Below are 143,433 nucleotides of genomic sequence, written 5' to 3'. Positions count from 1 at the left end.
TTGTCATTGTCAAAGTGAAAGATGTGTGTCATTACCCGAGATACAGGACCCAGAAAGAAGACAACAGTCGGCCCGAGGGAGGAAAGATGATGACATGTTTGACATCCTTTGAGGGCAGAGTGTTTGTAGACTACTTGAGGGCACGTGTCGCAGGCATTGGAATCCAGGCATCTGACACTAAGGGAAGAGACCGACAGCTGAAGTCGCAGATCTGGGCTTCATCAACTTTTGGAACATAGTTTCAGTAAAGCAAAGTGGACGAGCCCGACCCAGAAGAAAGTGTACAAAACCAAGCAGTGGCCCCAGGCTGGAACTCCGGGGAACTCCAGGGCTTCGGGGGTGCTGAAAAGCAGGGCACTAGCCAAGTCCGTGGCACAACCAGTAATCCCAGTGACTCCAGAGGCTGAAGCAGGAGGGTCACATGTTCAAGGCTGGCCTGGGCAATTTAGTGAAACCCTGTCTCAAAATAAAAATTTAATAAGGGCTGGAGCCGTAGTTCAGTGTAGAGCACTTGCTTCGCGTGCACCACTGTATGGAACTGTGTTTTGTTTTTTTTTTCCTTAATAATATGAGGTGTTAATATTCACTGAGTGGGCGCCTCCTCCAGGCTAGGAGAGGGGCCTCTTTATTGTGTTCTCATTGCATTATTTTTCTTATGTCTATTTATACATCTGCCAAATAATTTCTACCTTCTCAGTTTTTTTGTGTATGTCTGTCCCTCTGTGTGCCCTGGAAGGCAGGGGTTTGCATGTCTTTATATAGCTCTACAATTCTAACAGGCATAGACTAGAAAATGAAAACGCCCCCTTCTTTCTATCCATTTCCAAAGTCCACCTCTCAACAATAACTGTACCATTTTAGTGGTCTCATTTGTTTTCTTTCAGATTCATTTTACTTATTTTTGTTGTTGTTAATATAAACAGAATTATGCCAGATGCAGTGGTACACACCTGTAATCCTAGCTATTTGAGAGGCTGAGGCAGGAGGATTACAAGTTTGAGACCAGCCTGAGCAACATGACTTTGCCTCAAAATAAAAAATAAAAGAAGGACTGGGGATGTAGCTCAGTGGTAAAGCTCTGCTGAATTCAATCCCCAGTGTATCTCTCTCTCTCTCTCTCTCTCTCTCTCTCTCTCTCTCTCTCTCTCTCTCTCACACACACACACACACACACACACACACACCACACCACACACACACACACACACACACACACACTTACATGCTGTTCTGCAACTTAAAAATATATCACAGGCATTTTGTCATGACAATATTTATTTCACCTTCATTTTTCAACATTGCCTGATACTGTATCATATGGATACATGAGAACTAATTGTTAATTATTAAGTTTAAAAATTTAAAGCACAGAGAATAGCGTACAGCCATTTATCCACTTCCCTTTTAAAATAAAAGCTAACAAATTGACATACATGTTTCATATTCTTTTTTAGACTTCAGTGGATTGCCTTTCTTTACTTATTTTTTTGGTGATGCTGGAGATTGAGCCCAGGGCCTTGTGCATGCTAGTCAAGCACTCTACCAACTGAGCTATGTCCCCAGCCCCCACTGCTTTGTATGACATATTAAAAAGCCCCACAGTGGCTCCAAGTTTCTTAAAAATGCAAACCAACAGCATCACATCCTTTCTTTAACCCTTTCAGGAGCTCCCTTTGCCTCCTGAGTCACTAAAAGATCTTTAGCACGGCATTCCCAGGTTCCCTGGACCTGGCCTGTCCCCTCTCGTTTTCCCTCCTACTTCGCCAGGCCATTCAGATTGCAGCCTTTTCACATCCTTTCCTGGGGATCATCTCTCTAGCTGGATTAATCCCCCACTCCACGCTTCTGCCCACCACCATTGCACCTGGAAAAGACTCAGTCATCTTTAGGACCCCAGGCAAGAGTCAGTTGGATGCCTTCCTGACCCGCCCCTACCTCCCCAAGCAAGGTTGGCCTCTCCCCATCTGGGGGGGGGGGGGCACCCGTTGTGGCCCCTACCCATCTCTATCACAGACCTCTTGTGTCTCCTCTGTTGATCTGCCAACCACCCAACCCTGCATGTAAGTCCCTTGAGGACAAGATCCATGCCTTATTCTTTACCAGCTCCCCAGTGTCTAGCGCCATGGCTGGCACACTCAACAAATGCTCTTTAAATCACCTTGTGGCTTCTAGAATCCCTGGTGGCAGAGCAAAGTGTTAGGTGACCTCAGCCCAGTGGTTTTCTAGAGGTCTCCATTAACAAGGGTGCCCAGGACCACTCCAGATCTCCAGGGTCGCTGTCTACAGGAGCCCTGCCCTGATTTTCCCTGTGTCCTAACAGAGCTGAGCAGCCTGGGTCTCCTGCCCCTTCCCTGGTTCTCCGCCCACATCGCCAGCCAGATCCCCCGTCCGCCGAGTCAGCAGGGAGCACTCAGAGGAGCTCATTACTTAATGGTCAATGGCCCAGACTCTGTCTCCCCAAAGAGCCCATGCAGGCTGTTGGGAGCCCAGCCCCTCCTCCAGTAAATGGAAAGCGCTTCGCACTCATTCCCAAGATGAATCATTTTGTTTTAATCGCCCGTCCTTTTGCTGGCACCGCACTGCCACGGCTGCCGCTCTGCCTTCTGGCCGTCTGTTGGCAGGACGCCCTCCCAGGCCCTGTTAATTACCAAGAAGGGAGGTGCAGGAAGGAGACAGAGGGAGCCCCCGAGAAGAAGCAGGGCAATGGGCCGCCAGGGGCCAAAGCAAATGACAATGACCCACTGTCCTCCTTGAGCCCTGGCAAAAATCCTAGACAGGCAGAGAGCAGCTCCCAGCGCACCGCCCCGTTGGGGGCTCCTCTAGATAACACAGAGAGCGCATGTGATAGAAGCACCCAGCCCGCCCCAGCCCCGAGGGAGAGCTTCCCAACCTGGGTCCCTCTGAGCTGGACTAGCTGGGTGACCTGGAGACTCTGCAGCAGGATTGATATTGACTAGGAAAACTGTGGGACTCAGAAGTAATTCCTTGAATTTTGGGTACAAAATTGAAAAGAATCAACATGTAGCTTCTAACCTGTGTTCCATCTGGGGGACAATTCTGGGACACCATGTCAACAGCCATGTGTTCTTTCTGTCTATAGAAGAGTTGATCCTACAGATCCATGAAGGGGAGCCCACCTGCCACTGGCCAAAGGGAGAGCTGCCTGTCCAGTCTCTGGGCTCTGCCCAAAGTGCTGGCACTGGGCCCCAAGAGTTATTCCCTGCCAAAGCCAAGGGCCATGGCTACCAGAAGCCCAGGAGTGTGCTCCCAATGCTACAGCAGAATGGACTTAACCTTGTTCAAGTACTAACCTTGCTGGAAAGGGCCACAAGAAGACTGACCCTGGAGGAGACCGACCAGCTTACTAACTGGGAGGGACAGTGCCCTAGACCAGGAGGAAGATTCTGCAGGAATTTTCCTGCCCAGGATCTTGGACTGCAGAGGTTCAATGTGCTTCCCAAATCATGACCTGGGCAGAGCGGATTCAGGAACTATGGGCCAATCTCTAGTAGGGACAGAACCTGTAGGAGGGAGGTTTCACTACACCCCAGCCAGGCATCTCTACGGATTTTGTGGAGTGGAGGGGAAAGGTTTGTGACAACCCCCATTGAGTGTCAGACATTCCTGGGTGCCTTCCACCTCCTCTCACCTCGCCTGTCACAAGCCTTTCAGCCCGGCCCCTGCCACACCCCCTACTTCCCTTTCACACCCCCTTCTTGGGACTGCATCTGGGTACTCTGAGATGACAGCCTATGATGACCATGTTTGGAATTTGCTACAAAGAACCCTCTCTCAATCCTTCCGGGCTGCACCAGGTTTTCCACTTTAGCCGGCTGAGCCTGCAGGGAGGCCAGAACCCCAAAGAAGCTAAGTGACAAAAGCCAAGACCCTCACCTCCCCATCGAATTCCCACACGGCTACCACAGAGCAAGGGCAAGGGCCGAGGGATACAAACTTCCTAGGAAAGGATGTCTCTCCAGGGGAAGAAAGGAGGAGACTCATTCAACAAATATCGGAATGCCTACTATGTGGCAGGCCCAGCTGTGGACAAAACAGGCCTAGATCAGAACTGGCCAAGGTTTGAGAAGCAGCTCCTGAGCTCCAGGGAAAAAGTGAGTGAGGGGGCTGGGGTTGTGACTCGGTGCTGGAGCACTTGCCTAGCACATGTGAGGCACTGAGTTGGAACCTCGGCACCACATAAAAATAAGTAAATAAAATAAAGGAATTCCTCCTGCTCCTCCTCCAAGCCTGTTCCCCAGGTCTCCAACTAACTGACTCTGCTCACTCCTGATTTAGTGTATGAGTCAATGCTGGGACAGGAGACCTGATGACCCATTCCCTTGATACTGGGTTTCCCAGAGAGCAGTTTCTTGGGGACAGAAACTCATAGGGAATACCACCCTGTGTTTCAAGACTCAGATGGAGGCACTGAGTTCGACGTGGTATAGATGGAGGAGTGGTAAACAGGGAGACGCTGTGGGAGGCTAGGAGTTAACCTCAAACTAGGTTAAACTTCGCGAGATAATGTATATGAAAGCTCGGAGCAAAAAGTCTGATATATGTCATACTCCATAAATATTAATCTTCCTTCCTTCCTTCCTTGTCTCCACTGGACAATACCACCAATTCAAACGCCTTATTAATCATTTATAGCATTGCTGATAGTAATAAGATTCATAAAAATTCAAATGGTAGGAGCTTTGCTCTGCTCATCTGGCTTCCGTTCAAAGAGCGACTGTGTTTCCACTGGGAAAGGGGAGGCAACATCCCTTGGAATTTTCTCACTCCCATTTAGCCTTTTTATTTCAGATCATCCCACTGCTTTGGTGTCCTTGGGAAGTGCAGGCATCTCGTGTCTTGTCTGCTGGGAACATGGCTGAGATCAGAGATGAGCAAGGTGGCCGTGCCTGGCTCCCTAATCCTCACTTTCCTCTGGCTGCAGTTCTAAGAGCCCCACTTGACTTCCGACAAGATGCCAAGGACCTCTCCCTGAGCTGGTCCTGGGTCCTGGGGTTGCTCTCAGGCCCTGGCCTCGGCTGCTTCCCTCTCTCCCCCTTTTCTGCTCTTCATTTGCTGCTAATGGTTCTCTCCCCCATGAATTCGTCATACCCACAGATACATGCATTTATTTAGATTAAACCTTTATGTATTGCCATCAATTTAAAGATACCGACAACAGTAAACTTAAACTCTAATGTGATGTAACAATAGTTACAACTTGCAAAACACCCCTGCTTACTGAAGGAATTGTGAGCACTTACCACCAAGCTCCTTTCTGTGCAGGAAACAGTTGCCCTGATCCCAGGGAAAGTAAGAAAAACCATTATATATATATATATATATATATATATATATATATATATATATATATATATATATTTTTTTTTTTTTTTAATGAGGGAGTATGTAAAAAAGATGGTGAGAAGATGGTGGGGAGGGAATTGTTCTTACATGAATGGGTGGCAGAAAAGAGTTCAGCATTTTGAAATTTAGGGCTGGGGATGTAGCCCAGTGGTAGAGTTCTTGCCTAGCATGTGCGAGGTCCTGGGTTCCATCCCCAGAACTGCAAAAGCATTTTGAATTAGAGACCTGAGACATACATCACTTAACAATGAGGATAGGTTCTGATAAATGCATCTTTGGGTGATGTCCTCATTGTAGGTCTATGACAGAGTGTATTTACACAAAGCTAAATGGTACAGGTCAATCACTTGACATGGCCTCTTTTGATACAATTAAGAGATCAAGGCCAGATGTGGTGATATGCAAATAATCCCAGCTAGTTGGGAGGCTGAGGCAGGAGGATCGGATCGCAAGTTTGAGGCCACCCTCTGCAACTTAGCAAGACTCAAATGTTTAAAAAGGCTAGTGTGGTGAGTCAGTGGTAGAGCACTTGCCTGAGTTCATTCCCAGGTACCACCAAAAAAAAGAGAGGGGGGCGGTGTGCAGTAAACACAGATGTATGAAGCTGCTACCAGCATCAGGCAGCATACTGTTTTACAGGGGAAAAAATATTTTTTATAAGTAGAAAGAGTACACTCTAAAATAACAATAAAAAGTACAGCATAGTAACTACATAAAAGAACATCGTCACTCGTCATTATCAACTATTATGTATTATTCACTGTACATAATTGTATGTGCTGTACTTTTACATGCCTGGAAGTGCCGCAGGTGTGACCACGCCAGCATTGTTACCAACGCGAGCCCTGCGTTGTGCCATGATGTCACGAGGCAATCAGAATCTTTCAGCTCCATTATGAGCTATTGTCATACACGGGGCCTCTTGTGGGCCAAAATGTCACGTTGTATAGTAAATGCGTTCTTTCCATTCTTAAAAACCACCAGGGCTGCCCCCCCCGTGGGCCGGGTGGGAGGGTGGACACAGGACAAGAAGTGAAAAGGCCACACACCTGACAGTGCCAGCATCACCCAGGGGCTGGCTTGGTACAGAAGACCTGGGTGCAGAACCTCTCCCCGCATGGCCCGCTGCACCTTCCAGACCCCTGCCTGTCCCTGTCCCCTTCCCTGCACCACCCCCCATTCTCCTCAGCACAATTGACCTCTCCCCTTTCTGGGCCCCCCTCCTCTAAAGCCTGAGGACTAGCCCTCTCAGGAGCTGCAGCCTGGCCACCAGTCCTGCCAACCCTCTTTGTCCTGCTCCCCAAGGTCTTTTCATTTCTTTCTGCTTTGCGAGTCCCGGTTCCTCTCCACACCAGGCCCTCCCATCTGGCATCTGTTCGCCCTGTCGGCCTGCTGCTCCAGACAGCTGCCTTGCGGTATGATCTCACTGGGTCTCCACAGGATGTGACCTGTCCTCCAAGCCTCCACAGAAGCCCATCATCCCTTGCAGCCCCCTAGCCCAGCTCTCCCTGCCTGCCACCAGGCCTGGCTCCCACTTCTCCTCTCAGTCTATTTCTTCATCTCCCTCAGGGCGTTTGGAAATGGGCTTCAGTCAGGGCCCAGGCTCTCTCTCCTGTGTGCATGTAGCCCATTGTCTGACCTGTCTCACTACCCAGCCAGGCTGAATTATTCATTAGCAGGAGCCAGAGAACTGCATAAAGCCACCAGCAAGGGTCTGTTGAGCTGTTTCGGTATCCTATATGGAGGCCTTGAGCGATTTTTCCAATTTACTAAAATCCCACCAAACAGGATGGGGGCGGGGATGTGGGCAAGCTGGGGATCAGAGATAAAAGGGCTGTGCATTTGAATCATGACCTTGCCACTCCCAGGTTTCAGGGTCTAGCTCCATGCTTGATTTACCAGGGGTTCCCTATTCTGGTAGAGGGAGAACATGGAGATTCTGCCCTCTGGTTTCTCTGACTTCTGCAGATAGATACATCTTCATAGAGTGCCTTGGGGGTGTCTTTGGAGGATTATGGAGGAAGAAGTTGTGTGAAGATTTTGTTCTACGTTCGTTTCTCACCTTCCTGTTATGTTAGCCCAGGGACTCACAGCAAGAAGGTGGTTTCCTAAACGGGGCGCGGTGGCGTACGACCATAATCCCAGTGGCTCTGGAAGCTGAGTTCAAAGCCAGCCTCAGCAATTTAGTGAGACGCTAAACAACTCAGTGAGTGGTTGAGGGCCCCTGAGTTCAATCCTGGGTACCACCCCCCTCAAAAAAAGAAGGTGATTTCCTAATCAGCTGAAAACACAAACAGTCCATTTTCTGAATGTGAGACAGACACAGGGTCCCTTGAGTTGCGGGGTGGTCCATACTAGAGAGATGCCTCATCTGCTGTCAGAAAATTTCCAATGTGAAAGGGCAGATGGGTATTGAGAAGGGCACAGTCACAAAACAGTAATAACCCAAGTTCCCAGAAATAGCAAATGTACATCTTCTTCCATGGAGGATGCACAGGAGAGTGACAGAGGGGAGTGCCCAGCCCTGCTGCGCTGGCTGACACTGCTCCTGGGCCACCAGCTCCCACCCAGTTTGGTGTAATAGCTAAGAATCCACCGAGTTCCCTAGGCCACAGTCCTCCTCCCCCAAGGAAACAGAAGGAAAATCCCATGACTGCAGCTTCAAGTCTCTGGTCTCGGGCTACATGCATGCAGAACTGAGGGCGTCCAGGAAGGCCAGGACCTGAGCTGCCTTCCCATCGGGTTACATCAGTCCTTCCTGGAGAGACAGAGGATGAAGCAGCCACTATGGCCTGGGTGCTAGATGTTTGCCCAGCTTGCTAGAGGGGCTGACCAGCCACCCCATTCTACAGTGCTTAAGCTCCATCCTGGTCTACCAGCCCCAGAAGGGAAGGTGGGAAGGTACAAACCTAGCATTTCCCATTTTAGTTCGCCACGAAGCTTCTCTGGAAAAGGAAAATTTCAGGAGAAAGTTGAGGAAACTTTGGCTATAAGGAATCCCCTGCTGTGTCATAACTCTATCTACAACACCCGGCACAAAAGGAGCTCTTTAAAAATGTATGTTGCAGCCAGGCGTGGTGGTGCACGCCTGCTATCCCGGTGATTCAGAAGGCTGGCAGGAGGATCCCAGGTTCAAGGCCAGCCTGGGCAATTTAGCAAGACTCAATCTCAAAATATAAAGGGCTGGGGAGGTAGCTAGATGGTAGAGCACCCCTAGATTCAATCCCCAGTACCCTCCCCCCAAAAAAGCATGTTGCACAAGCATTGGTGAATCCATCCCTAAATAACCACGCGTCTCTCTTTCCTTCCTTTCCTGCAGTCCCAGCTGTCATCAACCTAGTCAGCAAGGAAAGGGGCCTTTCTCCTGATGGGCTCTGGGCCTGGAGCTCTCTGCAGCCAATTCACAACATTACAGAGCAAAAGGGGGCAGTGGGGCCAGCTCAGGTTCCAGCCCCAGCTCAGCAGGAGGGCTCATGGGGCTCAGCCATCAAAGAGAAAGTCTGAGAATGACCAAAATAGGCTGTTAATAAAAACACTAGGGGAGCGGCCCAGAGGCTTTTGTCTCTCTCTCTCTCTGTCTCTGTCTCTGTCTCTCTCTTACACACACACACACACACACACACACACACACACTTCCATTTACACAGATTTACAAAAACACGCATTTCAGATACACACTCATAGAAATGCACACTTTAAGAATGTGATGTACCCCGCACACATACTCAGTATTCATGGGGAACTGGTTCCAGGACCCCTCTTCACACTAAAATCCGTGGATATGCTGAGGGTGTGGTTTAGAGGTAGAGTGCTTGTCTAGCATAGGCCCTGGATTTGATCCCCAGCATCACAAAAATAAAAATAAACAAACAAACAACAGCAAACCAATTTCAGTCTGGGGGTGTGGATCACTTGTAGAGCGGTTGCCTAGCAAGAGTGAGGTCCTGGGCCCTGGGTTTGATCCCTAGCATGTTAAAAAAAAAAAAAAAAGTCTCACAAATGCTGGGGGTGGGGAGGTGGTGGCACATGACTGTAATCCCAGCTACTAGGGAGGCTGAGGCCAGAGACTCTTTTGAGCCCACAAGTTTGAGATCAACCTAGGCAACAAGATGAGTTTCCATCTCAAAAACAAAAGCAAAACAAAGTCCATGGGTGCACAATCCCCTATAAAAAATGATGAAGTATTTCCTCTTGTATACTTTAAATCAAGTCTGGATTGTTTATAATACCTAATACAATGATAGTGCTATGTAAATAGTTGTTATACTTTATTACTTAAGGAATGATGATAAGGAAAAAAGTCTGTGAGTGTCCAGTACAGAGTAAGTATTTTCCATCCTCTGTTGGTTGAGTTCAAGGATTCGGGAGCAGTGGATACAAAGGGAGAACTATTACAGAAGGTCTTATGAAGACCCACACCTGCCCTTGCCCTCCCCTCTGGCAGGATGGGTTTTTCCCAGAAAACAGGCCAGCCTGGATCCAGGGCTAGGGAGTAGCTGCCACCATTTGCATCTTTCCCAGGAAAGAAGTGACACAGCAGCCCAGGCCTCTGCCCATCCCACTGATAGTCTAATACCCCTGGATTCAGCCCAGTGGCTCTGAGACACAGGTCTCCACTTCCCCTCCAGCCAATCTTGCTTCATTCTGATGGCTTTTGTCTCCAGTCTGTCTCAGGAACTAAATCTTTGGTTCCTGAAGACATCAGAATCCACCCTCCTACCCTGAGAGGAGCCAGGGTACTCTTCTCTCTCTGGGTACCTTCCCAGCACCTCTTTTTCTAGCCCTTACCCCATACACACTTCATGTAAGAAGTCTTCTCTGATTAAATCTGCTTTGTTCTAAATGGTTTGACTTGCCAGGCTCAGGCATGCCTATGATCCCAGTTACTCAGGAGACTGAGGCAAGAGGATCCAAGTGTGCAGTAACCTGGATGACCTAGTGAGACTACATCTAAAAAAAAAAAAAAATGTAAAAGGGGTGGGAATGTAGGTCAGGAGAAGAACACTTGCCTGGCATGTGCACAGCACTGGATCCAATCACCAGTACTGCAAAAAAAACAATAAAGATAAAAAAATAAATAATGAATGGTATAGCTCCTCAGCACTCAGTAAGAAAATTGTTTTCCATTTATTGCAGGTTGTCTGTGTAATGTCAGGTCTGACTCATGCAGGTACGGCCTCCCTTGTGAGAAGTAAGCTTCCTAATCCTCCAAACAATTCCCCTCTCTCTGGTGTCTTGCAGACCTTGTCCTCCTTGAGGACTCAGGAGATGCAGTCCCCTGGCATGACAAAATTTCCCAGGTTTCAAGGCAGTTGGCCGGTAAGGACCCTGATGGAGACCAGGAACCTCAGGAAGGAGGATTCATGACAAGGGGCTGGAGCCATTTGGATTCTGGGAGTTAAGAGACTTTCCCAGAAATGACTGTCTAATTAGTAGCAGGGTCTGAGTAGAGATCAGCTCCCCATCTGCCTTCAAAGGTGGGAGATGCTCTCGCTCATTTTCATGAACTCTCTAAAGGAGTCATCCTGTGCTGGTGACAGAGCCCAAAGGTGCAAGGCACACTCCAATGGAGCCCTTAGAGGCCAGGTGTCTGAAAGGAGAGGGAAAGAAGGGAAGGGATGGAATGGGTGCTGATGGAAAGTGTGTCTGTGAGGGGAAAGGCTGACCCCAAACGGTGTAATTCAGTGGCAGAGCACTTGCTTAGCATGTGTGAGGCCCTAGGGCCCATTAAAAGCCAAGCACAGTGGAGTAGACCTCTAATTCCAGTGACTGGGGAGGCTGAGGCAGGAGGATCATGGGTTTGAGGCCAGTCTGGGAAACTTAGTGAGACCTTGTTTTAAGAGAAAAATTACACACACACACACACACACACACACAAAGAGAGAGAGAGAGAGAGAGAGAGAGAGAGAGAGAGAGAGAGAGAGAAATTACATAGGGTTGGGGATATAGCTCAATGGTAAAGCACCCCTGGGTTTAACTCCCAGTATCAAGGAAAAAAAAATTGATTCCCCCCTCCAAAAAAATGGAAGAAAGAAAGAAAGAAGAGAAATGGAAAAAATTTAAAAGAAAAGAAAGAAGATATGACAGAATCAGAAACCTGGAAACCAAGTGATGGACTAAGAATAAAACTCCTCCATCTCGGGCTGGGGTAGTAGCTCAGCAGTTGAGCACTTGCCTCGCATGCCTGAGGCACTGGGTTTGATCCTCAGCACCACATTAAAAAAATAAATAAAATAAAGATATTGTATCCATCTACAAAAAAAAAAAAAACACTCCTCCGTGTCTGTATCCACCAGGAGCTTCTATTGTGAAGGTCTTTTTCTGGATCAGGGAACTCTAGAGAGGTGAGTGACATCTCCCTGGTGACACAGCTAATACGTGGCAAAGCTGGTGCTCTTTGATCATGCTTCTTCACATGTTCTCCAAATGCAAATAATGCTCTCCCCTGGACTGATTTTACCCCAGCATTTCAGCAAGTACTAATTAAGTACTTGCTATGTGCCTAGCACCACCACAGGGAAGCCTCTGTCCCCACAGTGTTGACAGGTGGCTGGGCTGGCTGGTGTTCCTCTGATGTTTGATGACTTCTTCTTGAGTCTCTGGGCCTACAATGGAAATACCCATCCCTTGATTCCTTTTTTTTTTTTTTTTTTTTTTAATGGTGCTGGAGATTGAACCCAGGGCCTTGTGCATGCAAGACAAGCACTCTACCAGCTGAGCTGTATCCCCAGCCCGGAAATACCCTTCCTTGCTCCAAGGTCAGGTCTAAGTTAATGAAGGCAGCTAGGACTTTCAATCTTGATCTTCCTCCCTCTCTCCCTCCCTCCCTTCCTCAGGGTCTTGCTAGGTTACCTCGGCTGGACTCAGTCTATCCTCCTACCTCAGCCTCCTGAGTAGCTTGGACTGCAAGGGGCCACCACAGCACCTGGAAACTCAGTCTCTTCCTTGAGCACCGAATCTGAAACCATCCATCCAACGAGGAACATTTTCTTATGAAAATTCTTAATCTGCTCTAAGTCTCAAGTCCTTCGTAAGGATGTTTAGGGATAAAGAAGAAAATGAGGATAGTGGCAAGATTGTCCAGAGGTGGCTTCCCTTCCAAAGACCCACGTTTCCCCGCATCTCTTCTTTCACCTGCTTCTCGCCCGGGGAGATCATGGGGCGAGTGAAGAGGGCAGAGGCACAGGAATTACTGGAGGGGAGCAAGGACACAGAGGGAATCTTAAAGAATGCTACAAGGGCTGCTTCCCAGAACCCAGGCCAGACATTGTCCCTCCTCACTCTGTCAGGACATTTCAGCTGAACTAAGAACAGAACACCTTTCTCCTGACCAAGTTGGAGGAAGGGTGGACAGCAGGATGGGGCCTGGCCTGCTGGGGCCTTGGAGATCCCTCTGTAGAGCTTCAGACGCTGACTCAAGCAGCTCCACTTCCATCAGATTCTGAAATCTGGCCCAGAGGCTGGGAGAAGGTTCCTGTGACCTCTCAAGGTCACTAGATAAAACTGTATCATGAACTCTTCGGCTGTACAAGGAAATCACTAAGAATATTGCAGTGACAGCCTGTGCAGCCCCCTTAGCTCAAGGACACCACCTCTAAACCCCTGGAGACCGCTGGCTGTCCCTCATGGCATGTTCCTCTTCTCCCCCAGCAGACCACAGCTCTGGGTGCCCTCCATCTAGGATTCCTGACTCTCCTCCTGCCAGTCTTTGGCACCCCCAAGCTCCCTCCCATCAGCCCTCTGTTCCTGCAGGGCTGCCTGACAGGGCTCCCCCTCCTGCCCAGCTTCACCCACTCTCTGCCCGGATGGCTGAGCAGACAATCAATATTTATGTGAATGCACCAGGCCTGGCTCCCCAGGAGGCCCAGCGCTTAAAGGCAGCCAGTCACCATTCCCATGGGGACAGGTTTAATGCAGACACAAAGCCCATGAAGAGATAAGCCAGGCCCAGATTCCTGGCATCTTGGGCCAGGCCAAGGTCAACAAGAGCCAGGAGCAGGCCACATGCTGAGACTGGAGTGGCCAGGCCCTCATGCCTGTCATGACTGGTGTGAGCCTTGACTTACTGTGGCAGGTCCTATTGTCCCCGCCCAAGGTTTACAGCTCCGGTTTACCCTGGGGTTTGGCCAGGCAGAATCCGAGGGTGAAGCAAGGAGAGAAGAGTAAGCGGTTTATTCACCCCCCACCCCCGGGGTGCAACGCAGCTACAGAGCTGCCTGGCTGAGGGAGTTTCAGGGAGAGACCCACTTACCCTCCACGCTCCCGTCCGTCCCCTCCTGTCTAGCTCTTCATGCGTCGCTCTCTTGGACGGTCTCCCTGCTCTCCACCATTCCATAGGACTTGCCCCACCGCAGGATGGCCTCCTGGTTCTGGTCCTGCTGGCCTGGCTTCATCCTTAGGGGGAGCCTCCCTGGCCCTGACTACCTGTCCCCCTTGTTCCCTCACTTAGCACATAACCACCTGGCCCAATGGTAATTTGTGACAATACAGCCTCATGTGCTATGAACTATCTTCCTGCCGTACTACAGCTTCTGCAGAGCAGGAACTGTGGCTCATCCATCCTGGGCATCTTTGACAGCCATGTTCACAAGTGGCTCCGTGAGTCTGTTGAATGACTAAATGATCTCTGCTCTCCATGTCTGCCTGAGAGTTTCTCAAGGATGGGGTCTTATCTTTTCTTGGATTCTCCCAACAGAATCAATAAAGGGACCCCCATTCCTTAATTCTTGAGTGAGTGGAAAAACCCACATCCCCAGTCAAAACCTCTGCAGCTGCCTACTCAGTCTCCCCTTCTCCACCCACTGCCCATCTCCCACTTCTAGGGCCCCCAAACAGCAGAAGCAGCACCCACCATACTCTTACCACATTCTTGTGAAACTCCTGGCAGATTTTGTTTTGATTTGAAGGAACTGGTCGGAGGGTTTATTTACCCATTATCAATCTCCACAATGTTTGTATCTGTCTTAATTGGAGCGGGGGTTGTAGCTTGGTGACAGAGCACTTGCCTAGCATGCATGTGGTCCTGGGTTCATTACCCAGCACCACAAGAAAAATAGATAAATAAGAAATCCTAAGATGAAAAAAACAAACTTTATGCAGCTTTCCTGCTTCCACGCTACACAGGCCTTTAGCCGTAGAGCTGATCTTGCCTGGTGGAGCTCCACTCTGCAGATGAGGCTTACAGAACTGGAGTAATGGATCTGGGGCTACCAGCCCAGATGTGGGTCTTCTGACTCCGTTCTACACAGCACCCTGCCATCTCCCCCTGATGTGGAGAGAGATCACAAACCACAATCTCCAGGAAAGATCTCTCTGCCTTTGTGTCGCATATGAAGGTCTTTGAAGACAACTGGAAGGTTTATGTAAGAAAGGAGAAAGCTGGGCGTGGTGGTGCATGCCGGTAATCTCAGCAGCTTTGGGAGGCTGAGGCAGGAGGACTGAGAGTTCAAAGCCAGCCTCAGCAAAAAAACAACTCAATGAGGCCCTGTCTCTAAATAAAATATAAAATAGGACCAGGAATGTGGTTCAGTGTTCAAGGGCCCCTGAGTTCAATCCCTGGTACAGAAAGAAAGGGAGGGAGGAAGGAAGGAAGGAAGGAAGGAAGGAAGGAAGGAAGGAAGGAAGGAAGGAAGGAAGGAAGGAAGGAAGACAGACTTCAAGTCCACGTAGGCATGCAGGGATGGGGGTGCCCGTGAGGTTTCTTGCCAGTGGGAGACTTGGTGGGGGTTCATGGTAATTTCTGATGAAAGCCAACCTCACCCAGGTACAAGAGCTGCTGCCGCCGAGCCAGACCTTCCTGCCTGATAAGCTCCGTGTATCTTCCTGCCAGCACCTGTAGCAACTCAGACAAGACCGCAGATTGTTGAGTATCACAGATCTCCTCACAGAGGTCCTGAGGCCTTTGGGAATAGGTCAAGCTTTTTTTTTTTACTCTTCACCAGTGCCCAGGTTCTCCTTCCCTTGATTATTTCCAATCTCTATTTATGTATTCATTTATTTTGTTCTTGCTTTTTCCAGGGTTCACAATGGTTACAGATGCCACATTCCAGGACGCTCTGCTAAGCACATACCTATGTGGTCACATGTCTTTCTCACTAAAAGGACCCAGACTCAGAGAGGGTCAGCAAGTCATTCCTCTTCCATGAGGAAGAGGAATTTCTGTTTACAGATGAGTAATGACTGGGACCCAAAATGGTTAAGTAACTTATCCAAAGATTTGTACTGAGTGGGCATGTACACGAAGCTCCAAATCCAGGTCTTTCTAAAGCCAATCCTGATAACCTCTCCACGACACTGCTTCCCGTGAACTGTCACCTCCACCTCCTTATTTTTTTTTTTTTAGTTGTAGTTGGACACAATACCTTTATTTTATTTTTATTTATTTTTACATGGTGCTGAAGATCGAACCCAGACCTCACACGTGCTAGGCGAGCGCTCTACCTCTGGGCCACAACCCCAGCCCATCCACTTTCCTACTCTTTAAGATTGTACCTCATCTAGATCAGGAAGTTTTTTAATTTCATCTTTTATTCTTATTTTTTGTCATGCTAGGGATCCAACTGAGAGCCTTGCACACGCTAGGCAAGCACTCTACCACTGAGCTACAGCCCCAGCCCCAGGAAATTTCTTGTTAATTTAACATCTATATTTATAATAGGTCACATATTTAAATAATTGAAACTTGTAAGTTTTAAAAGAATATCCATGAGTGCACATCTGCAATCCCAGCAGCTCTGGAGGCTGAGGCAGGAGGATCATGAGTTCAAAGCCAGCCTCAGCAATTTTAGCAAGGTGCTAAGCAACTCAGTGAGACCCTGTCTCTAAATAAATACAAAATAGGGCTGGGAATGTGGGTCAACGGCCGAGTGCCCCTGAGTTCAGTCCCCAAAAAAGTCTTCCTCCCACTCTTGATGCCCCATAACTGTAGTCGCCCTTCCAGAAGAAACGATTGTTTTCAGTTTCCTTTACGTCCTTCCATACATAACGTCCTGCAAGATAGTAATTACGTATAAATATCCCTCTACCCTTTTTACACAGTATAATAAACACATCACTCTATGCTTACATTTTTTACTAAACAATGTGTTCTGAGGATTATTCCACCAGCAGACATAAGGTATTCTTCAATCTTCCTGATGACTAGCAAGAATGCCATTGCTATCAATTCAGTTAAACAGAGCCCAAGATGGACATTTGGGGTCATTGCCAATCTCTCTTTGTGCGTGTGTGTTTGGGGCTTGCTGGAGACTGAACCTTGAGAATGCTAAGCATGTCCTCTGTCATGAGCTGTATCTGCAGCCCCACTTTCCTCCCCCGCCCCACTTTCCTCTATGTAATGCTAGAGATTGAACTCAGGACTTCACACATGTGCTAAGCAAGTGCTCTGCCACTGAGCTACGTCCCAGTCCTTTTCATCTTTTAAGACTGGGTCTTGCTAAATTGCTGGGGCTGGACTCAAACTTGCGACTTGCCATCAGCCACCTGAGCAGCTGGGATGGTAGTTTTCTTCTATTGCTATACTGCCCAACTAATGCCTCTTCAGCCATCTGCCAATAAGCCAGCTGTGTGTCTGTGTGTCTTGCTAACTCCAGAAGAGCCTGTTTCCTGCATTTCCGGAGCACCCTCACCCCCACGCACCCTAGGTCCTGGCACACATTAGTTCCCAGGTAAAGGTCTGAATTGAAATGAGCTCTGGAAAGTAGCTCTCCCAGCTCATCCTCCCAGACTCTTGGAGAGACAAAGGTCACCTCAGCCAGCAGGCTGAAGGGACAGCCAGCCTCCCTCTCTTCCTCCCCGAGGTTTGGTAATCAGGCAAGGTTTTTGCCTGTGCCATATTTAAAAGCCCCAGCTTCTGCATACCCTCATCTCCCCACAGCCACCCACACACCCGGCGCCTGGTATAAAACATTCAGATATTCTACCTCTGGGGAGGGAGGGGGTGGAGAATATTCCCTGGCCCCTCTCCATTCCCCTCCCTCGCGTGTCCCCGGTTTGGACCACATACCACCAGGAGATCATCGCTAGGGACCGTTGCCCAGAGAGCGGAGGGAGGTGGGAGGAAATCATTTTGATTTCTCTCTGGGAGCATAAATGCTTTTTTAATTGCTGTCAAAGGCAGCTCCTTGGGAATGTATTATTGATAGCAATTGAAATGAAAGAGAAGAAGAAAGCGGGCTCTCTCCTCTGCTGGCAGGACCACCCCCTCCCGGCCCTGCCTCCCACACCCCTCCCTCTGGCAGCCCCCAGGCCTAGATCTCCCCCTCTTGGCTGGGGAAGTCTTTCTCTCCCATCTCCCCTTCTCCATTCCTCCCTTCTCACCTGCCCACTCTTTTCTTCTCCCCATGCTGTGTCCCTGCCTCCCTCGGTCCGTCAGTGTCTCCCTGCCTGCCTTGCAGGAGCTCTGATGCCCTCACTTCCGGCTTTTCTTGCTGTCCACCTCCCCTCTGGCTTGGCCTTGCTCTTTATCTTCAGTCTCTGCCACTTAGCCACTGCCCCCCATCTTCTCTGCCCCCGTCCTTCCCTTCCAACTCCTCTTCCCACCTCGCTCTCTCCCTGTTCTGCTTTCGTTCTTTTTCTTGCAATCTTGGACTCAGTCCTTCTCCAACCAGCACAGAGGCTGGGCTAGCCATAGGGTGTTTCCCTACCCCCCAAACCTGGGAGATGGACACTTTTATTTCCGTCCTCCTCTTGTACTCAGGCCTCCACTCATTCCCCCAAAGTCCTAGGCTTTAATCTTTGAAATATGCCAATTGCTCAGGGGACTCTCCATCTATCCTGTGGGTCTGACTGGGGCCACAATGTCAGAGCCCGGATGAGGACTCAGATGTAGAAAATCCCCAGGCCCCTTCCTTCTTTTCTTCCAGGATTCCTGATTTCCACACCCCAGCACCATGGGGTTGTCCCTGCCTTGGGTCTGAGATGGACCTCTTTCTTTACTTTGGCACAGGGGTGGCGTGGGGGAGGGGAGGGTCCCCTCCAGTTCTCCTGCAGATCCTCCTGTGCCTTTAAGAAAGCCCTGAGCCTTCAAGCACCACCAGCAATTCCCTACCCCTCCCCAGCAAGCTGCCCCCCTCCCAGGAGCTCCTACAGAATGGCTGCTCTTCCCATGGGGGAAAGGAGCTGTTCTGCTCTTGTGTAGCCTGGGAGAAGGTGACAAGGCTCATTTATCTCCTCCCGTTCTCACTGGTGGCTCCCTTTTCTTCTTTCCTTGCCATTTCTCCCTCCCAGAGCCTATGGGTTTGCAGGGAGAGGAGAGAGGGTTCCAGCCTCCTGCTTCCCTTCCTTTCCCAGGTCTCAACAGGCCTGCCCTGTGCCTCTACCTACACATGTTTCCTGGGCAGCCACTCAGGACAGCTACCAGCTCACCAGCCCTTTCTCTCTTCCTCTAACCCACCCTTCACCCCACTCAGCCAGGAGCCCTGATCACAGCCTTACTCTACCTCCCAGAGGGGCCGGAAAGGTAGCCTCAACATTGGCGCCCTGAAAAGAAATCTAGCCACATATGAGGTTTGCTTGCCTTTAGTTTTTAGACTGAAAATGCAGTGAATTCCCCCCATCTCTCCCACAGTCCCTGAGCTCCTGTTTCTCCTCCCCTGAGCTGGGACTTCAGAGCACCCCCGCCCCTCCCATTCAGTGGGCTCAGGGTGCCAGCCAAGTCCAGTTCAACCCAGCCGAGTCTGACCCTCTGGAAGGTTCCACCTCAGTGCTCTAACCTGCCCTGTCACTCCAGGGCCTTGGGAGGGAGGTGTTTGGGAGCTCTGGGAGCAGATTTCTGTCAAGTACCTCTGAGACCTGTCACTAGCTGCACACAGACCCTTTCTCTGGCCAGAGCTTTCTCAGTCTCAGCTCCCTGAAGGGCCCACTCCACCACCAAAAACACCACCATTGTTACCACCACCACCCTGTATGGAAAGCTCCCCCGCCCCTGGGCTGTATGCAAACTGGCTGGGACTCTGGGCTGCACAGGTTGGCTAATGCCAGGCCTGAGTCCTTAATGGAGATGTGGGAGGCAGGGGAGGGTCATGCTGTCTCTGTTCTAATAATGCTTTGCGGCAGATAAACCATTACCGAGGGCTTTCAACTGGCCCGGCCAGATGGGGTCTAGCCTGGGGCTACTTCTGTCACTCTCCACTTCCTCCACCAAGCTAGCACCTGCTGCAGCAGGCTGCTGAGCGTCACTTCTATTCCCAGCCACCCCTGAGTGCTCTCTCCACCCTCCTCCCTTCCCCTGCAATTCTTTTCTGCATCTCCTATTTTCTCCCCATTTCAACTTCTTTTCTGGCTCTGCCTTTTTTTCTCTCTCCTCTTCACATCATCATTTTCTCCTTCCTCCCTGTCCCCCTCTTTCCAATTCTCCTCCAGGCTTCCTCCCTCGGCTTTGTCCGCCCCCCCCATCCACACCACCTTCCCTCCTGCCACTATATTTAGCACAGAGCTGGGGTTTTAGAAAGGCGCCCGCCGCTGGAGCTGGCGTCTGGTCTTGAAGGGTCTGTGAGCGCTTCCATAAGAGGCTCCTCTGCAGTGAGTTTATAACCGAGCTGTTTTCTCTCCCTGCAGGCACCAAGCCCTGCGCTGAGTGCGGGAAGAAAAGGGACCTCCAAGTACATTGGAGAGTTCTCCCCCAGAAGTGAGCAAGCTCTTCAAGGGGAAAAGGAACTGCAGGTTAATTCTGAGGGTAGATCAGGGGCCTGGTGACCAGGAGGGCACAGCAGGTTAGGACCTGCCATGGGTTAGGATCTTCAGGAGCCTGTGGACCGACCTCCCCAGCAAGTGGTTGTTCTCATAATTCTTTTTTTTTTTTTTTAGTAATACTGAGATTAAGCCCACCACTGAGCTACATCTTTTTATTTTGAGGGTCTTGCTAAATTGATGAGGATCTTGCTAAATTACTGAGACTGGTCTAAAATTTGCCATCCTCCTGCCTCAGCCTCCAGAGTTGCTGGGATTACAGATCTGAGCTACCATTCCTGGCTTGCTTTCTTTCTTTCTTTCTTTCTTTCTTTCTTTCTTTCTTTCTTTCTTTCTTTCTTTCTTTTTGTATTGGGGATGAACTCAGCAGTGCTTTGCCACTGAGCCACATTCCCAGCCCTTTTTATTTTTTATTTTGAGATAGGGTCTTGCTAAGTTGCTCAGGCTGGCCACAAACCTGTGATCCTCCTCCTGCCTCATCTTGCCTGGTAGATGGGATTAAGGTGTAGACCACTGCACTCTGCTTGTTCTCATGATTCTTGATGTGACCCGGGAAAACTATGAAAAACCCCTTTCCTTCAAGTGTCTCACTAGCCTGCTGTGGTCTCTGTGATCTCTACCACTATTGCTGCTTTCCCCCCAACTACTGGGGACTGAACAAGCAAGCCCTCTACCATTGTGCTGATGAGCTACAACCCCACCCCCTTCCTTTTTTTATGACAGGGTCTTGTTAAGTTACCCAGGCTGGCCTGGAACTTGTGATCCTTCTGCCTCAACCTCCAGAGTTGCTGGGATTCCCGGTGTGCACCACTGCACCTAGCTTCATAGACATTTCTTTATATTAGACCAAAGCCTTGACAAGACAGCACTAAAAATCACATCCAATATTAGAGGGACACTTTACAGTTAAGTAAATAGTTTGGTTACATCATTGCTTTTGGTCCATGGCTATGATGTCACGACAGAGAATCAGAACAACAATGCTGAGGGTATCCTAATTAGTAGCCATAAATCTTGAACTTGAATGTGGAGCTTTCATCTCTAACTGTTGTGCTCTCTTCACTGCAGTGAAGGAAACTGGCCATTCTGGTAGGCCATCAGTCCTGGGGAACCACAGGGGAAGGTCAGGAGACCTGACTGGAATCCTGGTTCTATTACTTGGTGCCACATTACCTTGGATGGGACACTTCACTCCCAGTCCCACGGAGGACTGTTGTGAGGCAAAGGGCACAAGGATCTGCATGCTCAATACAAGATGCTCAGTAAGGGAAATAGTACCACTGGAATGCTCACATAGACCCCAGGTCTCTAAAGGTATGGGGACATAGGACAAATTTCAAAGGAGAGTATAACAAGGGTCTAGAGAAGTGTGGGGCAAAGTGTGGGTGGAATGGGCAACAGAGCTGGCTAGCATATCCCGGTTACATGGGGCAGTGGGAGGTGGGGCCTCAAATATCAGCTACCGTGTGGTCCTGGGAGCCCAGAACCTTAGGTTGTATATACACCATGTGCACCTGTCCACTCGATTACTGCTGAGGGTTTGAGACTGGTTAGGAGTGGGGGAATCTATACAATCTCCATTTTATAGAGATGGAAACCAAGATTTAGAATGGGGAAGTAATCTGTCCAAGGTCATAGCTAATTACTTCATTCATTCCTTAATTTACCCCTTTACCAAATAGTTAGTGATAGTACATACTGATACTGTTTTGCACTGAAGTGAGAACTGGAGTTCAATATACAGACCACAGTGCAACCTTAGGGCCAGAGTGGGTGACAAGTGGGAACTTAACCTGGGCAAGGAATGAGGACATAGCCCTGTATGGACCATCTCCCATCTTTGGCCTTATCCTACCCCTCCCATTGGCTTGAGAGAGCCACATTTGGATATTTCTTTGAAAGGTGGGAAAAGAACATGCCAAGTAATGAGACCTTGAACAAGCACTGTTCTTGGCCCTGGGGGCCCTTCTAGGCCTCTACCTTTCTAGAGCCCAACCACAAAACCATATCTACCACTGCAATGGAAGAAGCCTCCAACAAGAACAGCTTGAGATTCCCTGGGAATCTCAAGTCAACTGCAGGACTTCAGAGACATTAATTGAGCTAGGGGACAGATGGGAAGAGCCTTTCCCTTCCATTCACCTTCCTTCAACAACTTGGGACAAAGGAAGTTACTTCCCAGTTTCTCTTTCAACACTATACTGATAATCTTCGTCCTGGGATGGGAACATCATCTATAGCATGAGACAATGTGAATGGGTTACAGGAAGGGAGGAACAGAGAGGGTAACTTCAGAAGTTGTAAATAGGACCATGGAGTGGGGAGGGTGTTGCCTGAGTGGATGGTAATTTTTCTGAAATTTATCCCATCCACCCACTCAGTCACCCACCCACCTGTCTATCTATCCATCCATCCATCATCCATCCATGCATTCATCCCTCCACCCACCTGTCCATCCACCCATTCAATCATCCATTCACTCATCCACCCACCCACCATTCACCCATCTATCCTATCTAATTTACTGGGCATCTAAAAGATAAATGCTGATGCTCAAGTTTTATTTCTCTTGCTTCTTTTTCTTTACAAGACTCACAGGTAAGAAATGAGGAGATTTGTTCTACAGTTCACTTCTCCCACCCATCTGCCTCTAGGAAAAACCATGCTAACTTCCCCAGGAGATAAACCACCTTCCCCCACAGCTATGCCTGCTGTGAACATCCTTCGCTGCCCAGAAGCTTTGAGTATGTTTAGTTGGAAGCCCCCCAGCACCATCTATTCGTTCATCTGGGCTCTCCCCTGAGCCCTTCTGCTTCTTCCCATTGCTTTCTATTTTCCATTTGCTTTCTTATTCTCATAGCCTCCTGGAAAGAGCTGTGGACTTGGAGTCGGAAAGCCTCCTTTTGAATTCTAGTCCTATTACTCACAGTTGAATGACCATAGCTTCAAATTTCCTGGGCCTCAGTTTCTTCTTCTGTAAAATGAATATAAAATATCCAGTTGCTGTGAGCATCAAATGATAATAATGGATGGGAAGTAGTTTTGTAAACTGTAAACTGCCCTTCTCCTGTAAAGCTTATCATTAATTCCCCTTGTTTCTCTGACACCAAAGAGAGATGAGCCGGGGAAATCAGTGGGACTCCAGGTCAAAGTTGGGGACTCATGCATTGAATCCCAACTCTGCCCTCTGGCTCTCCAGGCAACCGTGGGAAAGAAGCCATGTAAACCCTGGGCCTTGGTTTCCTCATCAGGAAAGGGGTTGTCATTAGACCTGGCCACCTGCACCAGCCAAGGAGAGAAGCTGCTCATAAACCTGGATTGCTCATTCTCTTTCAGAGACGCTTCTGAACTCACCACTGCCAATTACTATTTATTGAGGAAACACGATGATGTGGTGTCCTGGGCTGGGTTAATCAGAACTTCCAAAGGCCTAGGCCTTGCCCCCAGCAAAAGCAGACAACCTATCCCAGTCCTGCTAAGGAGCAGAGCAAAGCTCTCTCTCACCACACCTCGGCCACTCTGCTCTTGTCTGTAGAAATGACAGCTAGGCCTCATTCCTGACATAGGCCACCAACACTTGGAAGACCATAGAGGACCAGAAAGGGTCCCCTTGGCATGTCTGGGTCCATTCCGTGGCCAAGAGCTGCTGATTTCTGCTTCCCAAAGCCTCTTGCCACTGTCTCTCCTTCCTGCTCCTGCAGTGGGGTGGAGAGTCTGCAGCTGACATTGTTGCAGTAATCTCCTGACAGGTACTCAAAGCTTGGGCCTCCCTTTTCTCCCACTCACTCCACTCCCTGCTATGAGATTGAGCTTCCTAAAACACTAACATTCTCACTGAGTTCCTGTTGCCCCAAAGATAAAGGTCAAAACAGCAACTTTGGAACCAAGCTGATGTGATGTGAATCCCAGCTTTGCCCTTGATGGACACGTTGCTTCAACCTCTCTGAACAACCGTTTTCTCCACTGCAAAATAAGGCCCAAAGTACTGATATTGTATCACTGTGATTCAACTTTAAAATACAGGTAAGGTACTGTGCCTAGCTCAGAGGAGTTCTTCAGTATGTCTCAGCTCTTTCTCTTTCCCTTGATATTACTTCCCCTCCACCATCTCCCTCACCTAGGGGCACTGTGTGAGATTAATTGTAGATCACTGGGGGATCAATGCTGGCAACCAATAACATCACATTGATAAGGGCCAGGAAGGCACTGAGAAAAAGGTTAAAAACAAAAAACAGGGAGGGTGGATTTGGGATGGAGGATCAGGCTCCTGACACATCAGGCTTAAAGGCTCAAACCAAAAGGAAAGATGAAGTCTGCCCCAGCACAGAAGAGAACCCTGGAAAGACAGAGAGCTGGCCTTGTGCCCTGTGACGAGAACCCTGATTCCTGCTGCATAAGAAAGGTTTTTTGGATAACAGAGCAGATCACTTAAATGACCTTGGCTCAGCCTCTGGGAACCCAACTTCTATCAAAGACACTATGAATTCACTCTTGGGTCCCTGCTGCCGCTGCCAGGAGCCAGAGGCAGCCCGAGGACACAGAGGCAGCGGGTGTGGGGTGTGGCAGGAGATCGCAGCAGCCAGGACAACAACAACAAGATGACTTCATTTACTGAGATATCAAAACCCACAATGTCTGCAAACCACAACTTCTGCCAAGAAAGAGTGTGAGTCACCAGGACGCACAGGAAAGAGGGGCCGATGGGGCGGGTGGGTGGCATGGGGTGGGCAGCACGGACCCAGGAGAAGAGCAAGTACTTGACAACGCACAGGTTCAGATGCAGACATAGCTCTGGGGTCTTCAGCTCTCTGTTTCCTATCTTTAAAAACAGGGAATAGAGCTGGGGTTGTGGCCCCATGGGAGAGTGCTTGCCTAGCACATGGGCTGCACCAGGTTCAATCCTCAGCACCACATAAATAAATAAATTAATTAATAAATTAATAATAAATAAATAAATAAATAAAGGTATTGTGTCCATCTACAACTTGGGGGGGAAAAACAGAGAATAATGTTTGCTTCATAAGTTTCTTTTTTTTCCTTTTTGTTTGTTGTTGCTGTTATTTTTTATTTTTTCAGTGCTGGGTTCCCATGCATGCAGTCAAGTGCTCTCTTTTCCACTGAGTCACACCGCCAAACCCACAGAGTCATTTTAAGGGTTAAATGAGTTAATCTGCATAAAGGACTTCAGCAATAAATGTTACTTACTATTTTGACAACCAAGTTTTTATTTTTTCCCCAAGATAGATAAATAAGTGTCCTTCTCTCTCCTCATCTTCTGCTGCCCCTGATAGGAAATTTTAGATTCATTTTTTGGGGGGGAGGAGGATACTGGGGATTGAACCAACCCAGGGTACTCTACCACTGAGCTACGTCATTTAATTTTTTGTTTGTTTTTGTTTCCATGGTACTGGGGTTGAACCCAGGGATGCTCTACCACTGAGCTGCATCCTTTAGCACTTTTTATTTTTTTATTTTGACACACACTCTCACTAAATTACTGAGGTCGGCCTTGAACTTGCAATCCTCCTGCCTTGGCCCCTCGAAGTCACTGAGATTACAGGCCTGTTCAGCTTCAGTTTTGATGTTCTTGGGGGATTCATCACCAGAAGCTCAGGCCTCCCTGTCTCCTGGATTCCAGTAATTCCTGGGGAGGCCAGACCAACCTGGTCCAGATCCTTGAAACCCTCAGGGCCTAAGTCAACTCCCAATTTTCTTGACAAACCCAGTGCTCCGTCATCTCACCTGCACCATCTCATCGGCACTTCCTTTCTGATCCACTCAACAACAAATCACAGACCATTCTGGGATGTTCTTGTGTCATTCACGTCTTATTTTATTATGTTGTTGGTTAATTATTCGGGGCGTAATTCTGTACTCAATTACAGTGCAGCCTTTTCATAACTCTTCCTACAGCTACTACAAACTAAGACGCATACTTGAAGCTAGGGCGATTTATATTTTCAGTGAATGAAGGAACTTAGCCTAGAGCATTAGGCTAATGAGATCAGGCCTTATGAGCCCAGGCTGTAGATGGCTCTCAGGGTACAGGCCACCTGTGCTGTTTTGTGCCCGTGGTCAACCAGGCATGAGAGGAGCATTGTGAGGGAGTCTCCTGCCAGCACAGCCAGAATGAGGGTGAGGGGGCCAGTTGCCCCTTCTTCCTCCACCTGTAGGAATACTTCCATGACACTGATTTAGTTCAAGGTGGTTGGTGTCTTGAGGAAAGGTGGGATCAGAGACAACAGTTACCCTATTGAGGCTGGGGCAGGGCAAACATCAGGTGGGCTAGGAATAGAGGCCAAGAGAACACAGTGCCTTCCTGCTAATGTGAAGGGTGGAGGTGCTGGGTATCAGAGAATCAGAGAATGGGGCACAGCCGGGGACATCCATGGGGCCCAGCAGTATGGAGTCCATGGGGGTAGGGAGTGGTCATTGGGAGAGCAGTTCAAATGCAGAAGAGCTCAGCCTTGGAAGGCACCTGTGACCTTGGCCACAACCAAGTTAGGTCTCACAAAGAGGAGGATGGAGCCTGGCAGGATGGCTGTCTTGCTGTTCCCGGGTTGGACATTTTTCAGCTTCTTTCCTTCAAGTATTTTTGCTGGTTAAAATGTTCCTCGTCACATTTAGGTTCAGAATCTCTAGATGAATGGGTTGGAGGGGAAGGGAGGGAACATGGAGTAATTAATGATGGTGGAATGTGATAATCATTACTATCCAAAGTTCATGTATGAAGACATAAATTGGTGTGAATTTACTATGTATTCAACCAGAGATATGAAAAACTGAACTCTATATGTGTAATAAGAATTGTAATGCATTCTGCTGTCATATATACATAAAAAATTTACATAAGAAAATTTAAAAATAAAATATGCCACAATTTTTTTTTTTGGGGGGGGGAAGAATCTCTAGATGAAGAAGAGATGACCAGAGGGGAACAAACACAGTGGAGGTAATTCACACAAGTCCTGCTTCTCTCAATGGAAAAAAGCTCAGTATCTTGGAGTTTTGAGGCAAAATAATAATAATAATAATAATAATAATAATAATAATAATAATTACTGGGGCTGGGGATGTGGCTCAAGTGGTAGCGCGCTCGCCTGGCATGCATGCGGCCCGGGTTCTATCCTCAGCACCACATACCAACAAAGATGTTATGTTCACCGAGAACTAAAAAAAATAAATATTAAAAAAAAAAATTCTCTCTCTCTCTCTCTCTCTCTCTCTCTCTCTCTCTCTCTCTCTGTCTCTCTCTCTCTCCTCTCTCCTCACTCTCTTAAAAAATAATAATTACTTTAATCTCAGGAATCAAAAGGGCAGGGCTGGCCAGTTCTTGAGGAAGATATACATACTGTTGCCTGTGGGCCCAGCCATTGACCACCTGCTACTTCTCTGGCCCAATCTTAATCACCTAACAAACTTAGAGCTGCTCCTGGGGTGAAATGCAGCCTGGGGCCACCCAAACCAGGCTCCTAAAGCATCTTCCTTTGCTTCTGGGCTCCCCCAAGGCATCACCTGCACTATATCAGGACAATAAAATCTGCAGGTGTGCTCCATTGTTCACACACCCTCACATGCTTGTCCTTATGAATTCAGGTTGTACCAGAGAAGTTAAAAAAAAAAAAAAAAAAGGTTAAGAAGCGACAGCTATGCAGAGAAAGAGAAAGCCACCTGTTCCCTGGGGCTAGTGAGAAGGGGTGGTGGCCTTGTTGTTTGTGTAATGAATATGAGCCTTGGATTCAATATTAGTCTGTATTTTTTTTTACTACAAATGAAAAGAAACCTAACTTTACCTGGTTTGAGCAAAATCTATGTGTATATTATGCCTGGCTGCATAAAGAACTCATTGGATGACAGTCAAGGTGGTGCATGCCTATAATCCCCGTGGCTCAGGAGTCTGAGGCAGGAAGATCAAAGTTCAAAGCAAGCTCAGCAAATTAGCAAAGCCCTGAGCAACTTGGAGGAACCCTGTCCCAAAATAAGGTATAAAAAAAAATGGTCTGAGGATGTGGCTCAGGAGTTAAGCACCCCTAGGTTCAATTCTTAGTACAATAAAACAAACAAGCAAACAAAAAGAACTCATAGGATATGACCAAGATTGGTCTCTCTCCAATTCATAGCTGGACTTTCCTCTATGTTGGTTCCACTCTCAGGCAGGAAATGGCAAGATGGCCCCAGAAACTCCAGTTGTATACCCTGCTAGCATCAATCTTGCCAGTAGGAGTTGAGTCCCTTTGCCTGGTTTGGGTTACACACCCATTCCTAGAGCAGAGGAGGAGTCAACCGCTTCAAAGGTGTAAGTTTTTAGCAAGAGGGAGCAGTGGTTTCTCAAAAAACAAAACAAAATCAGAGCACTGTTACCAGAATCAGACAAGATGACCAATGATCACTATGGATCCTATCTTGAATCAGCAGCATCCAGTCAACCACTAAAGTATGTATCAGGGTTAGGTGAATCATTTCAACAGATGGATGAGATGAGCATGGTGGTGCACGCCTGCAATCCCAGCTGCTCCGGAGGCTGAGGTAGGAGGATCACAAGTTCAAGAGCAGCCTGGGCAACATGAGGAGACCCTATCTCAAAAATAAAAATTTTAAAAGACTGGGATGTAGCTCAGGGATAGAGCTCTTTCCTAACATGCACAAGGCCCTGGGTTCCATTTCCAGTACTGCAAATAAATAAATAAACAAACAACAAACAGACAGATAACTTGAGTAACTTCTGACAAACACCTGGATCTTCAAGAACCAGGGCTCAGTTTTTTGTCCCTCTGCTCCCCAGCCTTAAAAGAAGGCACACGGTCAGTACACTGGACTTTCCCAAGGCATTTAGGAAATGTGTGAGTTCAAGAAAAATGAAGACTGTGTAGAAAAACAAACTTCTTCTCTTCTGGGTGTCCAAAAGAATACTACTCAGAAAATTCTAGTTTTCATAATTCAGGAGATCTGATGACTTGGGATTAAGATTCTTGTAATGAAAGTAGAAATAATTTTGGTGCCCAGATGGAGAACATTTTGCTTCCAGTGTGACAAAAGAAGATGAAGTCAACCAGACTTGGATGGAAGGAATGGGAAATCAGAAAAGGGGATTGGAGAGGTGGCTGCAGAAGCTGGTGTGTGCAGGAGCCCCTGCCTACCCATCATAGATGCCAGAGATGCCAGACTTCTCAGTTCTTGGGAACTGAGTACACATCAAGAGGCCAGATCTAGCAATAAATTATTTTGTGAAGTTTAAACAGCTGTCAGGAACATTGGCACACAGCTGTGATGCCAGTGACTCAGGAGGCTGAGGCAGGAGGATGGCAAGTTCAAAGCCAGCCTCAGCAACTTAGCAAGACCCTAAACAATTTGGAGAGACCCTGTCTCAAAATAAAAAATAAAAAGGACTGGAGATGTAACTCAGTGGTAAAGAGCCTCTGGGATCCATCACCAGTACAAAACAAAACCCCAACAAAAAATAACCTTTAAACAGCAGTCAAGACGTTAAGTACAAGACAGGACAAGTGGAGGCAAGAATGGAAGGTAGGAATGGAGGAAAGTCAGGGGTTGAACATCTATGGAGCCTGGGAACAGAGTATTTAGAAGAGGACACATGGGTTTTAAAGTAAGGAAACTAGGTTTGAAACCGAGTAGTATTACATACCTGCTGAATGACCTTGAATAAGTTACCTTGCCTCCATGACCTTCAATCTCCTCATCTGTAAAATGAAGATAGTGGTATCCTTTGACACGGGGTTCAAATACAGTAGCACAACTAAAACCTTTAGCATGACACCTGGCATTTTGGAAGTATATGATCAATGGTGGAATAGACTCAAGACTTCCCATCTCAAAGGTTTATGAGCATTTTAATGTTTGCTTTGCCACAGGCAGACTTTTGAGTGAAGTGAAGGAGAAAGAGGGTCAGTTCCTAGAGTTGTTGAACCTATTTGAACCACTTCTTTGCTTGGTGTCTGTGGCTTCCAATAGAGTCAGGAATCCACAGCCCTGTCCCCAGAACTGGCAGAACTCAAAGTTAGCCTAAACTTTGGCAGATGGCATGTTCTTCTTTTTTTTTTTTTTAAATCTTCTTTGTTTATTTGTTTGTTTGTTTTGCAGTACTCTGGATGGAAGCCAGGGCTTGGTGCATGCTACATAAGTTGTCTGCCACTAAGTTACATCCTCAGCCATTTATTTATTTATTTATTTATTTATTGAGCATGAAATAATAGGATGTATTCAAGTGAGAAGAGGCAGAACTCCTGGGGGATAAGTGGGGACCCGACAGGGATTGCCCATGTTGCTCTTTCTTTTTTTAGGGGGTTCTGGGGATTGAACCCAGGGGCATTTAACCATTGAGCCACATACCCCTTTTTCTAACTTTTATTTAAAGAAAGGGTCTCACTGAGTTACTTAGCACCTCACTTTTGCTGAGGCTGGCTTTGAACTTGCAGTCCTCCTGTCTCAGCCTCCCAAGTTGTTAGGATTATAGGCATGCACCATGCTCCCACCAACATGTTGCTCCTTCTTAAAGACCTCTAGGAAACAGATCTCTTGGCCTGCTTGCCTCCAGAATTCCTTAACATAATGAAAATGTCTTTTCTTTTCTCTTTCTTTTTTTTCCTTTCTTTTTTTTTTTCCCGTATTCAGAATTGAACCCAGGGGTGCCCTACTTCTGAGCTACATCCCTAGCACCTTTTATTTTTCCTTTTGCAACAGGGTCTGGATAAGTTGCTGGGGATGGTGTTGAACTTCTGATCCTCTTGCAACAGCCTTCTGAGTAGCTGGGATTACAGGTCCCCCAGTCAAGATGTTTCTTCTTGTAACTAAACCCTAACCTTCTGGCATCTAGAGCAATTTACATTCATTCATGCATCATTGTTCATTCTTTCATAGTTGCTGAAATAATTATTGGGCACCTGTTATGCCAGGTAAAATTCCAGCTCCTGAAGTTACTGAAATGAGTAAAATGTCTTTGCCTTCAAGGATCCTGGAGTCTTGTGGGAGTGCGGCAGATCAACAGAGGCTCATCATAGTACACAGTGAGCGCCTTGACAGAGGGGGCTCTGAACTCTCAGGAAACCCTGAGGAACACCTAATCTGGGTTTGGGACAGGGACATCTTCTCAGGGGAGCTAGCACTTGAGCTGGGTCTTATGGGATTGCTGAACAAGAAGATCTGAGCCACAGATATTTTGTGTCTACTACTCCTTATCCTTTATTGTGCAAGAAGCTTTTGGTTGGGTTGATTATCCCAGGGAGAGGGTTATCACATTAACTGCCCTGGAGTAATTACCAAGAAGAAGTTACAAATTCATTTACAGTGGGGGACAGTTGTAAGCCCAGCAATTTGGGAGGCTGAGGCAGGAGGATCAAAAGTTCAAGGCTGCTCAGAGATATTCTGTCTCAAAATTTAAAAATTTTGATGGTGCACGCTTGTAATCCCAGCAACTCGGGGGGCTGAGGCGAGAGGATCACAAGTTCAAAGCCAGCCTCAGCCTCTTTGTCGAGACCCTGTCTCAAAATAAACAAACAAACAAAAAACCCCGGGAGATGTAGCTCAGTGGTGGTGTGCTTCTGGGTTCAATACCCAGTGCAAAAAAAAAAAAAAAAAATCAGCTCTAGTGCCTGGGATTATAGCTTGCTACTATGACCTCTTGTGGTGAATGGTTCCTGAAGCAGGTGGTCCAGTCAGGATGGACTATAGGGGTTGTTGCGACCTCTGTGTTCAACACAAGGTGCAGGAGTAGAAGCCTGGACCTCACAGAGAGGGAGAGGCGGCAGCCCACTGGAAAAGAGTGTGTCCGCACAAGCCATCTTTTCCAGAAATCCTTCTTGTTCCAGAATCAGGTACCTTTCAAGTAATGGCAAGGACATTCCTGCCTGGGATGTGGAGGGGAAAAAACAGATGACTCTGGAGGTCCCCTCTTGTCAGAGGAGCCCAGAGTCACAGAATCTTGCTCTATGTTTCTAACTTACCCTAACACTCTTGGCTCAAGGTGCCGTCCTTAGCCTTTCCCTCAAATGAATTAGCCAGATTTCACACCACCATAGGAGGGGCGGCCCCCCGCATCCCACCCCTGCCCCATGCTCCAGACCCACAGAGACCTAGAGAAGCTGAGTAGTTTCCAAAAGTTACTCAGCAAACCAGAAACAGAACATTGCCTGTGGCCATTTACTGTTGCTCTGATAAGCCGCCTTTCTCCACAGGGCACACAGAGGATTGGCTTTTCTTGCCTACAACAAACTTTCTCCCCATTCCCAACCACCAGACTTCAGAAGAAACCCAAAAGGCAGATGAAGTCATACTGGAGGAACCTCTCAGAGAAACCTTGCTCACCTCCACACTCTGGCTCGCTCTCTCTCTCACCTCCACTTTTAGTTCCAGTAGGTGAAGGTGCTTCTGAGGTAGAAATCTAGGCCACAAATGTCAGTGTGGAATGGATGCCAGGGAAGACCCAGTAAAACTTTCATAAGGTCACATACCTCAGTTCTTGTCCTTTTTTGGTTTGTTTCTGGTGGGGAATTTGCCATAAAGGTCAGACCTCGGAAGAATTTGCCTCTTCTAATAGGAGCCCAGGTATTTTCCTCTCTGAGGGATCCCCGTTCAATGAGCAACTTGCAGTTGTGCTTGGAGGCAAAGGTATGGAGTGGGTGACTTCCGCAGAGGTTAGGGGAGACCTAGAGATGAAGGGAGCAGGGTGGGGCAGATAGTTGTTGGGTAGTGGTATATATATATAATGGCTTGCTGTGGCTCTTCCCAAAACTCATATGTGAAACCCAATCCCTAATGTAATAATATCAAGAGGTGGGGACTTTAGTGTCCTGATACAAGAAGGAACTCCAGCGGAGGGTGTGCTCAGCGGTAGAGTGCTTGTCTAGCATGTGCAAGACCCTGGGATTCCCTGTGATAGGCACAGCTTTCCTCAGACACCAAATCAGCTGCACCTTGATTATGGACTTCCCAGACTCCAGAATTGTAAGAAACAAATTTCTGTGTGTAAATTACCCAAGCTCGGTTTTGTTATAGCAGCTCAAGTGGATGAAGATATCACTCTTCCATTACTTTTTTTTTTTTTTGGCATCGGGGATTGAATTCAGGGGTGCTTCACCACTGAGTCACAACCTTTTGAGAAAGGATTTTGCTACAGTGCTTAGGGGCTTCACTACGTTGCTGATGCTGCCTTTGAACTTACGATCTTCCTGCCTCAGCCTCCCCAGTAGCTGGTATTACGGACATGCACCATCACATCTGGCCCTATTCACTTTTTAGGCTGCGCTCCATTAGCCAGCTCTCCAGCTCCCATCCCTCCCACTTTCCAGGTTAAATGTGGAACATGGTTATCTTCTTCCCTCCTCCTTCTCTACGGGCTGGGAGCCTTTGCAGTAGGCACATACATTTCCCTCTCTCCTCAGTTTCTGCCTTCTGGGAACTGTGACACTGAGATGAGTGGACAGCCTAGACAGACATCTTAATGTTCACCTTTCGGCCTCTCTCCTTCCCCTCTGGTTTGGGTTGGAAAGTGCCCGTTTTCCCATGTCCGTTCTTTCATTCAAATAGCACAGAGGGAGCTGGTTGCCCTGGTGCAGGCCTCTAATCAATCCCAGCAAAGGCGGGATGATCTCAAGTTCCAGGCCAGCAGGGGCAATGGAGCAAGGCCCTGTCTCAAAGTCAAATAATAAAAGGGGTTGGAGATGCAGCTCAGTAGCAGAGTGCTTGCCCAGCAGATCTGAAGCCCTGCATTCACTCCCTGATACTACAGAGAAAGAGAACAGAACCAGACAGAACAGAACCAGAGGGGCAGGAGCTCTGTTTTTGGAATGAAGACACTATTAACCCTGACCCCCACGCCCACCTGCTACCCCTCCCAACCAGGGCTACTCTTCTCAGAAATCCTTTGGTCTCCCTGATACCACTTAGGTCCATGGATCCTGATGCCTGAAGACTTGACCTGCGTGTGGAGGGCAAGAAAGCTCGTCAGTTTAAGAAGTGTAGCAGGCCCTGCAGGAAGAGTGCTTTGGTTATATTCCTGCCTTTCTTCCTCCCTCCCTCCCTTCCTTCCTTCCTTCCTTCCTTCCTTCCTTCCTTTCTTCCTTTCTTCTTTTCTTCTCGTTTCAGTAGTGGGGATTAAATCTAGGAACATTCCGGGCTGGGGATGTGGCTCAAGCGGTAGCGCGCTCACCTGGCATGCGTGCGGCCCAGGTTCGATCCTTAGCACCACATACCAACAAAGATGTTGTGTTCGCCGAGAACTAAAAAATAAATATTAAAAATTCTCTCTCTCTCTAAATCCAGGAACATTCTGCCTCTGAACTACGCCCTTGGCACCTTTTTTTTTTTTTTTTTTTTTTTTTTAAAGACAGGGTCATGCTAAATTGCCCCAGGCTGGCCTTGAACTTGAGATCTTCCCTCTTCAACCTGCTGAGTGGCTGGGATTCCAGGCTTACCTCATCATGCCCTGAAAGTGAGGTGGGACAGGCATGGGAGCTGTGAAGATTCTTCCACTAGGTTTCCTTTGATCTTCATTTGAAACTTAACGAGCACTTAGGGCATTGCTGACACTCTAATTAGGATTAAAAAATTAAATTTAAAAATCATCACTTATTCCCTTCCCTCCACACTCCCTTCCTCAGCTCTACTGAGCACAACCATTAACCAAAAACTATTTTTAAACGACACTAATTTGCTGTACCCTGAAACAAATGAGAGACAAATATTTTGTTAGAAAAACAAATCATGAACCAAACTTGAGTTAAAAAAACAAAACAAAACAATAACCTAGTTAATGAGTTCAAAGTGAAATTAAAACCAAACCACCGCAGCTTCCAAAACAACTGAAGCAGAATGAAATTTGAACAGTAAAATATGCTCCCAAGGAAATCGACCTGCTTCTGCGTATCATCAAAAGCCCTGAACCAAAAGATACTTCTGATTTTCCCATATGAAATTCTGCACTCCTCCTTTGACAGGATGCACCAGCTGTCTTGGACGTGCATGTCACAGATGCGAAGACAGGGAAGAGACGGTCCCTTCCCTCCAGGAGCGCACAGCTCCATGCACGGGTTTCTTCTGTAAAAACCTTCTCCCACTTCCCAGCTCGAGCCTCTTCCAACCCGCCTCCATCAGGATGTGGGCCTGAGATCCAAGAGCAAATGAATTTGCTTGGCATCCCCAGTAAACCTCGTTATTGCTAGAATCAGAGCATGAAACCCGCCATGGAACAAAGAAAAAAATCCTACAAAACTGAGCCACAAAGATCGCTGTGGTGACAGTGACTAGGTGGTCCTCTGAGACCAGCTCCTCAAGCCAGCAGAGAAGGTACCCTTTGATTAATTCCTCAGCCCGCTCTTGCACATTCAGACATACTTTCTAATGATCTCCATAAAGCTTGTCCCCTCCATTCCTCTCCACAGGAACCCCAGGAAGTGGAAAAAATGAAATCATTGCTTGTAGTGTAGATGACCACCCACACTCCGCAAGGGGTGAGCCGGAAGCCAGGCCTCCTGTGGAGGGCCCAGCAAGGTTCCTGCAGGGGAGAAGTGGCCCAGCTTGCTGCAGCCATGGCCGCCTATGCAGCTGCTGGATTTGCTCTTCTCAGGAGGACAGCTAGAAGTATCCATCCTCATCCTTCTTGGACCCTTCTGGCTGAAGGGTCTTCCATGAGGAGAGTGCTCCCTCCCTGGCCCCTGGTTCCTCCTAAGTCAATCAGTCTTCCTCAAGGGACTTCACAATTAGCTTTTTTTTTTCAACTGTAGATTGAACACAAATACGCTTTAGCACAGAGCTACATCCCAGCCCTTTATTTTTAAAGTTCTCACTAAGTTGCTGAGGGCCTCACTAAATTGATGAGACTGGCCTCAAACTCCTGCCTTATTCTCTTGAGTCACTGGGATTATAGGCAGGCGCCACTGAGCCCAGAATTTGTTGTTTTGATTGTCTTGGAGGATGTCTTGGAGGGGTTTTCTGGCTGCGTACCCATCTCATTACAGGCTTTCCTTATCTCCTGGCATCAGAGCCCACACCTGGTACCTCTGCCTAACATTCTTGTCCATGGTCCTTGAGTTAGAGCTCACTGTTGTCACTTAGGCAGGGCTTCCTAAACCTAAAGCTTCATTTAAACTTCCTAAACTCTGTCTTTTTCAGACCCGTTTCTTTTCCATCAGAACCCTTGCCCTGGCTGTGTATGATAAGGACACAGAGCATGGGAGTAGAGATTACTTGATTAAATGCCTCTGTCTATTCTGCCTTCAGCTATCACCCCATGTTCTGCAGGAAGATAGAAAGAAAAACACTGGGAAGAATTTTCAAAGTTTAGCTGGAGTCCCACCAACTCTCAGAAGCCTTCTTCAAACTTTCTCTGAGTTTTTTTTTTATCTGGATCCAAGTTTTAGACTTAATCACGCTTTGGTCTTTTGTTACCTAGTTTTTGTTTTTGTGATATTGGGGATCAAAGTTGAGCATGTTAAGCAAGTGCTGTACCATGAGCTGTACCCCCAGCCCTGTTATCTGTGTTTTTCATGGGTCTCCACCACTAGATCAGAGGCTTCTGGAAGGCAGGGACTATGTTATATATGTCAAAAACAAAAACAAATTTAATTTAAAGATCTTGGTTGGCTTTATCTTACAATTCTAGAATCAGGCAACATCATTTCAATCCATAAAATAGAATAAGCATTTCAATAAACCGTGTGAAAGAGTTTGTAGGTTTTTGTTTGTTTGTTTTTTTGTGGTACTAGGGATTGATGTCAAGGGTGCTATTTCACAAAGCTACATACCCAGCCCTTTGTATTTTTTAATTTTGAGACAGAGTTTCACTAAATTACTGAGGCTAGACTTGAATTTACAATCCTCCTGCCTCAGCCTCCCCAGTCACTGGGATTACAGGCATGCGCCACGGTACCCAGCTAGGAGTTTGATTTTATATGCAGAGAAGGCTGAAAAAACTGAATTGAAGAAGAAAAAAAAAGCACATTGGTCATTCCAAAGCTACTTTCCTTGTAAATCAGGAATTCAGATAGGAGGCACATACCTATAATCCCAGCCATGTCGGTTGTTAAAGCAAGAGGATTGAAAGTTTGAGCCCAGCGTGGGTAATTTAGAGAGACTTTGTCTCAAAATTTTTAAAAAAAGAAGAAGAAAGAAGAAGAAGAAGAAGAAGAAGAAGAAGAAGAAGAAGAAGAAGAAGAAGAAGAAGAAGAAGAAGAAGGAGAAGGAGAAGGAGAAGGAGAAGGAGAAGAAGAGGCTCACACCTGTAATCCCAGACACTGGGGAGGCTGAGGCAGGAGAATTGCAAGCTCAAGGCCAGCCTCAGCAACCTAATATAAAATAAATAAAAATAAAATAAAATTTTAAGAGGGCCAGGGGTGTAGCTCAGTGGTAGAGCATTTCTGGGTTTAATCCCCAGTACTGGGGAGAAAAAAGAAGGAGGAATTGCAGATGTAGCTCAGTGGTAAAGTGCCCCTAGGTTCAATCCCCAGCCCTAAGAAGAAAAAAAAAGGTATATTATTATTATTTTGGGGGTGTGTGGGGGTACCAGAGATTGAACTCAGGGCACTCAACAACTGAGCCACCTCCCCAGCCCTATTTTGTATTTTATTTAGAGACAGGGTCTCACTGAGTGGCTTAGCGCCTCGCTGTTGCTGAGGCTGGCTTTGAACTTGCAATCCTCCTGCCTCAGCTTCCCAAACTGCTGGGATTACAGGCGTGTACCACTAGGCCCAGAAAGAGTAACTATATTCTATGCTATATTCTAACTCTATATTCTGTGTGAGTTCATGATATGAACTTCCTTACCTCCATTAAACTATGCGTTTATTATCTCTACATCTCATCTGGGCCTGGTGGATATTGAAACAGTGAACATTCAATGAATACTGAATTGAGTAGCAGGTATTCAGTAATACTTGCTAAATGAATAAATGCACAGAAATGAGTATATCTAAATGGAGGTACCCGTTCAAAGGGTTTCTATATTACTTTCCACATTAGAATTCTACATTACTTAGTACAAATGACTAAAAGACCCAGTTTCATCTAGCATACACATGCGCGTTGAGTCACGTAACTCATCTGCAGGAAAGGCGAGGATATGAGGGACGGCTGACTCAAAGGCTACCAACACTCACTCTTCAGCTTTCTTCTCTGCCTCTCTCTGCATGTGACCTTCACTTTTCTACTGGCAGCTTCTTCCACATGGCAGGAAACAGCCCTGACACTTCCAGAACCTCACAACTTAGCTGCCTTCACTGAGGGAACTGAGCCTTTTTCCTTGATCTTAATTTCAAAAATCCCAGGAAAGGGTGCAATTGGCTCAGCTTGGGTCAGTTGGGGGTGGGACCTCTAATAAAAATGGCTATCCCCTTCTTAACCTTGGGGAGGGAGAACATTTTAAATTAGCCGTGAGACTCGGCGTGAGAAAGACGTTTGCTGTTCTGGACAAGGCGAAACAGTAGCTATCCAAATAGGGAGTGTGCAGTCCCCACTCAAAGGAGGTGGAGAAAAATGGTGAGGGGGTGAGGAGAACCCAAGGTGGAGCTCTCAGGAAGCAAAGGAATACCTGAGGGCCGGGCACCGTGGCGCACACCTGTAATTCCGGAGGCTCCAGAGACTGACGCAGGAAGATTGGGAGTTCAAAGCCAGCCTCAGCCACTTAGTGAGCTGCTGTCTCTAAATAAAAATACAAAAAAGGGGCTGGGGATGTGGCTCAGTGGTTGAGTGCCCCTGGGTTCACTCCCCTCTACCAAAAAACAAACAAAAAGCACCTGAAGAGAGCAGTGCAGACTGCATTCCCTCACCATGAACTTCCAGGGGCAGTGCCCTCCCTCTTGCCCCAGAGGGGCAACTCAGCTTTCCCAGATCTAGTGGTTATTTTTATGGATAGATTTATTTTTACCCATTCGAGACCTCAAACATGCTGCTGGAAGCAAACAAGGCACTGAGGGCTTCTAGGTTTCCAGAAAACACAGGTTGCAGTGTCTCATTCACCTACAGAGATGAGGCTGCTGTCCCCTATGGGGTCATGATGGCCCGCTTCTGGCCACCCTCCCTCCTGTCCACAGGGAGCTAGGGTTGTGGGTCCCAGCCAACAAGCATCCAACCAGGCAATGAGGAGCACCATTCTGAAAGAAGGGAGGACTCAGCCCTGGCCTGCTCGTGAATCCCAGCCAGTCAAGGGTGGGACAGCCATAGAGCCTCTTTCCACAGCACCTCTTGGGGAGCGCCTGTTTCCCTTGAACCTGGGGAGTTTGAGGAGAGGATCTTGTTTTTCAAAGAATAATCAGCTATGGATGGGCATCATCTCCCAGCCCCCACAGGCTAGACAGCCAAAGTCGACTTTTTTCCTTTAATGGGACCACACATCTGGCCTAAATTGTTATTCCCTCAGGACAAGTTTACTGATGGTTAGGCAGTGCCTCCACACACAGCCACTGCAGACAAGCTTAAAATATACTTTAATATATTTAAAAAGCCATCTCAGAGACTGGCTTTCTCATGATAAAGATGCAACTGACACTCATTGGGTGCTAAAATGTCAAGCTGTTGCCATCCAGCAGGGAGCCTGACAAGCCATTAAATCTGAAGCTCTGTTCAGCTGTTCCTCTCCTTTCTGATCCACATCTTCCCCAACAATTGCTTTGGGCTGCAAAAGTTGACATTTTGGTAGGACCTTCCAAAATCTAACAAGGTACCTTCTCCATCTTCAAAAAAAATAAAAAAATAAAAAAATGCCCTGGGGAGGTGAAAGGGACCAGAGGAGTGTCAGGGGTAGAAAGCAAAACAGAACAAATGTCACCTTTGGTATCCTCTAAGTGCCTTGAGGGCAAGATCTTCAATTCCAGAAAGAAGGGACTGCTTGAGAACAATCCACAGATGTTTTCCATAGAGGATGACCCTGAAATCTCCCCTCACCCCTGCAAACTGCCTTCAACTGGACTGGGTTGGGGACCAGAGGCACGGGCACAGGCAGGGGCTTATTTTGGATTTGATTCCCAAGATAGATGTGACAGGCAATCTCCACACCACATTGAAGAACTCTGAGTTCTGAATCCAGCACAACTAAAATAGTTTCTTTTTTTAATATTTATTTTTTAGTTTTCGGTGGCCACAACATCTTTATTTTATTTTTATGTGGTGCTGAGGATCGAACCCAGCGCCCCTCGCATGCCAGGCGAGCGCGCTACTGCTTGAGCCACATCCCCAGCCCCCCAAAATAGTTTCTTTACTGTTGTCTGTTTAACTTTCCCTCACTTAGAAATAGGATGTGGGTGAGTTGTTGAGACATAGTAGGTAAGAAAATAAAGAGGAAAGAAAAGACCTAAACCATAGGAAACTGGGAAGGATGCTGTGTCCTATTCACAGTTGCTTCTCCATGTGGCCACTTGGCTCTGCATCCTGGGATAGGGAAGGAAGCAAGCTGGGAGGACAGGTGTGGTGTGAGGTGTTGAGTTAGGATGGTAAGATCAAAGAGGCCTTTTTCAAAGCCCTGTTAAAAAGGTTGGGAAGTTGTGGCAGGTCACCTTCTTCATAGCACAGTTTACAACTACAACCTCTGAGATGATGTTAACCCACCTTCCATAAGCATATAAATATGAGTGAGTGTGCTTGCTGCAGTAGGTGTGGGAATGTATCAGTCAATGAAGATATGTTGTGCGAGCCAGCTGATGGTACATGTTTGTACTTGAAAGCCATAAGGTTCTATGCAAAATCTATGGGTGGCACTGTTGCACAATGCTGGTGGCTGCGTAGGTGTGGGGGGGTGTGATTAACAGTTTATAGGCCATGTATAAGTGTGCATGGATGTCTGTGTGTGTGCAAATTAAATTAGAAATGTGTGCCACACCATGTGATATGAGGACAGCAAAATATATGGGCTTTGGAATCTGTCTAACTCGACCTTGAATCTGGTTCTTGTCCTGTTAAGAGAGGACACAGGTGTAACCTTGGGCGAGTCACTCAATCCTCAATTTCCTCAACTATGAAATTAGGATAATGATAAGTACTTTCAAGATTGCCGCGAGGATTGGAAATGATACTGTAGCTACAAAGGTTTGGGTGCATAGCCCCCATACAGGAGAACTCAAAAGCAGGCCAGCCATTCTATGCACTAGGGTGCCTTGGTGGCAACAGGGGCAAGAGCGAGCAAAATGTGACCTGTGTGCGAAATGTGGGCGAGGAGGCGTGTAAGTGTGTGAGCATCCAAAGCAATTCCTTCGCCTACGTCAAAGAGCTCCCTAGTCTGGCAGGGGTAGAAGGCTGGGCGGGGATGGTATAAGCGATCACAGATACCTTGGGTTTCTTGGTCCTGGGTATAAATGAGTAAGAGGTTGAGAGGCCGGTAAGAGCTGCAGGAAGCCAAGGGCCTGCAGACGCTTCCTTTATTTCCCCTCCACGTAGCAACGGTTGAATACCGCCACCCACATCCACTCCCCACCTCCTCACCCCACCCCACCCTACTCTGCGCTCCTTTCAACAAGTGAGAGCAAGCGCAGGAGGAAACCCCAAGAGAGAAGAGGATTCCTCCCCGTCCCCTTCCCATTCCCCCTTAACACAACCCAGGAAGCAGCCGCAGCGCGGAACCACCAGGCCACCTTAACAGGCGAGTAATGGTCTGGCCGGGCGCCAAGCCCCACCTCCGCTCCGCTCCCGCTCCTCCCCTTTCTCCCCCTGCTTTGCTCCGAGAGAGCCGGGGAGCCCGAGACTGGCCCGAGGTGGCTGGAGCTGTTGCCATGACAAGCATTTTCTTAAGAAAGCTCCGCTGTTGAGACCATCCAAAGCTGGGGGTGGGGAGGGGGCAGGAACTTCCTGGGGAACCATCCCTCCGAAGACGGCAAGATCAGAGACGCCCGCCCAGCTCCCTGCACCCATTTTCTTCCAAGAAGGTCCCTCTCATTGGAAGGGCTTGCGGAGGAGACCCAGCCCACTCCTCGGCCGTAGCTGGAAAGACAAGAGCGCGAGGCCAGCATCTCTAGCTTGGTTGCCACTTTGGGGAGACCGGTGGGTGGTCACCCCGCCCAACCCGTCCATGGAAACCCGGAGGGAGAGTCCCGCTTGGAGAAACCTGGGTCTTTGCTAGAAAGAGAGGTAGGCTTGCGGAGAATGAATCGACTCGCGATTTGCAAACTTTGTTTCTTTCCTCCCGATGGCTTCTAAAACTCCCTGGATTTCTTCTTCTTCCTAGTGTATTTCACGCGGCTGGGTTTGGAGGTTTTTGTATGTGTGTGTGTGTGTGTGTGTGTGTGTGTGTTTGTGTATGTGTGTGTGCGCGCGCGCGTGTGCACAGATTTGTCAAATACTGTATTCCTTTCTTATTCTCAATTCTTAAGAACCATATAAGCAAACAAGTGATTTCTTTTTCTTTTCCTAGTTCTTGTCATTCCTGGGGCGGAGTGGGGGGGGGGAGAGAGCTACAGAAAAATGAGGTACTGTCTTTTTCACACCCAAATTGAGCTCTTGGATAAAGCATTTGTTCCTCCCCATCCGTTCCTGCCCTCCCCCTCCCCCTTGGCTTGGGAATGAGACGCAGAATGGAAAACTATTGCAAAAATATTTTCCGCGTCTGTTCCCTTTCTCGAAAGCCCCAAAGAGAGAGAGAGAGAGAGAGAGAGAGAGAGAGAGAGAGCCAAGTAAGATATCTTCAACCGGAAGGAGGGGCTGCTAGGGAACCTGGGAGGGGGCACACTGGGGGGATGGGTGGAGGTAGGCTAGGAGAGGTTTTGGGGAGGGGGAGACCTGGGAGTGCACACATTCAGTTTTCTTGGCTTTGCAGAGAAACCTCAGCAGTTTCTCTCTGCCGCTTGCAAAACATCCTCAGACTTTCACGTCTATAATTAGCTGTGGAAAAAGCTGGGAGTTCCCTCGCACCGCTGTTGTTTGAGTGTGTGTAAGCGTCCAGAACCAACTGTATGAGTGTCTCTGAGGGCACCGCCCCACACATCTCTGTTCTCAAAGGGGAGGAAGGAGAAAGGGGCCGAGTTGAAAAGTTTTCAGTTTCAAGGCTGGAGACTGGGGAGCTAGCTGGTTGACAGTGGGCAATCAGTATCCGCAAGAGGGTCCCTGAGCACCTTGCTGAAGAGCTAGAAATTAAGGCTGGGATTGTCCTTTTACTCCCTCTCCTCTCACACACACTCACATACTTGGCTTCGCTGTTGGTGGAGGAGGCCGGCTGGCATCCTTCCCCAGGGCAAGACCAGCCTTACACTCTTCAATCTGTATGAGTGTGCCCATTGCTCTCTTCCAGCTGGGTGCGGAGGGCACTGGAGAGGGCCAGCACATCCTGGGAGAGGAGTGGGCACTCCAGGGCCAGAGGCACCTCCCTCTTGGGCATTCCTGCCCGACTTACAATAACTTGCAGACATGATGCTGGCGCCTGCTGGCCTGGTAGGGGGAATGTCAGATGAAGAAATAGGCGGGCACTCAACTGTCGCTGTGGGCAGGGGAAAGGACAGTGGAGAGGGAGGGAAAATGAAATCCCATTTTGCAGTGCAGCTGCTGCCTCTTCAGGGTGATATGTCTGACCAAGAGTCTTCAGATCCTCCCTATCCATCCTTGAGAACACCCTTCTGCCCCTGTTTCTGACTTTTCCCGTTTGGAGGCCTCTTGCAGCCCCCTCAGCTCTGGGTCTTCATTACTTGGAAAGAAGGGAGGAGACCAGGGTCATTCCAGACTGGGATGGGAGATGCAGCAGGGCCTAGGGGTAAGGAGGGATTGGGTGGGGAGGGCTAAGGAGGAGGACTGCAGGATGCAGCTGTTTCTTGGCCAGGCTGTTGGTGAACTGGGTTACCCTCCTTGGCGGGGGTGGGGGGTGGGATGAGAGGGTGGCTGAGGAGCAGGCTCTGGAATGAGAGGTATGGTGGCAGCTGGGAAAGAATGCCCTGGGAAGTGGGTCCTAGATCTGCAGCTGCCCCAGGGAGAACTGGGGAAGAAGCAAGCAGAAGATTTGGAGGGAAACCTACAAAGGGTCCAGGGAAGCAACAGGAATCAGTTTTCGTTTTGAGGTGTTTGGTGATTGATCTGACTGCACCCCAAGACAAGACAGTTCTACTCTACCTATATTCTGATCCAGAGAGAATGTGGCCTTCCCCAGTGGGCCGGGGCCCCAAGACAGAACCAGGGCCCTTGTTTTGTAGGAAGGGTGTAGGGAAGAAACCTTTTCTTTGCTTCCCCTGGGGAGCCCCAATCCTGCCTGCCACCATCTTGCTGAGGTGCAACTCTGAAATCGCGCCCCTCCCATCGTGGGAGCCCATAATCCCACCATTCCTGCAGCGCTCTTCCTATTTTCAGTTCCCTGCCTAGTGGGTAGATTCTGGTAGATTTGGGGAGGGCTTCGCCATGAGAAGCACGTCCCCAGTTCGCGCGCACCAGGGGCTCCTGCTCCCCGGGTCCTGAGCCCTCAGTCACGGGCAGCGTGGAAATGTGCTCCCGCAGCTCCGGCCTCCCTCCAGGGGGCTACAGGGCAGGATGGGTACTGCAGCAAACCCGAGGCTCCCTCCCTTCTCAGCTGCTTCCGCGGCCCCGCCCGATTGTCCGCCTCTCCCGCAGCTCGGCTCCACCCTCCCGGCTCTGCCCGAGTCTGTGTACTGGGTGCAGAATTTGCATTTAGAGCTGAGGAGCAGAGGCTTCCTGCCTCCCGGGTGCTGCGGAGCCTCAGTCCCTTCCCCCTCTATTTACCACCTCTATTTACCTATTTGCCCCGATTCAAGGTCAAGTTGAAGGAACACAACTTGCTGGCCCATCGGACTCCCAGTACCTAGCACAGTGCCTAAGGCACTTGGTTAAGGCTTGGAAGGGCAGTTTGGAGGAGCAGGGGCGAGGCAGGAGAGGGTGGGATGCCCTCTGGCTTTCAATTTCCCCTCTGCACCAGGGAAGCCCGCTCCCCACAGTGGGAGTGAGTGGCAGGGTGAAATTCGTCAGATTGCTGTGGTCTTTGATGTCAGAAGAGAAGTAAAATGGGAGGTGCAAGTTAAGGGGCAGAAGTAGAGCAGTTAGGATTTTCCCAAGGTGTGAGTACTGGAAGTGGTGTGTGGGGAGTGAAGGTCGCCTAATATTCTTCCCCATTCTCCTTTCTGGAAGGTCCTGAGAGTAAGGGGGAACTGGGACTGCTCAACCCAGCACTTCCCCAGCTCCCCAGCTCTGCCACCTGTCAGCAATTCAAACCTTCCCCAACAAACTCCCACAAGCTTCCATTTTTTAAATTTTTATTTTTTGTAGTGTAGGGATCAAACCCAGGGCCTCCCACAATGCTAAGGAAAGGGCTTTACCTCTGAGCTCTATCTCTGGCCTTTTTACATTTTCTTTATTATTTTTTTCGTCTTTTGAGGCAAGAACTTGATAAATTGCCTAGCAACTCGATATGCTGCCCAGGATGGCCTTGAACTTGCTATCCTCCTGCTGCCACAACCTCTCTTTTCTCTTTCTCCAATGCTCTGGCTCTAGCATTGGAGAACCAGAACCCATATTAAGGGTTAGCACTACCTATCTAGAGTAGAACATTCCAGATCCACTAAGCTCTGGAGGGAAATGAGGAATATGTTCATCCTTAGTCCTTAGGACTTAAGAATCATGCAGCAAAATTCCTCACCCTGGTCTGGATTTTCCCCAGAGGAATTCTTGGAGCCATCTGCATTCTTTTCCCCCTAGGGTTCCCTCAGGCCAGCCTCCCCATCCACCCCAGTGTCCTGGTCCTTGAAGGGCTTTAATTCCTATCATCCCCAGTTGCTGTGTGGGGGAGGAGGCAGTTAGAGAAAGGTATAATCTCTGGGTCCAGTCTAAGTGGGCTTTCTCCACTCATTTACCATTTTTTAATGAAAATATATACATATATATGATCGACATATAAAAATTATATTTATGGGCTGGGGATATGGCTCAAGCGGTAGCGCGCTCGCCTTGCATGCGTGCGGCCAGGGTTCGATCCTCAGCACCACATACCAACAAAGATGTTGTGTCCGCCGAAAACTAAAAAGTAAATATTAAAATTCAAAAAAAAATATTTATAGGTACCATGTGAAATTTAATACATGTATACATCATAATGTTCAAACCAGGGTGAACATAACTCTCTCATTTATTTTCATTTCTTTGTGGTGAAAACATTGAATTTCATTTCTCCTCTTTCACTGTAACTTTATATCTGTTGGTCCATTTATCCTCATCTCACGCCTTACTCTTTCCACCCTTTGGTAACTATTATTCTGCCCTCAATTTCTAGAAGACAAACTTTTTTCAGATTCCAGATATGAGTGAGATCATATGGTATTTGTTTTACTGTGTTGGCTTGACAAAATGACTTCCAGTTCCTTCCTGTTTGTTGCAAATGACAGAATTTCATACTTTTTAAAGGCTGGATAGTATTCCACTGTGTATGCATACCAGTATTATCCCCTCATCAGCTGATGAACTCTGCGATTGTTGCCACATCTTGGCTATGGTGAATAGTGCTACAATAGACATGTGAGTGCAGATGTTTCTTTGACATACTGACTTCATTTCCTTTGGATGTATACCCACTGGTATATCACACGGTAGCTCTATTTTTAATTTTGTGCATGGGTACTTGGCATTGAACCTGAGATCTTACTCATACCAGGCAAGCTTTCTACTGCTGAACTACAGCCCAGCCCTATTTTTAAATTTTTGAGGAACCTCCGTATCATTTTTCCATAATGGTTTTATCATTTCCCCTTTTCTATAGGTCACAGGAATGGAGCAGGCCCTGTGGAATGTTCTGTATTCTGCTTCCTCTCCCAACACCTCTCTCTCTTTGTCTCCTCTTTCCTCTTTCCCTTGTGCAAGCCATTCTTGTTCCACTGACTTATTTCCTCTGCATATGTTAAAACAGAAAGGACAGGCTCTACTTCTGCCTCCACCTTAAGCCAGTCCTGGTTCAATCCACAGGAACTTGGAGGAGGGAAGCCACCAGGACCTGGCTAGAGCCAGAGCCAAGGGCTGAGGGGGGCAGGGAAGGGGCTGTTGGTAGGCAGTGGGTGTATGTGTGATGGGGCTGGGAAAAGAGTCTGAGTACATCTCACATGAGGGATGGGGTCCCCTCCTCTGTTATGTCCCCTCCTCTTCCTGCTCTAGTTCCTCCCTGGTTCAAGTTTTCAGCCTCATTACTTCTGCATACTAGTTTCCCAAGTTTTATGCACATATCTCTGAGATGCTTTGGGGAAGATGAATAGATATGAGATCAGTGAGAACACCTTCTTCTTGCCATCATATAAGGTGGGCAAAGGGGGTTTGCTGTGTTGTTTTTATTGGTAGATTAAGGACTTTCACTAGGTTCAAGGAAACTCAACCCAGGACACCTCATACCAAAGTCTAGTGCAAAATCAAGTGCTAGGAGTGCAAACCAGTGTAAGATCTGTAGACAAGAAGACAGCAGTATCTAACAAAACGACATACACATTTACCCAACAGTCCTACTTCTAGGAATTTACCCCAAAGATATACAGTCACAAATAGAAAAAGATGTATGCATGTGGTGACATCCCCCCTCCCCACCAGTGATTGAACCCAAGGGCGCTTAACCACTGAGCCACATCCCCAGCACTTTTTAAATATTTAGAGACAGGGTCTCACTGAGTTGCTTAAGGCCTCACTTATTTGCTGAGGCTGGCTTTGAACTCACTGTCTCAGCCTCCTGAGCCACTGGGATTACAGGCATGCGCTTCCACACCCAGGTTTAAGATGTATTTGCAATAAGAAATCATGAGATGCTATCCAAATGCCCATTTTTGAAGGATTGGTTGAATGAACAGTGGTGCAGCCAACAAAGTGAGGAGGATCCCTGTGAACTGATGTGACATAATTTCTAGGATAGGTAATTAAACAAAAAGAGCAAAGTGCAGAAGAGTGTATATAGTAAGCCTCTTTTGGGGTGTGAAAGCTAGAGCAATAAGACACACAGAAGAAAGATAAACTGGAAATCAATTAAAATGGTTTCCTATGGGGGTGAATGGGAACGGAGTAGAGGAGACAGGGATGGAGTGGGAGTTTTCTATTATACTTGGTCAAACAGTTTCGATTAAAATATTTACATGGTTCAAAAAATAAATTAGATCCAAAAGAAAAAAATAAATCATAACCCTGATCACAGCAGAAAGAATGACTATCCAAAAAACAAATTATGAAGGACAGAATGAATTCAAGTGATTTTTAATCTTAATGTTCTGGTTATGTTCTTAATGGAATATATATTATTCTTAAAGGATTAGAAAAACTGCAAAGAACTTTACTTTGTAGGTATGTTATTGGTCATGGTATTGGTGTCATAAATTGGAAACTTATGAGGGTTTTGTTGGTATCGGTGTTTTTTCTTTATTTTTAATTGTAGATGTCTTTATTTTATTGTGGTGCTAAGGATTGAACCCAGTACCTCTCATATGCTAGGCAAGCGCTCTACCGCTGAGCTACAGTCCCAGCCCTTGTTGTTGGTTTTTGTTTGTTTGTTAAGGCAGGGTCTCACTCTCTTGCCCAGGCTGACCTTGAACTCCTGAGCTCAAGTGATTTTCCTGCCTCAGCCTCCCAAGCGCTGACATACTGTAGGCATGAGCCAACTTTTGCCCAGGTGGAAACTTTTTTGTTTATTGTAGAATAGATCAAATAAGTAACTACGTTGAAAGTTAGGCTTCTGGAAACAGGGTCTTACTGTGGAAGAAGAGAGATGTGTGTGTGGAATGGGGAAAGGAGAGGAAAAACTCCAAGGTTCTTTGTCTTCATGTGTCCGTCTACCAAAATGATCTAGAAGCAATGGTATACCTAGTACCTGGGTTTTTATTTCTAAGTACCCCTTCCCCCTAAAAGAAACCAGTGCTGGGCTGGGGATGTAGCTCAGTGGTAGAGCGCCTGCCTACCACAGCTCCTTGGAAAAATGCCTGATTCCAAGTCCAAGATTGCAATAGCACAGGGAACCATGTTGTGCTAGAAAGCTAGAGCTTACTCGTGTCCGAGGACACAGGAGACAGCTTAATGGGGCTCCCACCAGGCAAATGTGGGACTCACTGAGCATCAGAAAAGATAAGGATGTAGCTTATAACACATTGAATAAAAAAGATAACATGAGTTTGGTCTGAGAATTAACACAGGGCAGGGAGGACACGGGCTTGGTGGCCCACACGCCTGTAATCCCAGGGACTCAGGAGGCTGAGGCAGGAGTATCACAAGTTCAAGGCCAACTTGGGCAACTTACTGAGACCCTGTCTCAAAATAAAATAAAAAGGGCTGGAGATGTGGCTCAGTGGTAGAGGGCCCCTGGGTTCAAGCCCCAGTACCACACCACACACACACACACACACACACACACACACACACACACACACCAGATCTTCACGGGACAGGGGGAGCAGGGAGGGAAAACCTAATAGAAATGCCAGCTAATCAAATGTAGAAGTAATGACAGAGCTTTTAAAAGTTTAATCTAATTTTTTGGGCTGGAGTTGTGGCTCAGTGGTTGAGCGCTTGCCTAGCACACGTGAGACACTAGGTTTGATTCTTAGCACCACATAAAAATTAATAAAATAAAGACACTGTGTCCAACTACAGCTAAAAATATTTCTTAAAAAATTAATTTTTAATTGGCAAACAATTGCACATATTTATGGAGTATGCGATGTGATATTTTGATATGTGTATACATTATAGAATGATTAAATCAAGAAAATTAACATGTCCATCACCTCACATATTTGTCATTTGTATGTGGTGCAGGAACATTTAAAATCTGCTGTTGCCATTTTGAAATATGTCTTACGTTATTATTAGCTCTTGTGACCATGCTGTGTAATAGATCTCAAGAACTATTCCTTCTAACTGAAACTTTATGGCCAATTTCTCCCTATTTCTCCTGCCCCTGTCAGAACTTTAAAATTGACCAGTTTTCTTTTTCTTTCTCTCTCTCTCTCTTTTTTTTTTTTTTTTTGGTATTGGGGCCCTCACTACTGAGCCACCTCCCCAGCCCTATTTTCATTTTATTTAGAGGCAGGGTCTCACGAGTTGCTTAGTGCCTCACCGTTGCTGAGGCTGGCTTTGAACTTGCGATTCTCCTGTCTCAGTCTCCTGAGCTGCTGAGATTACAGGCGTGCGCCACTGCACCCAGCTAAATTGACTAGTTTTCAGCCTCCGGTATAGTAACTGATTCACCATAGGCTCACTAATGCGTGATAAAAGTACTGGGTAAAGGTTGGTCTTTTTTGGAGGCAGGTACTGAAGATTGAACCCAGGGCACTTTACTGCTGAGCTATATTCCCAGCCCTTTTTGTTTTTATTCAGAGACAGGGTTTCTCTAAATTGTTGAGGATCTAAGTTGCTGAGGCTGGCCTTAAATTTGTAACCCTCTTGCTTCATCCTCCCAAATCACTGGGATTACAGGTATGCACCACCACTACCAGCATGCTTGATTTTTTTTTTTTTTTTGGGGGGGGGTTACTTTTTACAAAAGGGGAAAAAATATATATATTTACAACAAAGAGACCCAGTATTTTCTACCTTAACCAGGTGGAACCACCTGACAGTAGAGCCACCTTAAATCTTATAGTAAGAGGCTCAACCATACTGTCTGTGTTCTTGTCTGAATTGTTTATCCTGACGTTAATTATGAAGAGACAAAAGAGAAATCTAGAATGTGAGCCATTCTAAATATCAGCAATTCTTCAAAAAAAAAAAAGAATATCATAAAAAAAACATAAAAATTGTGTGCTACAGGGGCAGGATGAGAGGTGGAAACTAATCTAGATTAAAAGAAACTAAAGAACTGGGCACAGTGGTGCAGGACTATAATCCCAGTGACTCAGGAGATTGAGGCGGGAGGATTGCCAAGTTTAAGGCCAGACTCAGAAATTTAGCAAGGACCTGACTAAAAATAAAAAGGGTTGGGGATGTAGCTCAGTGATTGAAAGCCCCTGGGTTCAATCCCCAGTTCCAAACAAAACAAAACCCGAAGAGACATTCTAGCCAAAAGTAATGCATAAACTTTAATTAGATCCTGGGGTTGGGGGGGGGGTATTGCAAAAGGCATCCTGGGACAGTCAGGATTTTGTGAGTATGTATGCACCACCATAGTGTGTGTGTGTGTGTGTGTGTGTGTGTGTGTGTGTGTGTGTGTGTGTTACTGGGAGATGGAACTCAGGGCCTCATGCATGCCAGGCAAGTGCTGTACGACTTAGCTACATCCCCAGCCCAGAAAATTTTTAATATAGTAACTAAATGGTACGTAATTATTTAGTTTTTTTTAGGTATGACAACAGGAATATGGTTTTGTAGGGGAATATCCTTATTTCTAGAGATTATTTAGGAATAAAGTATCTGCAAGTTATTTTAAAAATGGTCCAGCAAAAATGTTTGCAGCTGGGCGTAATGGCGCATGCCCATAATCCCAGCAGCTAATTCCAAGTTCTAGGACAGCCTGGGAAACTCAGCAAGACTCTGTCTCAAAATAAAAATAAAAAGGTCTTGGTTTGTAGCTCGGTGGTAGAGCACCCCTGGGTTCAATCCCTGGTACTGTTAAAAAAAACCACAAACAAATTAAAAAGATATGTGTATAAATACACGTGTACCAAGAGAGAGGGCAGTGGTAGCAATTGGTGAATCTAAGTGAAGAGTCTGTAGTTGTTTATTTTACCTTTTTTTTTTTTTCAACATTTCAGGTTTGACATTTGTCACATACTAAGATAGGGAGAGAAGGCCTAGATTTCTGGCTCCTCTCACCTGTCTCCAGACCCTCAACCAGCAGGAGCATCTGTCGTAAGCTCTGAGCTGCTAAGAGTCCTCTCAGAGCACACAGAGGAATTTTCCTGAGATGGTGGTGGCCCATGGGGTGTCTTCCCTTCCTTCTTCCTGCCCCATGCAGGAAGAGTGGGCCAGCTGGGCTGGGACAGTGCAGGACGGGCATTTACCCACTGTGTCATGGATGAGGAAAGGAAGCCTAGGAACTGAGGCCTTCCAGAATCATCCACCTACCTTTTGAGGAGTAACAGGAGAAATGCACCAGCAGCCCAGAAGTAGTTAATGACCAGTCTTTTGTGTCCCTTTTGGGATTCATTGAGTCTGAAGGAACCTGGTGGTGCCTGCCTGGACCCTTCCTGCCTGGGTTAAGCAAGGCCTCTGAGGTCCCCCTTTGGCATACCTAGCTGCGCTGTCAGTGACCCAGAGCTCCTGGCTCTGGAGAGAGCTCAGGTTTCCCAGGGCTGCTCTACCTCTTTCTCTCCCTCCTTCTCATCCCCCCTCATCCCCCGACCCTTCTCCTCTCTCTCTGGGAACCTTGGGCTGGGCCTGGCATGACTCAGGACTCTTCACAAGGGAGAGGGCTATTGATCCTTCAGTCAGTTGTCAGGGACCCTAATAGAGCAGGATCCATGAAGTTGGAAAAGCGGTGGACAGGGAGAGCGAAGGTCTAGGGGGAGATTTTGTGGCTTTTGCCTGATGAATGACCTTGATATCTCTGGGCCTTCATCTCTCTCACTGTACCATGAAACCAAGTTTTTGGCGTCTAACCATTTCTCTCTGATCAAGACCCTCTTCTATTGAAGACAAAAGTGTAAGATGCCCAAATCTTTCATCATAGAGTCTAGCACCATGTAACAACCTCCAGCAAAGTTCAGTCTTCTATCCAATATGACCAAAAGAGACCAAAATGGACTGTCTTTGGACAGAGGTTTTAGGTTCCCCACCTCCCCCTGCGTGGAACTTCACTTAAGAAGTACTTACTCAGTACCTTCCAGGACCATGATTCTGCTATGTCCTAAGCCAGAAACTTAAAAAAAAAAAAAAATGGCTAGAGGTTGAAGTCCAGAACTTTTTAGGGAGTTTACTGTCTTCTAGGGAACATGACCCTTCAAGGAGTTATTAGATTGAGCCATATGAAATTGCCAGAGTGCAACCACTTTTGACCTACAAAAGGCAATTTCATATGGTTCAACCTGATGTTAATGGTATTAGACATTGAGAATCAGGGACTGCAGTCAATTCTGTGAGCTGGGGAGGCTAGGTTTTTATCTGAATGGTGGGTTGGGTTAAGAGAAATTCGGTAAAGCTGCCAACTGGTAGGCCAGCTTGCTCTCCTCCCTCTCCATTCAGACTTTGGGTCCTGGAGGTGGACATATTGGGAAGCCCTGTCCAGACTCCCATTGACATTCTCATGTTAGCCTTCCTGAAGCTGGCCAGGGTGGCTGCCCCTGGGTAGAGAGGACTGTTCCTGTCCTGAATGCACCATCCATCTATTCTGGACTGTTCCTATCCTGAATGCCTAGCTTCACATCTCGGCAGCTGAGGATGGAGGAAATTTTAAGGAAACAGGAAACACCCAACCCATTCTTCCTTCTGTCTAGTGTTAGACAGGAATAGGAATGCATGCTTGGCACAGGGACCATGACCAGGTAGGTGATGGTGGGGAGCTCTTGAAGGAAAGAATAGCTGGGAGTGGAAGAGGTGTTCCTGGCGGGGGGGGGGGGGGATCAGAATTTGGCAGGTTTTAACTGGAAATGATTCTTGGAGGAGGTGATCAAATACAAAACAGGATTTGAAGGGAGAAAGGATGGCTGAGATAGTGGAGTGGGGGGAGACGGGGAGGAAGAGGTGTGCTGCTGCAACCCGACTGCTTGAGGACAGGGTAGGGAATCGGCTGCCCTGGCAGGTGAGGAGGCTGTCTGCTCCCACCCGCTGGACCGCCTCCAGCCTTGTCTGAGCCAGCGCTGGTGTCGCGGGCGGGATGGCATCTGGCCGCAGCGGTGGTTTGCTGCCTGCCTGCTTTCCTGGCGCCCATGGACCATTAGGATGATTTTTGATGTTTCCTCCCTGCCGTCTGCACGACAGCCTTCCTCGTGGGGAGCACGGGTAGGACATCTGTTAGGATGCGAGGACAGGCTCAGCTGGCATCCCAACTTCTGGGAGCTTGCTGACCTTGTATAGGGAGGCGGGTTACCAGGCCTTGTCTGGGGGCAGCTCATCTGATTGAGCCACACAGTATGTGAGGTGGACAGAGTTGACGAACTGTTCCAATTTCCTTCTTTCACGACCAAGAAAACAGAAACCTAGAGACTTGCCCAGGACACTGGGCCAGTTTGAGGAAAAGCTGAGGCTACAGCCCAGTTCCCTCTCTCCATATCTGACAGGGTGTTCCACCCCATCAATGCACCATCCTTCCCCACGCAACAGGGAGAACCGTTCCTGATCCTAGAGATGATGTTCCAGATGCGGTGAGGTTGGGTGCTAGGAGGGCTTGCTAGAGCCCACGGAACTGCTGTGCTGTGGTTGCTGATGTTACAATCAAGGTCATTAGCACTAAAGAAAATGCAAAGGAGAAGCACTCTTGGCACCGCCCTTGTCCCAGGGTAGCTCCTAATGGAGCTGGGTTTCACCTTTCCACAGCTCCTCTGGACCTATGCGCACATACGCACCCGCGCGCACACACACTCACACACATGGGCCTGGAGCTGGGAAAAGCAGGGTAATTGCAAGGGGAAGCTGAAGTCCTGGGGACAGGTCCGCAGAGCCTTCCCCTTGCCTGGGACTCCCTGGCCCTGCCCTTTCCTCAGGGCGTGGCTCCTGTGAAGGGAAGGTCAGAGGAAGTGCTGTGGGGGAGGGAAAGCACTCCAATCTCCGTTTATTCCTTGGCATGGACTACACCAGGTTGGCCGCTGAGCTCTGATTTGGGGTCTGAGTCAACAAGGCAGAGCCGCTCTATGGTGACGACACAGGTCGATTTTATTGCCAACCACAATCTGTCATTCATTTGCTTGTTCATCTATTCATTTATTCATTCAACCAACATGAAGTGAGTACAGACCATATGGCAGCCACTACGTTAGGGGGTGAGGAGAAGCCATATCCAGGAGACAGGGAGGAGTTAAGAATCCCTGACCTTCACCTCGGAGAAGCTTTTCCGGAGCTGGGGACCCACACAGCAAGACCTGACTATGGCAGTGTTCCAAGAAATTTCCCTGTTTCCCTGGAGAGCACTTTTGACCCCTGACTTCGGGAAGGTAAGGCACGTCTGAGCTGGGAAGGGGCGTCAGACCCCATTGCTAGGCAGCCCTGGAGTTGCCGATGAGTGGGCCAGGGCGTGGTGTCGAGGCGGATGTTTATCTGCCTGGTAGATGCAGTCCTCGGGTTGGCACCCAGTGCGCCTGACTCTACAAGCCCCGCACATGCACATCTGGAGCCTCTGACTCTGATGGGGCAGAGACATCACATCTCTGGGATCCAGATGGTACCCAGGAACAAAAACATGAACTTGCAGGGAAACCCTCAGTTTCTCTTCCAACCCTGGCTTCCCACTTCAGCCCCTCCCAGAGGCAGTGTGATACTGGGTCTGTTTTTCCTTCCATAAATTGTGTATAACGCCATCTTTCCTTATGTGCCCTGTTGTGTTGTGACAGACAGATGAGACGCTGTAGGTGAAAGCATCAACACTGAAGTGCCAGATATGTGTACAACTTGTCCCCACTGTTTCTATCCTCTGTCTCCTCTGCCCAGCCCCTCGACCACTCTCCACAGTGCCCTTCTCTGTTGACTGTTCACTCTAGATCCTGCTTAGATCAAGACCTAAAACATTTGATGCATCTCACATAGTGATCACAACAGTAGACGTGATAATCCGAGGCCAGTGTTCGTTAGTTATATGCTTGGTGTTAAACTTGGATGATCTCATTTAATATTTCTAGCCAGCAAAGGAGCCAGTACTAGTAGTCTTCATTTTATAGAATAATCAAGATTTCCATAGAACAAGAGGCCAAGAAGCAACCCTGGTCTAGCCTATTTGTGGATTTCCTCTTTGCATTGCTCAGTGACTAGTGACAAGAATATGAAGAGATTCGACAGCTTTTATTGAATGTCGACTTAATGCCAACTGCTTTCAAATTATGTCACAACAACCACCTTCTGAGACAGGTACAGGATTTGTCTTAGGAACCAGCTGGTAAGAATAGAAGCTTACTCAAAATAGCAGGAGTCACAAGTATGAGAGGGCTTTGTAAGAAGGCTGCCGGGACACTGGGTGCCGAGGTACACACCTGTAATCCCAGCAACTGGGGAGGCCGAGGCAGAAGGATCGCAAATCCGGCCAGCCTTAGCAATTTACTGAGAAGCTGTCTCAAAAAATTTGAAAGGACAGAGGGTGTAGCTCAATCAGAAAGCTCTTCTGGGTTCAATCCCTAGCACCAAAAACAAACAAACAAACAAACAAAAGGCTGCAAGGAAATTTTGTAGCACTTAGGCAATGAGGAATATAGCCCTCCCTGAGCTATGCCTTCTCCCAGGGGCTCAGCACACCCCTTTCAAAGACGGGGCCCTTGTGCCTACATTCACAGGACCCAAGCCACAAGCTTCTGCCATCTGTGTGGCCTTTCTGCCTAATTCTCCAAAGTAAATTAACTCCATCTTTCAGTCCAAATATCAAGAGATGCTGATTCCAGCTTAGAATTGCCATCCACCCAGCTCCTGTTATTTGGGTAGAGCCCGGTCAGACATGGCCACCCAGACCCCTCTGTTCCCCAGGGGCCATGCTGGGCAGGTGTTTCTAGATGGTAAATGCCTTGACCTTAGATGGATTCAAATTCATCTGTGCTCATCAGCACACCAATCTCTCTCTGGGACAAAGGTTACCCTAGTTGAAGCTGCTAAATAAGAGGACACATGAGTTGTTCTAGAATCTGTGGGTTCTAGTAGGTTTAGAAACTAATATCACAAATTTTCAAACCCTGCTCTGTGCTAGGCATTTTATGTTCATTTTTGTCTTTAATCCTGGTAACACTGCTGCTAACACAATACTATGTAATGGTCCCCATTTTACAGATAAGAAAATTAGTACTCACTGGGCATCATAGTACCCACCTGTAATTCCAGCATCTCTGGAGGCTGAGGTAGGAGGATCACAAGTTTGAGTCCAACCTCAACAATTTAGCAAGACACTGTCTCAAAAAATAAAAAGGGTTGGGGATGCATCTCAGTGGTAGAGTATACCTGGGTTTCATCACTGATATTGCAAAAAATCAAACAAGAACGAAAACCTATTGAGTTAAACCAGGCACTATGGTGTGAGCCTTTAATCCTGCTACTTAAGAGGCTGAAGTAAGAGGATCACAAATTCAATTGTGATCTGGGAAATTAATAAGACCCTGTCTTATTAAAGTAAAATGAAAAAGAGGTACAGAGATAGCTCAGTGGTAGAGTGCTTGCCTACATATGTGAGACCATGGGTTCAATCCCCAATACCATACACACACTCACACACACACAAAAAAAAATTTGTTGAGTGGATTTTGCTTTAGTGATTTCTGCACTTAGAGCTCCCCAAAGTCAAAGAGAAAAGGATTGTTCACTAGGCCTTGGAAAATGGCCCATTGAAATCAGTGGGGTAACCCTCTGGCTGTGCTTCTGGTCTCTAACCCCCAAAGGCTACTTAAATGGAGAATGGTAGGAACAATCCCTCAAAGTGGAAAAGTCTAAAGGAAAGTATGACCCTCCATCCCTGTTTCCTGTTTTGTACATCGACCCAGAACACTTGGCCTTGTAAGGGAAGCAGGTGAAGGGAGATTTCCCTAACACTGGAAAATTTACTGGGGCTAGGAAATAGGATAGGGAGGTCCTATATTGATAGAAAAAAGAATGCTAATTTCCACTGGCTTTTCAGCCCTGAGGGTCAGAGTTTACCAGATCCTGAATCCTCTTCAGTGCCTTTCTCTACAGCAATTCCCTGTGTCCCAAATCGCCCAGCTGGCCTTCTCAATAGCAGCAGCTACAGTTACATAAGAGCACAAGTACAGGGAGTCGGGGGCAAGGGTTCAAGCTCTGTGACCATGGGCAAATTAAAGAGTGATACCTGTCCTGAGAGTATCATAGCTGCTCATCAAATTCTGGTTTTTCCTCGCCTGTCCCACAGTGTCTCCCTTCTCCATCAATCTTGGCATCAGCCTGCCCACCTGCTTCCTGCTTCACCTCTCAGCTCAGTGCATTTATGAAATGGCCATAACCCATTGTTCCCCAGTAACTGAAAGGCTGAGGGGCCCCAGCCTCCTGCAATTCGCACTGGAGACTCCATTATTCCCATGTGACAGGTTACCCACTTGGTGCCACCTTTAGGGTTTTGCTTGATATTCAAGCAAGTAGAGACCTGGCAAAATCAGGTGCAGTGGAGAAATACCACCATCTCACATTGTTTGCTCCTGCCCTGCATGAGTGGGTGCTGTAAGAGCTGATGCTGGGAAATTTCTTGTTGATGGAGGGAGTCGGACTAGGTGACAATACACTCTTTACTTTCGAAGAAGCCATGATGGCCCAAGGGAGCCATCACTGTGTGCTTCCAGCTACCGCTGGAGTTGAGCTTACTACTGGATAAAATGGGCAGGAAAGTACCATACTGGATCCTCCCTTGCTTCCTCTGGTACATCCACAGACACTAGCTCCATGAAGTTGCAGCTTGGCCAAGACAATAGAGGAATCTTTTTTTGTCTTTGCTGTGCTGGAAGGGGCTTTGGTGTTGGGCTCTATCTTGCTCTTATTTCCTGTGGATCACACATTCCAGACTTCTTGGAGTGGGGGACATTCTACAGTCCTTGCCCAGTTTCTCAGGCACAGCATCCAACATTGGGAGATGCTTTCACAGGAAGTGATGTACAACGATGTGAATATTAGTTGAGAGTTCATGTGAACAGGCTATAGCAGCATGGTTGCTGGGATGCAGCATTTCCCCCAAGCCCACTCAGCCTGTGAGTTACTTGAAAGTAGGAGCAGTGCCTTAGTCATATCTGTGTACCCCGTGTTTAACACTATCTTCAGTTTATAGAAAGATGATCATCTAAGGATGGATGGATGGGTAGATGGATGGATGGATAGATGGATGGATGAATAAAAAGTAGAAAATTTTCTTTTAAATTGAATAAAGTTTAGCCACTTTCTTCCCAGGGTCCCCATCCCTATTCAATACCTCATCAACTCATGAACCTGAATATTTGTAAATGACAGGCAAGGTGGTCTATAGAACAAGTTCTAGACTGAGAGTTGGAAGACCTGGAATATGAGCCATTTAAGTTGCTCTATCATCTTTGGGAACTCACTGAACTTCTTTCTTTGCATTTCAGTTTATTCATGTATAAAATGAATAGTTTGGGTTAAATGCTCTTCAAGGACATTTCAACTCTAAAATTCTCTGCTTCCTCCTACCCAAACAACCGTGCAGGTTAATTATAGTTGGTTACCAAAATTTAAAAGTAAGAAGGTTTCACATTGAAATCCAGATTTCTTGCTTCTTTCCCAAAATCAGAAGCCCTGACGATATCAGCCTACCTTTTTTCCATGGCAACGGTCAGCAGGAGCTAAGTAACTGCTGTCCCATTCAAATAGGCTTGGAATTTCTCCTGTGCCACAGTCCCCTCTACTGTGGCTTAGTGTGCAGTCCATTTATTTTTGGTGTTTGCCTGGTCACTGTGGCATTTGATTGTGCAGATCTAGAATGGGGAAAATAAAATTTTGAAGGGCAGAGTTTAGAGTACCTGGGAGCAGTTCACAGCCCAGGAGCCAGTTCTCTTGCTTAACAGGGAGAGTCCTCCTGGGAAGCTGGTAACAGGGCTAGGGCAAGAAATGGCAGTCAGTGACCTGGGAGACTTTGCTTTGGGACTTGGCCTCCCAGAATTATTGAACCCTTGTCTGAGGAAACTCTGCCTTCAGCTCTCCCCTTCCTCAGATCCATGATGGACACTTGGGAGGTCCCCTGTGACTTCCCTGTGTAACTTTTTGTGGTTGCTTCTCCAGAATGGAGAGGAGGGCTTGGGCTCCATTGGAGAACCGTGGAAGTAATCCCTTTCTTTCTGGTGTCTAACCTCCTCATAGGTCTTTGGCACAAAACAGGCCAGGCTGCTGAAAGGTCAGACTGCTTCCAATCAACGTGATGAGATCCAGGATCTCAGCTACCCTGGGATCAGTGAAGCGCACATTCCCCTGTTAATTTGCTCGGCTTCTCCTCCGCACCTGTTTCTGTAAACAGTTGCTTTTCACAGCTTCCTGTGCTGGCCCGGTTTAAGCCAGGGCTATTTCTCACTGAGCTCCTTATCATCCCGTCTGCACCCATCTGCACCCTCTGCACCAAGGCTCCTGATACCCTAAGCAGCCAGAATATCCCCTGCTGACCCCACCCAAAGAGTCTTCTCTTCCTATTTTCTGGACTGTGAGCTTTTCTTGCACTTGTTGCTGTGGAGTGTGATCACTTGTTCTGTGGTCTGATCCAACGAGTTTTGTGGGGTTTGTTTGTTTCTTAATAGATCATCCAGAGCTGGGGATCTAGTTCAATGGTAGAGTGAGCATTTAGCATGCACAGGGTCGCAGGTTCAATCCCCAGCACTGAAAGAATGAAACAAAACCAAACCCAAAACCCACCATCTGTGTTTTCTTTCATCAACTGTGCATTTCTCATTTCTTGTGATCATTGCACCTTATTGGACACCCTGCCCCTCTAGTATTTCTCCCTTTTCATCTGAATATGGACACATCTAAACCCCACTTTCCTTTATAGATATATTTGTTCCAGTTACTTTCAGAGACATTACATTTCCAGGAGGGTTTTTGTTATTTTCTAAGTATCCTTTAATGCAAATGGTGAATTTTTAGCAAAGTGGTTCTTTGTTTTTTTAAGGATATTACTTTTCCTCTGAGTATAAAAGTAATACATAAAAATATCCAACATTTACTGAGCACTTACTATATATCAGCTGCCAGATGCTAAAATCACACGACCTCATTTCCTCCTCCTGACAACCCTATATGGAAGGTGTCATTCCCGTTCTCCCTTTCAAAAAAAGAAACCAAGACTCAGAGAGATAAAATACTTCACCCAAGTTCCCACGGCTAGTAAGTGGGAATGTGGAATTCAAACCATGCCTTTCAGACTCTGGAGTCTGAGCTTTGTACTGCTCCGACCTGAGATCATCCTAGAGAGTCTGAGAAATTCAGAAATGCGTAGAAAAAGATAAAATTCTATCAGCCCAGAGATAAAACTATTACTATTTGAGTGTTTTTTCATTTATTCTTTTAGATGTGTGAGAAAATACGTGTGTGTGTGTGTGTGTGTGTAGAAACAGGGTCTAGCTATGTTGCACAGGCTGGCCATGAACTCCTGGGCTCAACCAGTCCTCCTGCCTCAGTCTCCCAACAAACTGGGACTACAGGCACATGCCACCATGCCTGCTTAGTGTGTGTGTGTGTGTTTGGTACAAGAGCTCAAACCCATGACTTTGCACATCCTACATCATACAAACATTCTACCACTGAGCTACATCACAGCACTTTCAATTTTTTATTTTGAGGTAGAGACTGGCCAAGTTGCCCAGTCTGGCAAAGTTGCCTGGGCTGGCCTCAAACTTGTGATCCTCCTGCCTCAGCCTCCCAAGTAACTAAGCTTATAAGAGTACACCTCTGTCCCCTGCAGTATGTGCGTTTTTGGAACAAAAGTGGGAACACATTGAATATGCAGCTATTGATTTCATCTTTTCCCTACCCAATGCTTTGCTATGAGCATTTGCCAATATTATAAGGAATCGGTCACAAATCAGTCCCAAGCATGATCCAGTGGATCCAACAATAGAAGAAACTAGAGGCAAAAAGGTCAGTGTGGCTTAAGAAGGGAAATAATGATGGGAATGCCTGCAGCTTATGCTTGAAAGCTGGCGTCTGGAGCCAGCCTGGGCGGATACAGAGGTGTGGGCCTGGGATGGCAGATCAGAGAGGCAGGAAGGCTTAGAACTCTTGGGTTGCCTTTGGGAAGTTTTTTCCACCCTCCCTATTTCAGGATCCCACATGAAAGTGTGAGAAGGTGAGCAGGCCAGCTTGTGTTTGAAGTGCAAATTAAAAGCCCAAAGTGGCTTTTCCATAGGCCCAGCTCAAGGCCAGGCTTTTTGGAAGAAGATGTGGCAAACCCTAAATAAAGCTCCCCATAAACCTGCAAGTGGCATTGTTCATTACCGATAGAGAGGTCAGCTCCTCCTGATGGGTTTGGAGTCTCACACTGGCCTTGGAGAGAACAGTGAGGCTTTCCTCTTTAACCTTTACGTGTAAATGTATAAAGACAGGCTAAGTGTAGTTCATCTGCAGCAAAGTTTAAAGAAAAGAAACTTTAAAAAAAGAATTCAAGAATACAGCAGGGAGGAGCAGAGAGAAAAGAGCTAGGGAGATTGGGAGGCTGACAGCAGCCATTATGGACTAGCAAATGTAGGCCTGAGGGTGGACAGTCAGACAGAGAGACCTGTGCTTGCAGTACCTACTTTATACCCCAGCAGTTAGCATGCTTCGGAATAACAAACTGGGGTGCCAACTCTTGGAGGGAGATTGTGCCAACTGACTGCTATAAATTCAAGAGTGGCAAAGAGTCCTGGTGTCCTTTAAGAGTGATACAGGCTTGTCCCAGCAATGTTGGTACATGTTCAATACAGGAGCAAGGGTTGGGACATGAATTCTTGGGTCCATCCATAAACTGGCACCACCTTGCTGTCTGCTCCCTGGCCCATAAAGAGGTTTACTCCTCCACTTCCCTCCTTCCAGAGCATTGGGGGGAGGGGTTGCGGAGGAAGGAGTACCAGGGATTGAACCCAGGGGTGCTTAACCACTGAGCCACATCCCTAGCCCTGTTTGTTTGTTTGTTTGTTTGGAGACAGGGTCTCACCGAGTTGCTTAGGGCTTTGCTAAATTGCTGAGGCTGACTTTCAACTCACCATCCTCCTGTCTCAGCCTCTCAAGCCAATGAGATTACAGATGTGTGCCATCCTGCCCAACTTTCCTGAGCATTTTAGGGAGATAGTTGAAAATGGAGGGAAATGCTTTCTGTTTCCATCATGAACATAGAGAATTTTTCATGATTAACCCAGAATGTCCTGCAACAGGAATAGGGTGTTACTGGATTTAACTGCTAAATCTCTTAACTGCTAAATTTCAGCCTTTTCACTAGCCTTAAAATACAGATAATTCTGAATACCTTACAGAATTATCGCAAGAATCACACAGGATAATGTGTGTGAAAATGCTTTGTATACCATACAGTGCCTGCAAATAGCCATTTATGAAGCTTGTTGAGTGGAGAAGCCTCTTCTGGCCTTGCCTGTTCCCCTGAGGTTTAGAATGCTGTTTCTCCAGGTCTTATACAGTTTTGCCCCTCTTTCTTGAATAGAGGGGATTCTCTCTATTATTGTAGATAGGTAAGTCCTAGCAAGTCTCACTGTGTGTGAGAAATCTGGGAATCTCAGAGCACTAAAAAGAGTACCTTAATTGAGTTTCACTCTTAACAATGCTACTAGTTAGCAAAGTGACCTTAAGCAAGTCACTTAACTTCTGAGCCTCATTTGTCATCTGCTCCTAATCACAAGAATTGTTAATAGTAATCCAGGGGACCATTTGGAATCCAAACAGAAGTTCTCTGTTAAGTTGAAAGGGCTGTATTTTACAGACCAGAAAATTTTGTGTATAGACTAGAAAACAGGCCAAGGAAACTGGTGGTCCCCTCACCAGGTAGATCACACTCTGCCCTGGGGCTCAGGCTCCCCATATACTCAGAGGGATGCTCTCCAGTTTGCTCCCCTCCTCTTCAGTGAGGACTCCAGAGTCCACTCCCTCTTACACACTGTAAGGTCCTGTTTTGAAGGTGTCACCTTCATCACCCTTCCACCGGATGCAGTCTTTGAGGCTCACATCCCAGAATTACTCCAGTATACTTTTACTTATTTCTACCCAGGGTCCTTGTATACTGTCCAGGCTGGCCTTGAACTCGCAGTCCTCTTGCCTCAGTCTCCGGAGTAGCTGGGATTACAGGCGTGCGCGCCACCGTGCCTGGCATCACCCCAGTTATTTGCCCCTGTCCTCTGACATCATGCATCCCTTGATTAATCAACGCTTAGTAAGCATGCATGCTGCGCGAAGTATGGCGCCAGGTCCTGTCCCAGGGGTCCTGGCAGCCAGGGACTCTCCCGAGGAAACTGCTGAGAAGTCGCTGAGCCACTACAATCCCGGGGGCCAGGTGAAGGGCGGGGCAGGAGGTGGAAGGGTTCCCGGGTGCCCTCCTCAGGGCGTGGTGCAGTGGGATGCGGGAGAGCGAGGGTCGCGGGGAGAGGGGACGGCTAGGCTGGCAGGGCCCCAGTGAGTCACTGGTCCCCTTGGTGAGCCATCGTTGCTGCTAGGGTGGAGCCAGCCGCCTTATTTTGGGCATCTGGGCCGAGCCAGGCCTCAGTGGCTTAGGTTCCCCCTGCAGCTCCCAGGCTGGGGCCGGCTGCAGTGAGCGCCCGGGGTTGAGTCGGCCCAGGGCGAGGGCAGGGAGCAGCAGGTCTGGACCCAGCCCGCCCGGGGCGAGGGCGGCCTGGCTAGCGGAAGGCGAGGCTGCAGCACAACGCAGCTGCCCCGGGGCCGGCAGGCTAAGTCCCGGTGCAGGGCAACTCCCAGTCTCCTGCCGCTGTCCCTGGCCTCCCGAGCCGGAAGCCGCCGGGCCTGCCTGGGTGGGGTGGTCTCCTTTCAGCACCCAGGAAGTCTCGGAAGGAAGGAATCTGGTTTTTGCCCCAGGCTGTTTTATTTAGGATCCCAGGAGAGGAGCGGTTAGGCTTGTAGCCTCCGTTGCTAACTTGTAGCCTCCATCCGTTGTGAAATGCAATGACTGTCCGCTGTCCAGCCCCACCCAGAGCCGGAGATCAGGCCAACCCAACCTCCCCGCCCGCTTCTGTGCTCCCGCATGGCTAGGGTCCCCAGAGGACTGCAGCAGATCAGCCCTCAGCCCTGCCTGCCTTTACTCGCTCCTCTCTCCCACACCACGCCCAAGCCAGAATTTCTAAGCTCATTGGTATTTTCTTATTAGGCTAATGTTCAAATGCAGTGTACTGACGATTTGCTCAACAGCAATTTCAGATGGTGGAATTGACAACAGAGGTTCATGTCTTTTAAAAGAGTCTTGCTAGCTTTTGGTGGTTTGGGTCATGTAAGTTAAACTTTTTTTTTTTTTGCAGGTGGAAATGGTGGAATCTACTTTTCCATTCTAATTCTTCTATTTTTATCTTTTCTCTGTTTTTCTAGCTTTAATACCTATTCCTCAGGTGCACAAAACTGGGTGAATCAAAATTTGTGGTTCATAATGCATTTTCCTTATTGGCTTATGTTCCTCTTTTGCAAATTATTGGTATAGGTTTTTACTGTTTTTCAATAACCTGATGGATATGATTGAACCCACCACCCAAGATAAAAGTGAGATCATTACCTTTAACTTTCCTTCACCATGCACCGTTCTTATCCCTGATCTCCCCATCACTCATCCCAACCACTATCCTAAATTTTTAATGCACCATTCCCATATGTATGCTTAAAGAAATATTGTTTAATTATGTTTTACATGTTTTACTTTATTATTTTTTTATCATAAGGATTGAACCCAGGGGTGCTTTACCACTGACCCACACCCGCAATTTTTTTTTTATTTTTTGAGACTGGGTCTTACTAAGTTGCTGAGGCTGGCTAACTTGTGATCCTCCTGCCGGAGCCTTCTGAGTAGTGTGGATAACAGGCATGCACCACCACGCCCTAGCAGAAACTTTTTCTGTCAAGGGCCAAGAATAAATATTCTAGGGTTTGTGGCCATATGATCTCTGTCATAACTACTCAGTTATGCTATTGAAGTGTGAAAGCAGCCATAAAAGACATGTAAATTATGAGTGAGGCTATGTCAATAAAACTTCATTTACAAAGACAGGCAGCAGACTGGGATTGGCCCATGTGTTATAATTTGCCAATTCCTGGATTCTGGAATTGAGTGAAAAAAATCCAAACAGACATTTGACTAATGCTCTGGGAGGAGATAATAGAATAGGAATATGACAATATCTGAAGAAGCAATATTCAAGAATTGATGAAATACAATCATTCTATCTGCAAGATCTAATTTATCCCAAGTAATAAATAAAATTTACCCATAATGAAACTGCAAAACACCAAAGATAAATAAGTAAATCCAAAAGGTAGGTTGCCTTCAAGAGAGGACAATTAGATTGATAAGTCATTTTCTTAATATCAACAATAAGAAGCCAGAAGATAGTGAAAAATGTCTTTAAAGTGCTGATAAAATAACTGTGAATACAGAATTCTAGCATCAGTGAATGTGGGCAGAATAAAACCCTTTAGAGCAAATAGACCCCTGCCTCAATTAAAGAAATTCCTAAAGGAAATAGTTCAATAGTTCATTGCTAAAGAAGAAGGTCTAAAATTCAAGGAGTGATGAGCAAATAAAGTGGCAAACAGAACTAAATCTAAATATTGTTAAGAAAATTAACTTAACAATATCTGATATATAGGAATAAAAATGAAGCTATATTCAAATTCCTTGGTAAGGTGAATTTTGGAGTTTAAGTGTCTGAGGTTCTTGCATGGTTTGGGGAGGAAGTTGAGAGTATTATCAGAAGTTTAAGTAAATATACATGTTAAGATTTCTAGATTTAAAAAAAAATAGTTGTAATGTAACTTCCAAGCTAGTAGAGAGGAAGGAGAGAAAAGAAAGAAAATGAAGACAATAGAATATGTGGCAGTCAAAAAAAAAAAAAAAAAAACCTACTTCCATTTCTTGAATAGCTGCTGTGTTAGTCACTCTGAATCATTAATCTCTGTAATTTCACATAATCTATTTAAGAGTGCCAGGTGCCACGCAGGCATTAAAAAGGATAGCTTCTGTTATTACTGGAACTCTACCTAAAGCAAAGTCTCAAACTTAAATGGGCACTTATATTTATTTAGGAATGAATGAAATGGGCATGAATACTGATTCCAATCTAAACTTTGCAAACTGGGTCTCTGATCAAGGGCATGGTAAAAAGAAGAGCGGCAGGATAAGTCTAAAACTCGCCTCTTCTGGCCAGGAACTCTGTGGTTGTGAGCAGAGTACAGTGTGACGCTCTGTCCCTTAGCAGGCCCTCAGTGGCTCCAGACCCAACAGGTGTAATGGGCTAATTGATTGAATCCCATGACAACCACAGAAGTTATATTTGGTTGCTCACCATGGGCCAGCATGGTGTGTTTTCACATGGGTTATTTGATTATCTCAAAATCCTTGTGAGCTATGTACTATTATTACCCCCATTCATCAGTACCAAAATTGAGGAGCAGAGACAATTCACTTTCCCAAGGATCTCAGGTGGGGGCCCAGCCATCCACAGGGCCTGTGCTCTTGACCACTGTGCTATATACTGTATGGGGTGACCAATCTCTTAAGGAAGAGAGGACTCCTGCCTGGAAAACACCTTAAAAGCAATAATTATGGAAAGTACAGCCTTTTCCAGCTTAGGTTCTGGCTCTGCTTCTTTCTCTGTGACCCTAGACAAAGTATGTAACCAGTTTTCTTCTCCTTTGTAAAATGGGTACAGTAGTACCCCTTCCTGCAGGTTGTTGGTGTGTGTGTTGGGTGGTGTCCAGCGAGATAAGGTCGAAGGTATTCAGAAAACCTGGAAACGTTGCCTCTCCCTCTTGGGTCAGGAAGGCCTTAGCTGTACCTGTTCTCATCAGGTGTCTGTCCTCTCAGCTGAAGTTGGGGTGACTTTGGGAGGGGAGTAGCTAAAAGCTAACTTTTTTTCTCATGTTCCCTAGAGAGGTGATTTGTCACTCTCTGCCAGTCACCCTCAACACCTTTGTATCCTCCACTGTACGTACTCCTGCACACACGGGTGCGCGCGCACACACACACACACAGGCACACGTGCACACACACATCTTGCATGCTGTTCACAAAGCTGGGTCTGTTTCCCCTCCCCATGGCCACACCACTCATCTCCCAGGTCATCCTGTTGAGTTGTTCAATGCTGCACCAGGGCCCTGCTGGGCTCCCACCCCTGGGCATGTCAGAGGCCACTGCCTGTTGTAACTGACCTCTGTTCCCCTGGCCTCTGCCTCCATTACCACAACAGTCCTGAGCTCTAGGGGACCGAGGGGACAGCCCTGACAGCTTAGTTCTGCACCTCCTTCTCCACCCTTCTCACCTGTATGTGCCAACATTTCTCTTGCATTTGCTATCCTCAAAATGTTTTATTGTGATAAAATATACAAAATATAAAGTTTATTCTTTTAATCCCACCGCCCCTTTCTTAATGTGTTACTGGTGATTGCACCCAGGGATGCTTTACCACTGAGCTACATCCCCAGCCCTTTTTTACTTTTTATCTCACTCTACCTCCTGAGTAACTTGTTATTATTTTAAAATGTACTGTTCAGTGACATTAATGTCCATTTACACTGTGTGCAACCCAAACAAACACTCTGTACCCATTACCAATATCCCCTCCCTCCATTCTCCTTCTGTCCAGGTGGGCTTGAGTCAGGGGGCTCCCAGAGCTGGCTGCTTCCACATTTCCAGTCCTGCTTTTGGAGGCACCCCTTGGCAAACTGGATTCAATTTTGGTTTTCTTCCTCATATTTCTTAGGGTCTTGTGGCCCAAGGGAATAAGCCAGGTTGACAGGTACAGCTGTCTAGACTCTGGTAACCTCCTGTCTACGCCCTGTTTCTGTGCATTTGTCTATTCTAGGTACTGCATGCAAACAGAATCCTTTGGTCTGCCTTATTTCACTCAGCATTATGTCTTAAAGGTTCATCTGTGTGGAGCATGTGTCAAAGTTTCCTTCCCTGAGTGGTTTTTCCACTGTATGGAGGTACGGGGCACTTCCTTTACCCATTGCTCTGCCGATGGAGGTTCTTCTCTCTTGAATCGGGCTTTCTGGAGCATATCTTGGCTATCACATGGGGAGAACAGCCTATTCTTTCCTTGAAGCGGGACACAGATGGGGCCACACACCCAGTTGGTGGGGGGCAGGCATGGGGGTGCTGTTTGTAAACCCTGCTCCCACCCTTCTTCCAGGTGTCACCTTCAGGAAGTTTCTTCTCAGCAGGTACTTACTGTGCAAGACTCCGACCTTAACACAGAAGCCCTACTTGGAGAGAAAGGATTATGTGGGACACATCCTTGACTTTGCCCACCTTCCCTGGGAAAGAACCTATTGTGACACCCCAGGATCCTATTTTCTAAAGGAGTCTGGAGGCTCTAGAGCAGCTTTTTATTTTTTCCTCCTTTTAATGTTTTTGGACTTTTGTTTTTATTTATTTACATTTCTTCTCCTTATCAGTCTTTGTCATTTCAGGTCTCCTGCTGGGCTTCAGCACCATTTCTTAATATGGGTGTGTCTTCTGTTCTTTATTTAGACTCTCCTGGGCTGGGAATTCCCTAAGGGAAAAACTCTCCCATTCCTTTCTCTGACTCTTCCTCCACCTTTTATGATTCTCCTTTCTCTGTGTCTCTCCCTTTTACACCCCCTCAGTGCCCTAGGAACTATACAGCCTCTGCCTAGACCACAGTCTGTACCCTCAAGGTGTCCAGGGCCAATAAGGATGACACACACAGACATCACACAGACAGCGTGTCTCACAGTCACCTCTGGGAGGAAACAGAAGAAACCTATATTAATCCTCTGAGGTCATCAGGACAGGAATCCCCAGCCGCGGTGTCCTGGTTTGGGCCTGAATGTCTGAGAAATCTGCCTGTTTGTTCTCTTAGTACAGTTTGTCTCCTTTTTTGTTTGTCTGAGACAGGGTCTCACTAAGTTGCTGAGGCTGGCCTTGAATTTACAATCCTCCTTCCTCAGCCTCCCAAGTCACTGGGATTACAGGCATGCACCACCTGCCCTGCTCCATTTTCTTATTGGACCTGGAACCTGTAGGAGACCTGTGTTTTCCTGTGGTTTCATGGCCTAAACTGGGTGAGTCACTTCACCTTTAAGAGTATGTGTTCTAAAACCTGTAAAAGGAATAATATCGTCAGTCTCAACTATCTAAAGAGATTATCACAAAGTCAAAATGTCCTAATCCTTTGAAAACTGGGAAGCATTATCCCAATATGAGTTCTTGCCACAACCTTCTTTACTCTTCCAGATTGTTGTCCACCTATCTGCTCAGTCTTGCTTACACCACTTAACAAGGAACCTCAGGCAGACAGATTGTGCAGCTACAGCTGCAAGCTTGAGATTCTAGAGTGATCTGTGATTGGGGAGTGCCAATGCCTTCCTAATTCCAGAGCCCAAGACCAGACCCCGGACTGGGAAGCATAGAAGCCAGGTGGCCAGAGGCACTGGGAGGGGCGAAGCAATTTCCTTCCATCACTCAAAAACTTCCAATTGCAGCTCATCTTCATCCAATAAATTCCTTTGGACAGGAAGGAAGTCCTAATTCTCAGCCTCTGGGTGCAGTAGATTACCTGTTGATTGCCATTTTTCAGATGAAGAAACTAAGGCTTAAGAAGAATAGATGGGGAAGGACTGTCATGGGAGAGCCTGTGAGCTATGAGGGCCCAGGGCTCCACCAAGCACGGGTGGCTGGCTGCTTTGGCATTTTTAGCCCCACTTCTGTTGTATCTCTGGACAAACTGGATCTACTTCTGATTTTCTTCCTGATGTTTCTTAGGTCTGGTGATCCCAGGAAATATACTGGGTTGATAGATGCAGCTTCTATCCCATAAGGCATGTTTATAAAGATTTTATTTATTTATTTATTTATTTATTTTGGTACTGGGGATTGAACCCAGGGATGCTCTACCACTGAGCTATATTTTCTATCTTTTTTACGTTATTTTGAGACGGGTCTTGCTAAGTTGCTGAGGCTGGCTTCAAACTTATGATCTTTCTGCCTCTGTCTCCTGAGTCACTGGGAGTACAGGCATGTCCCAGCATGCCTGGCTGCCTTATAAAGATTTTAGAAAGATGATTCTAGCACATGGTTACGTCACCCATACAGTAAAACTTAGGGTAAATTTCACCTCCCAACCTTTTCCTTACCTGGTACCCATGTTCAGGGCATAGCCTACACAACTGTATATAGCCGCTCTGGAAAGACCTAGAAAGTTCTCCTTTGCTCAAGCTATAGGGCTGAGCCCACTTTGTGGAGGTACATTCTGTGAGTGAACTCTGCAGCAGTAGCTTGATGGCCACAAGCTGACCTGCAGTGTAGACACCAGAGGCATTGGATATACATACACATGAATGGGTAAGGGAGCTGTTTCTATCCTTCATTTGACACCTGAGAGTCTGGATCTTGGATTCTGTGAGTTGTTGGATATAGTTGGTGAGGAAAGCAGGGATTTGCTCTCTGAAAAGGCCAGGATCTTATTAGTACATTTAGTGGTGAATTGTGGTGAAGTCTGACCTACCTCCTGGCTTGTGGTCAGCAGACCCAGGTTTTCTGTGCCTTGAAATGTGCAGCCCACAATGGTGCCCTAATTGTTGCTTTGGGGGGTAGCAGAGTCTTGAGTGACTGTCTCCTTGCTACCTCTCTAGGGGGACCCAAACTGGCTCCAGCTGAGGAAGAAGTGTCTAAGGGGTTTCTCATAAACTGTGGAGAGCAGCCCATGAGTCTAAAAGGGAATTCCTTGGCCAGGGGGCCACATTCAAGTGACAGTTGCTGGGAGGACATGGTAGCATGTTGGTACCCCATTCTGCCTACCTGGATCCTTGGGAACAAGAGTTGTTAAATGTCCTGACCAACCAGGGGACCTGGGAAGACAGCACTGATGCCGATGTAGGGGTGGGCAGTGGGGCAGACCCCCGTTCTGGGAACAGTACCTCTACCCATCATCGCTGGGCACATTGATTCACCTGACTTCTTGCAGATAGAACTCTAAGATTTGACCAAAGCAGCTCAGTTTTGGCCTCTTTCCTTGCCTTTGGGTTGGTTGGTGGACAGTCGATGCAGAAGAGTGTGCTCCTCTTCCTGTGAACTTCCTGGAGGAATCTCATCCATGAAGGGGGCCTTATTCTCTCACCAAGGGGCCTCCCCACCCAGTGCTCACAGGAAGAATGACAACTGTCAAAGCTGTCCATGTTCTTTCCCCTGCTCTGCAACCTTCTCCTCATTTTGCCATACCCCCCCCCCCCTTCCTGGCTCTGGAAACTATTCCCATAGGAAGGAAAACACGGATCCCATCTACCTCCTTTAGGGCAAAACCTCTGTTTGTCTTCTTGGAAACCATGGCAACCTGGCCTAAGAAGCCACTTATACCATCTTAGAAGTTAGTGTTCCAGAGCCTTGGACTCAATCTTGTGACTCTCCAGCACTCCCCCCCCCAACCCCCAGGCAAGGGACCCAGGAGCCTCTGATTTTTCAGATCTGCTAGTCCTTTTACGAATAGGTTGGCAATGGGAGCAACTTCTTTGAAGGGTCAGGGTGTGGTGCCCGCAGCGTTTGCTGGGAACTTGGAAGAGGCTCTGGAGTATAGTCTCTGCTGATTTGGGGGCTCCTTTCCTCTTCCCCTTCTCACAGAGGACCTGGGCTGGGAGTGGCTACCGTCAACTCTTTTTTCTTTCTTCTCCCAACGTGTTTGTGCTTCTTGCTCTGGTGCTACCTTTTAAAGGCCCAACTTGGGAATGCAGGGAGCTGAGATGATTAACTGCAGGAGCCCAGTGGAAGAATTCCACAGCCTTAGACGGCAAAGTTTCTGCCTGCCTGCCAGGGACTGGAGGAAGGAGGGGAGAGCAGGCCGCTGTCCTCAGCTTCTCTTTGGACCCAGCAGCTCAGAGAGAGAGATTCAGCAACTGAATCCCTAAGGGCAGGCAGGGTCCCCTCCCTACGCGGGGAAAGGGTTGTTCTCTGGTGATGGAGATCTTGCTAATTTAGAACAGCTGGCCAGGGTGTGCGAGGCTGGGAAAACAGAAAGCTCCCTCAAGCTAACTTGAATAGTGTGAGATGCCTTCGGAAATTGCTTGCTTAGGATGTCTGTTGATACTCCTCTTCTTGTCCCTCTGAGAATCCCTCTGTAGGTTGGGGAGAACTAGAAGAGACACCTTGTCACCAGAGAGTTGGATTTGATCCTTCATGTGTCTATTCCCTACCCAAGTTCTTTTTTTTTTTTTTTTTGGTACCAGGGATTGAACCCAGGGGTGCTTAACCACTGAGCCACAACCCCAGCTCCGCTGCCTTTTAAAAATTTTAAAATTTTGAGACAGAGTCTCCCTAAGTTGCTGAGGCTGCCCTTGAGCGTGCGATCCTCCTGCCTCAGCCTCCCAAATTACTAGGATTACAGGTGTGCACCACGCCCAGCTCCCTACCCGAGTTCTGGAGGCTTGGGTGGAACACAGATGGGACAGTGGAGCTGTTTGAAGTTTGTAGTTGGATCCCAACAGTTTATCCTCTCCAAAGCTTGAACTTTCAGCTTCCTTGGGAGATTTAAAAGGAGTGCCTTTTCCACCTGTCAGTCTTCCAGCCCCTTCCTCCATCAGACTGCTCCTCTGATTTTGCTAGACTGGGAGCTTGGATGAGCATTCTGAAACCTGACTTGTTTTTAATTCATAGGAATATTTTGATATTCCTCCCCTTCCCTTCCCTCTCTTAGAAGTTCTTCTAAATCCTTGGTTGGTTGGTTGTTTTTTTGTTTTGTTTTGTTTTGTTTTGATTCAGCTTCAAGCATAGTTAGATGCTGCATAAATATTTGACTTAGCCCATCAGGCTCCAGAGAGATTTCAGAGAATGCAGTGTGGTCACAGGGTCGTGCCCTATGTGTCTCTGGACCATCATCCATGCCTCCAGTGACACAGTTGGCCCTGTGTTGGTGCTGGCTCTGGTGATCTCACAAGTCCCTGACTTGCTTCTCAGCACATCCTGCTCCTTCCACCATTTGAGCCAAGGTGGACTCAGACAGGGATGATTGAAGTTGTAACTTATCCAGGTAAGGGAGGGGGGCTCCGTCCAATTAGACTGTCCCCAGACATGTGGAAAGAGAGAATGAGAGTGAATGAAATGTTATAATAGATTGTGGGTATACCTAGGTATGAAAGAATAAAGACAGAGGCTTGAGAATGAGGTATAGAGAGAGAAAAATGAGGAGGTAGAATGGGTGGTATTTTTCCCATGATTCCCGACAACTTCGTGCTTCAGAAATAAAATAATCTGGAAAAAGAGCCTCCTTTTTTTGCCACTTCCTACAGACCTCCCCACCACCACTACCCCACCGTTCTCTAGGTTTTCCTTGGAGGTTTCAGGATGCTGTTTAAAATGTTGTTTGGGGCCCAGTGTGGTAGTGCACACCTGTAATCCCAGCAGCTCAGGAGGATTGCAAGTTCAAAGCCAGCCTCAGCAATTTAGCAAGACCCTAAGCAACTCAGCAAGACCCTGTCTCTAAATAAAACATAAAAAAGGGCTGGGGATGTGGCTCAGTGGTTAAGTGCTCCCATGTTCAATCCCTGGAACAAAAAAAAAAAAACATCATTGTGGAGAGTTTAGAATGGAATGGGTTCTGTTTTCCCTCCCTTTCACTCTGGGAGAGTAAAGGATCCCAGCGGTGACGGTTCACACCCCCACCCACTGCCCCCACATACCCACACCAAAACCTTAGGACTCTGTGCTGGAGAAGAAGACAGAGGGGGCATCCAGTTCTTTCGCTCAGGGCGGGCTTGGAGGAGAAATGCTGAAGGCGCAGTGCCTGGGACTTAGTATAACTGATTGTCTCTGGTGACTGGGTCCCTCTCTGGGACTTCCATGCTTCTCCTTTCCTTGGAGCGAGGAGGATGGTTTATTCATTAATTCCACATGGTAAGCCAGGCCCTGGGCAGAGGTTGGGTTTCATAGGCGATACAGCCTTTCTGCTCATTCAGAAGAAAAATACACAGTACCCTCCACTCTCTCTCCCCTGAGAGACTTCCATCAACAGTGACCAGCTGGGGCTGACTCACCTCCTGGGCCTGCCTTTTGTCTCCTGCAACAATGGGCTTGGTGTCCGTCACCATGGATCTGAGTTCTTTTTGAATAGATGTTCTTCATCGCTCATGATTTTGGGAAGCTTGGTCTGCCTTGGGATTCTGAGATGTGTCTGTATCTCTGTTGGCTTTTTTATGTATTTCCAAGTATTAGCTTCAACTCAGCTGGAGTGGAGGCCCTTAGACCTAGGAGAGACGCACTGATTATCTGGAACGTTAGTTTGTAGTTGGTGTCTTTCTACCAGCCTTCTCCCGAGTGCCCAAGACAATCTCCCCTCTGTCCCCTCTGTACTCGCCTCTTCCCTTCTCCTCCCCTGCCCTACAGGAACTGGGGTGCTGATGACAGTTGGTTTGACAGGCTTTGAAATGATGCCTGCTCTGCTCTTTTGACCTCAGGATGCTGCCAAGACTGATATCTGTCCCCAAGTTCTGATTTTTCCAACAAGACTTTAACAGCTAACTGGGGCTGTCAGTTAGGGCTCTGACCTCTCCTGGGGCAGCACAAGGGTGTTCCCCCCTGGAATCATCTGGAATCATCGGCATCCTTCCCCTTCTTCTGCCCTCTCTCCTCCCCGGGGTTGTTCTCTGTATCCTTTCTGAGCCATGGTGGCATCTTGGAGGACTTCAGTTATGAGATGGAGGAATTGGAACACTGTGGGATCTGCTTTTTTTGAACACTACCCTAACTTTATTTTGATCTGGTTAATATGCCCATCAGAAGTGGGATGTTTCTTTCTCCTACAAAATATATATATACCAATCAGGAAGGAGCTAGAATAATGCGGGGAAAGAGGGATGATTAAATTCTGCAGCATCTTTTGAATTTTAAACAGCTCTTTCTGGAAAGGTGACTCTCATACCCCATGAAGCCCTTACCAACCTGCAGCATATTTGTCGAAGTCAGGATACACTTTCAGCTTGGTTATGTGTATGTTACACCTATGCTAGTGACTTCCATTCCCTTGCCCCTCTTGAGCTGCTTATGACTGTTTTTCTTACTGGTTGTTTTGGTTTTGGTTGGGAGAGTGGACAAGGCCGAGGGCCATAGTGTCCCATCCAGTGATGGAGATCAACTGATCTCTGACCACTCCCTAACTCCTCTGCCAAAAGCCATTCCCACATGTCTGGTGCCATGGAGACATGCGTGTCTAAGGAGGATTCAGCCTTGCTTTGAATCATCTTTCAGCATCTGAACCTTGAAATGCGCTCCTGGGTCCTGGCTAGGGATCCTCACCATCCTGGCTGCCGTCTTAAATGTGTTATCAGGGATATCCCTTCACCACAAAGCTCCCTGAGGAATGAGAATGAGGTGGAAGTTCTCTGTGCAAGTGGAGGGATGTGTCCCTTCAGGGGCACCTAGAGGTTGTTCCTTGCAAACCTCCAGAGGTGCACCTGGCTCTGCTGGTAACGCTGCTGCCCAGGGGAGTGGGGAGTGGAGGGGCTGGGGCCTGAGCTTCTCTTCCCACAGCCCTGGAGGGGTCTTTAGTATCTAGATGCTGAGGTGGGGCCCTGGCTGGGACAGGGGGACCCCAGGTATGCTGCTGGCTGGAGGAAGATGACAAAGGGGACATTATCCCTGTGGGCCCTAGAAGTGGGAGAAAGGTGACAAGAACCTGGGTTGGGGCCTTTCTCCTTGACAAGCCAGGGGCAGAGGCAGGGCTTTGGCTCCCATGCCACCAGCCATGTTTGAGGCCACCCGTTCTCTTCTCTGAAGGAGCTCGCCCTCGCGCCCCTCTTCTTCCCCTTCCTGGCTCAAGACATAAGCTCTGTTTCCTGGCTACTCTTTTCAGTCCTGAGAAAGTCCTGGCGGCTCCCCCTCCCTCCTTTTTAAAAGCTGTTTTAGGGGCTGGGAAAGGAAAACTTTAAAAGTGAAATAATAAAAACAGACCTCTCTGCCATCACAGGCACATAAATAGCTGCACCGTAGCCAGGCTGCACACTCACTTTGCCATAGCAACCCAGGACGAGTGTTTATAGCAGCCTGTCAGCCGGCCTGGAAAACAGCAGCTGCTGCGCTCTGCCCGCCGCCCGGGCGGCCGCTTGGCCTGGGAGCAGTGGGCAGGCTCCCTGGGAGGTGTTGTGGAGGTGGTGGGCCTGGCCTTTCTGCTGGGCCCCTGGGGTTGGCAGAGAAGTGGCAGCCTGGAGTCCAGATGTGGCGGGGGCAGGGACACTGGGGAGGGAAGTGAGCAGGGCTCTTGGCTGGGCCTGCACCTGGGTGTTGTTTCCACCCATCCTGTGGAGACAGGAAACAGGAGGAGGATGGACTGAGCTCCCACCTGAACCTGGAGGGAACTGGCAGCCCTCTGAGCCTCACAGGGGACCTTGTTTTAAGTTTCTGAATAAACCTGGGCTTCGCTGCTGTCATGCGTGTTGCGTGACATCCTCTAGAGTTGGTTTTCTCAAGGTCTGAAAGGAGGTGGGCTTTCCTTGAGAAGCTCAAGGTTCTCCTGAGTCTAAGCTGCCCTGGGGTTTAGGAAACAGAGGTCAGTCCCATCCCAGGACTGCAGGAGAAGAGAAGAGGACAGAAGTGACAAGGCCTTCCTACACCTTCTCCTGTCCGCTGGGAGTGAGGGGAGTGCTCTGACCCCTAATTTGGATTCTCAGAGCAATGTGACCTGGTGGTCTTGGAGATTCTATGAGGCTGGAAATTCATAGATGGTGGAAATGATTCAGAACCTCTACAGTATTCTGTAATCAAAGTGTGGGCCCCAGACCAGTGGCATCGGCTCACCGTGGTAAGGAACTAGGTAGAAATGTGCATCCTCAGGCCCTGCCCCAACCCTCCTCAACCAGAAACCGGAGGGGCCAGCAATAGGTTTTTACCAGACCACTCCTTCTCCAAAGCACTGCACAAGCCAGCACAGGGCCCAGTCCACGCTCAAGGTGATCAGATCAGCCCACCCTCTAAAGCCCTGAGCCCAGGCTTAGAGGCTCCAGTCTACGTCACATGTGACGAGGAAGAGTGAAGTGGGGCAGAGAGACAACAGGTTATTAGGGGTGCCCAAGCTCTCTTTCTTAACAAATGCTGTCGTTTTACTTGCTCATTTTTGCCTGTGACTTTCAGGAAATAGCTGGTCTGAGAAAACACTGAAATCATCAAAGGAGTGGGGGGAGCTCTCTGGGCCCTGTGAGTTGAGACTGTCATGGAGTGGTGAGGGTTAAAGGGAGTGTTGGCCAGGCATGAGGGCCACTGGGTGATACCCCGAGGAGTGCTGGGTCGAGCTCGGGAAAGTGGGAAAGTTGTGTTGCTTCCTGTCCTGCTAAGCCCCTGGGAACAGAAGAACTGTCCACAGCTTGCCCTTTGGGTAGGAGAGATGTGTCCTCCTCAGTCTGAGGCCAGGCAGCTTTCTCCTTGCCCTTGGGGACTCCCGCAGAGCCTGAGGTCTGGGAGCAGCCAGGTCCTGCCCCCTGGAGCCAAGGGAGATTGACCCTCCTCTCCCTCTCCATGAGCATGACATGGTTCTGCTGAAATTTGTTTCTAAAAATAACCCCGGATTCAATCCAGCTGCTAAAAAGCCCCTTTGTTCCCTTGGAACCAAAAAGTGGAAAAGCCACAGCAGCCCCAAGAAAGGCAATCGGTGTTGTCCGAGAGAGAAGACATGCTGAATACTCGCATCCCTGCCCAGGGTCTGGTGTGTGTCTGTGGCCTAGTGGCTTCCTGTCCCGGTTCTTAGAGGGGAGAAGCAGATACTCCCGCAAACGAGATCCCGGGAATTTCCCACCATCCAGTGGGAGGGGTGGGGGCAGTTGCCCGCTCCCCTGTATTAAACAGTAGCCCTTCTGGATGGCACTGTCACCCCCACTTGAAACCCACTTTGGTCCTCTTTAAACCAGCAGAAGGATGTGGTCAGCGTTGCTTTCCTCTTCTACGTTTTTTTGAGCTTGAGCTTGCTGTGATCACACACACACACACACACACACACACACACACACACACACACACTAAGCCACAGGAGGACACAGAGGTGACCTGGGCCGATGTGACCCAGATTATTTGAAAGACAGTATCTTCACCATGGCTCTGGGCCCAAGCGACTGCCATTTCTTTTTCTCTTCTTTCTTTTCTTTTTCTTTCTTCCTCGGTACTGGGGATCAAACCCAAGGCCTCACATGTGCTAGGCAAGTGCTCTATCACTGAACTACAACCTAAGGCTCCCTTTCTCATCTTGATAATATTGATGCTGTTTTAGAATGGAGCTAGGGGTGACACTGACCTCTCAGGCACATTCCTGCTTCCTCCCACCCACTGTTTCCCTGCCTACACTCTGGAGCTTCCTGTCTTCATCTGGGTGCATCCTGGGGTCTCTGACCAGGGCTGGAGATGAGACGGTCATGTGATCAGAATCAGACTACCAACTATGGGTCAGCTCTCAGTATCACTGTTTAGGAAAACCTTGTCATGTCTATGAACTATCTTCTCCTTGCATCTGGCCAGAATTAATAAGTTTTGCCAACATTATCACAGACAATGTTGTCATATCCTAGACAATGCAGCCACTCCAAGACTGAGAGGACTTAGCATCGTGGTGTGTTTTATTTTTATAATTTTGGACCTCAAGTGCAAAGGCCTGAGTCAGTCGTGGCCCACTATTTTCAGAGGTCCATCTAGGTGTGACCCCTCTCTTGCTCACTCTTTTCCCATATCCTATTTCTATTTCTTCTCTGCCCATGAGCAGCATTCTAATGTGCTAAACTTTCTTTTTGTTTAAATCCGACCCTTAAGATGAATAGTACTGCTTTAGATGCATGTATTTTAAATTTTTGTAACTGTGAAATCTTTTTCCTTCCACTAATCACTGTGTTTTTAAGATCAGCAGTATTTTCATGTGTACATCTAATCTGTGTTCCTACTTGTGGGATAATGCTCCATATTACCTAGTATGTCTTACCTGTCCATCACTGGGAGAATGGATCTCAAGTTGCTTCCAAGTCTGTCTTCACAGATAATGAATCAGTGAACATCCTTACACAGGCTGCCTTCAGGGCCTAGAGGAGAATTCCTTTGGGAGATGCACCTCAGTAGATGACCAGATCCACCGATGAATAAACTGAGTTTAACTTAAGAAATATGTGGGTTCTCTGGGAAGGCAGGATGGATTCTGGATTCTGAGATCTTGGGGGTCAAAGATTGACTCATTTTTCTCCCAACAGTTACTTTGATTCTAGCGCTGCATGTCTGCAGCTCAATTGAAGAGGATGCTTTCAGAGTAGACTTGGGGAGAGGAAGACGGTGTAGGGCAGCCTAGTGCACACGCCTCCTAACCAGGAAGCAGTGTTCTCAGGGAAGGGAGCATCCACCAGAAGGCTTGGTTCTAGGGGCTAGCTGGGTGTTGGCATCAGGTTCCTGGGCCAGGCCACAGAGTGCCATCCTGTGGTCAGTGCAGAGACCTGGTCCTGGGGCCTCAGCCCTCACTTGGCTTCCTGGCATGGGTGTGGCTTTTGGATGCTGATGATAAGTCGTGCCACCCACCACCTGATCATGAGCCAGCACACTCTGCTTCTGACCTTCTTCCCATACCTCCAAAGGAGGGCATGTGCTCTGTCCGGTCAGATCTGCAAAGCAACAGGCATTAGAGCAGAAATTAGGGCAGGGCAGGCACAGGCAGAAGAAAGAGGTAAGGGCCATAGTGAGGGTGGCAGCCAGACCTGTGTGACAGGCACTGACCAGGGTGGGCTGGAATCTGAGTCATGGAAATAAAGGGTCTGTAATGAGGAGGGGCATGGAACAGCCTCTGGGTGGGCTTCCTAGCTTCAGAGGAAAGGGCTGGCCTGGGGCGTTTAGGCTGCTGCCATCTCACCAGTTTTCCTGCTCCCTTTTGGAAGCAGAGGAGAGCCTGAGAGAAGGATAAAAGTTTAAAAAAACTCCAGGTGATGCTCAGGAATTATCCCTGAGCTGGATCTCTCTGTGCCTCTCCCAGATCATTAGGAATCACAGGATCAAGAGCGTGACCTGAGGGCTGGGGTTGTGGCTCAGCGGTAGAGCACTCACCTGGAACGTGAGGGACCCTGGTTCGATCCTCATAACCACATAAAAATAAATAAGTGAAATAAAGGTATTGTGTCCAACAAAACTAAAAAATACATATAAAAAAAAAAGAACATGACAAGATAATATGGAGGAAGTCCCCAGCCCCACCCCTGGGCTCTTCCCAGGTGGGAATCACGTATGCTTGGAGCTGTGCCAGTCTAGATCCCAGTGCATTCTGGTTCAGGGTCCTGGTGAGCAAAGGATGAGGGAGGAGTATCTGGGAGTGTGTCTGTCCCTGATAAGCTGTGGGTCTATCTGAATACCTGCCCATAAGAGGTAGGTGTTTTCTAATCTAGTTCAGAGCCTTTTAGTGGTCCTGAACAAGGGTCTGATGGGTTATACGGGTCTTCTCATCAAGGTTTAGGAAGTAAATGCATAGCTTTTTGTTCTCCAACATTTTCTTAGAGCATGTGTCTTGTACTTGAGGCAGAGTGACTTTGGATTCAGACCAGGGTGCAAAGTCTGGCTCTCTGAATCTATATATCCCTGCAATGAAGGAAAGTCCATCCTTTTTATAGGATTATCCTTGAGGATTCAGTGACATAGTATATGTAAAATGATAATAGCTACTGTGTACGGACCAACCCCTACATACCAGGCACTTTTCCCAACATTATGTGTAATTGTAATGTACCAATTTTTAAAAGAGGAAAAAATAAATAAAATAAGTTACTTATAAAAAATTACTATAAAATGCTTATATTGGGGCTGGGGTTGTAGCTTAATGGTAGAGCGTTTGCCTCGCATCGTGAGGCCCTGGGTTCAATCCTCGGCACCACATAAAAATACACAAATAAAAATAAAGATGTTATGTCCATCTAGAATAAAAAAAATATTTTTAAAAATGCTTATATTAATACACATTTAACTTCTCACTGATTTTCAATACAATGTATCCTGTGGCACCTGGCGCATTATAAGTGCTTAAGAAATGTTTGTCCCCTCCCTTCGCACCTCTCCCCATCACCACCCTGTTCCTACCTCCCCTGGGATGAGGGAGACTCTGGGACAGAGAATACTGCAGGCGCTGCCCCAGAGCAGCCCCCGTGGATCAGGTCCTCAGGTGGGACCAGCCTGCTTCCTCCCCTCAGGGCCTCCTTCACTCCTCATGTCCTGCCTGGCAGATGTTGACACTCTGCCAGGTGTGCTACCAACTCTCCCTGAGCAGAGGCTCTGGGTCCAGAGAAGAGGACATGGCAGGGCAGGGCCAGGGCAGGGCCAGGCACACCAGTCCGCTCCACTGAGCAGCGCAGGCCCCTCCCTCACAGCCCAAGGCCAGAGTCAACTGGAGGCCAGTTCTGTCTGCGCTGCACCAGCCTGAAGGCCTGGCCCACCGCTTCTCTCTGCGTCTCCACCACGCTTAGCTTCCTGCACCTCACCAGATTCACTTCCCTTCTGGGAGGGAGGCTCAGGGGTGGGCTCCTCCTATCGCCCCACACAGTGAACTCTGTAACCCACCCAGGGCTACCTCCTTCCCCTCATAGACGGAGAATCTCTCTCTTCTTTAGCACCCTGGGAAAGCTTCTAAGCCTGAGGGATTCTCTGGACCAAACTGGAGGAAATTAGAGTGTCTGGCTGTTGTGGATGGTTGGGGGCTTTAGGGAAGCAGATTGCTGTCTCTGGCAGCTCCTTATTTCCAGAACTTGCTAGTGAGCCTCCGCAGGCAGGCTGACTTTTCAGGAAGCTTGAGGTCCCGTGAGGCTCTGTGGGTGTGGAGGCCAGAGGGGGCCTTTTTTGCCCTGTTCCCTGGGATAAGATATAGTGAACTCTGAAAGGGACAGAGTTAGAGAAAAGGTGAATCTTTCCTGAAGATGGGACTAGTATTCCCTGTCCCTAGAGATGCCTGCATTTTAAAGGGCCTTTATCAAAACACTAAGGAGTAACGTGTAAAAAGAGTAACGTGTTAAAAGGACTAAATGTAAAGCAATATGATGCCTTGCCCTGGGAGGAAGGGGTGAGAGAGTTTGCACAGGAGAGAGAATCCTGTCATCCCCTAGGTTTGCAAAATGCCAGAATTGGGGAATGAGGACATACCTTACCCAAAATGCCCCCAAGGCAAATGACTAATACTGACCTGACGAGAGGTGGTGACTCCCAGGCTAAAGTGGCGTGAACACTGCCAGATTATTCTTTGGCAGTTGCCTAATAAGGTTAGGGGCCAGGCAAGCTCAGCAGTTGCAAAGAGCTCATTTTCTAGAGAGCTCACAGAGAAGCATGGCCACCCTGACGTGTCGCCTAATTACAACAGAACTTCTGTAGAGCTCCCACCTCAAACCTGGGGGCCCAGCCACACACTGCTTCTTTGACTTTGTGCCCACATCTGGATACTTGATCTACTGTTTGTGTCTCTAGATCAACCTGGAGCATACAAACCTCCTCGTTCTTTTCCACAGTTTTGTTTTGTTTTGGTTTTTAGTACTGGGACTTGAACTCAGGGGCACTCTACCAGTGAGCTACATCCCCAGCTCTTTTTATTTTTTTATTTTGAGACAGGGTCTTGCTAACTTGCCTGGGCTGGCCTCCAACTTACGGTCCTCCCTCCTAAGCCTTCAGAGTCCGTGGGATTACAGGCAGGCACCACTGTGCCTACCTCACATTGTTCTTTGGCCCGGTGTATTCTAAACTTATGTGCCCTTTTCCATTGGTGGCCTGTGTGAATAGAAAAATCTCTCCCCTTTGGTATCCTGAGGAGAGGTTCAAAGTAAGGAATTCACCCTTTTTATTTTCCAGAGACTCAGGACACATGTGCTAATGGTTATAACCCAGCTAATGGCTATTGTTAAAGAGTCTGCCTTGGAATTTTCCATTCTTTTGAGTATGGGAGGGGGGTTCCTGGCAGGAACAGATGACGGGGCACATGGATCTTATTGCCCTTCTGCTTTCTAATATAACAGAAGTTCATTCACATCAAATTAAAACTTTCTCCCATCACTTGAGTGCCCTATACTGGACACTGGGCATTTTTCCAAGATTTTGAAGCACTAATAATTTTTGATCAATAATCCCATTTATTACTTTTTTAAGATGATGTGAAGAGGTAGGACTGATTCTCCTTTCAATTAAAAATAGGAGGAACTAGTCTTAAGAAGGCTAAGTGATTTGCCCAGAGGATGACTGAGCAGAAGATGGTAAATCTAGTTCTGAATCTGCTACTGGTCATCCAGCAACGGCAACAAAATGTGAACTGAATGCCCACTCTGTGCGGGTTCTCCCTCAGAAACTAGGTACAACGCAGTGAATAAGACAGGTAGAAGTGTCTGTCTTCATGAAGCAAACGCAGTAGCATGTGAAGGTAAAAATCTTCTGTTTCCCAGTTTTTCTATCAGCATTGTACCTGACTTCCTCTGGAAAGGTTAAGGAGTTCTGGTTATAACAAAAGAGGTGAAAGACTTATACAATGAAAACTACAGAACCCTAAAGAGAGAAGTAGAAGAAGATCTTAGAAGATGGAAAAATATACCCTGTTCATGGATAGGCAGAACTAACATCATCAAAATGGCGATATTACCAAAAGTTCTCTATAGGTTTAATGCAATGCCAATCAAAATCCCAATGGCATTTCTTGTAGAAATAGATAAAGCAATCATGAAATTCATATGGAAAAATAAAAGACCCAGAATAGCAAAAGCAATTCTAAGCAGGAAGTGTGAATCAGGCGGTATAGCGATACCAGATTTCAAACTATACTACAGAGCAATAGTAACAAAAACAGCATGGTACTGGTACCAAAACAGGCGGGTGGACCAATGGTACAGAATAGAGGACACAGAGACTAATCCACAAAGTTACAACTATCTTATATTTGATAAAGGAGCTAAAAGCATGCAATGGAGGAAGGATAGCATCTTCAACAAATGGTGCTGGGAAAACTGGAAATCCATATGCAACAAAATGAAACTGAATCCCTTTCTCTCACCATGCACAAAAGTTAACTCAAAGTGGATCAAGGAGCTTGATATTAAATCAGAGATGCGGCATCTGATAGAAAAGTTGGCTATGATCTACATACTGTTGGGTCGGGCTCCAAATTCCTCAATAGGACACCCATAGCACAAGAGTTAACAACTAGAATCAACAAATGGGACTTACTTAAACTGAAAAGTTTTTTCTCAGCAAGAGAAACAATAAGAGAGGTAAATAGGGAGCCTACATCATGGGAACAAATTTTTACTCCTCACACTTCAGATAGAGCCCTAATATCCAGAGTATACAAAGAACTCAAAAAATTGGACAATAAGATAACAAATAACCCAATCAACAAATGGGCCAAGGACCTGAACAGACACTTCACAGAGGAGGACATACAATCAATCAACAAATACATGAAAAAATGCTCACCATCTCTAGCAGTCAGAGAAATGCAAATCAAAACCACCCTAAGATACCATCTCACTCCAGTAAGATTGGCAGCCATTATGAAGTCAAATAACAACAAGTGCTGGCGAGGATGTGGGGAAAAGGGTACTCTTGTACATTGCTGGTGGGACTGCAAACTGGTGCGGCCAATTTGGAAAGCAGTATGGAGATTCATGGGAAAGCTGGGAATGGAACCACCATTTGACCCAGCTATTGCCCTTCTTGGACTATTCCCTGAAGACCTTAAAAGAGCGTACTACAGGGATACTGCCACATCGATGTTCATAGCAGCACAATTCACAATTGCTAGACTGTGGAACCAACCCAGATGCCCTTCAATAGATGAATGGATTAAAAAATGTGGCATTTATACACCATGGAGTATTACGCAGCACTAAAAAATGACAAAATCATGGAATTTGCAGGGAAATGGATGGCACTAGAGCAGATTATGCTTAGTGAAGCTAGCCAATCCCTAAAAAACAAATACCAAATGTCTTCTTTGATATAATGAGAGCAACTAAGAACAGAGCAGGGAGGAAAAGCAGGAAGAAAAGATTAACATTAAACAGAGACATGAGGTGGGAGGGAAAGGGAGAGAAAAGGAAAATTGCATGGAAATGGAGGGAGACCCTCATTGTTATACAAAATTACATATAAGAGGTTGTGAGGCGAATGGGATAATAAACAAGGAGGGAAATGAATTACAGTAGATGGGGTAGAGAGAGAAGATGGGAGGGGAGGGGAGGGGGATAGTAGAGGATAGGAAAGGTAGCAGAATACAACAGTTACTAATATGGCATTATGTAAAAATGTGGATGTGTAACTGATGTGATTCTGCAATCTGCATTTGGGGTAAAAATTGGGAGTTCATAACCCACTTGAATCTAATGTATGAAATATGATATGTCAAGAGCTTTGTAATGGGGCTGGGGATGTGGCTCAAGCGGTAGCACGCTCGCCTTGCATGCGTGTGACCCGGGTTCGATCCTCAGCACCACATACCAACAAAGATGTTGTGTCTGCCGAGAACTAAAAAATAAATATTAAAAAAAATTCTCTCTCTCTCCTCTCTCTCTCTCTCTCTCTCTCTCTCTCTCTCTCTCTCTCTCTCTCTCCCCTCTCTCACTCTCTCTTTAAAAAAAAAAAAAAAAGAGCTTTGTAATGTTGTGAACAACCAATTAAAAAAAAAAAAAAGGAGTTCTGGTTAAGAATCAAGATGGGTTTCTGGCTGCACAAGCCCCTCCCACTCCTTCCAGCCTTGGAGGAGAAACTAAATAGGAAGAGAAAACCCTGTAGTACAACCGTCCTCACTTATTGGCAGGGACTCTATTCTCAGATACTCAATGGAGGCCTGAAACTACAGAAAGTACAGAATCCTATATATAACATGTTTTTTTTCATAAACAAACATATCTTTATAAATTAGACACAATAAAAAATGAACAACAATAGTGGATCTGCTACCTCAGGTTTTTTTCAGACCTTGTTCCCCAGGATTCCCTGATGACATTTAAAAAGAAAAGAGAGTGTGATATTAAAACAAACAGACAACTGCTTGCTTAACTCTTTGTAAGGCAGAGCAGTCTTAAAATCTAGGCTAGGAGGGATTACAGGGGCATCTTACAGGGTGGGGGCAAAACCCTCCATCCTAGAGGAACCTGTGGGGAACAGCCTTGGTTGGAATCAACAGGGATTCTGGCCACATGTGAGTTTTTTTTTTAAATATTTTTTAGTTGTAAATGGATCTTTTATTTCATTTATTTATTTATATGCGATGCTAAGGAGGGAACCCAGGGCCTCACACATGCCAGGCAAATGCTCTACCACTGAGCCACAGCTCCAGCCCCGCCACATGTGATTTTGAAGAAAGTAATTTATAAAAGAATCCAATGCTTATCGGATGGTTCTTATGCTTCTTCTTTCAACTTGTAGTAGTGAGGATGTCATCTGTTTATAAGATAGGCTGAACAGAAATCCTCACAACCTCTTGGCAACTAAACTCGAGTCGGTGGAGACTTTTAAATCAGGACCAGGCTCCACATATTCCGGTGCTGCATTCAGGAGGAGACCCTGAGAGCCTCCATGTTTGAATGGCTGATGTGAGGCAATGGCTTCAGCATGGCACGTAGCCAGCTTCTGCCTGAAGCTGAGCACAGGGCTCAGGGTCAAACTTCTTCCTACTTTCAGCCCTCAGTACCCTCACTTGCACATACCTTCTCCCCACACCTTAGTCAGTTGGGTGAGGGGTAACACTTGTCTTCCTGGTGGGGAAATGCCACCTTCCTCAGATATATTTACTGTGCTGACTTGAGGCCCTCTGGTGCTCAGTCACATGCAGGTGAGCTTGTCCCTCCCAGTGACCTTGCTGGGGCCCCATGCTCTAGCAGAGCTGATAGCTGTCTTATCCCTCCCACACTGGAGAAACCCTACATTCACAGCCTTCAAACTTACTATCTTTCCTTCTCAGAGGTTCTTCTGTCCCCTTTATTTAAAAAAAAAAAATCCACCCTGTATTGAAAACTGCCAGCGTTACTCTCTCCTTCCCCACAAAAGCCTCTTGGAGGAGAGATGAGGCTTAGCCCCAAGAACCAAACTTGATGCCTGACTTATTAATAACTGCCATCGGCTGCCTAATTTCCATAAAGCTGAAGACTGAGTATTGAAAGATTTCTTAAAGGATTTGGGTATCTTCTATCAAGTTGTCTTCCTGGTTGGTAAATGTCTGCCTTGGGAGTGGGGAAGGGTAAGGGGTGTGGCAGAGGGTAGCAGATCGGCAAGCCACCCTCCAGACCACTTGGGCCTGATCTCTTCTCACCTCTTAAGTTTCTAAAGAATCCTGTAGTGGGTCCCTCAAATAGGAAAGCATTAGAGTCATTAGAGGTCATAACCTTTTATTTTCAAGTCTTTAAAGTTGTGGGGTTTGTATGGCTTGGCTTAGGAGACTGAGACCTACAGGCTGGGGTGTATCTGACATAACTTCTCTACAAGCTTACCAGCTGCTGGGCCCTTCCAGGAAACAGGGCCTCCCCTGAAGCAGTTCGTCTGTTCCGGCCTCAGTTATCAGTTCAGCTCAGAGGTTCACTGTCACCTAAACCCTGTGCTAGAGTGGGTACAGTCTGCCCTCGCAGATACTGGATCCTCTTGGCTGTTCTAATTGTTTCTTTTTTGTCTATCTTGCCTCTATTCCAGGGATCCAGCTGTCATCGTATCCAGGGAGCCCTCCTCTTCCTCCTCCTGCTGACACTCTACCATCGAAGTTGCTGGTTGTTGCTAAGGTTGCCTCCATGGTAACATGTATATCCTGTTTACACCTTCATCTGGGCAAGTCAGTCTAAACTAGGAACCTACCTACTCTGGACACCACTTCCATCACCACCCAGGGGACACCAATCATCGTGACACAAGGTCCGCCTTCTACTCAGTTCCCCCATCCTCTTCCTCCTTTCACTGCCAGGCTTCATACAAAAGAAAGGATCTAGGTTTGGGGTTGCTACCCTGAAGCTTACTGCACAAGATATAGTCAATCTCTATTCTCCCTGGGCCCCCAGAGAAGCAAGAAGCAGGAAGAAGTGGGGACAACAAGGCAGGAGGCACTGATTGGTTGAAGGGAAACTCCTCATCTTCTCTGGTTGAAGGGCTGGTAACCACAAGCAAAATGACGAACCCATTAGAACATAACTTGCCGTCCAACTCAATAGCCGAAAGTCATGAAGGGGACTTTGGCTGCACATTAATGGAACTGAGGAAGCTCATGGAGCTGCGTTCAAGTGATGGACTGAACGAGATCAATGTCCACTATGGAGGTGTACAGAATATCTGCAATAGACTGAAAACCTCCCCTGTGGAAGGTAAAGGCCATTTCAGGGGTGGTGGAATTGGAGAAAGGTAGCTAATATCTCACAATATTGTCTTCCAGCTTCTAGGGAAGGTACATTTCTGGAGACCCCATTGGTATATTTTTGTCTGGTGGGAAAAGTGTGGCATCTGAAGCTCTAAAAGGAGGTGAGGCCATGAAGAGCCATTATTTTTTTCCCAAAAAATAATATTTAGGGACTGTGGCATTCTCTGAAAACATTCTTTCCTCATTTTTCTGTATCAGTATACAGAAAGGAGGATATTTATCTTATAAATGTTTATGGTATAAATGCTTTTATCAGCTAATAATCATCTAGTCCTTTATTCTGTATCAGTCTGATTTTGAAAGAGTTCCAAGATAATCCTTCCTCCACTGATCTTCAAGTGTAATGGGGAAAGGGCGCAAAAAAAGCGAATAGTCCGTCTACACATTTGAGCACTTTGTTGTACACAGAAATGGGATGGCATATTATAAGGTATCCATATCTTTGAATCACCCACTCTTTTCTGTCAGGGAATTATAAATGATTTTTTTTTCCAACCCTGCTTGATACACTAATAATATAATTCTTCTTTATTCTTAAAAGAGAATGAAAAAAATGTAGCTTCATGCATGCCTAGCTCTGCCCAAGTGCCTAGTGCACCATGGTGTTATGAAATTTTGCCTCATCAAAATGTAGAGAACAAAAGGGAACTTGCTTTCTCACTTTGGCTGGGTTGCAGCATCTTTGTAGCAAATTCTTTGTGGGCCCTGTGTGTCAGGCAGTCCATGATTGAGGAACATGAGCTGGAGCAAAGATCCTACCCTTTAGAGGCCTTCAGCCTCTTGTGGTCTCCTATTTCTGAGCTCTCCTCAGAGGTCACATCGTATTTCTAGTGAATTCGAAGAAGAGGTTTTGACTCTTAGCCATCATTGTATTGTAAGTTAGTCACTTGGAGTCTAGACTCTGTGCGTGGGTGGGTGTGCGTGCTCGCATGCGCACATGCAAGCTCAGTGCTGGGAATGGACTCCAGAGTTTCCTTGTGCATGCTAAGCAAGTGCTATACCACTAAGCTACACCCCCATCGTGACTCTAGACTTTGTGATAAAAAAGAGGCAGAGATTTTTACATAGATATGTGCATATTGCCCATCTCTTGTTTTCTTTGTAAACTAAGAGTGCTTCCCTGCATGTTCTCTTACTTTTAGAATTCAGTTTCCTATCTCATAAGCTTTGAGTTCAAGTATTAGTTCTACCATTTGAATAGCACAGAACAGTTTACTCAGCCTCCCCGAATCAAACAGATAATACCTAGCCCACCGAGTTTTGGGGATTAAATAATATAATGTATGTATAAGTCCAAATTTATAATAGGTGTTCAATAAATTAGTTGTCTCAGATTAAAATAGATCCATGTGTCTGGAGATATTTGCTAGAATATGAGTACCTCTGAAGTGCAATTATCATAGCTGATGAGGTTACTACATGTGTAACTGCAACTTCTTTCTATTTTCTCCACTCACTTTAGGATCATAGAAAGACACCTGGTGAAGGCGGCTTTCATGTGGCTCAGTCTCCGCCTTTTTACTGGTATCTAATGACTGCCCTTTGGGCACTGCCGGGCTCTTGTCAGCTGAAGTTCTTTATTTGGTAACTTTTGCGCAGTATTGACCTTAATGAAAGTCTGTACCTAATTATGTTCTCACTGAGATTAGGCAGTGTTTTTACAAACACCCGTCAGAATTTAAGCAGGATCTTTCTTTTTCCCTTTAGTAGGCTGTTCTGGTCAGTTGTTTCTCTTACAAAATGGAACTTAGGGTCCAAATAAGCTGCAACCTGGGGATCTCCTAATAGCAGGACCCAGACTTTTCTCCAATTTTCTACTTTTCCAAATCCTTTCCTAGTGCTGCAACTATTTACTATCCGGTTCTCAGAAAGCTTCCATCCCAAAGGATGTTGTACTTTTCTCGCAGCTCTGGATATCAAATGTTATAAACATAGTTAATGCTTTTGGATTCCTCACCAGTTCCCATTTCAGTCCTATAGCTAAAAGCCACCCCTTCTGGTGGCTGGTGCCTCTCTTGCTATAGACTCAAGTGGTGCCAACTTCTCAGGTCTCCTACCACTGACACAGTTGTCCACTGCCTTGCTCCTGCTTCCTTAGATCACAAATATGTGTCCTGATTTGTTTTCATGTAAGATTTACCATAGGGTTTATTCTGCAGCTAAGAAGGCAGGGTATTGGGAACAACCTTTCCATTAGTAATTTTTTAGCCCCTAATTTCAATAGTGACCCCCTGGGATGGGAGACAAAGGATTAGGAACAAAGGACACAGAACAGCTAAGGCACAGGAATCTCTACCCAGGCAAGAGTGATATTGAGCTATTTAGTTGAGCAGGCAGAGAAAAGAGTATCAGTATCTGGGTACGTGTCCCCCTTCATCAGATGCTATTAAAAGCCAGCTTATTCACAGAAGACCACACTCAGGTGCCTGACAGCCTAGCATAATTTTGTTATCTGTGGGAGATCCTATAGACTAGTAATAGGAAAAAAGAGATTACCTGTGCTTGAATTCTGGTTGGAAACCAATGTAAAGTAAATATGGAATGATTGGAGCTGGGTGTTAGGATGCATGCATGTGGTTCTAGCTACTCAGGATGCAGGGGCAGGAAGATCTTTCAAATCCACAAGTTCAAATCCAGTCTAGGCTACATATAGTGAGACCCCCATCTCAAAAAAAAATGGGGGGGAGCCTGGGTGCGTGGCACATATCTGCAATCCCAGCAGCTCTGGAGGCTCAGGCAGATTGGTTCATAGAGTATGGCCCTTTTATTTTTTGTGGAATGATTGCATATTTAATATAGACTTAGGGCTGGGGATGTGGCTCAAGCGGTAGCACGCTCGCCTGGCATGCGTGCGGCCCGGGTTCGATCCTCAGCACCACATACCAACAAAGATGTTGTGTCTGCCGAGAACTAAAAAATAAATATTAAAAATTCTCTCTCTCTCTCTTTCTCTCTCTCTCTCTCTCTCTCTCTCCCCCCCCCCTTCTCTCACTCTCTCTTTAAAAAAAAATAAATAAATAAAAATAATATAGACTTAGTTATTTTTTGTAATTTTTTTTTTACTATAGCTACTAAGAGGCCCTATAAAACTTGAAATTTCTAACATTTCTGACACTAACATGGTTTTATTAGGCTTTATTTACCCAATTCTAAAGGCAGGTGGGACTTAATTTTAATATTCTCTCTCCTGGCTAAAGTTCTTACTGCCAGGTAGAAGGTGATGGAACAGTTTACATTCTCTGGCTCATCGTCTGCCCTCTCATGCTAAAGCAGCAACACAGAGACTCTCAAAAGCATGCAAAATTTTAAATTTTGTTTTGCATTTTAATGATTGGTAAAGTGTGCAGTGGTGACCAGATGCTCATGTTAGTACTATGCATGGGCTAGCTGGAGTAGGCATTGCCCCAGTGGCCTAGAGTTGAGTAGACTCAGGGAGACATGGAGGTGCTCAGGCATCTCAGCCTTCAACAGTAACCAGAAGCAAGGCTGAACGTGTGAGCAGAAAGGAGAAATTTTAGGGAAGCAAGAAGAGGTGGAGGAGACTTGACAAAAGACATAAGTCTAAATCTAAGTGACCAAAGATTTCAGTCTTTTATTGTTGTTGTTGTTGGTACTGGGGACCTAACCCAGGGGTGCTTTACCACTGAGCTACAACCCCAGGCCTTTTTTATTTTTTATTTTGAGACAGGGTCTCACTAAGTTGTGGAGGGTCTAGCTAAGTTGCCAAGTCTGGCCTTGATCTTGCAAGCCTCCTACCTCATCCTCTTGAGTGGGATTACTAGTGTGCCTGATTGATCTCAACTGAGATTTCAGTCTTTATGGATATGTATAAATAAAAGCTAAGATATAGGCCTAGGCTTCAACTCCTAAGTAAGCTATGCTGTCTTCGGTTTATCAGGAGGAAATATCTGAGCATTTTGCACCAATAGAATACTGTTCAGTGGCAGAGTGCTTGCCTCCTACATGTGAGGCACTGGGTTCAATCCTCAGCACCACATAAAAATAAATAAAACAAAATAAAGATATTGTGTCCATATATAACTATAACTATATATATATATATATATATATAATTTTTTTAAAGAAACTTGTTTGCTTGTTTCTTTACAGAGTCAAATGTTCATCCCCTTCCTGTTATTGTCTCTTCATCCTTCCCCGCCCCTTTGCCACCCCAGCCTCTCTAAGCCCCAAATATCTGAGCAGTTCAGTTGACTTAGGCCAGAAGATAGGCGCTTATCTCTGCATGGTCCCCAGGGACATGTTCTTTCTTCCCCTTAGAACTTTACCATGTTGGTCCTCAGCTTTGCTACCTGATTTAGGAGGAAGAATGATATTTTCTGAAGAGGAGCAAGACCAGCAGTTATGGGGAGGGTCTGGGCCTAGAACAGAAAGAGCAGAAAAGGGCAGTCTTGAATAAGTAGTAAATAGAGTAGATCACTAATGGTGGGGCTTCTTTCATAAGGCTAAAGATGATTCAATTTCTGTTAAATTTGGATATAGAATATTGGTAGGGGGGTGGGATGTATCTCCGGGGCAAAGCATTTGCCTCATATCCTCAGGGTTCGATCCCCAGTTCCAAAAAAAAGAAATATAAGACGAAACAAAAGAATATTGGTAGGACTTTCTATTTTGTGTTCCCTTCATACCCTTCTAACGTCTGTTCTCTGAAGTGTGATAACAGTCCTCTGATCCCCTTTCAAGAACGTGCAAGAAGTATTTAAGTCCCACTTGGTACTGGGGCACAATGGTGAACATGAAAGTATAGTCCCTCCTTCCACAGAGCTTAGAGAAGTTGCACATAAATGAGAGCAATTCCAGAAATATCGGCATAGTGCTACGTTGGGGAAGAATAGGGTGTTATGGGAACACAGTATGAAAACCTACACCAAAGGAACTTTGCAGAGAAGAAAGGGCTTTAGAAGCTAAAGATAAAACCCCTGTATCATCTAGGAGTTTCCTAGGGAAACTCCAGCGTGGCCATGCTCTATGGAATTGTACCAGTTCCTGAATGTTCTTGGCTTATGATGCATCGTTGCCTTTCATAATTACTGAGTATCTGCTGGGATACTTTGGGGACCTGAGATTCTTTGGGGAGTAGATGGCAGAAGAGGAGAGAATCTGTTTTAAGACAGCCCAAATTATGATTTTTGTTCGTTAACTTCAGGTTTTAGAATAACTAAAATATCTCCTTCCACCTTAAGATCTCTGGGACTTTACTGTGTTCCTATTACTGTGCCTTTTGAGGGCTGTGGCATGTTTTACTAAGAACTGTCTATACTGCCACTACCTGGGACATATTCAGACTGAGTTCTTCTTCAGCATGGAAGACTGAAATTTCTTTTTCTTCCTTTCTTTTTCTTCTTTTGGTGACACTAGGAGTGGAATGTAGAACCTCCTGTGTGTTAGGCAAGTGCTGTACCACTGAACTACATCCCACCCCTGAAGTTTCTAATAATGTTGTCAGCATAACGGGGAAAAAATCAGACACATACCCCCAATAAACATTCACCTACAATATGTCTGTATTACTAGTAGTACTTCTGACTCTGAAAAGCTCTGATATTTTCCCCCACACTCCAACAGATGCATGTGTGCCCCCATTCAGAGACCACTGCTTTAAGGGACCATTAGGGTTGGGGGAAGTGAGCGCTAAGTAAGTGAATGTAGAATGGAAGAGATGGGGAAGGAGGAACGTAACTGTCTTCTTTGATTTTCTTCCCTTTCTTTAAAACTCATTACAAAGAAGTTGGCAGTGTGGCGGTCGCCTACCTTCATGCCCTCTGCATGGTAGCCATCTCCTTGAACTCTTCCCTGCTTGTCCTAAAGGTGTCAAACCTCTTAATAGCAACTCACCTGGGCGTGCCTGTAGAGATGGCATTCTGGGAACCACTCTGTCCGTTACACTTTGGGCACATATGTTAGCACTAGTTTTAAGATGTGAGAAAGTCTCACCATGAGAATATCTTGGAGGGCGGAGAAGAGGTGGAGGTGGGCAGCCAGCTCCAACAGCTCAGAAGGGGCCATCTCCACTGTCATGTTAAATAGTAGAGGCAAGGCCAATAGCTTCATCAAGAAATTCTTAGTTCTTGATGAAGGGGTCAGAAAGATTTTTATTTTTTATTTTTATTTTTTTAAAATTTGTTCTAAAAAAAACTAAAAATTTGTTCTAATTAATTTTATGTGATGGTAGCATGCATTTTGATACAGTGTACAAAGTGGAGCACAACTTCTCATTCCTCTGGCTCCACATGGTGCAGATTTTTGTTTTATTTTTATTTTTCATATGAGACAGGGTTTTACTAAGTTACCTAGGCTGGCCTTGAACTTGCCATCCTCCTGCCTTAGTCTTCCAAGTGCTAGGATTATAGACATGTGTCACCTGGCTCAAAAAGATTTTTGTGTGACTTGGGGAAGTGACATCATCAGCCAGATGGTAGATAAATGGGGAAGACAAAAGAGCGAAGTGCCCTCCTTCTGTCCCTCCTCCCCACAGGGAATTCCCTAGTGCACTCTGGGAATTCCCTGTCTGATTTAAGTGCCTAGGACTGAATGAGGTCGAGGCAGCTGCTGGGCCTTTTCTCCCCAGCCCAACCCTGAGCTCCATGAATTCTTCTCCACCCAGCCCCTTGCCAGAGCTGGGCTTCTGGCTTAGCTGGCACAAAGCTGCCAGGCAGGGGCATCCACGTGGGACAGTGTGGCCAAGTCTTCTGCCCTGCCTTCTCCCCTGACCAGGCCCGGAAACCTTGATGCTACATCCTTCAGCAGCTCAGTAGCAGCTCCTGCAAATTTTTTGAGTTTGGCTTGATTTCATTTCATTTTTATTTATTTATCTATTTTGCAGTACTGAGGATCAAATCCAGGACCTACACCTGCTAGGCAAGCACCTTACTAGTGAGCTATATATCCCAGCCCTGGTTTGATTTTTTTTTTTTTTTTTAACTTTCTTATTGCCTTGAACCATCTCTGGGGTGGGAGAGAGATGGCATTCCCTCTTTGGCTGAGACAGATATTACGTCTATTCTTAAAAATTAGCCTTTCACTCTTTTTATTTAGCTCCGAGGTGTGAGTACTGGGAATGTGATACTGGATGGCAGGAAGCACATGCATGCGGTACAGGAGAAGGTGACAGAGCAGAGGGCTGGCGACAGCACTTAGGGAGCTCTCTCTTCCCTGTGCCAGAGCTGGAGGGTTTTGTTTGTTTGTTTGTTTGTTTATTTGTTCAAAAAAAAAGGCCTAGAGCGGTTGGGTGAAGGGAGTCTTGCCCTGAAGAAGAGCTCCTATACAGCCAGGCAGGCCAGGCTTTGGGACCAGAATGAGGAAAGGAGAGAGCATTGTTTTCTAGTCCATCATCCTCTGCTCTGACATTGAGTCGACTGCTTTATCTGAAGGGCCGAGAGTTCAGCAGATAGAGAATGTGCCAATGTGCCAATGTGCTACATGGGTGTGTTGAGCTGGAGATGCTCAGTAGGAAAGTACCCCGCAACCCTTGGAGGAGTGGTTTGGATTTGCAGCAGGAGCTGGCGCCATCCTGCAAGGCCCTCTGATCCCAAGCCTCCCTTCCCCTTAGTCCAGGGTTTTAAGGTAGGACTTGAAAGGTTCCCCTCTCACTCATGCTGGGGATGAAACCCAGAGCCTCACACATACCAGGCAAGCTGCCTACTAATGAGCTACCTCCCCAGCCCTTGAAAGGTATGCTGATATCTGTACTAAAAGAGCACTGCCTGAACCACATCTTTGTACTATCTGTGTGGGAGAGGCTTCTGCTGCCTCCTTTGGCAAGGTATCATAATTCTGACAGCTGGGAAGTCCCTTATGATGTCTGACCTAGCCCCACCCTTTCTGGGGCTGAGCCGGTTCTGATAAAGGGTACTCTGCCTCCAACGTCCTTGGTGTCTAAGGGAAGCTCACCCGAACCCTTCCCTGGGCTGGGCTCCCAGTATCTTCCCTGACCCTGGGCCCTGCACAGACTCACAGCAGATGCAAACGTTCCCCTGCTGCTGGCTCATCCCGCCCAGCTTGGGCAGGGGCCTAGCAACTCCCAGCCTGGGGTGGGGGTGATGACTTCACGGCCTAACATTCTCTTTGCCTCTCCCAACTCATGTGCACAGTCTGGTTCTCGGAGCCAAAGGCACTCCCCAGTTGGGTGGGGCTTTCTCTCTTACGTGCTTAAGAACAAAGTTTCCTCTCATTTTCCTGATGAATTTCTTGGGGAAACCCTTTCCTGTGTTTCCAGCATCCACTCCCTGCCAAGTCTTCCTTCCCCTTTCCAGGAGGCTGTGTGAATACTTGAGAAGCCACTGCAGAGATCAGGGCCCAAAACATTTTTTCTGGGCTGGACAAGTCTTTGTGCAAAATTAAACTGCTGAGATCAGGGCCTGAAAGCCTCTCTGGGCTGAAAGAATTGGAATGGAAAGCCCAAAATTGGGGATTGGCTGAGCTCCCGGCCCCACATGGCTTTCCCCGAGCAGCGCCACATGTCAGAGAGGATTCCCAAGGCTATGACTGCTTACAGCCCCAAGCTGCCCTGCCCTGCCCCGCTGCAGAGCATGCTGGGAACTAGGACAGCCACTTGACTTCTTAAAGTAGCTATTATACGAGATCTTGGTGACTTCCAAGTGGAACAGAGAAATGAGTGGAAAGTGGCAAAAAAGAAGCAAGTATGTGATTTTGAGGGTGTCCAGGGAAGAGCAGGCCTGACCTTGTATGGCTTCCATTGTCCTTCTTCATTTCCTGGATCCAAAAAAAGGCCCTAAGGAGCCTTCTTTGAGCACAGAGTTTATAGGTTAGACTCGGATGGGCCGGATATCATCACCCTGATGACAGGAAATGGAGGACTAACTATCCCAACTGTAGACCATGGGAGCCACGCCAGCTTGCTCAGAGGTGGAGAAGAAAGCAGCGCGTCAGCCTGCTCCCCCCAGTGTAGGAAGTAGGGTGGCCTGTTCGCTGGGACCAAAGAGCATTCCCAGGAGGCAGAAACTTCAGTGCTAAAACCTGGCAAGCCCCAACAAAGTGGGGCTAGTTGGTGACATCTTACCCCTCTGGATACAGGTTAACATCCAGCTACCTCCTATGGGGGTATAGAGTGCCACTTAATAATTCAAGGAGTCCCATAACCTCTCTAGGCCTTGGTTTATTTATATATAAAATGGGTTCATAGTAGCTGCCTCTTGGGATTGTGATGTTTTCATGGAAAGACACAGATGTGCCTAGTGAAGCTTCCAGAATATAGTAGTCATTTAAATGTTAGCAATCTTATTCATTACTCATTCATTCAGTTCATCTGACAAATTTGTATGTGTACATTGTGCCAGGCAGGCTATGGGCCAGAAGATCAAAAGCAAAAATCCTACCCTTGTACAGGGGGACAGGTAAACACTCAGTGAATTAATCATATCCACAATAGGTGAGAAGACTGGGATGGAAAAAATTTAGCAGGGTAAGGGGGGGTTGGGAGTGCTGCGGCAGAGAAGTTGCCATTCTAAATGCAGTCAGCTAGGTCAGTGTCTCCTGACGCAATAGCAGTACAGGGACTTGCAGGAGGTGAAGAAGTGAGCCCTACCCCAGGAAGAGGGCAAAGCTGGTGCAGAAGTCTGAAGTCCAAGCCTGTCTGAGACACTCAGAGAACAGAAGGAAAGCTGGCTGGGCTGGGCTCGAATTTGGTGAACATGGAAGAGCAGGGAAAGAGTGTGGTGGCTAATAAGGGACATTAGAGGCCATCATAATAAGGTTTTTATGCTCAGTTTCACTCCAAGCAAAAGCCAGAGGATTCTGAGCAGATAAATGGCATGTACTGCCTTGGGTCTTAAAAAAGATCTTCTGGCCACTGTGTAGAGAACAGGAGAGCAGGGTGGAGCCGGGAGACACAGAAGACACCTGCAGTACCTCAGGCAAGAGATGCTGGCAGGAGACCAGCATGGTGGCAGTTGAAAATGGGAAGGGATTGGGCTTTGGATGTAACTTGAAGGCAGAGCTGGTAGGATTTCCTAATTAAAAGGATATAGAAGATGAGAGAGGGACAGGGTGGGAGTCAAGGATGACCGTAAGGTATTAATGTGAGAGCTGAGAGGGCAAGAGCCCTGCCCCTACACACGCAGACCGGTGCTATTGGAATGCCCCTTATGATATTTAACATCTGCTGTCCTGCTTTACCCTCATAATGGTCTACAAACCCTTGTTGAAGGAGGGAAGTCATCTCCTCCTTCTGCATTTGAATACTACTTCTTTGAGGAATATCCCAGGTAGATTAAAAAATTATCAGAACTTATTTGGCCCTCCAGCCCAGTAATCCCAAGTTGACACAACCCTGCTATCTCTGGTTCCTGGGAGAAAGAACCACTGAGGCGCTGCCCACTGGCCACTCTGCCCTGCCTGCCTGGGCACCCAGATGGTCTACTAGAACACACCTTCTGCGGTCCCTTGCTTTCCTTTCCTACCAGGAACCTGATTTCTCAGGGTGGAAGAGGCATGAGCATCTGGCAAGCAGCTCAACTTGCCCCTCAGCTTGAGGCCAGGTGAGGTACTTGGGCACTATGCCGCAGGAGCCCTGGATCACAGCTTGGGACACCAGGTTCCTAGCCAGAAACCCGTTCTCTCTCCTAATACTAGCAAGGGCAAGTGGCTTCCACGCCCTCAGTGCTGACTACACAAGAATGGACCACAGCTGGACCCCCACCCCCACTTCATCGCCAGCAGGCCCCTGCTCCCCAGCCCGGACACATGAGTATCTTAAGAGCAACTGCTGGTGGTTTTGTTCTGGATGGGAAGTGGAGGCATCTCAGACCCTGCAAGCAATGCTCCCTTGTGTACCTGAGTCCCCATTTTTACAATCATTTCCAGTAGAAGAGCCTTTCATGTTGACCGAGTATAAAGACATCATCTGGCATTGCTGCCTCCATTTTGTTCTTGCAGCTCCTTCCAACAAAGTTTCTCCTTCCCCTGGGTCCCCACAGCTGTTAACCATTTTTTCAAGACAAAGGTTGCCCCACCCTGTCTGTGGGGATCCCATCAAACCTGCAGCCAACAACTTCCAGTGCCAGAGCCAGGACTAATCTGCTGCAGTGTGTAAACAACTCTATGAATGCCAACTGCATTAACCACCACATCGGGATTCCACCTCTGTCTTAAAGAGTAACCTTTCTGGGGTCCAGGAGAGGGGCCTAAATTCTCAAGAAGGCACTTAAAATAACTGCCTATCTCTTTTCCCTAGAATGTGTGCCTAGAGTATGTGTGTGGTATTTGCATTGTCACGTGGTTATGTGTATTGTGTGTCTGCAGTATGTTTGTATCTGTTGTATGTGGTGTGTGCGCATGCAAGTAGGTCAGCATACATGTGCGTTGGTAGGGAGGATGCTGGGAATCCTGTAGTATATGAAAACTTTGTGGCCTTGCCTTTCTTGGTTTCTTTCTATTCAACCTGAATATCAGTAGTACTTCTATTAGTACCTATAAGTACTTAGCTCTTGGTAAAATAGTAGTACCTTTTAGTGGTGTGTGTAAGAGAGACAGAGACACAGAAAAGCAGGGGCATGTGTGCTTAAAGGGTATGACCGTAAGTTACAGTCAAAACCTCTGCTCTGATGATCTGCGGTCCCTGGAACTTGGAATCAGGACACATGGGTGGGCTCTGTCTCTATCTTGAGGTGACCTTAAGCAGGTAACTAGTTCTCGTTGGCCTTTATTGTGAGCCAATGGGTGGAAGCTGATGCTATGCAAGTTGTCACCGGCATTCCCATGTCAATATGAGAGAAAGTTCTGTGGGTATCACAAGGAACATGTTAATGTTCATATTCTAAGAGCTGGAGCCTGCAGCATGCTCCATGAAGAGGAGGTGAAGTTCTGCATCTAGGTTAGCTTACCCTGGTTACTAAGAGAAGCCAGCAGGCCCTGTCCTGCGGCCAACTTGTCATACTTTGCCCATTTTTAAACTAAAAGCTCCACACCTGCCAAGTCCTGAGCAAATTGGGATGGTTGGTCACCCTAGCTGGGTCTTATGTTTGGGTGGATCGGGAAGCAAGGGGCCCTTTTTTTAAAAGAGGGCTTTTAGCCAGGTGTGGTGGCACACGCTTGTCATCCCAGCCGCTTGGGAGGCTGAGGCAGAAGGATCACAAGTTCAAAGCCAGCCTCAGCAACTTAGCAAGGCCTTAAGTAACTCAGTGAGACCCTGTCTCTAAATATACAAAAAAGGACTGTTACTCAGTGGTTAAGTGCCCCTGGGTTCAATCTCTAGTCCAAAAAAAAAAAAAAAAAGAAAAGAAAGAAAAAGGCTTTAAACAGCCTTGTTTCCATTCTTTTGTTCTCATTCTTGATCCACCCCTGTCTCCTTTTCAGGTCTCTCCGGGAACCCTGCAGATCTGGAGAAACGTAGAATCGTGTTTGGACAGAATTTAATCCCCCCCAAAAAGCCCAAGACCTTCTTAGAATTAGTATGGGAAGCCCTTCAAGATGTCACACTCATCATCCTGGAGATTGCAGCCATTATCTCCCTGGTCCTGTCCTTTTATCGCCCCCCTGGTGAACAAAATGAACGTGAGTGTCTAAACAGCTCAGCATGACTAGAATCTGGGTTCTTTCCACTACCACCAAACCATGCTTAGTAGTGACTGACAAGGTCCAGCATCAGCCCCCACACCCCCACCATCCAGTGGGCTCTCCACAGGAAACCAACTGGCAGCTAGTAAGCTACTCCTTGAACCCATTCTGACTCCAGGGTTTCCCGCCTTCTCCCGTCCCTTCAAATCCTTATTCAGAATGCCATGGTTCCAATGCCCTTACCCAACCCAACAAAGCCCTGCTTCTCCAAGTGTGCCCACCTCTTTTCTGGCATCAGGGGAACTAGCAGGAAGAGCCTAGCCCCACTGGGAATCTTAAGTTCTTGACATGTGATTTGTTGACATATTTTGTTGGTCATTTGCTTCTTTTGCATTAACACAAATAGATATGGTGGTGGTGAGACAACACTCAATCCTGCTAACTTCTGATTTCCTCAGAAGATAGCTCTTCTGCCTGGGTTTTATTTTATTTATTTGTTTGTCTGTTTATTGGTGGTGCTAGGGATTGAACCCAGGGCCTTGGGTATGCTTGGCAAGTGCTCTGCCACATCCCCAGCCCCAGTGGGTTTATTTTCTATTTTCTCTTTTCCTCACTGTTCATTCTGTGGAGCCTTGGTAGTGTTACCCTCATTTCAACAAAAGGTCTCAGTAACTATTTCTCTCCCTTCCCTGGCTAGTGTGTGGCGAATCCGTAAGTAACCCAGATGACGAAGGGGAGGCAGAAGCTGGCTGGATCGAGGGGGCAGCCATTCTGTTCTCAGTGATCATCGTGGTGTTAGTGACAGCTTTTAATGATTGGAGCAAGGAGAAACAGTTCCGGGGACTGCAGAGCCGCATTGAACAGGAGCAAAAATTCTCCATTATTCGAAATGGTCAGCTCATTCAGCTCCCTGTGGCCGAGATTGTGGTGGGTGACATCGCCCAAATCAAATACGGTGAGAGCTCCATGTTTTCTAGACCTGGGTAACCCCAATGTTTGAGGTGTAGGTCCTTTGGCAAAAGGGGGCTGGGAATTGGTAAAAACCCTAAAAGATAAGCTCCCATATTATGTTAATGTCTAAATTAGAATTTAAGGAAATCGTGGAAAGGAATTTCAAAGAAAGCAATGGAAAATATTCTCCCAAGAGACTGTCAGATTTGTACCCTATGTGCCTGAAGATCAAAAGTATATTGTTTGAATTATAATACCTGGAAGGGAAAAGGAATCTTGTCCAGAGCTCTACAGAGCTGAAGTTATCTTTCTTTTTATTTTTTGTGGTGCTGGGGATGGAACCCAGGACCTTGTGTGTGCTCAGCACAGGCTCTTCCTCTGAGTCACCCCCAGTTCTCGAGTTGTCTTTTAGAGGCTCTCCAGGTCCTACCTGGGCCATTGCCCTATAAGTGGGGCCCATGGGAGCAGCCCTGAGATAGAATGGCGGAGTGAGAGGTCCCCACGCTCTTCCAGGATCTTACCTGCTCTCCTTCACTGTCCCTTTCCCCTTTATGCACCAGGTGATCTGCTGCCTGCAGACGGAATCCTGATCCAGGGAAATGATCTGAAGATTGATGAGAGCTCTCTGACAGGGGAATCAGACCATGTCAGGAAGTCACTGGAAAAAGACCCCATGTTGCTGGCAGGTATAGTCTCCAGCTGCCCAAGTTTCCATTCTGCCTCCCCAGGAGAGCCAGGCGATGAGTTCCAGGTCCTGCTCTCTCTTCCAGCTCTGTCCCATCTCCTTCCCTTGGGTTCAGCTGGGGCAGTAACATACTGGTGGGTTGTATACAAGGATGTCAGGCAAGCTGAAAGAGACTTTCTGTGAAACAGATGCTGAAGTGATCTTGGAGGGGCGCTGGTAATTGGGAGGGGGATGAAGAGAGGGCTAACTCTAAAACAGATACACCTTCCTTCTTACCCTTACTTCACTTGGTCTGTTCTAAATGTGCCTAGCTCTTCGCTTTTTCTTACTGTCTGCTAAGTGTATCCTTATCCGTGGGGGTAGGGAAGTACTTATTTTTTAAAGTTTCTGTTTCACACCAATTCATGGCTAGGAATAAAAAGCAATACTCCTTCCCATCTTCTCCTTTCCCATATAGGGACCCATGTGATGGAAGGTTCTGGCAGGATGGTGGTGACTGCTGTGGGGATCAACTCCCAGACAGGAATCATTTTTACCCTCTTAGGGGTACATGAAGATGAAGAGGAGGTGAAAAAGAAGAAAGGTGAGGGGCACTTGGGCATTTACAGGGAGATTCTCTTTCTTCTTATCCCCATGGGTGAGCTAGAAGCAAGGGCTCAGATCTGGATGGAAAGCCTGGTTGGGAGAACCTGATGGAATGAAGAGGGCAGATATCCAAACTCCATGCCAAGATGTAAATGTGAACCGTGGCTCTTGGGGAGCTCTGATGAAAACCAGACCCTGCTCGAGCCTCCCAAATCAGGCTGCTTTGAGGCCTCAATTCCTGTGTCTTTGGAAGGTTGTAAAGGGTTGAATTAAACCTGCCCAAAATGAGCCAGCAGGTGAAACAACCTGTACTCCATGTACTCCTCCCCCCCTACTTTCTTCCTCAAAGAAGGGGAAGCTGCTAAGAGGAAACTGACCTGAAGAATAAAATTGATTCCTGCTGAAACTACAGGCTCTTGGTGGAAGAGACACAGCTAGAAGAGTGGGACAGAGGTGACGCCAGCCCGGTCTTTGCCATTCCCTTACTTGCTCCTCCTAATCAGGGATAATAGGCGAAAGAGGAAAAGATACTAAAACAAAATCTAGACCTTTCCCTGAGCATTCCTTCATCCCTTTGGGAAGAGAAGGATTTCTGCTACTTGACAGGAGGATTATCTTGGGCTATTTAGTAGAGGGCAGTTTATGAGCAGGAAGCAACACATTCTCTGGGCACAAGACTACTCATTTCCTCAGCCGTCTGCAGGTGAATAAAGAGAAAGCGTGAACTGACATGAAGACACCTTACAGGGCCTTTGCCATTGGGCAGAAACAGTTCCCACCTCTTACTCCCTAACCCTCACCCCATTTTTCCAAGAGATCTGACTCCAGCCAGAGCACCCTCCCTCTTAGTGGCAGCCATGCTCCAAGAGAGAGCGGCTCAGGTGTGAACATGTGTCACCTGCATGAGTGCTCTGCTCACATCCCAAGGATTCAGTAGACCTCTGGGAGGAATGAGAGCAGAGACGAGAGCTCCCTTTACATTTATTTGCTTTCCCTGCAACCCGCTCCTTCATGTGGCCCTTCTGGGCTCAGAGCAGGACAGACAAATTGGATATCTGATCTCTTAATAGTCACTTTGGGTCTCCACCCCACTTTTTTCTTTCTTGTTTAAACAGGTAAAAAACAAGGAGTCCCTGAAAATCGCAACAAAGGTAACCTCTCTACCCATTCATTTACCATCTCTACCTGTCCTCGCTCAAATCAGACTTTTCCAGGCCATCTGCCTTCTCCCCTCTCCTCTTCATCATCTGTTACCTGCTGCTCTGGCCCAGATGTTGAGGAAGGTGCAGAGATGGGGTGGGCCCAAGGCCCCAGTCCCAGTCTGAGACGGGACAGCAGCACCCTCTGCTGTTAGCTCGCGGAACCTCATGTCATGGTTTCTCTTGGTTGTGGGATTGAGCTGCTCTTCCCAGGGTGTTGAACTCTGCTTCATTGCCCTGGCCAGCCAGATTTAAATGCCGTCAGTTCCCGGGTCTGGGGTTTCAAATGGTGGGGGGCGTTGAGGTGGGAAGTCCCTGCACCCTCCTCTTCTGGCTTTGTCATCGATGTCCTCTTCTGGTCTGAATTCCTCCTCTGCTGGTCTTCTCAGAGGTCCTTGGAGAGAGCCCTTTCTCTCAGCCTCTTTCCCCACCTCTTTCTTGTTCTCTCCACAGTCTGTTTTGTTCCTCCTGGTCTGGTGTGCGTTTCTCTTGGTGGCTGTGTTTACATCTCTTGTCTCTGTCTTATTTGTGAGTCTGACAGCAGAGACTATCTCAGGAAAGGCCTCCAAAGTCAAAGACTGAGCTCTGCGGGGCTGAAGCTGGACGGATACTAGGAGCCAGCAAGAACTGCTTTCTTGAGACAGCTCCTAGAGAATATTTTTCCTTTGTAAACATTATCATAGTAGTCTTTATAAAGTAAGTCGACATGGAGAACCAAGGCTGAGCAAAACTAGTTCTTTAATTTTAGGTCTCTGCTCTTCTTTTAAAAGCACAACAGATTTGTATGTCTGTCTTTATCCCTGCTTCCTCTTATTCCAGGGGGTCCCATTATACCAGCTTCTTCCCTTTCCCCCAAAAGATTTAACCCCAGGTTCTACTCTGCATCTCCCACTCCCTACCTTTTCAGGCATGGGAGAAGGGGGATTTTCTTCCTGTCCTTCAACTTATTTAAGAAGGAGCTGGGAAATACCTTGGGTCTTGAGTCTGTGTTTCTTCCCGGGGCTGGGGGGATACACACACACACACACACACACACACACACACACACACACTCACACACACACATACAAAGAGAGAGAAAGAGAGAAATGAACCTTTTAACAGCGAGTTAGAACTTCATGCTCTAGCCTTTCCCTTCAGCCCCTTTCTGCAGTAAACAGTGATTTTAAGAACAGCATTCCAGGAAGGATGGTTATTGGTAATAGCGTTTAGTGGCGTGATTAATCCCCTTGCTGGAATAAACCTGGCCTGAGGATCTGAGGTGATGCCAGGAAGCTGCCACTGAAGAGGAAATCCAGGCCCTAAAAGCACCCTCTGTTTCATTTCCAGTTGTTAAACTACCATTGTAAAGGCCCTAATAGAGCACTGAAGCAAATTCCATGTCTGGCATGGGGTGAGAGTGGTCAGAATTGACGTCAGGGACCCAAGGTAGATTCCTGGAAGAAAACTGAAGGGTTCTCGTTTCTACCTGTCTGCCACTCCGTGCTGTCACCTTGCCCGCTCACTTGACTCTTTGTGTGTGCACCCTAGCAAAGACCCAAGATGGAGTGGCCTTGGAAATCCAGCCACTCAACAGCCAGGATGGGGCCGACAATGAGGAGAAGGAGAAGAAGGTAGTCAAGGTGCCCAAGAAGGAGAAGTCGGTGCTGCAGGGCAAGCTGACGCGCTTGGCTGTGCACATCGGGAAAGCCGGTGAGTCTGGTGGAGCCTGCCTCTCGCAGCTTACCAGTGCCCCTCCAGCCACTCTGCTAGCTCACTGCCTGAATCCCAACCAGGACTGGCAGAAGGAAGCTGAAACTTCAGAGTGGCTAATGGAGTCCAGCAGGTTGTATCCCTATCTTTGCCACAGTTTGGCCACTGCCTAGGCTTTTTCAGAGAGAAATGTTTTCCTGTGTGTCAGGGTTAACAGCCCTAAGGTCTCTTTCATCCAAACAAATGGGAAGTGCAGAGCACATTACCACAACAGGGACATTGACTTTAGCCAGGAAGAAGGCTCCAATAACTGGCCTGTCTCTGGTTTTGGTTTATAAATTCCTTCAGGATAGAGGAGGCTGCCGTTTGCTAGAGGCAGTTCCAATACATATTGATAGCACGTGGCCCAGCACAGAGCAGTGAATAAAAAGTAAAGACTGGAGGGGCAAAGAAGACACTGGTTAGAGAGGCTCTCTCTTCAGAGCAGGACCACCAAGTGTGCTCCTGGGCCACCTGCACGCCTGTGTCTTCTCCATCACTACCTGGGCACACTCTACCACCTTCTTTCAGAGGTAGGGGAAGAGTGGGAAGAGGGAGCAAAAGGAAGATCCGCTCCCAAATGGAATGTCCCCCAAGGTGTAATCTATCCCACTGTGTAATCTCTGAGCCCACCCTTCTGTTTGCCGCCATCCTAATCAACACATCTGTGTGTATATGGTTCACCAAGGATTCTTATTGAAGTGTAGATTTGGTTCAGCAGGTCTGCAGTGCAGCCTGAAATTGTGCATTTCTAACAAGTCCCCCAGCAGAATAGTACTGCTAATCCATGAAGCTTGCATTGGGTAGCAAAGATCTCTGCCGCCCACTACTGCAGCCACTAATCATGTGTGGCTCTTTCCATTTAAATTAATTAAAATAAAATAGAGTGAGAAATTCAGTTCCTCCATCACATTAGCCACATTTTAAATGATCAATAGCCCCGGGTGGCCAGTGTTTACCTTATCAGACAGCACAAATTGAGGACATTTTTAAGCACTTCTGAAATATTTTTAAGTACTCTATGGGAATGAGTTGGCCCAGCCTATTCATTCAGCTAATTTTAATTACCTTGAAATCTCTTGCATATAAACTCTACATGGATGAGATGAATTGAAGATGCAGAAGCAAGTTATTGAGCCTGATACATGGGTTTGAAACACTGAACAGACATTGCCTAACCCTGTTGTTCTTCTTTGGGGATATGAACTACCTGAAAATTGGCCACTAGTTTCCTCTGTTTTTGTATTTCACATATTGAGCCGGGCCAAAACTGGGGTGGGCAAGAGAGGTAATTTTATACCATAGGTGAGTATCTTTCTAATTTCCTACTACAAGTGCCTTGCTTCCTCTCCCTAGGCATGCCCTAATCAAGTGAAGTACAAATGAATGTGCTTCCGTTGCTATCTTCATCCTCTAGGCTCACCCTGAGGTCCCTCAGGCAAAGCTAAGGCCAAAACCAGAGCATGGTTTCAAACAGAGCTTTAGTGCTAAACACTGCAACAAGCAGGTACAGACATGCCCAGATATTGATCCTTTCAGCCCTCAGGGTAGCCAGTGGGTTCTTTTTTGGGGGGTGGGGTGATTTTTTTTTAACCCTTGAATAGATTCTTCCATTTACCTCAAGGTGAATGAAGTAAGGTGACCTAAGGTGTCCTAGGTGGCTTGGGTCTTTCTTGATTTTAGCACTGAAAACCAGGATGATTGGGTCACCCTTCCAGTATGCCATTCCAGAAACCTCTCGGTGTCTTACTTTTCCCATCTTAAAAAAGAGCGATAATTGTAACCTGTCTCGTGGGGTTATTGTAAGGTGGTTGTAAAGGGCTTGCCTGGCCAACAGTAGGGGCTAGTAAATTTTGGCTATTATTATCATCTTCTGTGTATGCTGTGATAGAAGAAGGGTTGAGAGGACCATTTCCTAGGGTTAGCCACATAAGTGATGTGCTAGCATCTCTGATGGAGTTGTGAATTTTCTGATATTCATGGCTAGTAGGTGAGAAGTCAAAATCCATAAACTGCTAATGAATGAACAAACACAGTCACTACATTATGAATTGAGGGATAGAGTCATAGAATGCTGTTTTGGAAAGCAGACCAACCCCCTTATTTGTGAATGAGGAGTTTGAGCCAAAACATAGGTCCCGAGAGGTCAACGACTAGTCTAAAGCCATGAGTCAAGTTAGTGACATGCTGAGAAGAAAGCATGTATCTTTGGAACCACTGTCTTTCCCTCTCACCACAGTGTGCAAGCAACAGAGAGTAAGGAGAAGATTTTAATATGACTTCCTGAAGACTGTGGTTTTAAAAGTTAGTAGAAAGGCTACAGCTCATGCTAATCCATTACAATGTCTCCAAGCCTGTGTTCATGCACTCGTTTCCCCGGACAGGCCTGTTCATGTCTGCTCTCACGGTCATCATCCTGATTCTGTATTTTGTGATTGACAACTTTGTGATACATCGAAGACCATGGCTACCTGAGTGTACCCCTATCTACATCCAGTACTTTGTCAAATTCTTCATCATCGGTATCACTGTACTGGTGGTAGCTGTGCCAGAGGGGCTGCCACTAGCTGTCACCATCTCACTGGCCTACTCTGTGAAGGTGAGACTGAAACAATACTGTGTCTTCTTTGGGGACAGACATGGGAGGGGAGGATACCATGTACCTTTGATGAAAGCTTAGAAAGCGCATTCTATCCTCTTCAAACTTTGGGTGGCCTCACAAACGCAGTACTTAGCACTGTGGGAGAGCCACATCAGTGAGTTACGATAGCATTTAAATAAATCAGTAGAACTAGAAAGTGAAATGTGGAGAGATGTTAGCTAGGCCATGAAATTTGACCCAGTAGCTCCTCGCAAGCCTTTTCTCTTTTTCTTTGTAGAAAATGATGAAAGATAATAACCTGGTACGGCACTTGGATGCCTGTGAGACAATGGGCAACGCCACAGCCATTTGCTCTGATAAGACAGGCACGTTGACCATGAACCGCATGACAGTGGTGCAAGCCTATATTGGAGGCACTCATTACCATCAGATCCCAAGCCCTGACATCTTCCTGCCCAGGGTCCTGGACCTCATTGTCAATGGCATTTCTATCAACTCTGCTTATACCTCCAAGATTCTGGTGAGCTCTCCATTTGCCTGGGCATTTAGAATGGGTGGTTAGAGGGAACATTAATTTTCCCAGGGACAAATCCCCTCTTATTTATTTTACCTGAATTACCATCCTTCATCCCATTTTTCACTCCTGATTAGACATGTTTGGGGTGAGTCTAGAGAATAATCCACAGAAGGAGATGGAGGGTTGGGTGTAAGGACCTGTGGGGATGTATGGCCACTAAATGCTCTTCACTTGCCACGTAACAGCAGTGTCTCTAAGGAGGAAACCCCTACTCACAGCAGACTAGGGCGTATCAGGAGTGAATTACCCACTTTCCAGAAACCAAAAGACTGTATTAGAATAAGACCCATATAGGCACTGCCGCTGGAGCAAACTGTCATATTCCTGAAAACCTTGATGGTTCTGGGATCAAGGTCACTACTGACCACTGTCTGCTGACCCTTGCAAAAAAAAAAAAAAAAGTCTGCCTCTGCCACAGGCTCTGAAGATATCTGAAATTTTTGTAAGGGAGTTCATACCTTTCTAAGTTCCCTCTCTGGTCAAAGTATCTTATTCACCAGCCCCATGTCTTTTTTTTTTTTTTTTTTGTCCTCAGCCTCCAGAGAAGGAGGGAGGCCTGGCACGGCAGGTGGGCAACAAGACCGAATGTGCTCTGCTGGGCTTTGTCACTGATCTGAAGCAGGATTACCAGGCAGTGCGCAGTGAGCTGCCCGAGGAGAAGCTCTACAAGGTGTACACCTTCAACTCGGTGCGCAAGTCCATGAGCACCGTCATCAGGAAGCCAGGAGGTGGCTTCCGCATGTTCAGCAAGGGCGCTTCAGAGATCATCTTGCGCAAGTGAGCACCCTTCAGCCCTCTTCCCTTCAAGACCCTCCCCCCAGGAAGGTCTGGGCAACATGCCCCACACTGAACACATCTGAGTAAGCGAGCCCCCAGTCAACAGGCAATATCTAACTGACATCTGAGCTTTTTCCTCAGGCCAAGCATTGTTTTTAAATACTTCAGGTGACTCCTTTTATTTAATCACAACTCAGTGAGGCGGGTACAAACATCACCCCTAATTTACAGATGAGGACACAGAAGTTCAGGGAAGTTACACAACTTGCTCGAGGAGATACCACTGATAGTGGTACAGCCAGGATTCAGACCTGGACCACCTGAACTTCCATTTCCTGATCTGAAAATGGTCATCCTCAGAGTGCCACCCATCTTTCTGTGGTTGAATGTTTCAATGTACATAAAGCAAATACTAGCAATGTTGGTTCTGTTTTCTTTTCCATCCTTAATTCTAATTACAGGGAGGTTGCATAATTAAAAAGTGGCTAGGCTCCCCATAGGTAAAAGTTGACCCAGTTTGGGTCGAGGGCCAACAGGGCTGAAATAACTAGTACTTCAACTTGGCTTTAGCCACCTTCTTTTAATCAATGCATTCTTCTTTAGCACCAACCCCATGCATTATTCTAGATTGAGAAAGTTTCTCTGCTTTTAAGAAGTTCAAAGGAGCAGGTGATCCACAAGTCACTAAGCCTTGGGTAAGAATGAATGGCATGGAAAAATCACACTCCCACTCACCCATGCCTTACTCAATCCACAGGCCACCCCACCTTGGAAAGAGGGAGTCAGCTACCCAGATAGAGATAAAGGAGATACTGGACTGAGGAATGATGTATTTAGAATAATGCAGAGTTCCCAGAATGTCTGCAAATGATTATAGAAGCAGACCCGGTGGGAAGGGAGAGGCTGCTTTCTGACCATGTGCTTCCCTAGGTGTAATCGAATCCTGGACAAGAAAGGGGAAGCAATGCCATTCAAGAATAAGGACCGAGATGATATGATACGCAATGTCATTGAGCCTATGGCCTCTGGGGGACTCCGGACTATCTGCATAGCTTACCGGGATTTTGATGGTGAAGAGCCCTCATGGGACAATGAGAATGAAATTGTCACTGAGCTGACCTGTATCGCAGTGTTGGGCATTGAGGACCCTGTGCGCCCGGAGGTAAGACTTTGTGTTGGAGAAAGAGCAAGAAAACATAACTGACAGTCTCCTAATGGCTTCTGGGCCCAAGTACAGGCCCAGTGTGTCCTAATAAGAAGACACAGAAAGTCACAGAAAGTAGATACTAATTCTTTGTCTAGTTATGACCTCAGGCAAGTTGCCTAACTGCTTCTCACTTTTAGACCTAGATGTTCCTGTGCCTGCTACTTCCCACAACTGCAATAGTGTGCAAATCAGCAGAAAGTGGTCTGGCTTGTTGCCCAGACCTTCCTGGGGGAGGGTCTTAAAGGGAAGAGGGCCGAAAGGTGCTCACTTGCGCAAGATGATCTGTTCAGTGCTGTTCAAGTGGTAAAAAAAGCAAAGGTTTTATTGGCCTTATTATTTAGTACTTATTATTTAATCAGGCCTGGCGTGGTGGCACATGCTTGTAATCCCAGCGGCTCAGGAGGCTGAGGCAGGAGGATCTAAAGTTCAAAGCCAGCCTCAGCAACTTAGTGAGACCCTGTCTCAAAATAAAATATAAAAAGGGCTGAGGATGTGACTCAGTGGTTAAGCGCCCCTGGGTTCAATCCTTGGTACCAAATAAAGAGGGAGAAAGAGAATGGTCAGGAGGCAGAATTAACTGGGACGCCAAATTTGTCTTTAGCAGCCTTGTTTCAACCAGCACCTTCTTTTCAAACAGTCCCTAGGTGCTGAATGCTATTCTAACACAAAAGGGGATTGAAAACATCTCTGCTTCAGAGAAGTGCAGATAGATGGACTGGTGATTGTCAAGGCCAAGCCTGGCAAGGGTGTCCTGCATTTGGAAGATGACAAAGAACTGATATGCCTGGAGCCAAAGCCAGGCCAGTGGAGAGTGGTCAGCTAGGGAGGAAAGCAGTGGCCACATCTCCAAACACTGTCCATGTCCTATCAAGGAGTCTGGATTGTAGGTGGAGAGCAAGCATTGGCTTCAGAAGAAAATTTCCCTTTGAACTCATGGGACAGTTGATGAAATATGCTTATGACTATTGTGAGCTGGACAGAAATGAGGTGGGACCAAGTGATTCAAAAATGGCCAACCAAATGTAGCCCATGCCCCATGGCACAGCTTCTCTGTTGAAGGGACAGCTGAATAAGCAGTTTACTAGATGTTGCATTCCCGCATCCACCTTTCCTTGTTCTTTGCCTTCCACAGGTACCGCAAGCTATTGCCAACTGCAAAAGAGCTGGCATTACTGTCAGAATGGTGACGGGTGACAATATCAACACAGCCCGAGCCATCGCCACCAAATGTGGCATTCTGACACCTGGAGAGGACTTCTTGTGTTTAGAAGGCAAAGAATTCAACAGACTCATTCGCAATGAGAAGGGCGAGGTAAGTCCTGGGTGAGAGGAACCAGGGCCTCCCTTGTCAAGGAAAAGGCTGATGTTATCATGAGGCACCTGGGACACATGGGAGAAGTGGCTGTTTCTAGACTGAAATCTATTTACAGCCAAGCAGCTCTTTCCACCAAAGCTGCTCAGATGGTAGTGTGCGGAGCTGTCTTCTCATTATCTTCATTCACAAGTTATCTTTGGAGTCAGTGTCACCGACTTTTCATTTCTTTCCATTTTTTTCAGCCATGGGATGATTTTGTACTGATTTTCCCCTACTCACCCCTCCCACATCACTGCCCTGTGGTGACTGGTGACATAGGTTTGTAAGAGAATGTGGTCTGAATGTGGAGCAGAACAAATCTTCCTGGTCTACCCAGAGATCAAACCTAAGACCTCGGAAGTACCCCTTGAGCCACCTGACTGAGCAGCTGACCCTGCACCTCCTGTCAAGGGTCTAAGAAATAAGGATTGGCTCCCAGGTGGGAAATGGGAGGCAACTAAGACAAGCGGAGCCTGAGTGGATACCACCAGTGAATCCTCCCTTGGAGACCGAGTTGGTGGTTTCATCTTCACACGGGGCAGGATAAGGGTGATGGGGCTATGGAATCCCAACTCCCCCGGAAGCTCAGATTATGTGAAAAAGTAGGCTTTTCCTGCATGGCTGATCTGCGCGTGACTGATCTGGGTGTGTCTGGTGTTGGCAGGTAGAACAAGAAAAGCTAGACAAGATCTGGCCTAAGCTTCGGGTGCTGGCGCGGTCTTCCCCCACTGACAAGCACACGCTGGTGAAAGGTGAGGTTGGCTCCTAAGTGGGTGCCCATGATAGATGAAGACAGGCTGGGGCCAGGACAGGTAAGAGCCATCAGCCAAAGCAACCCACCTGTTCTGAATAGGGACTCCCAGGAGAACACTTGGGTTGATGGAGAGAACATTCTGTTTAGCAAACCTCTGAGCCCTGGTATGACATGTAATAAAATTGGGTTTTTGAAACATTACATGTCTTGTGTGCCAGTAGTACTGAGCTAGTCATGGCAGATAAAGCCATTCTTGGTTTTTTGGTTTTGGTACTAGAGATTTCACTCAGAGGTCTTAACCACTGAGCCACATCCCATCCCCTCTTTATATTTTACTAGAGACAGGGTCTCACTGAGTTGCTTAGTGCCTCACTAAGTTGCTGAGGCTGGCTTTGAACTTGCGATCCTCCTACCTCAGCCTCCTGAGCTGCTGGGATTACAGGTATGCACCACTGTGCCCAGCAAGCTATTCTTATTTTGTCAATAAGGAAGTTGGATGCTGAAAAGACAAGTAACTTGCCCCTTGGCCCTGCTGGTAGGCACCAGTTGTGTGACACCCAGGTCTCTGCATTCGGATCCATCGGGGGCTTTTTTCCACTGCCTTAGGGCACTAGACGAGGACTAACTTTCCTAGCTCAGAGTGCTCCCCGTGAAACAATTATGCCCTTCAGGGGTTGCTGTAGACCTCTAGCATGGGGAAGAGGGAAGGAAAGAAGGGAATAGGAGGGGAAGGGTGACCCATAAAGCACCTTTCATGGGGAACAGTGCTTGTCAAATAACCCCAGATGACCCACGTGTATTGACTGTAGTATATGTGTTTTTCCCAGGTATCATTGATAGCACTGTTGGGGATCAGCGGCAGGTGGTGGCTGTCACTGGTGATGGCACAAATGATGGACCAGCTCTAAAGAAAGCAGATGTTGGTTTTGCCATGGTAAGTTCAGCAGTGTCTCCCCATTTGCAAGCCACCTCCGCCATCAGGAAGCCAGGACAGGCTTCTGGTTGCCTCCTACTTCCTGTGCCTTCACATGCCACTGTGTGCTCTTTCCTCTATCCATCTCTCTTATCTACCTGGCCAGTAATAATATGTGTAATGGGGGACCCATCAAGTATAAAAAATAGATGACAGGCACGGAAATCATGAAGTACCTTATCAAGGAAAACAAGACCAACTTAAACTTGACCATGAACACGATGATGTTGTCTACCCAGGCAAATTACAGCAAACTCACGTTCCATAAGGAATGTGTACAATGTGGCAAGCATTGTTTGGTACTCTGCTTTTGGTACTCTGAAGCCCAGGGGCATCAGAATTAGGGCTGAGGGTGTAGCTCAGGGATACAGTACTTGTCTTATCACTACATGCGGCTGTGGGTTCTATACAAGTTGGACACATTCCAAAGTTGAACATCTTGGTTCAGTAGGGTCTTGGGTGGGCACTAGAAATGTTTGGTGTTTTGTTTTAGAGGTTTTTGTTTGTCTGTTTTTTAGCAAGCACACCTGCTGATTCTGATATTCAGAGAGTTTTTTAATTCCCCAGACAGCAAAATACATGCTCACACTCAAGTCGCTAATGGCTGTGAACCTCCCATATAAATTGAGCTGTTAGAGGGTTTTTTTGTTGGTTGGTTGGATGGGCGGGTGGGGTTTTTGTTTGTTTGTTGAGACAGAGTTTAAATTGCTCAGGCTTTCAACCTCCCAAGTAGCTGGGACTACAGGTGTGTGCCCCTGCACCCAGCTCTGTTGGTGCTTTCCAAGCAGTGGATGGAAACTCAAGAAATATCTGTAGCGGTCTTTCTTTTAAAAAACAAACTTTTAATTCAAGGAAACTTTAAGAATATACAAAAGTAGGGAGAATCATATAGTAAATCCCCACGTGCCTATCATGTAACTTCAACAATTACTGACATTTAGCCAGTGTTTCACTGACACCTCCCATACTACTGCGACCAGCAACTTTCCCCACCTCCAGCTGAATTATTTTGAAGTAAATCCAAGATGTGCCTCATTTCATCCATAAAAATTTTAGTACATATCTCTAAATGATAAGTATCAATAAAATATATCTAAAAAATTATCATACCAAATTCTACCACAGAGCTACATCCCCAGGCCTTTTAATTGTTTTTTATTTGTTTGTTTGTTTGTTTGTTTTGTTTTGTTTTGTTTTGATATTTTGAGACAGGGTTTCACTAAGTTGCCCAGGCTGGCCTCAAATTTGTGATCTTCCTGCCTTGACCTCCAGAGTCTCTGGGATTACAGGCGTGGCCACCGTACCCCACCATTGTGTATATTTCTTATCCTAGATCTGGAATCACCTATTTCTCTAAGGAGTTCTGACTCACTTTAGTAGGAAATGGTAGTTAGAGAACGCAATCAGAACTCAAGAGTGCTTCTTTCTACTGAGTACATTGTTTCTAGGTCTTCTCAGTAGACAAAACTAAGAGATAGGCTTTTATTTCTCATTTTTGTTTGTGTTTGTTTTAAAAATAAAACACTTTGTGAATTTTTACTGATATTTCTCATCCAAATTTAGAACTATAGAATCCTAACTTTCTCATTTTATCTAACTTCTCTGATTTAATATTTATAGCTCTGAAACTATACATTTTTATTCATAATGGTATTACATAATTATTTTAATATATATAATAGTTTTAAAACAATGATATTAACAATAATACAATTAATTTTTTTAAAAAGTTAAATATATTTTTTGTAGTTCTTTTTATCTGTAGGTATGGCCTACTAGGAGGCTACTATCAAATTAATAAAAAAGTATGGCTTTTATTTGGGAATTTAAAATAAATTATTTAAAAGTCATTTGCAACATTTTTCTTTTGTGCAGTTGTGATGCCAATAGGCTGCAGCAGTTCATTTATATCACATTCCATTTTAGATATTACCTTTTTTTTTAGTTGCACGATACCTTTATTTTATTTATTTATTTGTATGTAGTGGTGAGGATCAAACTCAGTGCCTCACACATGCCAGACAGGTGCTTTACCACTGAGCCACAACCCCAGCCCCTAGAGATTACTTTTTAAATTTAATTTTGTTTTTGATTTGTATAAAGTAATTTCACTGTTCTAAAGTAAAATATGTGAAGCAAGGTATATTTATATAAATCTGGCTTCTGTCCCATTGCCTTTACCCTGTCAATTGCCTCTTAATTCGTCAGGTAACTTTTTTCTTAGATTTTTAGTTTATTCTTGTTTGTTTCTTCAGAATATAATCAAACATACATTGTATTTACATCTCATCCCCTCAGATAAGTGACCATACTATATATTCTTTTCTACCTTGCTTTTTGCAATTAATAATGTAAGTTGGAGATTATCCCATAATTCTAAGGATTAATCTTGGTACTGATCTATCCTTATAGTACACTCTACTATGTGGGGATACTAGGGAACTCTGATGGAGAACTGAGTCATTTAGTCTATCATTTGTTGCCATCTAGATAGGAAATAATAATACCAGGTAATGAGAACAAATGGTGTACTGCTAACACACCAAAGTAAAGGATGAGCTCCTCTGTAGGCTGTGGTAGTGGCGAGATGTGTGATACCTCTGTGGTCTTGGGGTGTTAGGGGTTGTGTCTCAAGGCAGTTAAGGTTTAATGAATGGCACCTTGATGACAGAATTTAAATAGATGGAAAAAGAGGATGTTTCAGGCTTAGAGAAATGGTGAGAGTAGAAGTCTAGATCCAAGAAGTGAATAAGAGACTCAGGGGATTGTGAATGAATCAATAGGTTTTGAGCTGAAAGATTACATAAAAGCAGGTTATTAAATGAGGTCGGTGCACTTATTAGGGGCTGGCCTGTTGAGGTTCACTGTTCCATGGGAAGCAGGCCTCCAACCACTGACATGTGTATTAGGAAACCTTTCATGGTTCTCCAGTAAGATGATTTTGAACAAGAACAGAACATCTGAACTGTACTGTCAGGCTGCTCATTCTAGAACAAAATGTAAATTTTCTTAAAGGTATGGGGGAAATTCAGATTTAAATCAGATACTAGCAGTGGTAAAAGAAGTCTAAGCCAGGAGCGGTGGCACACGCCTGTAATCCCCCAGCTCAGGAGGCTAAGGCAGGAGAATCACAAGTTCAAAGCCAGCCTCAGCAACTTAGCAAGACCCTGTTTCTAAATATATTTTTTAAAAGGGGATGGGATGTGGCTCAGTGGTTGAGTGCCCCTGGGTTCAATCCTCAGTACCAAAAAAAAGAGATGTTTAAGAACTTAGAGGTAAAACAGATAGATAGGACTTGTTCTCTTCCTTCTAATTAGCTTCCAAGGAAGGGAGAGTCAGAGGGGAGGAAGGCTTATCAAAGATGACTGTCATCCCCAACCTTCATACAGGAGTCCTGTAGTGGCATCAGACATCAGCCCTCTTCTGGATATTGACAGGGAATCTTTGTCTTTTCTTGTGTGTGTCTAGTGTGCCCTCTGGTGTCCATTCCTAGTTCTAAGGCTTCTTTAAGGTCAGGAAGCAGATTCTGGGTGCAAAAAGCAGGTGAGCTCTGCTCTACCCACTTCTCCACTGATGCTTTCCCATCTTGCCTCAGGGTATTGCAGGCACAGATGTAGCAAAGGAGGCATCAGACATCATCCTGACAGATGACAACTTCTCCAGCATCGTGAAGGCAGTGATGTGGGGACGAAACGTCTATGACAGCATCTCCAAGTTCCTGCAGTTCCAGCTCACCGTCAACGTGGTGGCTGTGATCGTCGCCTTCACTGGAGCCTGTATCACCCAGGTGGGGGGCATGGGATAGGCATGGGATAGAAGCAGGGGCTGAGGAACATGGGGCAGTGGGTACAGTGTATCTACAGAAAATAAGGACAATTGATATCGGGACAGGAATCGGCTAGGTCCACTGTCTCCATCTATGTATGTGGAACGATAATGACCTACCTTCCATTATTTAGCACCTTGAGTCAGCCACTGTGATATGCATATTATCTCTATTCTTCAAAAGCAAGCTTGTAACAGTATTCACCCCATTTTACAGGTGAAGAACTGGAGGCTTAAAGAGGTTAAGTAACTGGGGCTGGGGATGTAGCTCAGTTGGTAGAGTGCTTGCCTCTCATGCACAAGGCCCTTGGTTCAATCCCCAGCACCGCAAAAAAAGAGAGAGAGAGAGGTTAAATAACTTTCTCAAGATCACTAAGCTAATAGGTGGCCAGATTCATATTCTAGAAGGATATCAGAAGCTAGGTCATCTCAAGGGAAAGAGTGAGCGAGCGAGGGTTGGTTTCTGAGGAAATCTAAGAAAACTGGTTCTTTTCCCACCAGGATTCTCCACTGAAAGCTGTACAGATGTTGTGGGTTAATCTAATCATGGACACTTTTGCTTCACTGGCCCTGGCAACAGAGCCCCCTACGGATGCTCTATTAAGGCGACGCCCCTATGGCCGAAATAAGCCTCTGATCTCACGTACTATGATGAAGAACATCTTGGGCCATGCAGTCTACCAGCTCACTGTCATCTTTATCCTGGTCTTTGCTGGTGAGCCACAGGTGGCGGGGAGCAGTGGTTGGGGTGCTAGGTGGACATGGGGGCTAAGACAGGCCTGAGGAGAGATGATAGTGCTGGAGCAGGTGGAGTACAGTCTAGGCATAATAGCTTGGTCTACTATCTCCTGGGTACTTCTGCTACATAACTCCAGTGCAGTGTCTCTCTACCATGCTGTAGAACAAGAAAGCAAATATCAATGGAGCAAACCAAGAGATACGGTCAGATGCTGAGACCAGGGCTAAGATATCTGATTAATAAAGTATTGATAACTAATGTAACTTGGCGTAACTGGTGGCCATGAGCCACCAGCGTGGCCACACCAACATGCTCTGACTCAGTGTGAACTCTCACTGAGATCACAGCTCTCCCCACATTCTTGCTCTCTCCCCACCAGGAGAGAAATTCTTTGACATTGACAGTGGGAGGAAGGCACCTCTACATTCACCACCCAGCCAGCACTATACCATGATCTTCAACACCTTTGTGCTGATGCAGCTCTTCAATGAAATCAATTCCCGAAAGATCCACGGAGAGAGGAATGTCTTTGCAGGCATTTACCGCAACCTCATCTTCTGCTCTGTAGTCTTGGGCACATTTGTCATCCAGGTGAGATTCTCTCTGGAGTTGGGGTAGGAGGTCTGGGAAGATGAAGGACGGAATTCCTTAAGCATCCAGGAAAAGAGGTAGCAGGGACTGAGGCTGTGGGTGAACACATGGGGTTCCCAACTGGCTTCCATTTGCACCTAGTTCTAGAATCAGAGCCCAGTGTGTCGGGTGCTCCATTTCAGGGCAGCATGTTGATTAGAGATAAAACAAGACTTGTAGAATTCTTTCATGACCTTTCTAAATATACAGAAATTTCACAAAGTGACCAAGTCAATGGAGTTTATCCTTTAGCCCCTTTCTATGCTCCTGCCAGCACGGGTGCATGCATGTGTAGCGCGGGCTCCCTCCCTGTCCCTGCCCTTTGTTTTGAAGGGGCTCATGGTGAAAATTCTGCACAATCTACAGAGGAAGAGAAGCAGTGACTGGCATGTATGTAGTTGACATCAAAAGCCTGACTTGGGCTCCACTGCAGGAACAGGAGTCAAGGCATGGCTGTCCTGGTGGAATAAAGACCAGGCCCCTTCTTTCTTGCCTAGCCAGAGGTACACTCAAACATCTGAGAACACAAGGGACTATGAGCAGGCCGTGCTCCAGAACCCCCTGCCTCGTCCCTTCCTAACCACCTCAGCTCTAGCCTGGACTCTACTTCCCTCTGTAGACCCCAGTACCTCCTGTATAATCCCCACCTTCAATTCCTCCTCTCCATTGCTGGGCCTTTTCTTTGTCACCTACTGGCCATAGTCACAAGAGGTCTCCAGCTGTCCCCACTCTACCAGATCTTATATTGATCCTCATCATCGCAGTCATAGGAGATGTTTATGTCTCTCCAGAAGACCTCTCTGTAAAGACTTGATATCTGTTTCCCTTTCTCCCTTTTTAGATTTCTTCTTTCCTCTTCTCCAGCAAGAAAATCAGGATCTGATTTTCACCCTGGGCAGAGGGGTGACATGGTTTCAGTGACCATGGCTAGAGGGCTGTCCACCTGTTAGTCACCTCCCTGATAGTGGGCTGCCTCTTTCTCTGTTCTAGATTTTCATTGTGGAATTTGGGGGTAAGCCCTTCAGTTGCACAAGCCTTAGCCTGTCCCAGTGGTTGTGGTGTCTCTTCATCGGGATTGGAGAACTTCTGTGGGGCCAGGTGAGTACAGGCACACAATCCTGTGCATCCACACAGTCTGCAGACTCCTCTCCTCTACGCGAGGTGGAACAAGCAACTGTGGAGACTCCTGTTCTTGCCTTAGTTTTCTCCTCCCTGCTTAAGTTTATTCCATTTCATAGGATCCTAAGGTGGAATGATCACTGCCCATCACCTGAGAGCTTCTAGGTCTCTTCTCTAACCAGACCTCGAGGCCAAAAAAGCCCTAGCTTCTCTGGGACAGGAGTGGAACTTTGCTTAAAAAAAAAAATGAAGGATCTCAGAAGAGTTTACAAATGTCTCTATTGTAATGAAGCAGCAGTCTGTTCATGGCCACTGTACTGACATAATTCAGGGCTCCCCAGCTTCTTCTCACCATGGCTTTATCTGCATTGAATGCCTGACTCTCGCCTGACATATGTTCAAATTTCTAAGATCTCTAGAGAAGCAGTGTAGCATTTGGTTCAGAGCATGGACACTGGGAATGACGGGGTTTGAATCCCAGGCTCCCCTTTTCACAAGCTTAATCACCTTAAGCAAATTACAGAAAAGATTTAGAACAATGTCTGATACCTTTACAAGTACTAAGTGAATGTTAATATTAATTATAATAATATCATCAAGACTGATAAGAATTTTATTCCATCCCTAATACCATCTTCAGCTCTGGCCTGGAATGTACTTCTCTACAGACCCCAAGACTCTGCTGATAATCCCTTTGTGCTCAGCCACCTGGATAATAGAGGTCGTGCCCTACCTGGCCATAAAGAGCCAGGTGCTTGTTTCTTTCACACCTCCTAGATGCCTTCCTGACTAATCTCTCTCCTAATACCTAACCCACCTCCCTCCACCTTGCTCTATTTACCAGAGTAGTTTTGCCCTTGAGTGAAGCTTGGTTGTGTTACCAGCTATTTGGAACTCCTTTAAGTCTGGCCTTTATGTGACTATGTGGCCTTGATGCCAGATAACAGCCTTCCTTCAGTATCATAGCAGCTTCTGCCAGCATCCAAAAGCAGAACTTCAACCTTCTTCCCATTTCAAGCAATTTGGCTCCCATTGGACTGCCCAGTCCCTCTGTCCCATTTGAGCCCTGTCTGTCCTCCATCTGGTCTGTAAAGAACTGACTAACACGCATTGAGCTCACTAAGTGATTTATCTTTTATTGCAAGTCTAACCTACTGATGTTCATGCCTTCTGATAATACTCACGTTTCTCTGTCTTTCCTCTTTCTTTCCTCCACCCCCCAAGTATCGGGGATTGAATCCAGGGGCACTCTACCACTCAGCTACATCCCCAGACCTTTTTATTTTTTATTTTGAGACAGGGTGCTGCTAAGTTTCTGAAGCTGGCCTTGAACTTGTGATACTCTTGCCTCAACAGCCTGGGTATCTGGAAATATAGGCATGGCCCATTGTGCCCAACCCATGTGTCCCTTCTTTCATGGTCTATCCCACCCACTTCCTTATCCCAACTACCTTTTCACTATCATAACAATGGAGCTACTTTTTATGTGTGACAAGGGAGGGGCTCTTTCCTTCTAATTCCTTTCTCTACTCCTCCGCACACACATGCAGTGATGCCATCTTCTCTCCTGATTTGTTTCCCCCAGGTCCAGGTCTCTGCCCTTCCCATGATGTTCCATGCCTTATAGTTCTATTTTTCTTAAAAGACAGATAGTGAAATAAAAAGGAAGAACTGAGACAGGAAAAAGTCTATGACGAAGCAAGTTATAGAATATGTTACCTGGTTACCAAGAATATAAGTTTTCTTTTGTATGTCCACAAACAGAAAACCTTCCTAAGAGCTTGACAGCATGTGGGCACATGGTGAACGCTTGCCTGAACAGATCGGTGCTCCCTGCACTGCTCTCCTGGTGAGCAGGGTGATAGAGCAGAGTAACCTACCCAAGGGCCTGACCTGGGTAAGTTGACTGACAGCTCTTCTCCCCCTGATTCTGCTGTCTCCCTTGTGCTGTGCCCATCCTCAGATCATCTCTGCAATACCTACCAAATCTCTGAAGTTCCTAAAAGAGGCTGGACATGGGACTACCAAAGAGGAGATCACCAAGGATGCCGAAGGACTGGATGAGATTGACCATGCAGAGATGGAGCTGCGCCGAGGCCAGATCCTCTGGTTCCGAGGCTTGAACCGTATCCAGACTCAGGTACTCTACTAATGGCCTGTCCTCACCATGGGAGAAGAAACCTCTCTATCTTGGGAGGCGTTGAGGGGGGCAGCGATTCTTGGTGGCCAGCATTTCTCCCCTTCCTAAGGCTCACTGCCAAAGGGCAGCCCTACCTTCCTAGCTTTAGGACCAAGAGGGGCAGAAGTACCTGCATGGGCTCCTCTGAGAGGAGAGTAGTCAATGGACCCCGACCAGAGGACCCTAATAACAGTCCTTCAGCTGTAGATTGGCTGTAAAGCCCGCTGCAGGCTCTGTTGCCCAGGCAGGCTTTCTGCACAAGGTCTCTTCAAGCATTAGCCCTGGCCCCAGGATAGGAAATCAGCTGTGCCTGCCCTCCCAGGAAGGAGTGGGAGAGCATCCCTGTGCCTGTGCTCAGCAGTCACTTAATGTGACATCCTTGGGTTGCTGTCATGGTAATAGATGTTCTCCAGAGGGGTCTTTGTAAGAGGCTCACCCTCTTATATCTTTCCCATTTGAAATTTAAGACCATGGTGGGGAATCTGATGGTTGCAGGGTATGAACAACAACACTCTCCATGCCCAAGTATCTTTTACAAGATTCAGACTTGCTTCTCAAAAAGGAAGATGCTATTGTTTCTTCAAACCATTTCCCTTTTTGTAATTTCTGAAATGGGATAGTAGCTGCTTCCACTGCTCTTAAGTGCCCCGCCTATACCCCACAGTAACTTTTTTTTCTCTCTCCATGAATCAATTATAATTACCTCCCAGGTGAGTGGGCTGGTTTAAGCATTGATAATTCTCTTGCCCTGCTCCCACCTCACACATTATTTTTTTGTTTTATTCCCAAGATTCCCCATCTCAGGAAATTATCAATCCAAAATTTTAAGGGTACTCACCAGAGTATAGGCCCATTTCTCTTCTGATTGGCTGGAGATCCCCAACCTGTTTAACTCAAAAGTTGGCCTTGCAGATGACTGAGAAAACTCCCCAGCAACCCCATCTCCTTAATACATAGGCAAGATAGGTAAAATGGATATTCTCAACTACTTACCTGGTAAGAACTCGTTTTCCATAGCCAGACTCAGCTACGCTGCTAGTGGCCTGCCCATACCATGGGCAAGACAGCTGGAAAGGTAGAAAAGAACCAGGTAGCAGAATCCATTTTCTTGAGTTCCTCCTCTCAGGAAGGGAAATTGCAGTGGCATCTGCACAAACTACCTCACGGTGTCCAGCGTTCCCACAGGCCCCACGCCACCCTCCGGGCTGCTGACTCCATCTAGTGTCCACAGAACCTGGCACCTTGGCTCCCGTCTCTGAAACGCCCAGTGCTTTCCTTTGGGTCTACTCTTTTCAAAATAACCTCTTTGCTTTTCTTCCCTTTAGGATCACCTGCCTCCTCTGTCCACTATGTGATTTTTTTTTTCCTAGCCAGGATTCCCTCATTCCAGTACCTTCTCGCTCCTCGCCAGTCTTTCTCCTGGAGGCTGAAAGTCATGGGTCTTCCTTCCTCCACTGCCTGTTCCCATCCCCTCGGCCACGCCCCTCTCTGTTTGGTCTCCCTGCCTACATAGCTTTAGGTTTACTACCTGTTCCTGGTGCATCATGAGGCAGTTGACCAAAATGGCATTAAAACCTAAACTTAAGCCCAAAGGCAGCTTATAGAAGATGCCAGGATAACTGTGCCATTCCAGCGTCACCTGGCTCTCAGCTAATGTACATCCTGGTTCTGTAGCAGCCTCTGGCTACTCTTCAGCCTCACCAGAGTTCTAACAAAATCCCCACCCCCACGTCCGTTTGTGGAACCGTATTGTCATTCCCATAGTGACCCTTGGGGTGGGGGGAAAAGCTGAGCTATGGCTCAGTCCTGATTGGAATTTTCTCTTTTCCCAATTCTAGGCTGTTCTTTCCCTCTCCTTTACCCTTTAGTTTGTTAAAAGCAGTAGAAAGCATAAATTTGAGGGATTTGAGGGCTAGAAATTTGGAAAGATAAAGCTGGAATGCAATTTCAAGGCAAAGTTGGCATGGAAGCAGGTGTCTTTACAGTTCACCCCCATGGAGCTGGAGACTCCCCACCAAATGTAAACCCTTTCCTCCTATAGATTTAATCCCCTGGAATTGGAAACTATAATGTGAGGAAGGGGTGATGTTTTAGCACAAACTTTTATCTGAATCTAGAAACTAACCCTAAACATCGAATTGCTTCTTTGGAAGCTTTGCAAGTAACAACAACCAGCTGGGCATGGTGGCATGCACCTGTAATTCCAGCAACTCGGGAGGCAGAGACAGGAGGATTGCAAATTCAAGGCCAACCTGGGCAATTTAGTGGGGCCCTCAGGACTTAGTGAGACCCTGTCTCAAAGGAAAAATGGGCTGGGGATGTGGCTCAGTGGCATCCCGTACCCAAAAATAAAATAAAACAGATAAGAACAGCCGTGAGTCACAAGACACCTGCTTTCCCATTTTCTGGGGAAAAGAAGTCAGAGTGACCAGATCAGCTCCTTTCCTACTCTCCTGGGGGATTGATCCTTGGAATTAGGCATGTGGGTATCTCTAAGAAGATTCCATCAGATCTATGAAGGATAAAGGAATCCTTTTAATCCATTCCTTGTTACTTAGAGGTCAGGGATAAGGATGGTAGATTTGATGGAGGCCCCAGATCAAGGCAATTATTGGAGAATAAATGACCCTAATTGCCTGTGTTTCTGAGGAGCAGCGCAGTGAAAATCAGAGACTGCGTGGGTAGGCCTGGAGCTACAGCCCCTCACCACCCCACCCAGCAGCTCCTCCTGCTAAGCTCATCAGCATTTCTGCCAGATGTTTCAGGATCTCCAGTGCATTGATTCGACTTAGTGGCATTCTCTCTAATGGGTCTGGCCACTGATTCCTAAGCTCCCTATCAGCCCGAGAAGGAGTATCTTACTTAGGATAGGCACCCAGAAGAGAATGAGCCAAGCAGCTCACAGCCCAGTGGCCTTTCCATCATGGCCACCTATGTATGAGTTACTATACTCCCTGTTTTTCTTTAAACAACAAATTAATGCTCCTGGAAAATTTGCAAAAAAAAATCGGTAGTTGGTTAATAGGTTTAGAGGTTCCTAAGCCTTGAAATTCAGTAGTATGCACTTTGCCTTCAGTATCTCAAGTTGCATGTCTTATTTTTAAGAGTAAAGGCCAAAACCATGAATTAGCTACTAGACTCTGTACAGCTGATAAGAGTGGTAGGTTAGGAGAAGAACCTTGGACATCGGTATATCTGAAATGTCCACCTTAGGCTAAAAAGGAAGAGAAAACTGGATTGTGACTGGGTGTATGAACTCAATGGCAAATAGTTCCTTAAACAAAGTGTGGTATGCAATTAATGTTTTCCTCCCTTTCCTCGCCATGGCTTTGTGGGTGAAAAAATCTCCTGCTTTCCATCTCCTATCCCCTTTTCCCAGCTGTTTCCATCCCCCTGTCCCCTGCCCTTCATGACCCTACCTTCCTCTTTCTTCCCCTCTCTCTAACTGGAGCAAAGCTGTCTCACTCTTTGATTCTTTGCAGATCGAAGTAATTAACACATTCCAGACGGGAGCCTCTTTTAAGGGAGTCCTAAAGCGGCAGAGCATGGGTCAAGCGCTTGATGTAAAACTTCCTAGCTCAACCTATGTAGCAGTTGCACCAATCAAAACTTCCCCCACCACTTCTGTTGCTGCTGCTGTATCATCTCCTACTATGGGCAGTGAGTGATAGTCTATTATGATGCATGATTTGCTAAAATGACCACAAAAGAGCACGTGGCATCCACTTTAACCAACCATGGTTATCAGCCCTCTGTATGTTATTTTGCACATAATGTTTTGAGAACCCTTTTTCAATCAACCTTTCAATTAAAGAAAAGGGAAGAAAAGGAAAAAAAAACCCTACTCTAAAACTAGGCTGTGGGCCCTTTTATTTTATTATTTTTTTAGTGTTGGAAAACTGTTAAACCTTAACTATTTTAAAGACAATACTCCTGTTTTCTGACCGTTTCCTCTACATTGCTTTATTCTTTTTTTCCTTGAGTTTTTGTGTTTTGCTTTCTCTTAGGGTTTTTTTTTCCGTGTGTGTGTGTGTGTGTGTGTATGTGTGTGTGTGTGTGTGTGTGTGTGTGTTGCTTTGATTGGATATGTCGTTATTGTCCCTGTCCTTTCCTCCTGCTCCTTTGGATCTAAACTCTACCCTCTAAGCTTAGATGTGAGGTTAGGTTAAATGAAAACCCAGGAACTCTCTTTAGTTAGAGGAAGGCTTCGTACTAAACCTAAAGAAAGGTAAGCAAATAGCTACTGTGCCCATGGGTTTACCAGGGACCTGTGCTTAATTAAGCCAGTATTGAACTTGATCGATAATAATAGTCCTTATGGCTAACATTGCATTGTTAGCTGGTAAAATTAGCATAAAAGCTATAACTGGATACGAAGAAAGGAAGGTAGTTCAGTTCAAATGCAGAAAGTTGAGCATCTTTGTTATCTTATTTTCCAGGGGATTTAAACCAAACTCAGATTTAAGAATCAATTGATTCACATAAGATTTTGAATAAGAAAAATATACGAAAAGTTCAAAATGACATTTTTTTCTTCACTTAGAGAAAAATTTGTAGAAGTTTCTGAACAGCAACCCTTTTTGTTTCTTCTTTAGTTTAATTGTTCTGCCAATAGTCAGCCCTCTGTATGTTATTTTGCACATAATGTTTTGAGAACCCTTTTTCAGTCAACCTTTCAATTAAAATGCTGTCAACACTCAGCCTCGGACCTGGGTTCTCGTTGGTAGATTATAGGACTTTTGCTATGCCTTTCCCAAATGGAAGGCAGAGAGGAGAAAGGAGGCAGCAAGTAAGGAAACCAGTGGGGAAGGAGTTCCACCCCATTAAATATACTGTGGATTTGCCTGAGTGCTGGGTCTGTCCCTTCCTCCCTCACTCTGAACCCCAGTCTTAGGACATGAGGAAAAGACAGAGCAGTTGTATTGCCCATGGTTCACATGACTGTGAGCTGAGCAGACTAATGAGATTTATATGTGTGTTTTCTTTTTAGCCAAGTATAAATGTTCTTGGTGAGGTATGGGGGTGGGAGGCCATATTTTGTTAGGTCTAACAGTAGACAAGAAAATACTAAAACAAACTTTCTCACCAATATCCAAGAACCTCTCTTCTATTCCTTCCATGTTCCATGTTTCTTACTTAATTCCTTTTTTCTTCTAGTTTTGCCATTTTCTTCTAACCATCTTCTGTCCTTGTTTTAATCATCCCTCACTGGTAGGAACAGTTAATGGCAGGTGTCCCTGTGATTTGATGGTGCAAGGAGACTAATTAGAAGGCAGAGGAGCTAGTAGAAGGTATGCACCAAGCCCTCAAAGGCTAGGAGATCAGAAGAGAGACAGGCCACACCTGCTCTTTCTCCAGCTGTGCCTTCTTACGTGAGGTCCTAGAGGTTATAGTCATACATTTTAAAACCCTCTTTCCCATTCCAGATCTCCAAATGAATTTGGCTATTTATCCAACCTTTGTGAGCTAGATCTCATAGGATTTCTCTCTGTAGGGAAGCCCTAATCCTTCTCTTCCCCTGGTTTCTGAAAAGGGAGGAAGCAGAAACCCACAGAATTCCAGCTGAGGAAATGGGTCTTCCCCTGACCACTCACTGAGCTCTACAGAGTCATCTTTACACTTGTACCCAATCTAAAGTCCAGCTTGGTTGGGGCTCTTGAGTCATCTGGGACTTTTCCTTCAATTAGCCCCAAAGAGACTTCCGAGAGAGATTTTTCAGAAATGATGTCCAGGGAGGGAAGGGTCCATTGGCTGAGTGAAGAATGTGCAGGGCTTTCACCATACTCATTTCACCAGTCCTGCCTTGTCCCCACCACTGCTCCCATACCAAGCACCATGCTCCAGGAAGGGAAGATGCCAACCTTGGGGCGGGTTGGTGGTGATATATGTGTGTGTGATGGTTCATCAGCATGTGTTCTCTGAGCCAATGTTGGCACTGAGGAGCAGTGTGCTGCAGCCCTACCACCCAGCTCTTCACCCACTGGGCCAGGTGGCGCCGCCGCCCCACTCCTCTTCACTTGAGCTTCCCTTACAGGTGGATGGTTCCCCTTTAGACCCCAGAAGTCCTGCAGTCTTGCTGGATGACTGTTCCTTTTCCCCACAAAAGAATGAGGTTTCCTTATTTTTTCCACATACGCATCCCCAAATCACTTTTATCTCCCTCATTTGTTTACTTATAACAGTGTTATTAATGGTCACCCCAACAAGTGGGAGGAAAAGCCAGCAAACAGGGCTCTAGACCCACACTCCAAACTTAACCTTTTAAAATCTGTTTTTATAATGGATTTCATTTGTAATTACTTCAGTGAAGTATTCAATTGCTTTTTAAAAATAGAAGAAGAAAGTTTTTAAAAATCACTGATGTAGAAGATAATGAAATTGTGGCATAAAGGTACCTGCCCTACTGTAGGACTTGTTAGAAATTTTGAGATCTCAAAAGTAGACCAAAAATGTGGACCGAGTTATCCCTCCTACAGAGGCGGGAATGCTTCGGACTGATCCATTGGCCAGTGAATCTGTACTAGAGCCATAGAAGAAGCACTGAATTTGGGCTCACTTAGTCCAAGTTGCTTCACTCTGTGTAGCTCACTGAAAACTTGAGACCTTCTGAAACTTAGATGGAGCCCTCATTCCACCTGATCTCACTAGATCTGGAGTATAGGCAATGTGACAGGTGAATTACCACCAGAGGGCCAATAGGTATCATAGAAAGATGGAACAGTGGTTCCTTGCTCTTGTTCCACATGGTGAGTGTGTTTCCGGGTTCCTTGGTTCTTCTTGGCTGAGGTGTTGAGCTGATACAGTGAGTGGCAAGGAGTCCTTTGCCTTCCAAGCTCTGAGCACCCTCAGCCCAGAGCGGGTCTACAAGCTGCAGAGGAAGCCAGCAGAGACCCATGGCGAGGCTTCCTTATGAAGTATTTTTTGAAGATTCGATTCAATGATAGGAAGTACGAGGACAGGAAATACAACCAGTTTATTTGGCTAACGCATCGTATGCTCCGCTGCCCACATTCTTGCCTCTTCTCGAGGAATATGTATTTTTGCTTAAACAGCAGAGAAATGAAAGAGGTGCCCTATCCCAACATCCGCCACTCCTTCTTGTCCTCCCCATCTTAATGACTTCTCCTGTGTTACTCCCGTATCTTTTCTGAGGGAAGAACTTTTAGATGAGGCTAGGATTGGCCACCTCCCCCAAAACTTAAATTGTCCTACAATTTCTTACCTTTCCCCTGGCCTCCCTCTCCCATCTCTCTGGAATCCGACCACTTCCCCATCCCAATTCTAAGCCACACCTCAGAGAAATCTATAGTTCAGAAAAGCACCCACCAAAAGAGCCGGTACCTGTGGAGAAGGAAAAGCTATTCACAGGGACCAGTTATGATCAGTATTTTCCCCCTTAAATCTGAATTGCCTGCATTCCTTCCTTTACATGCTTTAGAACAAAGACTGACGTGGGCTCCTTCATTTCCCTAAAACTGCAAATTATTTCCTTGCCACCATCCTCTTCATCACCCCCATCAGAAAGGCCACTTGTTCATGGCTCACCTCCTGGATCAGGTTTCTCTCCTAGACCCGTGTTTTCCCTTCCCCATGTAACATCATGCTCCTCTTTGCAATCTGGAAACAGCTGGAGAAAGCAGCATGATCGGGCACCATTGCTGTGGATCAGAGACTGGAAATGCATTTGAGTTGTGAGGGCCAGGTCTTCTCTCAGTAGGCAGAGGGAAGGCGTCTTTTGCCCCTGTATGTTATCCACATCTTCTAGGGGAGGGAATGAAGGATTTCAGGGGAGGGGACGCAGCGGAGGTTGTGGAATGTAAATATGTGCATGTCTTCTGACTGACAGGCAGATTATTAAGTTGGAGAGCTTTAATTTCCTGCATGCTGCTGAATGAAGATTGGTTTGTCTGCCTGCCTGCACAATATCCATGATCACTTGTCACCCAGTGTGTATTTTATGCAGATTGGTATATGTTGGCTCTTTGAGGGTTTTAAACAGATAACTGAACTTAAGTGTGTAATTTTTCCATTCCACGTTCACAAACTGTTTGGCCTCAACACAGAAATCCACAGTGTGAATCATCTTTTAAGTTTGGCTGTTAATTTGTGCCTAGTTTCAACATCCTTACCCTCTAGCCAAAAGAACTAATGATGAATCTTTTTTGTTTTCTGTTTCATTTTAAGAGTGGATTGTTTGGGAATGCTAACTTTGCTTTTGGATTTTCGACTTTTTTTTAATGCAACTTTTGAAACATCATCGTTGTTTGCCGTCACTCACCCCACCCTAGTGCTTGAAATTTGAGCCACATGACACTTCTAGTGCCCCATGATCTCTTCCATGTTTGGTTTTGATTGTTGAGCAGTCATGTTTTATAGTTTGGGTTTTGTTTCCTCAAACCACTCATTCCTTGTTCTGTGGGCCAGTTCTCACCACCTATCTTCTCATCCTCCTTTTCCTTCCCCTGATATAGATCAAAGTGGTCAGAGCATTCCATAGTTCTGTAAGCATCCAGAAACTCGGGAACCAAGAATCCATCCACAACTTCATGACCCACCCTGAATTTGCCATAGATGAGGATTTGCCGCAAACACCATTCCTGGATGAGCAAGAGGACAAAAGCCTTGAACATGTTCCTACGACTGGGACTGGGGTGCTTCTGTTGGATGGTGAGGTCACTCCATACGCCAACCAGAACAACAACGCGGTGGAGAGCAGCCAAGTGCAAGTTGTCGCCTCCCATTCGGACAGCCCTCTCCAAAGCCTGGAGACATCAGTTTGAACTTCTTTTCTCTGACTCCCATCCCTGCTTTCCCTATCTCCTTTTTCATCCATCTCATCTATAAGGTGATGATGAGACTGTTCACTGTCATGTCAGCCACTCCCAAGTGTGTGAGAACCCCCACCCGACCATGAAGAAGCAAGAGCACAGGCCTGCAAGGATTCCAACTTAACCTTGAGCTGGGGTTGGTAGCAGGACTTAGTCAAGTGCCAGGCAGGTAATGGTAGAATCTGCTCTTTGGGTATATCGGTTGGCCGTTTCTAAAGAAGTCACAACAGTGCTCCTGACATCACCCCAACCCAGATTCTCCTGTGTTCACACACATGTCACCATCTCCTGACTTCAGGATTTTTTTTATCCTGAGTGTCTGCCATTTATAAGTCAAGTTGAGAGAGTGATGATCCACAAATGTGTTGAGGCAGGAATGGAATGTAAAAAATCAGTCGGAGAGTGATTGTTTTTAAAATAATTTTGCCCATTTTGAGTACTTAGACCTGAAGGCCTCCGGCTCTTTCTGCCCTCCCAAGGTTCTTTTAGTCTTTTGTAACCCTCATCTTCTTTCCTTTCTCTCTCTCTCTCTCTCTCTCTCTCTCTCTCTCTCTCTCTCTCTCAAGTTTTTTTAAAATTAAGAGAATGGAAAGGATGTGGATGAGTAGAGTCCACTTTGACCATTCTCCCTTCAAGCCCCAATTGAACACTCAAATTCTAGAGGCAGACAGATTTCTTTGCTAAAAGGGTCAAGAGCTGGAAAGACTGTTTCCTTCTCTTTGCCAGGTTAGCTTCTACTTCTGAACTGCCTTCTTGTCAGGTAGCTGTGGTTTTTAAGTGCCAGGAAGGTCAGCCTTGACCATAAAGCTTGCATGTATGACATACAGTTTTACCATAGGCCAGAGCTTCCTCCTGTTCCTAAAGTGGCAGCAAAAGAATGAAGTGGGCATGGGCCTGCCTCCTGGAGGAACTTGGGTTTTGAAGATCAGAAGCATACAGGCCTAGGAGAAGGTAGACCATCCCAGCAAACAGTTATGGGGTCTTCCTTGAGGTGACCACTGCTTTCAAAGCCATCTGCCAAAACTCTTCCGGGGAAGGACCCAGTTGTTGGGGAAGTGAGTGTCGAGAGGCCTTGGGAAAGGCTGCAGAGCCACTCTGGCAGGATCTGAGGAAACTTCCCTGTAGGCATCCAAGACCTTGAGCTTAGGTTCCTGGGGACCAGCTTCCACATTCTCTCAGTCTCCTCTTTCTGCGCTTGCTGTGCCCACAACTTGCTCAGCCTCAGCCTTTTGCACATATTCCAGTTTTGCAGTCACATATCCAAAGGGAGAGGCCCCTGTGTATTGTGCTGACTTAAAGGAGCAAAAGACCCACCCCGGCCTCCTCTCCTCCCTTCTCCCACATGCCCCCCTCAAGCCCCTCCCCAGCAGCATGCTCCCACTGCTGCCCAGGAAAGCCCTGTGCCTTTTTGCCCTGAACACTGCCCAAAGCATCCCCTGCCCACCTGCCTCTCAGGAGTTGGGGACTTTGCTAAGAGACTTTTCAAAGTGTTCCTTACTGGGACAAGGTGGAGCCGAATTTGCAGGAGCTCCATTTTTATCCCTGCTGTTGACGTAAGCTCTTCTGTGCAGGTGGAGCTAATTCATATCCCCCATTCCCACTCCCCTTAGATAAATGAAGCCCACCCACACCCTTTAGAGTGAGGGCAGTAAGGAGAGGGCTCCCTAGCCTCTTGGGAACTGCCAAATTTCCATTGGGGAGAGGAAGGTGATCTGCACCTGTCCACTCCAGCGTTTTCTTCTTGATCCCTCCTCCCTCACCCCTTTCACCTGAGCGGTCCGAGGTAGGAAGAGTAGAGAAACAATACCCACTACACCTCCCCATTACTACACCATCCATCCTTGTAGGAAATAGGGGTTACATGCTTCAGCTATCTTCTCTCTGTCTTAAATGCTCATGGGGGGAAAACAGCTCACCCAAGGTGTTAGGTGTTCACATATATATTTATTAAGTACATTGGAAGATTTAATTCTGTCAAGTCTTTTATTACCTCAGATCATTTTGAAAAGCAAGCCAATAACAAGCTTTGGAGGCCATGTTACCATTCCTGCTCCCAAAAGACTCTCACGGTGCCTGAGGGCTTATGTCTACTTTTTTAAAGTCAACAGTTTTTTTTTTTTTGGTGTGTGTTCTAGTTTCCATAGTAAGAGAGAAAATATAGAAATATTATGCAAAAAAATATAGTTTTCTTTAGATCAGAAACTGATATTTTTGAGTCAGCCATATGTATTTTGTTTAAAGGATTTAAATAAAGTGCCGTCATGTAACCCTGTGGAAGGGAGTGCATAACCAGCTGTTCGACATGACAGGTGACTAGTATATTTGTAATTGGTTTAAAAACCAATACATCGTACTTCCTTTCTCCAAACAGCCATCTTTATACTTAGGGGGGAATAAAACTTGTTGGGTTCTAGACTTTTTTAATATAAATTTTGTTGATATGGAATTGAGTAAGTTTAAGTGTTTATGTGCATATGTTTTTTATATATAAGTTTTTTCTATTCAGTTTCAATGATCCAACTGGCAGTGAGTAAATATGGCATAAGTTAATAATGCTTTTCCCCAAAATGGTGCTTTGGATTTGAAAAGGGTCTGATGGGGAAAAGGAGAAATGATCATCCTAGATTCCTCTCTTGATAAACCTAGAAAAACTGGTAGTGAACTGAGGATAGTAAGGGAATCAGCCAGGAAGAAGGGAAGCAGCTGTCAGGAAATGAGCGAGCACTCCACTCCCCGCCCGCCCGCCCCAGTGCAGACATATGACCAGGCTTGTTCGGAACTAGTGGTTGGGATCAGGACCCTTCTGTTGGATTTGTGTTTGTCCAAGAATAAGCTGGCAGAGTGGCACCAAAGACATTGGTCTCTCCTGGTCTACGGGAACATTCTGATTTGGAGTTTGCATTTTTTTATGGTTCTTCCACTTTGTCTCCCCCACCCCCCGGAGTTTTCCATTAGTGAGTTTTCATGCACGGATCTGATTTGTGACTCCTTTCTTCCTCTATAAAGATTTTGTGCAATATATTAGAAGGGAGACAGAGCTCCAAATGGAAAACACAGTGACTGGTTCCAACCCTGGGTGACAGTCTCAGGTCTAGGTCCTTCCCACAGATGTCCTCTGTCCTCTGAAATGACTCTCCTATCCCTAAAGGTGTTAAGAAAGAGACCACCTAGAAGTCCCTCTGGGCACTTGTGGATTCTTTGGGGTTGGGTTTCTTCTTCCCTTCAAACTTCCAAGGGGAGAGTTTGCACAGACAAATCTGAGTGATTACCTCACTGCCAAAAACCCAGAGGGGCATGGCAAACTCGAATGTGCCAGAAAACCTCTTCCTGCACCCCTTTCCTTTCTTCCCCACATCCCTTGCCTTACAACTGAAGCCACCCGGGTACCACCCCAATGTACACACTGCTCACCTTTCATATCACACTGCATTGGGGGTGGTGGGCGCTTATAAATAAATGCCTGCTGTTCTTAAGCCATTCTAGCCTCTTCCTCAGAATAGACCAGACTCCCTTACATTCGGCTCAGTGCCAGAACTTCTGCAGTCAGGCCTGCTGTCCCCTTTCCTCTTGATTAGGAGAGATGGAGCGAGATGAGCTCCCATGACTGAATCGGCCTTTGGCTCATGCTTTCTCCCCAGATGTATATATGCCATATGTAAATATGCCATATATATGTGCCAACAAATCTATGTTGTTCCTTTCAAATCAGCACGCAGATAGGACTTTTGAGTTTCTTCTTCTTCTTTTCAGTAACTAGTATAACTAGCACTGGTATTTTTGTACAAAAAAAAGAAAACAACTAAAGGTTGACTATTGTGGTCTGCATGACAAACAAATGTTGATATCAAAGCAATGTGTACCCTAGTGTGTGTGGCCATAACTTACAGTTCAGCTTAACAGTGCACCCAACCTGTATTTGCATTTTGATATTATTTAAGCTCTATGTACAATGTTTTGCATGTATTTATATGGTTCTTAGGGGGGAAAATGCTATAAACTGGCAAATCTGAAATTCAAATATGTTGTTCCACTGAGACGGGAAGAAGAGGAGTTTTAAAAGGGATAATTTTTTGGAATCAATAAAGCTTTTTTGCTGATGAGCAGAAACCAATACTGCCATGCACTGAGAATAAAATCCCATGCCCACTTGTAACTGTGCCATCCTCAATGTGTCTCCACTTTTGGGTCATGCCACTAGATACCGGTGAAACTGAGAAGGGTACTGCCGCCACCACCCCATCAGAACAAGCACAGACCCGTCTTGTTCTGGCCTGCTGCCCTCCAGAGGCTCACTGCCCTGGTTGCCAGTCTCAGGACCTTGGAGCACAAGCTCTGTTCCACCCACTGAGTAAAGGTGGTGAGAGTCCACACATGGGGAGCAGGGAACCCGGAGCTCTAGAAGGGATGAGCAAGAGGCAGAGCTGGCAACCTCTCTTCCCCTCTTTCTTAATGAACTGCTTTTGGGCATTTTCCTTATTGGCTGCTTTTCCTTCTGAGTTTCTCCTCCACCCACCTCCTCTCCCATAGGTTTTTGTTTTGTCTTGTTTTGTTTATGGTTCCATTCATTGAATCTCCAGCACAACTGATATCAGACCCCACTTTCAGGTCCAAACAGCTTCCTGGCAGGTCATTTACCTGCTGAGTTTTCATATCTCAGATAACTCCTTCCTGCAGCTCTCATCCAGGTGCACAAATAAGTTCTGTTCTCTTTTAAAACACCACAGGTTAAAAAATAATAAAGGATCTTGTCTGCTCCCCAAGTTCCTTTATGGAAAGTGTGAACTGAAGAATAGCTCCAACTCCCCTGGGAGTTTTCACAGGATGATGCTGAAGGAGGAACCAGTCTTCGCTGGAAAAGACACTGCAGCCCTGCATCTTATCTCCACTTTTCTTTCCACAGACATGGACCTACACCCACTTAGTTTCTTAAAAATAGAGGCTCAGAGGGCTGGGGGTGGAGTGCTTGCCTAGCGTGCTCAAGGTCCTGAGTTCAATTCCCCAAACCACAAAAAAATGAAAGAGACTGGTATTTTATTAATTAATATAAAATAAATTTAGCCAATCTTTGCAGCACAGGCCTGTAGTATCCCAGCTACTTGGGAGGCTGAGGCAGTAGAATCACATGTTCAAGGCCAGCCTGGGCAACTTAGTGAAACCCTGTCTTAAAATAAAAAGGGCAGGGGATGGAGTCATAAAAGAGTCACAAAACTGAAGTCTTTTTCCTTATGTTAAATTCCTTCCAAAATACTCTTGCTAGAAAAGATACCACACATATGCGCATGCACCAATAGAGTCCTTTCTAAAGCTCGGCCCTTTATTTCCCTTTTTGTGCTCTCATCTTGTCTTTGTTGAGCCTTAGATTTGCACCCCTCTTCTATGCCACATAGAGAATCTTAAAAATCCAACCTCCTAACCCCAATGTGGTAAGGAATGGTGAAGAATGAACCTCTACTGTGTCATTCTGGCTGTGACCTCGTATCCTAAAATGCTGGTTCAATGGCGTATAAAGGCCCGCTCAGCTCCTTGGGTCAGGTGACTATGGAAGAGAACATGCTCTTCTCTTCTGTCTTTTTCCCTACCCCCAGTTCTAGAAAATAATTGCTTTGCCCTCCATCTTAGTAATGGTTTGTGAGCTCTCCTTTCTCCATTACCATATACTCTCCCTATGGTCACTGGTTGCTTTTAAGTTCTCTGCCAGTCGCGCCTGGTTCCCTCCGAAACGTACATGTGACCAGACAACTCCCTAGCTTACTCTGTGTCAGATCCAAAGAAGATAACTCAGTGGGTATCAGGGAGGTGGCTTCCAGCCTCTGACCTCGATCTGTTAGGGCACAGCCTTCTTGTCACTGACAGGTGAGAATGGCGTGTCCTTCACCAGCAAATAATTTTGGAACTCTGTCATAAATAAAACATGTAAACATATTACTCTGTGTGGTGTCGTTAACATCCAGTTGCCTCCAACATGGACCTAGAACACAAGAAGTAACAACCTGCTAGATTCATAGACTACAAAGCTTTTGCCTTGAAGAGTAGTGGATTCGGAGTTCTGTATCCTGATGTGCAGCCAGCCATAAGCAAGTCTTTACTTCTCTAAAACTTTTTTCAAATAATACCTCCCTAGCCAGCACCACATCACTGTCCTTAGAAGTCACATATATGGAAGAGAAGGCTCTCTGGAGGACCTCTTACTGCCATGTCCTAAGAGGAGGGTGTCAAATCAGAATACCATTTCATTACTTACAGTAAAAAGCTCAAAGGCCCACATATTTGAAAAGTCATATTGTTGTAGGGACAAACGAGGCAAGGCACCAAAGATAGCAGGAAACAGTTTTATTTGGCTGCAGCCAGGTTCAGAGGGCACAGCTTTTGCTGTAATCAATTAATCCCCTGAACCCCAAGTTCAGGGAGTTTCAGAGTTTTATACCCAGCATGTAAAGGGAGGGGCTCAGAAGTTCACAGTCTGCAGAAGTTCACATAAAAGCAGCTTTTTCTTTCATTGTTTTGGGCAAGCTAACTCTTCAAGGACAACACCTGAGAAGGGGAGAGCTTCTTCTCCCCTTTCTTTCCTCCCCCTGCCAGCTGTTACCATGGGCCCATTTGTAACTTATCTTAAAAATGTAGACATCTCTGTGAAGCCAAGCTCAAGGCCAGAGGCCTTATTTGCACACCTCTTCAAAGTACTATACTGGATACGTTTGTGAAAAACTAGTAAGGGGGTTTCCAGCACCTGGAGTGCTGATACCTTCCCAGCCAGTGGCCAAGTAAAACAGGGCGACGCAAAAATAGGAAGTTTATCTACATTGGACTCTTTTGCAAAGACTCTTTTGCTGACAGTCCTAAAATCAGTCTGGATGAAGATTTCTGGAGAGGCCCAGTTAAGACTTTTCAGAGGAGAAAGTGGGTGCCACTTCAATATGACAACCAAAAATATAACTTCTGCTCATGAAGCCTAAGCAAGGCAAATGCTTGAACTGTCTGAATGGCTGGTGTCACCATACTTACAGGGGTGTATCCATCTCTACTCCAGAAGAATGTTCAAGCTCAAGTGCCACTTGGTAATTTGACACAAAGTCTCTCTCCAAGTTGCTTAAAGCCTCACTAACAGGCTTTCTGGGGCCACATAAATCATTTCCTTTTAACACACCTTTTTCCAACACAGCACAATTGTTTAGGTTAAGCCATGTGTGTGTTTGTGTGTGTGTACTTTAACTGGGGTTGAGCCCAGGGGTACTGTACTTCTGAGCTATGTCCCCAGCCCTTTTTACTTTTTATTTTGAGTCAGAGTCTCACTAAATTGCCCAGACTGACCAAGTAGCTGGGATTATAGGCATGCACCAGTCCACCCGGATAGGTTAAGATTTCTTGCTATACTTAGACATAGGAGTAATACATTGGAAGACTGATTAGTGTTTTAAAACTCTAGATCTTCATGTCTTAGCCTGTTTGATTTTTGTGTTTGTTGCAGTGCTGGGGATGGAACCCAGGCCTCACACATGCTAGGCTACATCCCTAGCCCATTAGGGCTATTTAAAGATAGCATAGCCAGGCACGGTGGCACAGGTCTGCAATCCAAGCAGTTCAGGAGGCTGAGTCAGGAGGATCCTGAGTTCAAAGCCAGCCCCAGCAAAAGTGAGGTGCTAAGCAACTCAGTGACAGCCTGTCTCTAAATAAAATACAAAATTGGGCTGGGGATGTGGCTCAGTGGTCAGTGCCCCTGAGTTCAATCCCCAATACTCCCTCCCCCACAAAAAGCTTAAAGTTATTATATATGAAAACTTATTTGAAAGAGGAAGTAGGGCTGGGGAGGGAAGATGGAAGAAACTATCAATTGCCTTCAGCCATGCCTAAGAAGAGAAGACACACGTCAGGGGTCATCCAAAACCTCTCATTTGAGGCAGGAATTCCTGCATCTTCCCTGTCAAACCTTTGAACTGAGGTACTGCTGACCAGGTAGGAAAGGATTTGGATATATTTCTGCTCACCCTTTGGTAAAGAAAGTGAAACAGTAAAATCAGAGAGATGAAGTAAGGGTCTGATAGTTGGCAGAGAGCAAAGCAGGAGGCAAATGCCCAGATCTCAGCCCACCTCTTCCCTGGTACGATATTCCATCTCTATAAGACCATCAAACTATGTGAGTGATTTTCAGATTACACTGGGAAGATGAGAAAAAGACTCCTTAGAGACAATCGAGGTTTAACTAAAATAGCACTTCTTGGAAATTGTTCTTGGCTGGGCATAGTGGCATACACCTATAATCTCAGCAGCTCGGGTGGCTGAGGCCGGCAGGAGGACTGCAAATTCAAAGCCAGCCTCAGCAACTTAGCAAAGCTTTAAGCAACTTGGAGAGAGACACTGTGTCAAATTTTTAAAAAATTTTTTTAAAAGGGCTGGGTATGTGGTTAAATGCTCCTGGATTCAATTCATGGCACCAAAAAAAAAAAAAAAAAAAAAATCTGGTTTGGAATGGTTAGGAAATCCAAAAAATTTGCCATTCCATTGGCAAAATCAGAGAGGAGAAATAAGACATGTTGTGTGGGGTAAGTGGGGAAGACTGTGGCCTGGCACAATCTTGACTCCTGCTAGTTTACCATGTGACCCTGGGGTTGGTCCAACTCCAAAACTTTTCATTCTTGCTCTAGCATCTAATTGTGGTTAAGGCCACTGGGGAATATCTAGATGGAATTTCTCTTTCAATGCTTTATCTCCCCGAGAATGTAGCATAACTGAGTGCGTATTGAACCTGGCTGCATGCAGGGACATGTGTGGACAGACTTCACTGCAGGCAGAGCCCCTGGTATTTGCAACAAAGGCAAATTGCTCCATAACTTGAAGTGCAAGAAATATGCTTCTTTCTCCATGGAACACAGCACTAAAGCAGCTTGCAGTCACCTAGATCTGAGATCTCTCTTGGTCATTTGTATGCTCTGGTCTCCTTCCCCATAGATATTAGTCTGCTCATTGAGTTAACAAGTAAAATATTTACTGTGACAGACACTGTTGTATTTACTAAGGATAAACAAAGCAAAGTCCCTGACCTCTTTCAATTTAATCTCATGGAGAAGAGATAAAATCAGTAAATACAGAACATGTCAAGTGTTGATAAAGACTAGGGATAAAAGTAAGGTAGGTTAAGGGGAGTGGAGAGCGCAAGGTATGAGAATAAAGGTATGAGAATAAAAGAAAGTCAGGAAAATCTCACTGAGAAAGAGACATTTGTGAAGACATTTGGAGGAGGTAAGAGAGTGAGGCATAGGGCATGGTAGGTGCAAAAGTCCTGAGACAGGAAAATTGGATTGGTTTGAGGACCTGCAAGGAGTCGGGGGGGGGGGTAAACTAAAAACAATAAATTCTGAAACTGTAGGCCATTATAAGTTTGGCTTTTATGAAACAAACTCACTAGAGGGTTTTAACTAAGGACTGCAATGACCTAGCTTACAGTTCTACAGGGTCGTGCTGCTAGTCATGTGACTGCAATCTGGGGGAAATGGAAAGACCATGGCAGCATCAGCTGGGAAAAGAAGGGGGCAGTAGGCCCAAGCCTACTGTGTGTGTGTGTGTGTGTGTGTGTGCGCGCGCGCGCGTGTTGCTGGGGATTGAACCTAGGGCCTCATGCATGCCAGGCAAGCACTCTACCAACTGAGTTATATCCCCAGCGCCCCCAAGTCCAGTTTTGCTCAAATGAAACAAAAGGAAATGCTGGTTCAAAAAGAAGAAAGAAAGAAAACGAAAATAGACTGCTTGCCACACTAACGTGTTGGGACACTCTGGTCAATGGGACAATATCGTAGTTAGTGAGTGAGGTATTTTACTCAAACCTTCAGGACATGAAGAAAAGCACCTGGGCCCGTGCCTTTCTTCCCTGGCCTCTGTTCCCATTGCCATCTGTGTCTGCTGTCTGGTCCCCAGGCAGGACCTCTGCTCTCCTCGCCTCCACAGAGACTCCCTGTGGCTGCCACCTGCTTCCTGATGTAACTGCCCACCCTGCTCCCTCTGCTGAGGGGTTCCCTCCTCCCTGCCAGGGCCTGGGGTCAGCAAACCTGTGCTCCTGTGCATGGAGGAGGGACAGGTGGCCAGTCCGCTCCCAGCTCTGAGACAAGGGGAAGTCTCGGGACAGGTGGCAAACATTTGCTTCTCTAGACGCACCTCACAGCTATTACTGCTCTGGGGCACTCTGGCCGGTGGGTCTCCAGGAACAGAGAACCCCAGAGGACCAGGGAGACCGAGGCAGCCCTGCCACTGGGCACCAGGCTTACGGAAAGAGTTTTCTTGTCTGTTAGCCATACCAACCCACCTCCTCCACCTGAGCTAAGGCTAAGAGGGGGGACGAAAATTCCCCTAGTCGGGTCACATTCCTCTCTTCCAAGTCTTCTCAAGGGGCTCTGGGAGAGGCAGGGTGGGGATTGGGGGGTATAGGGAGCAGAGATGTGAGAGTAAAGTTCTTTCCTCACCCTGCTCTTCAAATCTTCAACTTAAAAGGAAGGAATTTGCTGCCTTTGTTCTCTGTTTCAGACTTGTCTGAACTGGAGAGGCCTCAGGGACACAGGCAAAGAAGTGCAGGGTAGGGTGGGGTTTCCTCCATGAAGGACTCTCAGTTATCCTCTCTGGTTGTCCCAGCACCCAAACTTTCAAACAGAAAACCTACTGGGTTGTCTTTCACACAAGGCCATTTGGACCTTTATATATATATATTTTTTGGGGGGGTGGGGCAGAAATACAACAGCTGCTACTAACACTTCTGTAGGCAAAGGAGACCAAACACAGGGTCACTATGAGGGCAGGGCAGTGCAAGGGTGGCCTTTTTCCTCTGGATGATGAATTCACAGCAGGGAAAAGACTGGCCACTGATTTTGTCCTTACTATCTCACTCCATTACACATTCAGGTCACAATTTCACAGCAAGAGAACTTCTCAGAGGGCCCAGCTGACTCTTCCAGTCAGGCACTGTGCTAGGGGACAGAGAGGCACCCTGCCCAGGAGGCCTCAGAGGCTACCTAGGGAGACAGACGTGAGAGCCAGGACACTCCCTCCACAAGATGAGCAATACTGTCCCAAAACTGAGTGAACAGTGGTGGCCTGCGAACCATATTTTTCCTCTTAATAATTTTTAAATAGAAATGATGTTTGATCTTTGTCATAGTTTAAGTAGTAAAAGTCTGAAGAACA

General features: G+C 46.6%; 1 protein-coding gene across 3 annotated transcripts; it reads left to right on the top strand.

Moving 5' to 3' along the window:
* Window positions 1-41,555: 41,555 nt before the first annotated feature.
* On the top strand, window positions 41,556-138,071 carry Atp2b4 (ATPase plasma membrane Ca2+ transporting 4). 3 transcript variants are annotated; one of them, XM_026397243.2, is made up of 22 exons: window positions 41,556-42,111; window positions 88,313-88,971; window positions 101,355-101,552; window positions 102,253-102,510; window positions 103,067-103,192; window positions 103,649-103,774; window positions 104,892-104,927; window positions 106,506-106,667; window positions 109,091-109,305; window positions 109,586-109,828; window positions 110,421-110,662; window positions 111,593-111,824; window positions 113,002-113,181; window positions 113,888-113,975; window positions 114,805-114,911; window positions 118,546-118,737; window positions 119,277-119,490; window positions 119,894-120,105; window positions 121,135-121,242; window positions 123,227-123,403; window positions 126,925-127,029; window positions 131,914-138,071. In XM_026397243.2, the coding sequence occupies exons 2-22, from the start codon at window positions 88,779-88,781 to the stop codon at window positions 132,220-132,222; spliced, it is 3,723 nt and encodes a 1,240-aa protein (XP_026253028.1). In that variant the 5' UTR covers window positions 41,556-42,111; window positions 88,313-88,778; the 3' UTR covers window positions 132,223-138,071. The 3 variants fall into 3 exon arrangements, with proteins under 3 accessions (XP_026253028.1, XP_026253025.2, XP_026253024.1); XM_026397240.2 differs by having other exon boundaries at window positions 126,925-127,102; window positions 131,914-132,027; XM_026397239.2 differs by lacking the exon at window positions 126,925-127,029 and having other exon boundaries at window positions 41,558-42,111.
* Window positions 138,072-143,433: the final 5,362 nt, after the last annotated feature.

Source organism: Urocitellus parryii, chromosome 9, assembly GCF_045843805.1.
Source record: "Urocitellus parryii isolate mUroPar1 chromosome 9, mUroPar1.hap1, whole genome shotgun sequence".
Classification (NCBI taxonomy): domain Eukaryota; kingdom Metazoa; phylum Chordata; class Mammalia; order Rodentia; family Sciuridae; genus Urocitellus; species Urocitellus parryii.
Note: the sequence above shows the minus strand (reverse complement) of the source record. Positions and strands in the feature narration are given on the sequence as shown.

Excerpts from the sequence above, each read along its gene's own strand:
- Atp2b4 (XM_026397243.2), top strand. The coding sequence starts at position 88,779 with ATGACGAACCCATTAGAACATAACTTGCCGTCCAACTCAATAGCCGAA. Across the intron at positions 110,663-111,592 it reads TCAGAGATCATCTTGCGCAA|GTGTAATCGAATCCTGGACA; the intron begins GTGAGCACCCTT and ends GTGCTTCCCTAG. Across the intron at positions 121,243-123,226 it reads GAGAACTTCTGTGGGGCCAG|ATCATCTCTGCAATACCTAC; the intron begins GTGAGTACAGGC and ends GCCCATCCTCAG.